A 144,179-nucleotide genomic window follows, 5' to 3' on the forward strand; every position below is an offset into this window, starting at 1 on the left:
AGATAATAGATCAATGGATTGCTACTTAGCATTCATTTATTCTTTTTTTTTTTTAAAGGAAAGTATTGCAAACTCTCTTATCTTCTTTGCATAGGCCTATACCAAACAATGTTTGTTGAGCAAGACAGGGTCCGTATCCTTGAGAAGATGGTTACTGAAGGCTAGCACATTAATCACCTCCACGTGGTCTGGTCAGGAGGGTAGGGCTCTGTTACAAATGCAGCTATTCCTCTGGAAAGGCAAGTATGACACATTCTCTATGATAGTCTCTAGCTTTAGTTACAAGTAGAAATGGCTTTTCTTTGTTCAATAATTAAAACCTTTTTTTTAAGGCTATAAGAGGAATGAGGTACCACCAAGTTTCTTTTTGCATGGCACATATGTAAGGATAAACATATGTAATGTGTCTGGTTCCTTTAAGATACTCAATAATACATAAATAACACAATCACTCCAGAAGAAAAACAGGGGGAAAAAAGGGAAACAAAGACACCTTTCTTCCTTCTACTCTACTATCTCATTTCTCAACTTAACACTGTCATTCCTTAGCTCTAGGGTCTACAAATCATTCCTTAGCTCTGCAGGGTCTACAAATCATTAGAAGAGGAAGGAATGTAGGAGAAAACCCAGTTGCCCACTCAATAGCCATTCTTCCTTTTTTCATAGAAACAGTCTTAATTTCAGCAAAGCACTTTACCACTGTGAAAAAAAGACCACATTACTTAGTCTCCCTCAAAGGCAGGCGTGGCCATAGGTGACTAAGTTCTGGCCAAGGAGAGGTTGGCAGAGATGTGTGGGAGCCAGTTTAACTGGCAAGTGTGGTCTTTATTCCTTCCCCACTTCCTTTTCTCTGTTGCCTAGAAATCTGACATGACAGTAGAAATTGTAGTAGCTATTAAGGGCCATGAGTTGGTCTTGAAGATGGAAAGCAAAATAAGACCCCCTACCAAAGATATCCACATTCAAATGCCTGGAAACTGTGAAAAAGTTACATTATGTGGCAAAGGGAAATTTAAGTTGTGATGGGTAAACATTACTAATCAGACCTCAAAATAAGGAGATTGTCTTTGATTACCGAGTGGGGCCAAAATAATCACAAGTATCCTTAAAAGGGGAAGAAGGAAACAGAAGGAAATCAGAGAGATGGCTGAGTGAGAAGGACTCAACCTGGCCTTGCTGGCTTTGAAGATGGAAAAAGAGGCCACAAGCCAAGGAATGCAGGCAGCTTCTAGAAGCTGCCAGGGGCAAGGAAGCACATTCTCCCTTGTTGCTTCCAGAAGGAACACAGCCCTGCCAACCCCTTTATTGTAGCTCAGTGAGACCCAGTTAGCAATCCTTACTTCCAGAACTGTAAGGTAAATAAATTTGTATCGTTTTCAGCTGCTAAGTTTGTGGCCATTTGTTATAGCAGCCATAGGAAACTAATACACTAGCACTGACTGAGAATGGCCAAGGGAAAAAAGAGAAAAAGTCTGGGTCCCTGATGATGTTGTGAAGCTGCCATACTCTCCCTGAATGACCTAACTCTAGACTGCCTTTATGTGAAAGGATATTGCGTTTAGTGTTTAACCAATTGTTGTTTGGGGTTTTCTTTTATATGTGGCAAAATACAACTCATAGCTGGTGCACTCGCTACATTTTAGAGATAAGAGATTGAAATCCCAAAATGTCAAGTGACATTATTTTAATGCAACTCAGCTATTCAGAATCAAAAGTAGAACTCAGGGTCCCCAGAGCCTCATGTTTATGATCTACCCAGTAATGTATACAACAGTGGTTCTCAAACCTTAGCACAGGAATCATCTGGAGAGCTTGTTAAAACACAGACGGTTGGGTCCCACACTAGAGTTTCTGAGTCAGCAGGGCTGGGGTGAGGCCAAGACAGTCTATAGTATCGTTGGACCAACCTTCTCTTCTATTGTCAGACCCATAACGAAAATCCAGCCTTCATGACCACACACCTGGGATAGCACAGCAGCTTCCTAGGTGGCTGATGTGTCTTCAGTTATTTCTAACTTACTGACTCCCCCTAGCCACCTTCCCACTTAACTAATTTTGCTTTCACCAGATTCTATTTCTGCTTCAAATCCTCAGTTGCTTCCTACTGTTTAGGAAATTAAATCCAATCCCTGTGCAGATATTGCAAGGCTCTCCACACTTCCTTGTCGTCTCTCACCCACCCCAAGCCATCACTCCTCCAGCCATCCCTATGAAGAGAGAGGAACCAAAAAGTGTCTTATTTTATAACCAAGAGAGCAGCCAGAAAGAGTTGGCCAGCTCTCCCGGCAAATCCATACTGGAAACAAGCTCCTCAAGCTCCCTGAGACAGCCCAGCACCCACCCTCGGGGAACAAGGAACCAGGTCCCCTGCAAGCAGCCCACAGCAGGTTCCCTGTGGAAACTCAGGACGAGGTGAGAACACAATGTGCATTTCAGCTAATTACTCCAGAAAGGGAACGCAGCCAGGAGGACCTGAGGTTGTTTGCACGCTGTTATGCTGAATTTTGAAAGAGAGGGCAAACTTGGAGGAAATTGGCAGCAGCTTCGTCCAGCATCAGCCAAAATGGCACTGTGTCCCTCCCTGAAGCAGCTGCGCAGTTGTGTGGCTGAGCCTGCAGCACTCGCCTCCCTTTGTGTGCAGGAAGGACTGGAGGTCCTGGGCACTGGAGAGGCTGCCTCCCCGGAGGAGGCAGCTTTAACTCCCCGGAGGAAGGATGGTTCAGCTCCGGGCAAGTGAGCACCAAATGATCCCCCAGTTCTAAGCCTGATGTATTTGAGGGTTTTGTTGGTTCCTCTCCTAGAAATCAGCCTTCACATAAATATTAGTTGTGCCCTTGCCAGGAAATCTGGTACCTGTATCACTGAGGGCTTTTCTTTAAGGAGGAAAGCTTTTCATCTGTTTATGGTACATTTTTCTCCTGCTCTGTTCAAAAAGAATTCATTCTTTTGTGTCTTTGTTCTCAGTCTTCCATTTTTCCTTTCTGTTGTTTATTCAAGGAAACCCTTCCTCACGCTAGAAGTGATTCGCTGCAGCTTGGTTTTGAATTGTCTCAGCAAAGCTTCCACTCCTGTAACATCCCAAAGTTACACACCCGAGGCTCTCTGGGCTCCCACACATCCAAAAGCATACTACTTTCTTCTAAACGTTCGGGGGACCATGGCTTGGAATGGGCACTCTTCCAACAAGCACTTACTGAGTATTTGCTGATGTATCCTTTGTGGACAGTCCTGGCCTCCTCCCTCAGAGATCAGTGTCACGCTTTGTCAGAAGCATCCCTCAAGAGCTTCCCTTGCACAGCTTCTGGTCAAGGGTCAAAAAAGCTTCCTTCCAGAAGTTGCTGCATGAGATGGCCAAGCTGAGGCAAAGAGGTTTCCTTCTCAAGTCCTTACCATCAATGACCCCATCGGAATGGTTTGGAGAAAAGGCACATCACTGAAAAGCTTAATAGACATTAAAAAATAGAAAATACATTATTTTTATTGAGAGCCTTTTCCCTCATGCTCACTGAAGTTTCTTACTTCTAAAGGCTCCGTTTCTCCCCTTCTGCACCCAGGAGCCTACTGTTTTTACCTTCGCAGAGTGACTAATTTCTACACAATTTAAGTGAGAGGAAAGTGATACCCTTGGCTTGAGTAATTTTAGTGAGCTTTATAGTCTCCTAACTGGATTTAATTGTGGGAAGATAACTGGGGGCCACAACTGAGAGAGAGGAGTGAGAGGGGTTCTAAACAAGAAATATACTCACACAGAGAAATGACACTCAGGTGTACCCATTACGGCCTTGCCCAGAGAACACTGTGGCTGCAGGGTGACACACCCTGAAAGTGACGGTAATTACTTTGTAGTTCTTTAGGTTTTCTTTGTGTAGAGTGTTGAAGAGGAGAGAGAAGAGGGTAGCTGACTTTTAAATGAAATGGGGGATGGAAATTCCAGGTGAATTTAAAGCACCTGGCAAACAGGCATCTCTTTTCAGTGTTTCCTTGTTTTGGCCCTGGACTGGGAAGCCATCACCTCCCTGGCTCTTTCATGGAATTTCTGTGTGGTCTTGGTCTTACTCAATTAACCTCTCCTCTTCTGTATTTCATCATGTGTATATGGGTATAGGATCAACTTCAAAGAGGTCCAGGGCCTAATTAATGTCTCTAGGGTGCCTGAAGATTCTGAGATGGAAAAAAAATAAAACCACCACCTGTATGCAGAATCTGAGACTACACCATAGCAGGTGGAAATTATTACTATTAAGTGTGACTCCAACTCAGAGTATTTGGCAAACTCCTCCTCTGGGGCATGAGAAATGTCAAGTTGGTGAGAGTAAGCTTCCCCTGTGATCAATGCCATCTCTCTCTCTCTCTCTCTAAATATATATATATATATATATATATATATATATATACACACACACACACACACACACACATACACATATATATAAAACTTTCTCACAAGTTATATATATATGTGTGTGTGTGTGTGTTACATTAGAAGACAATACAATCAACAATAAAAACCGAAAATAAAATAATGAAAAGTGTAATGTAATTAACGACTTTAGGAGAAGACAAGCCAGCTCTGAGCCATCCAGCTACTCTTGCCCATCAGCTTCTTCCTCCATCTCGCTCCTCTATCCCCTGTCAATGGGTCTTCCCAAGGCCAGAACGATTCTGAAATTCAGTGGGAACATTAATGTAACGATGCTTCTAAGATCAGAAAAACACCCCTTTATGATAAGTTCTTTAAAAAGCCATCAAAACCCTTCCTGATCCCCATTATCTTTCCCTTAGTTCACAGAGAGTCAATTAATTGCAACCAGGAATTTCTTTTAAGCTCTGCAAATGTCACTCATCTTGGATAAATGGACACTACCATATTTGAAAGGTCTTTTGATGTGATCATAAGAAAGGATTTGCAGGATTTCCTTCATAACATCCTCAACTTGGAAAATGACTTGGTAAAATCAAAACCTCCATTTGTTTATTCATTTGTTTAACACTTGTATTGTGTTCTCTCTAAGTGACAAGCACTATGCTACAGGGAACTTGGGGGACACTAAGACAAAGCATACAGGTAATCATTGCATTGTAAGTGCTGAGGATGGACACCTAAACTATTCTCTTGCATAGTAAAAGGATAGGAATTTCTTTTAAGTCCCATATTATGGAGATGCCCTGGGGTCAGGGATTTTTAAACCTAACACAGTAACAAGAAGGGGAAATGGTTGAATGAAGTTAAGTTTAGCTAATTCGGTCTGTTCTTTGGAAGATACACTTCCTTTCCTGGATATTTTAGAGTCCCTTTTTACACTATTCCTAACCTCCTATCTAACTTACAAATAGGACCTCCTTAATCTCTCTCTGTGCTATTGTAAAAGGGGCATAAATGGTGATGAAAGGAGACTTAACTTGGGGTGGTGAATACATAATACAATATGCAGATAATATACAATTATACACCTGAAGTCTATATAATTTTATTAGCCAATGTCACCCCAGTAAATCAAATTTAAAAAAAAGAAAAAAAATCTCTGTTATTCCCTATAGTCCTGTTGACTTTCTATTTTCCACGTAAGAGGCGTGGGAACTCATGGAAACAATTCCTTGAATGTTGAAGACAGATAAGGTAGGGTAATGGGCTAGTCAGTGTTTTCTAGAAAAACAAAACCAACAGAACATAAATTTTTACAGATATATTTTATATATAATACATGTAATTTTATATAATACAATATATATTACTTATGTGATAAAATAAATCGGCTACCATTACTATGGACCCTAACAAGTCCAAATCTTCAAGGTGGACCAGCAGGCTATAGATCCAGGAAAGGCAGTGCCCCAGTTTGGGTCCAAAAGCCACCTGCTGTAGAACCAGGAACAGCTGATATTGCAGCTGAAGTCTGAAGGCTGTCTGCTGGAGAATTCTCTCTTATTCAGGGAAGGCCAGTCTTTTTATCTTCAACTGATTGGATGAGGCTCACCCACAAAATGGAGGACAATCTGCTTTACTTAAAATTCACTGATTTAAATGTTAATCTCATCCAAAACACCCTCACAGAAACCCCAGAATAATGTTTGAACAAGTATCTGGGCACTTTGTGGCCCACCCAAATGGACACGTAAAATTAACCATCACAGGTAAAAAGCCTTATATTAACCCAATTCTTTGATTTCTTGTAGCATCTTTCCCTATAAGTATGTTTATAAATATCCCTCTCAGTTTTATCTCCATTTCATTAAGTTATGGAAAAAATACAGATATGTGACTAGTTAACAATTTAAATATTCTACGTTTTATCGGCTATCATTCTTAATGTATTGTCCTATCATTTAAATATATTTTTTAATGCAAAGATGTTAACTCCAAAACTGTTTCCAAAATCTATAACTTTAGTGCTGCAATTTAAAAAAAAAAAAATCTTGCCTGGCCAAGCGTGACTCAGTGGTTGAGTGTCGACCTAGGATCCAGGCGATTGGGGTTCAATTCCCGGTCAGGGCACATGCCAAGGTTGCGGGCTCGATCCCCAGTCGGGGCTGTGCAGGAGGCAGCCGATCAATGAGGACTCTCTCATCATTGATGTTCTATCTCTCTCCCTCTCCTTTCTTCTCTCTGTAATCAATAAAGATATATTTTTAAAAAATAAAATTAAATAAATAAATACATTTTAAAAACTAAATCTCTTAAATACCTGAAAAGAAATAGGTTCCCCACAAGTCCCATTCAATATCCTATTTTGAAATCAAGAAAATGCCAGGAGCTCAAAGAGCCATTGACCTACTTCATTACTTGATGCTCCACATAAATCATGGACACTCCCTGCTTTCAAAAAAGCAAGCTGGTTTTGAGGAAAAGCAGCACACCACTGCAAGAAAGTTGCACCAAATACTTTTAATCTGCCAGTGCATTTGACCTTTTTTTAAATGAGGGAGCAAGTAATTATGATTTTTATATACTTTACAGCTATTGATGGTCTTGTGATGTTGACTTCAGAGGAAATTACAAACCATGATCACTAATTGCAAGTTACAGACTTTTAGCAATGTCATAAATATAGCAACTATCCAATAAATATTTTGTTAAAGTTACACTTTGTTTTAAAATAGAGTTAAAAATGAATAATTATAATACAGATATATAATTCATTTAACCAATATATATGGCTGAGTACCTATTATGTAAGAAACTCCATTAAGAACACAAAAATGACTAAGTAATCATTCCTAGCCAAAGAAGTCCAGAGCCTAGTACACAAAAGAGACGGGAGCCAACAATGAATTAAAATAACAATGTAAGAGAAGCCATACTAAGGTATCTACTAAGAGCTATCAAAGGGAAGAGAAATGGCTTTCCCTCAGCCACCTTATTTGGACCAACATCCTATATCTATCGTACCTAAAATATTGTCACAAAGGGTAGCTAGTGATTGTATTCCAAAGTCAATATGATGACAGATCGAAGAATAGACATGAGGGAACTAGAAGAGATACCGAGAGCTGATACTGAAGGAATCAGTGATTCGAAAGTTGAGCACCACTAAATTATTTTTTCATCTCAACAACTTTGAACTAAGAATAAGTCAGTATCAGAGTTGGCAATCACACACTCTTTCACTAGTAAGTACACTGTAACCTACTTAAGAGCTACATTGCAACGCTCCCTAATTAATAACTTCATATTCTGAGAGCAACAATAAATTCCTTCCTTGCCATACATGGTGCCAACTTTCACATGATCCAGATTTCCAGTTAAAGAGGTGTAAGACCCAACAGAAAACTGTTCTCATTTGAGACAAAAGGTGGCATACCAAATGACTAGAGACCATTGCTGGTAGCAGGTTGAAGTTTGCAACAGGAGACATTACATACACCCTACTCATCTACTAGATTAGCTCTATTCAGTCCAATAGTATGAATTTTTTTCAGATATGAAAGCTAAAATTATAAAATCTTGAGCTAGAAATGTTCAGCCTCACTATACAAATGAGGACTCAGAAGCCAAAGTAACTTACCCCAAATGGCATAGTTTAGAAATTATGAAGCCAGAACTATATGCTAGATTTCCTTAGTCTTTCAATTCTTTCATCCCCTTTACTGGAACATTGATAAAGATATTAACATCGTGAGGGCAAGCATTAATAACTACCACTTGAATTGTCTAAAATCCAGAATAAATTTACAACTGAATTGTTCTTATATCAACAGATATATTGCACACGAAACCACAGTCTCCTGAAAGAAATTGGGAATATTGGAACTGATCTGTGGACATCAGGCAATGGTTAGGCTATAAGAACTCTGACAGAAACATGATCCCCTAAAAATCTTGGACTCTGTGAAGACAAAAATTATGTGTGATTCATTTTTATCCACAGTGTGCAGCAATGCCTGGCAATAGACATAGGTGCTTAGCAAAGCCTTTTATGCCGAATGGATAGCTCTCCAAAGATCTTCAAAACAACACTGAATAGTAGTAATAATCATATGAATGGAGCACCTCCCTGAAGGTTGCAGTATCTACAAAAAGGGGAGTTGCTAACATTCATTCTGTTGAGTGATAACAACAGACCACACCTCATTGATTTGACAGTTGATGGCCTTATTAAAAAGAAATAGAGTGTCTCAAACCAGGCAAAGTAATTTCTCTTTTTCTTTCACACCTGCTTTAAAATTCGAATTTGCCTACCACCCATATAACCCTTACCTCTTGTGATGAGTTTCATGAGTGGATGGGACTTTTCACCCTTTAGCTCAAAATAAATCTTTCCTTAAATGACCACTGGAAAGAGGAGAGAACATGAGAGAGAAATAAAAATTAACTACCTCAAAATAAAACATTGGGGCTAATTTACATTTCTAGGAATAAAGCACCATTGCTCAAACGAACCCTGGGAATTTGGGCAAATTTAGAATAAACAAGTAGACGTCAGCCAGCTCCCAGAGCAGAGCTGCTCATGTACAGTGCACACAACTGTCCAAGTCTTCAAGGGGCTCCATGAAGCAAATAAGAAAATATACTGCCATTATCAATTATTAAGACTCTGGGTTGTGCCTGACATTACTTCATAAGTATTTATTAGATATTTGGAAACGTGAACTAATATCAATAAAAAATTTTTTAAAACCTGACATGATTAAAAATCAAGATTTGAAAGACATTTAAAGTCACGGAAAAATCTTTATAAGATATTGTAACATGAAAAAAAAACCTACATGATCCCAGTTGTGTGTAAAAGTGTGTGTGTTGTGTTCCAGTTATCTACTTCTGTGTAACCAAGTTCTCTAAAACTTTGTAGCTTAACACAGCATCTTTATATTACTCATGTATCTGCAGTTTGGTCAGGGCTCAGTGGGAACAGTCCATCTCCCTTCTACATGGTGTTGATTGGGGCAGCTTGGAAGCTGGTCCTGGAATCATTTGAAGATTCTCTCATCACATGTCTGGCTTTTTATGCTGAATGTTGGCTGGGAGTCTCGGTTCCTCTCCATGTGGGTCTCTCAATGTGGTCTTTCCATAAAGGTTCATTTGGTCTTCCACACAGTGTGGTGACAGAATGGAAGGGCAAGTGTCCCAAAAGAGAAAAAACCAGGAAACAGCTAAATTTCATTCTCTAACCTGACCTTGTAAATCACACAGTATCACTCCCACCATAGCTCTAGACCCACTCAATGGAAGAGTGTCAATGTCACTTGCAAAAAGAGCATGTAGGATGGGATATGTATTGATGTGACTATGTCTGGAATATTCTCTGTCACACATAGGAAAAAAACACTGACAGTGAACACATCAAAATGTTAACGGTGACTATTCTTGAATAATTTGATAATGATTTACCTATTTTTTCCATCCATTTTCCTAAATTTCAACAATTGACGTGCTTTACTCTCATAATGATTTCTCTACAATGCTTTTGGTGGGGGTGGGAGATGGGAACACAATCACTTTTCCTATAAGTACCAGCAAACTTGGATGCCCAAGATTCCCTTGCCCAGGAGTATATCTCATTCATGATATTTGCTCTAAGCTAGTTTCTCAAAGAGGGCTCTGATTTAAGGAATATTTGGTGCTCAAATAGCCACAGAAAAAGAGGTTCCATGATCCTACACATTTGAAATCTGAGCTTCTTGGATTGTATCCTGAGGGGGGATGATACTCATGTGACGTTTCAAAGGCTCGGAAACATTCTGCTGTAATAACATGATTGGCCCAGCTTCTTTCACATTTGAGCCCCATTTTGTAGGATGTATCCGTCAAAAACACTTTAGGTGTATAATTCTCTCAACAAGGGTTTCTCGACCGAAGCCTCATTCACATTTTGGGCTTGAGAGTTCTTGTCATAGAGAACTGCTCTGTGTCCCTGGACTCCACACACTGGATGCAAGTCGCTATTCCCATTCCTATCCCAGTTGTGACAACCAAAAATGTCTCCAGACATTGCCAAATGCCCCCTGGGGGACAAAAATCACCTCTAGTGGAGAACAACTTCTTTAAATTAAAAAGCAAAATTGGTTATTAGCTTTTTAATAATGTAAAAAGTGAAGGAAAAAAAAAACTCTTCTCAGATTATTTGAGAAATAGATTGAAAGTTGGCATATGGTGAATACAAATGTGGCCTCTGGGGTCAGCTCCAAAACCAAGTACATTCACTGACTATAGATCACTTCTACCAAACAGAAAGCAAGAACAAAACCAAGGATATTTGCTTCTTTTGTTCTCATTTTTAAGCCTAGTCAAATCATGCAAATCTAGCCTGACAAAAAGTTCAATCTAAATTAGCAAAAATGGATTGAGTTATAGAATTTTTTAAATGAAGATTTTTTTTTTTTTAACTTTAAAAGCATCCTGAGATTCCTGCAAGATTAAGCAGGTTTTGCCAACTAGAGTTAGAGATCTACTTTCATCAGTACATATGTGATTAGCAAATACATTGTTTATATGGAAATAAGGCTTTCTCTCAAAAATAGTTGATTTAGAGAATAATTATACTTACAGAGAGGTTTAAATGTTAAAGTTCATTCAAATCCATGTCCAAATTGGTGAGAGCCACAAGTCCAGAACTGCTCAAGTCTTCAGAACTACCTGAAATATTCTCTATTGCCTTCGGCTCTTTAGAAATTGTGAACCCAATGAAGTTCTCTAAACTTAAGTGAAATAGCCAAAAAAGACCAATAAAGAGAAAAGTAAGATAACACAGGGCTAGAAAGGACCTGAAAAAGGATAACATTTTAGAATTTTAAGACTGGGTTGGGGAAAAGCATTTGAGATCAGGTGTCTTGCTTTCTCTGGAAGGCAGCTGTTAGGATGACTTCAGTTGCACCTGGTGGTAGTCACACCCTGTGCAATCCCCTCTTATTGAGTAAGAACTAGATTTGTAGCTGCTTCTAACAAATAGAATGTGGCAACAATGATGGAATGTCACTCCTGAAATTACGTTCTGTCTCCTTTCTTGTTCACCCTGAGGGAAGCAGCTGCCATTTTCTGAGCTGCCCTATAAGGGGGCCTTGGTGGCCAGGAACTGAGGGAGGCTTCTGCCATCAACCAGCAGGGAACAGGGATCCTCAGTCCGACATCCCACAAACAACAGAATCTTTGAAAGAACCATGTGAGTAAACATGTGTCCTTCCCCAGTTGAGCCTTTAGGTGAGATGCAGCCCCGATTGTCAGCTTTACTGTAAATACTTGAGAGAAAAGTACTCAACCATGTCTGTCCTGGATTCATGACCCACAGAAACTTCGACATAATACATGTGTGGGTTTTTAAATATGTTTTCATTGATTTTAGAGAGAGAAGAAGGGAAAGAGAGAGAGAAACATTGATGTGAGGGAGAAATATTGATTGTTTGCCTCCCATACACACCCAACCAGGGACCAAACCTGTAACCTGGGCATGTGCCTTGACTGGGAATTGAACCAGCAACCTTTCAGTGCACAGGACAATGCTCAACCAACTGAGCCACATCAGCTCAATGCACATGTGCATTGTCTTACGCCACTAAGTTTTGGAGTAATTTGTTATACAGCAATAGATAATATTTGGACAGGCCATGTCCCTCAGAATTCATATGTTGAAGTCCTAAACCCTGGGACCTCAGAATGTGTCTGTGCTTGGAGACAGGGTCTGTAAAGAGGGGACTAAGTTAAAATGAGGCCATTAGGATGGAGCCTAATTCAATATGACTGGTGTCCTTATAAGAGACATCAGAGATGCACATACACAGAGAAAGGTGACCATCTGTAAGTCAAGGAGAGAAGTCTCAGGGGAAACCAAACCTGCTGACACCTTCATCTCAGACTTCCAGCCTCCAGAACTGTGAGGAATAAATTTCTGTTGTTTAATTCACTCAGTCTGTGGTATTTTGCTATAGGAGCTCTAACAAACTAATATAGATAATTAGCAGACTTTCTTTTTCTATAGGTGGCACACTAAAACATCTTACCTCAAGTCAACTAGCTGGTTAGCAGTTGAACATTGTACCACATGTGTGGTTGTCATGTGTTACTAGATATCCAATCCCCAATGGTTTTGTTTTGTGTTTTGTGTTTTTGAGTCTGCCTGTCTACCCTCACTGAACCAAAGAATGCACAAGTAGGAGTTTTCAGTATAGAAAGAAAAAATACTCTAATATTGAATTGACCAATATGGAGACAGGGAGCTTATGTTCTAAAAACCCAACTCCCCAGTGGCATGTAGGTTACAGATTATCTAGGGCAAAATCACAAGACATCATGGGTTAGTGGATTCAAGCTCATGCTGGGAGCTGATTGGTCAGAGGTGAGGTAAGGATAATGACCTTCTTCAGGTCTTGAGGACAGTTCTGAGGTCTTTTCTGTGTCTCTCTGTTTGGTCTCATGGGAAAATAGCCAGGGGATTTTCTACCTTAGGACTCAGGAGCTGACACATAACTTAGGTCAAGATGTTATCTTTAGTCAGCCAGAGGTCTGGACCTTGTGACCATTAGTCAGTTCCAGATTACTCTCTTCTGCTGTCTCTAAGGTTGCTGATTATCCAGGGGAAAGGCTAGGTCTCTGAGAGGGAGAGAGAGAGAGAAAGAAATGACTCCCAGAGCTAGGATCAAAAACTAAATTTAATCAAAGTCATAGGGATCCTCAGTTTCAATTGCCAGCTAGTCTCTCTGGACTTCAATCTCCTCATCTGTAAAATAAAAGCTTAGACTTGACCAAGGATTGCAAACTACATGGGCCAAATCTGGCTTGGTGCCTGTCTGTATAAATAAAGTTTTACTGGAACACTACCATGCTCATTTGTTTACTTGTGTCTTTTGCTGCTTTCCCATTAGAACAGTGAAGTCGAGTAGTTGTGTCAGAGACCTTATGGCCGACAAAGTTTACTACCTGGCTCTTTCCAGACAAAGATTGCTTGCTGGCTCCTGGACTCAATAAGCTCCAAGAAATCAAGTCTTAAAATTTCATAATTGCAGGACTTTAGAACCTAGAACCCTTGCCCCCATTTACATTAGACTAGTGATTTCTCAAAGGATGGTCCTGGAATATCAGCATCACCTGGAAACGTGATAGAAATGCACATTATCAGGCCTATTGAATCAGATATTGTGGGAGTGAGGCCCTGCAATCTGTGTTTTAAGAAACCATCTACACACTGATGAAAATCACAATATTAGATTACTCTCTCATTTCACATTTTCACATTAAAAACTAGGAGAGAATTGTTTTACTCTTAAAAAAAGAAAAGACAGAACAAAATAGTGTCTCAAAAAAAAAGAGAGAGAGAGCATTTTTAAAGGCCATAATTCGCTATTCCTTGATTAGAATGAAAAATGGAGGTGATATTAAATAATAATGGTGATAATATGATGGTTTGATCTCTATCACTTATCTCTCGTTGTGGATTTAGTAAAAACCACAGCTGTCACACCGTGTGTTTACTTTAGCAGCCAGTTAGAACTGTCCTCCAGCAGCCTGACAGTGCTTGTCTCCTGGACGAAAAAGCATTTTGTGTTGAATACCTGACAAGCTAAACAAGAGCACATTCAAGATGATCTCTATAAGACCCAGAAAATAAAGTCTAATTTTGATTTATATATTAAAATTTATCCCCCCTCCACAAATTTAGGGCATTAAATATATTTTTTAAATGTAAAGGCTTATAGGAAAAAAAAGAAAGAAAAAAGAAACAGGAAATGTTGACGCCCACACACTCAGAAGAGGAATCCCAGGACCAAACCCCATTTCCTGCCCCACAAGGTAACAGAAACGTCTCTTTTTTTATCTAAAATCCGGTTCCTGTGCCACTCAAAGTCAAGAGCTGAGCCTACATGTTGGTTCAGTGTTGGCAGAAGAATTTTCTTTCTTTCTTCTTTTCCTTGAGAAACACAGAACTACGGCAAAATCTCCCTCCTTCTCACAGATGAAAAGGGAGTAAGGCCCGTCTTCCATTATGTGTGCGAAACCCTGGGGCCCCGCTCCAGCTTTGCTCACCCACCCACGTGAGCTTGCTTGGCCTATGTGTCCTCTGGAATCTCTACTACAAATGCTGACCAGGGAGGAGTGAGTCCGTGTTTTGCATTCAGAACTAATCCTGCTGCCCTACTCAACCCTCTCAGGCGCTTCCTTGTAGTCAGACACAGCTAGAAATCAGTGAGGCACAACCAGTGCCATCACATCACTTTACTTTTAGGCCTTATGTATACAAACGCAAATTACAGTTTTGTAATCATCTGCGAGTGTGAAGACAGCCGTGCCGTATCACTTGGGAATACGTTTCTATTTTAGTTGTGATTTGGCTACCCCCACCCCCAACGTCAGCGTTCTAAGGCTCTATACGGAATACAGTGTTTTAACCAATATACTGATGGGGGCCTAAATAACCCAGTTAGGTCAACTTCCAAGTCCCAAATGAGGAAACAAGGGTCAAATTATTTGTTTTTCTTTTTCACATCTGCCTCTCTAGGAAGCATGGTTTGCTCTAGAGAAGGTTTAGGGGTATTTGTTAATTATGTGACCATTTCTTCTTGCAAATATAGGTACCAAGAGACACAGTATCTCTGCTAAAGGAGAAACTAACAGGAAGGTTGGCTAGTGATGGAGTTATCACAGTCATGGTTACCTGGGAACTCTCAGGCAGATGCTGAGAGTGAGTGCTTGCCCTCCAGCTGCACAGTGGTTTTGACTACCTTGCGAAGAGTCAACAGTGTGAAGTCCTCTGACATGCCCTCCTGCAAAAAGATTAACATGCAGTCCCTGAATGTAAGATGGTGCTGTCACTGTGGAAAAGTTTGGTAGTTTCTTACAAAACTAAACATGCACCTACCTTTTGATCTATCTATTCCACTCCTAGGCATGTACCCAAATGAAAGCTTATGTCCACACAAAGATTTGTATGTGAATGTCCATAGCAACTTTAAAATAGCCCAAAGCTGGAAGCAACTCATATGTCTATCAGTAGGTGAACAGAGAAACAAGTTGTGGTAAATCCATACAATGTAACACCCACAGCAATAAAAAGGAATAGACTATTAATATGCTCCACACAAGGATGAAGCTCAAAATCATTATGATGAGTGAAAGGAGTCAGAAAAAAAAGACTACAGCACTGTATAATTCCATTTACATAAAACTCCAGAAGTTGTAAGCTAAGCTACAGTGACAGGAAGCAGATCACTGGTTGCCTGGGGATAAGGGGGAGAGGAGAGGAGAGGAGAGGAGAGGAGAGGAGAGGAGAGGAGAGGAGAGGAGAGGAGAGGAGAGGAGAGGAGAGGAGGGGAGGGGAGGGGAGGGGAGGGGAGGGGAGGGGAGGGGAGGGGAGGGGAGGGGAGGGGAGGGGAGGGGAGGGGAGGGGAGGGGAGGGGAGGGGAGGGGAGGGCCAGAAGGAGAGAGGAATTAGGAAATGACATGAGGGGGCCTGGAGGAGTTGGGTATGTTCACTATTTTGATTGTGGTGATGGTTTCATGGGTATATACATATGTCAAAACTTACCAAACTATACACTTTACATATGCAGTTTATTGAGTGTGAGGTATAGCTTCATAGCACTTTTTTGGAGATGTGATTCCTGTCTTATTTTCACTAGAGAGACAAAATATGCCACAGACTGGAAATGTGTGATAGTTGATGTAGTGCTTTGAGAAGGCAGATGAGGTAACACTTTTAGGGAACCTCATGAACCTTTTTTTTTTTAACATATCTTTATTGATTTCTGAGAGAGGGAGGAAGAGGGAGAGAGAGAGAGAGAGATAGATAGAAACATCAATGATGAGTGGTTGATCAGTTGCCTCCTGCACACCCCCTACTGGGGATCGAGCCTGCAACCTGGGCATGTGCCCTGACCAGGAATTGAACCTCGATCTCCAGGATCATAGGTTGATGCTTATCCGCTGAGCCACGCCAGCCAGGCAGTACCATGAACCTTTTTAGGTTAGAAATCAGGTACCTCTTACTGCGAGTTTCCCATTCCCAGCTCCCCACGCAGCTGTCCACCAGAAGAACCCATCATCCGTGTCTCCAGTTTTCAATCCTATGACATCTTCTTTCCAGGAGAGGAAAAAAGCTGATGAGGGCAAGTTTTCCTTTCCTTTCTGTGAAGTCAAGCAGGACAAACCCAAGGTGAGAGGTCAAGAGCAGAAATGCCCAAGTCCCCTGCACACCACAGAAGCCAGTCTCCGGTCAGGATTTACCTTGAACTGAGTAAAGGGTCCTTCTGAGTGGTTTTAGTCAAGTCCTGATCTCGAAAGAGCTCACCGGACGAGAGGAGGGAAAAACACCTCGGTAGAAACAGGCCCCTGGGGCCTGTCCTGAGACAGATTCTCATCCTTCCTGACCTCACAGGAAAGCTCCCTGCTTTTCACAGCCACCTCACTCACAGGCAGGCACTGGACAGGAAAAGGCCACCTTTTGCTAAGCAGCAGGTTGGCTATAGTCACTCAGTTTGCACACTCAACCACAGAGCTGGCCAGGGACAAGCACTGTGCCTTCTGACAGCCTCTGAATTAATGCTCCCATCTCCAGCCCATTCATTGCCCCACCAATAACCTCCTGTCTTTCACCTCTTGCTACTCTGTGGCTCCCATCCCAGAAGAGCCCCAGACAAGCCCAGGTTGCTTATTTCTGAATCTTGCAAGTCACGAGATTATGAGTTTTTGATACAGGTTTTATCTGAGATGAAGGGAACAGGATGCTCATGCCCTTCCAGGGTGCTCAGCCCTGGGGGACATTTGCTGATGTCTGGGACATTTTCAGTTGTCACAACTGGGGGTGGGAGGTGCTATTGGCATCTATCTGGTAGCGGTCAGAGATCCTGCTAAAGATTCTGTAATGCACAGAACAGTCCCCCACCCACACACAAACACACACACCAAACGTTATCTGGTACAGAGAGTGAGAAATCTTGTTATAAAACAAAAAGTTGTGTCTTTCTGGGGACATACCAAGTTTATGGGGAAGTAAGCCACCCTCATTTTAAATTCAGATTTCAAGAATGTGGTGCTAGGCAAGGCATCTCTGTTTTCTGCCTTGATTTCCCATGTCTGTAAAATGGGAATGATCCTATGTCATTTATTCCTCTCCTCTCGGTCTTCCTCCCAGAGAGTGGCTAATGAATGTTTGCCAAGTGCTTTGAAGACTCTAATTACTGTTATCCCCAGTCTATCAGTTCAAGATTGTAGAGCACCTGGGAGCCCTGCAGACGGGAGATACCAGGCAAACGGAGCCAGTCCTGTCACTGTGGTTACCATTTATCCCTCTCTGAGGGCAGTATCAAGCCCTTAGGCTTGAATTACTCAAATCAACTTTAGAATCTGCTGAAGGAAACCAAGGGTTCTCACAATTAAATCGCAGCTTTTCCCAAAGTCAGGGACTTCAGTTGAGGGCTTCCAGTTGGCAGCTAGCAAGATTCAGAAAACCTTAGCAGGTGGTGAGCATTCAACCCATCTTTGCTGATTGCCTGCTGAGGGCATAATTCAGCTAAAATGTGTAACAAAACTGGGGATATTAATACCTAAATTTCAGAGTTGCCATAAATTAAAAAATCATTCCAGGGCCTCATATATAGTAAGCACTGCTCTTAAAAAAAAAAAAATAAGTTGAAAATGTAAAGTCTGCCTGGATGGCTCTCAAGCTATATTAGTCCCTCAGAAAGTTCTCGCCAAGCAGACAGCAACCTGATGTTCAACACCCAAATTTGCCTTAAGCGAAGATGATCCTCTGCAGCTCTTTACTCCCTGTCAGGGCTTCCTGATGCTGAGAGTCTCTCTAATTAGAAACAATGGCAGCCTCAAGGTCACAGGTCTGGAGGAATCAACCTACGGAACTGCACTGAGCACATGCTGCATCAGCCAGCACGGGGAGAGCACCGTGAGCCACCGACGATGCGAAGGCACAGCAGCTCTCACCACAGAACATCCAACGGACCCCAGAAGCCAGAAGCCAGGGCTGGCATCAAAGGACAGCGAGCTCCCAATGCAGGGCGAGCGGAAGCGCTCGTGTCAGTGGCACAATTTACAAGAGCTCAAGAAATTCAGGGGACGGGACCTGGAATGGACTGGGCAGGCTTCCTGGATATGGTGGGATACAGTCGGGCCTGGAAGCACAGGTAGGAATTCTGGAAGGCAATGCCCAAAAGCTCAAGCCTTCCTTCTCACTTCCAACTGCAAGGCGATCTTTCCAGGCCAAACTGTACCTCAGTCATAAAGGCCCTGAGGTCCGTCATGGGTTTTATGTTTCCTTGCTTGGCTGCATAGCTGGAGACCACAGCCCGGGACCCCTGGAGCTTGTCACCAACCAAGAGGGGACTGAAGCAGACTGGTTCTTACGCTTGCGCCTGCATAGAGTCCGCTGGAGGGCCCGTTGAAATACAGATTGCTGGGCCCACAATGGGAGTTTTTGATTCAAGACTGGGGTCTAAGAGCCTGAATTTCTAACCAGTTTCCAGGTGATGCTGATGTTGCTTGTGTGGACTTCATTTGAAGAACTACTGGATGAGAGTATGGCTACCTTAGAGCAAACGCAACACCTCTTTGGGGAGAATATGCAAAATGCACACCCAACCAAGGGCTGGTCAAGAGCATCAACTTCGGGGGCAAACTGCCCATCACAGCCAATGCAGTTATGACATCATTTTACTAAATGTTCAACATCAGGCACTTGGGCCGTCTCAAACTCCTGGCTCCATTAAACAAATAATTCTTTTTTATTTTTTTATTTTCTTTTTGTTTAAAATATTACAGATGTCCCTTTTTCTCCCCAGTGACCTGTTCCACCCCGTTCCTTCCCCCTCCCCAGTCCCTCTCCCCACCATTGTAAACAAATAATTCTTGAACCTCTGCCATGTACCAGAGGCTTTGCAGTGACGTCATCTCACTGGCATTTTCATCTCAGTTTGGGGGTTCAGGGTTAAATGATGCTGAAATTCTTCTTTGAGTTGACATAAAAGAAAGGAGATAGACAGGGATCTAACAAGAGATTTTAAAGACACACACATCCCACGCACGCCAACAACCCTGAAGTGACCTAGCACAGGAAGGGGTGGAGGCCAGAAAGAGGGACTAGAGAAAAACAAAGCGAGCAGACAACAGATAAACTACCTTGCGGTTAGGTCCAAAGCATAGGAATTGAATCAATTCTGGGAAGTGGTAACCTCGTAGGTCCACTTCATTCTCATCTTACACATTTTTTTTACTAGCATTTTCTTCATTTTTTAAGTGGCTTAGCAGTCATAGCACCTTCCGTTGCCTGTGATATTTTCCAGAACCTTCTATTGAGTTCCTATGGAAATGATGTTTCTGCACCCGTGGCAGATACGTGTTCATCTTTGCAATGAAGACCAGAGCTAGTTCTGCCAGCAGTGCTGCTTTTCATTTCATTTTAATGAGCGAAGCTGAAAAATAAGTTCACCAGTTGAAACTGTCAGGGAAATTTGAGATGGCAAATGCCATTATTAACTCCGTTGAAATGTATTATTAATAATAATGCTTAGCTCTGTTGTAGCATTTTCTGGCTTCAAAGCCGTTTACAAACATCAACTAATTAATCCTTACCTCAGCACGATGAGGTAATTAAGTATTATTATCCCATTTCACAGAAGGGGAAACTGAGGCACCCAGCGGTTAAGCACCTTGCCCAAGGCCACAGAAAGGATAGAGTATGCTCCCAGAGTCGCAAGCCTCCTGCAACTTTCCACGGTACATTGAAAAGGTCTCACTTCTGGGAAAAAATGAAGTTTGTAGCAGAAACCACTCCTCCAAAAAGAGAAAAGGACTGAAAAAGATGGGCTGCTGCTTTCCATAGCACCTGCTTTCACTAGCACCTTGCTACAAAGAATCAGAATTTCATTTTTCTTTGGTGTGTTCCTTCCTCATTAACTTTTAAAAAGCATGCTGACTTGGGGGAAATGCCAAAACATTTTAATGATGTATGAAATAAAAAATAAATAACTAAAACCTCCTGCCCACACAGAGAGAATACAAGCTTGCTATTTGGACACGTGCTTTTCTTTCCTCTCTCGTATTGGCAGCCTCTCTGTGCCATGTAGCTCAGCTGCAGCCAGAAACTTTTTTTTTTTAAGGAAAAAAAAAAGAATATCGAAACTTAGCAGGCTTGGCCAAAAGAGGAGAACTTGGTCTTAATTGCCTTTTTACAAATCCTGTTCTCATTTCCATTTCCCTGAACTTTTTTTCAGAGCCTCCAGCCCCACCACAGAAGTTCATCTAGTTTCTTCTTGTATTTTGCCTAATTTCTTTCTTTCTCCTTTTAGTCTTCAAAGCTTTCCTTCCACAAGAAAGGTAACTGGTTGGGTGTGAGTGCTGGCCTTTCTACATCTCCCTCACCCACAGTCTACAGGCCTGTGGTTGCTCATTAAAGATCTGAGACAGACTGAAAGCACCAATGTGTCATAATGTGACAGACGTCCGAGGTCCCTTTCGAGCTGGTCGCAAATGTCTTCATGGCTTCCAGGGGCCTCTTCCTGTACCTGTCCTTGCAGTGTGAGTGGGAGCTTCTCTCGTTCAATTGCCCGCTGATGGCAGGAGGAGGGAGGCAGGGGCTGGAGGTGAAGCAGTGGGCGGCTCTTCACGCCCCTCCTGCCTGGTGGGAGACCCCCGGGCCCAGAGTCTGGCTTCAGTCTTCTCTCCCAGCTTCACCTTGTCACTTCATGAACCTCATTGGCACCATTTGTAAATCTGCTCATTACTATTTTTCAATTCTCTGTGGGTTCATGTGCAAGTTACCTCAATGAGCTTTTAAATCCCTTACACACCGTTTAAAAGGCATATAAAATTTTTAAAGAACAGGCAAAGTTAAACTTTCATGATTAAGGATGCCCATTTGTGTGATAAAACTATAAAAGAAAAGCACAGAAATGATTACTGCACAGGACAGAGTAATGGAATAATGCTTACTTTTTTTTTTTAATTCTCACCCAAGGACATTTTTTCCATTGCTTTTCAGAGAGAGTGGAAGGGAGAGGGAGAGAGAGAGAGAGAGAGAGAGAGAGAGAGAGATGTGAGAGAGACACATTGATTGGTTGCCTCCCACACGCACCCAACTGGGGCCGGGGATGGAGTCTGCAACCGAAGTATGTGCCCTTGACCAAAATCAAACCCCTGACCCTTCAGTCAGCAGGCTGACACTCTAACCACTGAGCCAAACCAGCCAGGACTAATGCTTACTTTTTAAGGTATGGGAGGGGGTGTCACAGGGGCATGTGGAGGGCTCCTGGGGCAACTGGCAAAGTTGTCTTTCTTAACCCAGGTGTGGTTACAAGAGTGTTCACATTATAATTCATTTATCACTCAGTTATATATTTTTATGCAGTTTACTATATCTCTGTTATAATGTAAAATATTTTTAAGGTTTAAAAATATTTACAGGACTATATGGACTTCATCACTATATGTGGGGTTCCGGTAGTGCCTTAAGAAAACCAATGGTTTTTCTTTTCCTTTGGTTTTAATATGATTATTTCTATTTCCTCTCATTAAATCTGAAAGTATCTCTTAGGGTTCCCAAAGAAAAGGTAACAGCTTTGAAGTTTTCTGGTGGGTGAATTGTACTTTGAAACATGCTGTGTAGTAGATGTGGGAAGTTCTAGACTTTTTTTTTTCTTCTTTGTCTGGGTGTGCTAGGTTTGGACAAGTTTACAGCAGGATAAAAGGAGAAAAATATTTGCTCCACAGAGAGGCTAATCTTTTTTAAACTTCAGGGTATCTTCTCCTCCCTACCCTTCCAGACATGCCTTGGTGTTCTTGTCTACAAAATGGAGTCACTGGTGAGGCCCTGTTTAAGGTTTCTTGGGGTCCTAACAGTCTGTGATTCTACAAAAACCCTGCAGGGTTGAACATAGCTTCCCCCTTGCTTCTAAGCTGCACACTGATCTTTGCTCTCAGGCCACGGCCTTGCCCTGTTGTGAGCGGTAGCCTTTCTCTTCACTGAGAATCTCCTAATCATCAAGGGAAGACCTGACTTAATGTGATACTCATGGGGTACAAATGTCCCTTGTGACTGGCCCCGACCAGCCTGTCCTACCATCATTCCCAGCTGCCCCTCACACTCCACACTTGCTCCAATTCCCCCTTCGGCCTCTCCCACTGATCAGCTCCTCCTCTTCTCTAGGTTCTTCTCAGGTATATTCTTCAGGAAGCCCCCTTTGACCCCTGGGCTCAACTGAGCTTCTTGCATACCAGGCATGACTCTGTCTTAGCACAACCCCAGTATATGAAAGGTTTGCATGTCTGTCCCATTTACTGGACATCAGCTCATCTAAGGTAGAACTAAATCATCCGAACACCTGGCATATAAACCAGCCTAACACCCAGCATATGCCCACACATAGTAGGTATGTTTCTTTAATCTAAGTCAGGAAATGTTGAATTAATCTAAGCACAACTGAGCAATTGATTGATTAGATCCTGCCTTGGACTAAGAAGGATATTACCAAGGCCGCCTTGTCCAGTCTCTTCTATCTTCCTTCATTCACACATCCTCTCTACCTTGAATGTTCCCAGAACTGCTGATCACCAGGATCACCTGATAAGGTTTTAAAATACAGATTCCTAGGACCTTGCACAGAAATCATAAAAATTTACCCCACCCCACCCCCATAATTTGGAACTGTCAGCCAGGTGTTGGAGTCATTGCTAAAGTTTGGTCAGAGAAATCTGACACGATGTGAAAATGATGCTTCAGGAGACATGGAAACAAAATAGTAACATTCACATAAAATGCTGGACAAGTCATGGCCAGAGGGAAGGGGAAAGGGGGGAAAAATCTGGTAACGAGGGCTGCAATTTTAGCTTTTTAGCACAAACAACCTCAAGCAAAATAAATTGAGTCGAAGGCTTACTGCAAAAACCCAGAGCACCTGTCAAGTCACCCATTTCTTTTCTTTCCAGAAGGAAGAAGGGGGGGGGGGGCAGGGGGAGTAGCAGGTCCCTTTAACTGAAGCTACAAACTTGAGTCTTTGGTAAATGCCAAAATATCTTCGAGAACACATTCACACACCTATAAAAACAAAAAGTTTGGTCAGAAATGCCAATAAATGATTCGAAGCCTGCATGAAAGCCATACAGCTGCAAAAACATAAAATGTAATCTCGGATTCTTAGAGCAACTGCTTAGGGAAAAAGCCGGTTACAGAATCTAAATAAAATGACTTTTTGAAACGTCAATGGTAAAAATAAGATCGTCTTTGACTTTTTATTTTATGTCTTTCATTTATGTGTGCAAAACTGAGTGAAGACACAGATGCATGCTATAAATGTCCTAGAGGAGGGGAGAGAAAGAGTTTGTGACTAGGGGTGGGGATGAGAAAGGATTGGGGTTGGAAGCGAGTTGAACTTTTTTCTGGCTGAGTCTCCAGCCAGAACTTTTGCCATCAGCGCGGATGCAGATGAGGGAGAAAATATAAAAGAAAGTGACTATTCCAGAGCCGGTCAGTTGCAAGAAGAATATCGCATGCCATCCTGACAAACCAAATCAAGGATGTATAGGGCAGGAATTTTTAGGGGTAACCCAACGTGCTAATGTTGGCGGTCCTGCCCCCCGGCCACCCTGAGGTCTGAGTTTCCATGGAGCCGATCTCAGCCGTCACAGGTGTCATCCCTCCCCATTCTGACCCTGCTGGAAGTGCCTGTTTGTTCAGCTTCTCCCCCTGGGCACGGCGAGGAGTTGCTCTGTTGTAATTCCAGCTCCAGCGAGCGTGGTACATCTTTAACAGTTCTGGTGTTATTAACTTAGTGACTAACCGAGAGGTGTCTGCCTTTTGAAACAGTGCCACAGCTTCTCTCTCATCTCCGGATGACGTCAGCCCCATAAAAGGGGGAGCTGGGGGGAACAATGGAGATTTCAGTGGTAACATTTAATGAGGTGCGCCCTATTTCCCCCAGGTTTAAAATGACCTCCATTTTCTGCACTGAGAGGATTTAGGATGCGGACCCAGATTTAAGAGTGACCATGGTGCTTTGACTTTGAAATTCCCTAGGGGGGAAAAACTTGTGAAGTCTTTTTACATTCTCCTCGAGCCCGTGATTTCAAGTGACCCCTATGAGTTTTATAAATAGAAATTGGTGATTTCCCAACCCGCTTGACACAGATGATCAAAACAGTCTCAGAAATAGGAGACAGTGAGTTTAGCACCAGAAACTAAAGGGCACGCTCCTTGGAGAACCTCAGTGAAACGCCCAGCAAGCCGACAGCTTAAGGAAAGAGCAAAACCCTGGACTCTTCTAGAGAGGGACTTAGATTTCTTCAAGTTAGAGAAACAACCTAGACATCAATCACCTAAAGGACTATGTGTCCCCAAAGGAAGGACACACATGGTAATGACCTTCATTAGGAAGGGACCTTCAAATCCATAGTGTAAATTTCGGAGCAATTGTGAAATCGAGCGCCCATGTTGACCTGCCGACAGCTAATGCGTGATATTAATTAATGGTTCACAGGACCCTTGCCAAAACCTACACTGAAACATACAGGGCTGTGCTGACACAGCCCAATCTCTTCAACCAGTACAATTAACTTTTCACTTTTTTTTTTTTTTTTATGGGATTCTTGAACCAAGGCAGCGAGGAGGTGTTTACATCAGCAACCTGCAGCAGCTTCTCAGTCGCTCTTGGGCTTTTACGTTCAGCAAAACAACAAGCTACCCGCTGCTAAGTGTTGCAATGTTTGGCTCAAAGCAGAGTGCAGAACCTCAGCCAAAAGCACAGGGCTTGTCTCTCTAAATTCTGAGCCTGCGTTGTTGTTGTTGTTGTTTAATTCTTCTTCTGAGACTTCAATCACTCTCACCATGGTGATTAGGCTCCTAAGAGAGTATGTCTTACTTGAAGCCCAATCCCAAATAATAAAGGTAAATGTAAGAGTTCCCAGAAAGGTTTCTTCATTTATTATGCCTCTGAGGTATTCTTTGCCAGTGCTGATTAAATGACCCCGAGACAGAGTGGACCACTATCCACAACAATCCCCATAGGGTGGATGACTTACTTACTCAAAATCACACCACAAGTTGAGACTTTATACCATAAGGGAGCCAAGCACCTTTCCTATGCTGGGAAAGCACTGTCCTTTTTTTTTCTTTTCTTAGCCTTCTTTCGTTTTTCATTTGTTTGCTTCCCTCATTTGTAGCTTAGGAGCTAGGACTCCATGTGATGATCAGAGAGCTTTCAAATAGCAATTTGGGACCTGAATTTTGGAGCCATGCAAGGGATTTTATACCTACATCGTTATGTGTCTTCACATCAAATAACAGAACCCATGTTGGAGCACAGTGAGCATAACCTTGCGTTTATAAAAATCTTTCACTAAATAAATGCATATCTCTCATTGATAAATAGCCACCCCCAACATACATAGTGTGCTTCCGTCTTCATACAGAGATAATGTAGCTCTAGAAAGTCCTTTGCTTTTTGAACACTTACAGGAAGAAAACTTCTTGCAGTCACATCTGAACAACTTTCCATGGGTAATTCACGCTCCACAGAGATTATGTCCAGAAGCAAGGCTGGTGTAAGTGAACGGACTGGAATATGAGTTTGCATGTTTTGAAACAATGGAACTCTCTAAGAGCTACAGGCCATTCAGTTATTGTCTTGCTTCCTGTTCTGCTTCCTCTTGTATGAATTTGGGGGAATGGCTGTTGATGGACAAACTATGGCCACAAAAATGCTGTTCAATGGATATACCTGGGTTTGTTTGTGTGTGTTTTTCTGAAGTTTCCCACCCACTGGCTTACGATCCTATAAACTAGGAAGGAGCAGAGCCATCACGACCAGCTTACTAAGGACCTCAGACAAGGGTGGCTCAAGTTCAGGCCGAAAGTTGCCAGATGGGGGGGGGGGGGGGGCTGGGTGAAAAGGTGAAGGGATTAAAAAGTACAAATTGGTAGTTACGGCATAGTCATGGGGATATAAAGTACAGCATAGGAAATAGACAATAATATTTTAATAACTATGTATGATGCCAGGTGGGTACTTGAAATATTAAGGGGGCAGTTTGTAAAGTATATGATTGTCTAACCACTATGCTGTACACCTGAAACTAATACAAAATAATATTGAATGTAAACTGTAATTGAAAAATAAAATTTAAAAAGACTAGTACAAAGTTTAGCAGTACACCTTTCCCTTATTCCTAGGCCAGGATTCTCTTCGTCGCTCTGTATTGTAACTGCAAAGTACTCAAAAATAAACCCTGTGAATTATGTCCTAAGGCAGACTGGCTTCATAGATATGAAAAATTAGGCAGAAAGATACGAAATGATTTATTCAGTACAGGCGAGCATAAAGAACTGCCAGCTCCATCTCTCCTCATCCATTGCTAAATCAGCCCCACTAATTTCCTCAATCTGATAAATTGCTGATAAAATCTAAGGGAACATGAAGCTCAGTGTTCTTGTCTCTCAAAGGAGGCCTAAAATCTGTGTTTGTTTGCATATGCATTTCCAAAATGAGTAATTTAGAATTACAAGGCTTATGTCATTTGGTACAGTCTGCCTTCGGGCATGAAGAACACAGGCATTTTCGTGACAGATGTGGCTCCTGTCACCTGCCCTAACCAAAACCTCCAAAGAAAAGCCAGAGGGAATCTTGGAGAAGTTGGGAATGTTGGCCTGAAACAGGACAGCGTTGGCAAATTCCTTCCTGTGTTGTTGATTCAGGAAAGATGGTGGGCATGGAGAGGGTGAAACAGGCTTGTGGGTGAGTGAAATTACCACCTCTGTATCTGATAGACATCATCAGAGAAGGGGAAGTCAGCCTGGCATGGACAGACAATGCTCAGGGTAGCTCATCCTAAGTGTAGAAAAGTTGAAATTACTTGAGCCTTTAATACGATTGGCTGTAATCAATGTAGCAAATGCAACAGAAACTAGTTACTATAACAGTAATCAAGAATCCCTATGAATGATCGTTAATAGTAATTGAGCATTTACTATGTGCCAGACACTAGGGTAAGTATTAACACTTATGTTAATAAGTGCTGTCTCATTTCATTTGCCCCTCAAAACTCTGCAAGTTAAGTAGTGAAAGAATCAGAATCAAATAAACCAGGAATTCGGAAAGGTTCTTTCACTTAGCACGTGTGTGATATTGGGCAACTAACCTGTCTAAGCCTCAGGTCCCTCATCTGAAAATGAGATAATGGTGCATGCCTCATAGACATTGTATAAGGATTCAATGAGCTGCTATATAGAAAGCACTAGGTATGTAAGTGCCATTTACTTTTAATTTTATTACTTTATTTTTAGCTGATTTTTATTTATGCTTAGTGAGTAAATTTACACTGATAACACAATATCCTTCAAAAACTATCAAGTATGATTTTTTTTTTACATGAAGGAATGAAACTTAAAGAGTTTAAGTGTCATCTTACTGATTGACAGAGTTGAATTTTTCTACGAGGCGACAGAAGTACAGATCTTCTCCCTCATTACTTCATGTGTGTCCTTCACAAAGTTTTGCGCTTTGTCCAAGAACCTTTCCAAGTTGGACAGAATCAGCCTTTTGTCAAATACATACAAGCCCCTGTGCTTTCCAGAAAAGCAAAAGGAAAGACTAAATAATGACTGGTCCTCCACAAGCCCAAGTTCAGGTGAGGTGTTCTGTGCATCCCACGGCCATGCCATTGTATGCATTACTGCTTTCTTTAGATCTTAGATCAACTGCTCAAAAAACTCTGCTGATAGGTAGATTCCTTTATCCCGATGGCCTTACGGCAGAGAGAGTGGGCAAGAATTCCACTCCCTGTCTTCATGGTGTAATTATTTGTATTACAATCCCATTTCCATCATGACTGCCAGAGTACCGAGACCTGGCCTCCCATAATACCATGGCCACCACTGAGCCTGCACAACCTTGCTCCATTCCCATTGCCATTTTTAATTTCACTTTAAATGTTATCGAGTTCTCTAAATCCAATCAAAGACTACCTCCTCAATGAATGAAACAACAGAGAAGGGGCTGCTTTTTGTGTTTTTAAATATTAAAATGAAAGGCGGTCCTTATCCTTCTGTCAGTGGAAAGATCAGCCTTGTGCTGCGATTCTTAATTTCCCTAAGACTGTGTGGTGGTCCCATCTTTCAGGGAAAAGATAACATTCACTGCACCAAGCAAGGTATGAGAGCCTATGCTGAAAACTTGGCTCTTTCTAGAATTCTACTGACAACTAAATCCATTCCCTAGAACCAGGGAAGTTGGCTACTGACCTGTGGAATAGTTAACTATCATTTATGTATGGTTCCCATACATGAGGAATAAGAATAGGGAAACATAATTTCTACAAAAGTTAATTCTTGGTTGAACATTCAAGGCAAAGGAGAGGATTAAATGCTTTCTGAATATGTGTTTAGAAAGAGAATAAGTCCGGCCAGTGTGGCTCAGTGGTTGAGCATCAACCTATGAACCAGGAGGTCATGGTTCAATTCCCAGTCAGGGCATGTGCTGGGGTTTCGGGCTTGATCCCCAGCAGGGGGCATTCAGGAGGCCGCCGATCACATTGATTTTTTTTTTCTCTCTCCCCCTCTCCCTCCCCTCTATGAAATTAATAAAATTTTAAAAATTTAAAATAAAAAGAGAATAAAATTACTACATTCAGTCATTCCTGTGTTTGAGGGGGAGTGGGATTTATCACTAAGAGAAAGGAATATTTCTTAATTCCTCTTGGCAAAGGAAGAATGATAGGTAGGACTGTGATTATCTTTGCATTCTTGGAAGCCTTTATGATGGTGATCTGTAGGGTGTTAAAATTTACGTGCACATGCTCTCAAAAGTCAAGGACGTAAACATTGGCTGGGTTCTTTTTGGTGCTGTCATTATTCACAGTTTTAAACCCTACTGTGAGAAGGAGGATAGGAGTCAGGGTTTCAGATGGTTCTTGGTGTCCATCTACATAGGATGCCTCTGAATCACTGACATCCCAGGCTGCCTCTTTGTGTTTCAATTTAGATGTGGCTAGCCAATGTAATTAAGTAAAAATGTTGAGGTTCTTGTATTAAAACAAAGTATTGTTAAAAATTCCCCCAAGATGGAAAATAGAAGATAGGATTTCATTACTACATTTATCTACTGCTCCTGAGTAAAGGTACAATATGGCTACTAGTGGAGAGAAGACCAGGACGGGTGCCACAGGCTTTACCATTCAACCTATCATCTGCCCTGGTTTGCTGGGAGCCCTTAGGCAATTTATTTAAGCACCCCATAGTTCAGCATGTTCATCTATAAAATGGGTATAATCATACTCACTACCTCACTTGGGTAGCATGGAGTAGTTAATTAACAGCGTGTAAAGCTTTTGAACATATAGAGTGCAATATATGTGCTAATTATAAATCCCCCAAAAAGCACCACAGTTCAATTTTTAATTACCTATATATATTTTATTGAAAACACATAAAGCACATAATAAAATTAACCTCTGTGTCAAAAATTACTGCTAGCCTGTGCTGTCTTGTTCATTCTTCTGCCAGACTACAGCAGCAATTTCCTAAACCAAAGTAGTAATTTTATTTCAGTGGTGGAAGTGTAACCAATATGACCAGGCCTAACCGGTGATTTACTGTATCATAAAATAACATCTCCCATTCTTGCCTCAATTTCTCTTAGTTATTATAGCTCAATTAATGTAATGCTAGGCCCTATTATCAAAATGTTATAAGATAACAGTTTTTTATGCCAATTTCATGTTAAAGGGTTTAAACACTGAAGTATGGTTTTTTATTTAAATCTTTGTAGAATAATCTAAAATATTTCACAAAAAGGAAAAGAAATTTTTACAGTGATTTTAAAGTCTGATTTAAAATGAGAAAATCTAAAGTAAAGGGGGGAAGAAATCTACAGACACCAATCCCTGGTTTCTAATCTTCAACTACCAGAGACAACATGAAAAACACAAATGTCATTGTCTAGGTCCCTTGCTTTCCCGAAACAGATTCCACCACCATAACAATGAATATTTCTCCTCTCCAACAGACACCGGGCTGGCTCATCCTTATTTAATAATTAATAGTCGGTGTTCAGAATTTCAAGAAGAGGCCAAGAGCTAAAAAAATGAAATTGTGGTTATCATCAGCCTTTAGAAAATCATTGTAAAATTACAATCAATCACATTGTTTGTCCCCATGGGAACAAAACACTATGATCGAGGCACGAAGAACAGGAAGCTGTGATCCCTGCCTCAAATTAGTTGCCAGGCAGTAGGAGGACAAGACCAAAGCTTTTATGAACCAACTGAAACTATCCTAGAAGCTGTATGTAAGAATGTGTGATTAAATCAATGAAAAATGGAAAAATGAGTGAATAGGAACATGCCACCAGTAAGGAAATTCAGTGCAAGGGAAAGGTATCTGTGAAGTCTTTTTTCTTTTTTAAAAAAATATCTTTATTGATTTCAGAGAGAGGAAGGGAGAGGGAGAGAGAGTGATAGAAGCATCAGTGATGAGAGAGTCATTGATCCCCTGCCTCCTGCACCTCCCCCCCCCCCACTGAGCCACAATTGGGGCGTGTGCCCTGACCAGGAATCGAACTGTGATCTCCTGGATCATAGGTCAATGCTCAACTGCTGAGCCACGCCGGGTGAGCTGTAAAGTCTTGGGAGGTGTGCATCCACAGTGGGACCATAAAGAAAGGACAGGTTGAGCAGGACAAGAGGCAGTGACATATAAAACCATGTGAGTGTCTACATGTCCACAATGGGGACTGGGGAAAAATGGAAGGAGGAGGGTGCAGGATGTTTCCTTCCCTAGAAACCAAGCAATGCCAACCTGGGACATTTCCAATTGTATTTTAAGCTGCAGACAGGCCACCAAATATCATGGAGCCACCTTCTCCAAGTACCATATCCAAATGGGCCACTCCAGATAGTGTTGCCTCACTTGACAGTGACTGTTATCTTGGAGAACTTAGCATAGATACAAGGAGTGACATTCATCATCACTCTCTTTGCTCTATCGCAGACTCCCTTTCACGCCCATTCCCTTTTCTGTCACTCACTGGCTTCAGCAGACATGAGAAACACCGTGTGTGGAACTGGACTGGCCCCAGAAAACACTTGCTGAAACTGTGTTACTGCTGTGGCTTAAAATCACACCACCCATCCACTTGGCACATGCCCATGGTGTTTGGAAAAAAGAATGAATAGTTAAAGGGGACGGTGGTATGTATACCGTTAGATGAAGGATCTAATTTTCCTAGAAAAAGTGTCTCCTCTACTTCAAATATGGGGAGGCTGAGAAAAGGAGAGATTTAATCAGCTTCTTCCAGAGTTGTTGTTGGTTTCTTTTAAGAGCTTGATTAGGATGCTTATGAAACATGTTAAAGTTTGAGTGCTCCCTATAAACCTGTTCCCTTTATGCTAATTGCCCTCAATAAAAGTAGATCAAGAATGAATCTCTCAGCCCAGGACAAGTCCCAGCATGCCTGTTGGGCACAAGTTCAGAGCGCGTAGGTTCTATCTGATAGGCCCTTTGGAAGCAGATAGATAGCATGATAGATAAATGATCAATAGACAGATACCTCATATTAATAGGCAAATGATCTTACAAGGAACTCCAGGTGATGGAATATAAGATACAGCAAACAGTATGTCATCACAGACATTTCATCAGAGAAAACGCTTTGAAGGGAGCCTGTTTGGGCCCCGTGATGCATCTGCACTGGCGCAGACCCACACAAACCTTCAGATCCCTTTGAACTGGAATCCAAATAGCCAAGTGAACAGGGGTGCGAGAACCCGGGTGAACCAGCTTGTAGTGAACCCTGAGAGGCCAACTGCCTCCAGAGAATGGCTGCTCTTTAACTGCAGTTTATAAATGAGGTGCATCTGGGCCACACTTGCCCTATTTTACCCAGAGTTTCAAGAGAAGGGCTCGTGATGGCTCCTCCATGTGGCCACCAGCTCTGACCTCCCCCCGTTCAGGGGACTATCCCTCTGTCCACTCTGCTTTCTGCTCTCGCACGGTCACCAGCTGCTCCTGCACTCCAGCTGCGGGGCGCAGGGAGTACGGACAACCAAGTGCGAGGGCTAGAAAGAGCTGGGAAAGCGGCGCCGCGAAGCTCTGCACTGCGACTTGACATTGCAGAGGAGCCGGCCTCAAAGATGTGTCCTTTTCGGGGTGTCTTGCACACAGTGAGGGGCTCCAGGCCCTGCTTCCTTCCTCATCGCAGCATCCAGCAAATCCGAGAAAGGGTCGTGCGCCTTGTCTAAATTCTGCCTGCTCCCAGGTTAGCCCGTGCCCTCTCCTTACAGAGACCCCCTTATGGACCCACAGCCAGGATCTCTGCCAACTCGTTTACAATCCTGCGCCGTTTTCTATGTGAATAGCAATTAATGCGGATGATAAAAAAACAATTCTTCTGGTTTAAGCCACCAAACACTTGTGAGGTGACATGATTTGTGGACTAGATATCATTGATTGTATCACAAACTATCACAACAAGCAAGGTCAAAGCTCTTAGGAAAGCCCTTTGAGGAATTTGGCCCTAAAACATTGATTTATTAAAGGTTCTCTCTGTGCCGTGTTAGGAAGACTAGAATAAAGGAGAGGAGTGTGCACATGGGAGTGTGTGTGTGTGTGTGTGTGTGTGTGTGTGTGTGTGTGTAGGTTTAGTGAAAGTGTCAGCATCAACCACTTTTCCTGCAGGCAAATTCTCCACCAGCAGCTTTGGAACAGAGGTAACTTTCCCAATGGTTCTTCTGCCAGGATCCTTAATTTCACACACAGAATGGGGCAATGTGCCTATACAAATTGAACAATCACATGAATTTTAGGGTCATGAGAGAAAGGTAACTGATTATATCTCTCAGTGGTTATATCAGAGTTTTGCAAACATTTTAAAAGATGACCTTTGCACATCCTTGAGGATAAATTCCACAAGAATTAATAGTACCAGAAAAGAGTTCCCTAGTCCTGTCTCCCAGACCCCTGGAAGGTAGCCTACCATGGGAGGATTGAGGGCATCTCTGAAGTGTCTTACTGCCAAAGATTAAAAGAGCATCTGAAATCACTCCTCTCTCATTCATTTGGAGGAGCCAGATGTATGCCATCTTGTAGGAAGTAATGCCAATTTTCATAATTTCACTACCTGACTCGTATTTCTAGGCAGCCCTCAGCAAAACTAGTCAGGACTAGGCCTTTTCTGTTTAATTGTAAAGCTACCTTCTGGTTTTTGTAGGATTCCTTTTTCTGACTTAAGTACCATTGCATTGTTGAGAAAAGATATCAATTTCTCACTTTTGCAAGTCAAAGAGGTTAAAAACGTGTTTTTTTAATTGAGGAGGTACAACTTAGAGGAAACGTTTGTGGATGCCAGAATTTCACTGGGGCTGATGAAAAGCAGTAAATATTGGTTCTTCTCAAGCAGAGAAGAGTGAAATTCTGACCACACCCTGCTCCAACACATGGTTCTTTGGCCTTCTCCCTCCACGTCACCCTCCATCCACTTCAGCCACCCTCCACCCTTCTTAAAAGAAATTATAACCTGGGTGATAATAGCAAGACAGAACACTGAATGGATTTGGACTTTAAATTGCTTAGCTTTCTTTGACTGAGGAAACAAAACTACTTAGATGATCAAATAAAATGTGATAGAGCCCTGTATTATTAACATCCCCCAAACTAGCTCTCATACAGGTTTGATTCCCATCAGGTGAAGTGTGGAAAGTAGCTATGTCATCAGTACCAATCAGATGAGAGTTGAGGGGGTTATGCTCAGCAACTACATTCAACACAAAAAGTCTATCCAGAAAAGAGTTGTAATCAAGCAACGCCTTCTTAATGTTCTTCTCGGTAGATTCAGCGCCATTTTTACCTCTAAAATAAATGATTTCACCTGCATTGACCTCAGCAGATTAATCTGGAGAATCAGGAATGTAAAAGAAAACAGTTGCCCATTTTCACCAGAAGGATGGTCCCAGGCTTGTGAATTTTTTAGCTGTCCTATACACCCAAAGCCAAATGAGCACTGTAGGGAAGTAAATATGTTTTCAGAATGACAATTTAAGGCCAATTGAACCTAAACTAATAGGACTAGGAATAATAATATTTTCATAGCTATGCAAACTGATTCTGAGTCCCACAGGAAGTTGTACACAATTCCTGTCACATATCAGGGCAATCTCAGCTTCTCAGTGGTGGGAGGAAACTGACATTTATTCAGAATCTTCTATGTGATGGACACTGTACAGGCATTTTTACTTGTATTTAATCCCCACACCCAGGGCTGACATTCAGCTGGTCTGCTCCAACGCAGCCTACTAGCTGGCATCCAGTCCCATCGGCCAGACATCCTTTCTGATTGGTCTGCACCCTGCATAACCTTTCAAGAGCGCTATTATTATTATCATAGTATTTACAGATGAAGGAACCGGTGTTCATGTGAATAAGCAACTTACTGAGAGCCACACAGGCTTTCAGGGAAAATAAGGATTCAAACACAACCAACCTCTTTTTCTTATGCCTCATTTATTTCTGTTTTGTGTTTTTACTTTGCTTAGAAAATTGAGGTGGGGCTTTGGTATAATTTCCCCCCAATATATTTTCAAGAATCCAAGTAGTGTCACTTGAGTATATACATCTACAAATACTCACCGAGGGCCCTGTTTGCAAAGCAGTTGAGCATGGTTTAATTACATGTATATAAAAGGGGCTTTTATTTTTTAGGTATTTTCAACAGTATTGAGAACGTGCTCACTGGGGAACACTTGCCCAGTGCTCACTGTGTGAGGAACATCCACCCATCCGTTCAACAAATACAAAGTAGTCAAGAAGCCCTTTCTGTCTGGAATGAAAAGGCAAAACCTGAGGCAAGGTGAGCTTCAACATTCCTCCAGTCCCATCGCTCATCTGATGCTTCAATGTTTTATACATTATTCCAGACAAATGACTTTTCAGCCCATATCCCAGTACTTACAAAGCCAAAGAGCTCATCTTAGGACAGCTGTGTCTGTTACAAAGTTCTTTTTCTTATAGTTTTATATCATTGGCTTTAATTAGGAAAAATTTTAATACGTCTTTTACATGGTAAATCTTCCACTGTTTGTAGACAAAGACAGCTTCTCTTACACTGCCGTCAACTTTTGTCTTCTCCGGGATAGAGGGCCAAAGTTCCTCAACCATTTCTTATATGAAATCATTTCAAGTTCCCTCATGATCTTAGCTGATCTTCTTTTAATGCACACCAATGTATATTTTCCTCTCCCTTAGAGGGTCCTGAACTCATTCAACATTCCCTATTCAGTCTGGATACAACAAAGCAAAACCTTTTCTTGCATAGTAGTCAGGAATACAGAATACATGTAGGTAAAAAGTACTTTGCAAAGTGATGCATCACCAAATGTCAATAAATATGGTAAAAGCTACAAATATTGGGCCAAATGGATACCAAGGCACTTGAACCAGAGATGTCTTCCCAGAAAAGAGTTGTGATCAAATATGCCCTGTAAGAGTCACAGAGAAGATTGTGGGAAGCATTTGGTGTGGGGGGTGGGGGGGTGGATATTATGTGGTAACCAGAAGTCATAAAATGGATTTTCTCAACCAGGAAAGAGGCTCTCCATGGGAAATTTATGAAGCCTGGGAGATTGTGAAAGGAAGATTTTCTTGGGGGAGAGATGAAGGTTAGAACTAAAATATGTTCATCTTCTTCCATTTGACAGGTGATTTACATACATTATTTCACTTAATCCTCATACTTAACCTGTTTGGCATCCATAGGCATATTTTAGATGAGAAAAAAAGGAAAAAGTTAGTAAAGCAAAGTCAGGAGTCAAACATAAGCTTTGGACCTTTCCTCTACATTTCATGGAATGAGGAACAGTTGGTGGGAATCTCCAAATGCCAGGGTGAACATAAAAAGCTATGATCTTACTTCTGTTCCATGATGACAGAATGTTTTATTGCTGGCAGTGAAGGTGGTTCATATACGATGTTTTACTCTTAACAAATTCACACTTGTATAATGCTAACTTAAGTAAAATTCCTCATCATTAGAAATTCTGGGTGAAAATACATGCCAAAAGCTATGTTTCCTTGACTTAACAAATGGTTCCTTCTCAGATCACAGTCTTATAAATGAAAATATACAAACAAAAGTAGTTCCAAAGGAGGTAATTTAGATAATATTGTAGCTTTACTCTCTTCATTTTTCATTGGTGAATACTTCGTGTCATTAATCATGTGTATCCTATCAAGTTGTCCATTTTTTCACAGAATAGCAGCAATCCAAAATCATCACATGTTAGACGTTGGAAGTGATCCTGGAGTTCATCCAACCCAATGTGCCCTACAAATGAGGAAACTGGTATTAGAGAGGTTAAATGACATATTCCGCTTCACAGAGCCAGTTAGTGATAAGTACAACTGAAGCTCAAATCTAGGATTTTCGACTCAACAACTCTCTGCTACCTCTTAGGGCAAACACCAGCTAAGACAAATCCAAAGTGGTGTCTTCAAAATTCCAGCACTTGTGGGATATGGGGGAAAATCCAGCCCTGTTCAGTTCTGTTGATCTTCCTTCCATAGAAATGAATTGCTGTTTGACTAAATTCATCAAACTGACCAGCTTCTGAAATATTCAGACAAGATCAGGCATCCCCATCCCAAATCCTTATCTATTTCTTTACGAATATACAGAATATATATTTTGACATAGACTGAACAAAACTAAGAAAGACTGGTATGCAAACATACACAATGTCCAGAAAAGTTGGACTAGATATTTGGTTTCCCAACAGTTAATAAGGTCATTGGATTGTTAACCTGACTCTTCCTAATGAATCCAAAACTCATATTTTCATTCCTCAGAGAAATAACCATGAAATAAGAAGCCCTAGAAGCCTCAGTGTCTTTAGAGTGAAATTACAACTGTGCCTCTGTAGAGTGTCTCTTCCTAATTTTAAAATCATCCTGAAGACAAGCAAGCTGACAGGTCAAAATGACAAACTCAGACTCAGAGTGTGGGTTCGTTGGATCTTCCTGTTCAGTTTAGTACTTCCAGGGGAAATCAGACCTAAGAAATTTTCTGATAGCCCAAAACTCTCATGAGCTCTGCTGTCCCAGGTTATTCAGGCATATATGACAAGAAGTAAAGGTGCTAACTGGATTTTGGATGTTTTCTTTTTTTCCCTTAATTTTATTTTCTTTTTTTTAATGTTTTGCATCTAAAGTAAGTTTTTTTTTCATGAGTGCTTAACAGGTTTTAATTTTATGAGACATTGTGCAACCAGATCCCTTAGGGAACAGTAATTAACTGGGATTATGTTTTCATTTCGGTGAATTCTAAATGAGAAGCCTAAATACTGATTTTGTCTATCACCAAATGGGAAAACACACAGCCATGCTCATTTCTTAAGTATATTCCTTTGCTTACTATAAACACTTTCCTAATGATATTTGCAATTTGCCCCTTGCTTAAGCAGGCCTTCCTCAGGAAATGCAATGGATTGTTTAAAATAATGAAAGAAGTTTACTTTCAGTTTTGATATTTGTTCCTGGCAATCTCCAATCCAGATTCTTCTCACCCAGGACTGACCACCACCCAAAAGAGGGCAGAATATTCATTAACAAATAATTCTTGTGCATCTATTATGGGTCCATTATTGTTTAAGCTACTGGGTATTATCGTAAATGTAGCATCACTTTCAGATGGAACTCAAGGTCATTTCAAGATGAAAATGAAGAGATGAACTGTGGCTATATCTAAATTATATACGAAGTATGAGTTCAGAGAAAGAATGATCCTAACCTTGTGAGTTCTAGTGTGACATCTCTGCAATGTAGTAGCTAGCCATGGAGTTAACCTTGGTTCAGGTTCCAGTTCTACCATTTACTAGATTTTGATCTTGGGCGGTGAATTATTCTGTAAAATGTGAGTAACAGTTGCTACCTTAAATAGCTCTTGTAGTATTTAGTGAGACACCGATACTTGGAATAAACTCAATAAATGGCAACTATCATCATCATCGTCGTCGCACACATAAAGCACTAAGTCAACTATCCAACCAAAAATAGCTGCTAACCAGCAGCTGTTGCTCTTCTTCCCGCACATTGAGAAGCCTGTGTTGGCAACCTTGGAGAACAGACCCACACTCATAGATAAGTTAAGATGATCTCTTTACTTCTGGCCAGTACTCTGGCATCTTGCAACTAAAACATTACAACAAAGCCTTCATTCAGATGAATCCTGTAGAATGTCAAGAACTATTTATTAATTATATAGATTTCTCCTTTGGATTATTTTTCTTGAAGTGCAGATTTAACTTCAGGTTCACAAGGCAATCTAACTAAGCTGGGATGATTTCTGTTACAAGTCCTTAGGGAACCCGTTGTAAACAATAAATGGAAGAGATTTGTAGTCCATCTGTCAGTTGTGTCTCTCTCTATGGGTCCACTTTCACAATGCTTTAGGTACTTGAAACAAGCTGTCTTCTCCTTTACACTGTTGATGTGCATTGTCTATGCAAGGTTTGCTACACAAAGACACAGTTCCTCCTGATGCATGCCTGAATTTTAACACATTTTTTTGAATAAAGCTCCAGTCTGGTCTCTGTACTAATAAGAAGACAAGCAAATTCCAAGATCATTTTTACCACTTAGGATAATTATCTCACAATGACTTGAAATTTTCTTGTTTATGGCCTCTTGAAAGAAAATACACGTGACTGTTAGTCTTGGTTTGGGGAGACCTGCACTGAGAGAAGGAATTAAGTAAATACCCTTTTGCTGAGCGGTCATTGACTCTCCTAATGGAGTTTGGTGGCTAGACTTTCAGGAAGTTCACAGGTTCAGACAATTCAAGTGAGTCTTTGAAAAATGGGCCAAATGACTGATGTCCAGTGTAGAATGGAAACAATGAATGTGCTAACAACAAATCACTCTTATCTAATCATTACTGTAGATCCCCCAAGGGCTTCTAATAGTCCATATTGCCAACATAGATTGGGTTACTAATTTGGTTGTTACGTGAACATTATAAAAAGGCACTTATTCCAGTAAGTCTCTTTTTCATGTAGTTTTTAAATAGAAGCACATATATACCAAAAAGAAAATCACTTCTTCCCTTTCTATAAAACATGACCATAAACTGTATTCCTTACCCCAGATTTTTCTCCACACTATTGTTATTAAAGGCTTTGGTAATAACGCCAACTTCAAAATCATTTTATTTTACTCTATGTTTCTCCCTTGAAGTTTTGTTCTTTCTCAGAAGCAAACAGTCTCTATTTGTAGTTTTCAACGTGCAGCATAAGAGTAACCTTCCCAAGAAAAAGAAAACGAAGAACATTTTACAGTATGAAGTTTACAAGCAATTTTGCATAAATTATTTCACTTGTAGTCATTCAAAAAGTACCTACTTGACTACTGCATTTCAAGGACCAGTGTGAGGCACTGAGATGCCATGAAAAAAGGTGGTATCTGCCCAGTCAGAGAGGCTCAGCGGTTGAGCATAGACCTATGATCCAGGGGATCTTGGTTTGATTCTCCGTCAGGGCACACGCCCCGGTTGCAGGCTTGATCCTCAGTGAGGAGGTGCAGTTGATCAATGACTCTCTCATCATTGATGTCTCTATGTCTCTCTCTCCCTCTCCCTGCCTCTCTGAAATCAATAAAGATATATTTTTAAAATTTTTAAAAGGTGGTATCTTATCTTGAAGGGTTTGCAGTTCATCCTTGTGGAATATAGTGCATTATAATGCCACCCATTTTATACACGAAGGAGGTTAAGGGACTTGGCTAAAGTCACACAGCTAGAAAGTGCCAGAACTGAAGTTAAAATTGAGGTCATTTTTCACTAAGTACTGTGTCCGTTCTATTCTATAACACTGCCCCTCCCGACTCTCCATATAGAGAAATTGTCCCTGCCTCTCAATGATGGAGAACTTCTGCATCTAAGAATTAGATGGGTACTTAATAAGGATTCAGCATAATGGAAGTTTCTTCTGCAAAAGACAATGTGTAATGTTTATGCTCTGAATTTATTCCCCGCCCACTGCAGCATAAGCTGTATGTTTACATGGAAAGGGGTTTGTGTCTCTTTTAGTTATTTGAATGGTGCAAACTGGAGGAAAATGTTTTAAAATCATGTTTCCACCTTAGCTATGTATATTTTAACCAGTAATGGGTATTATCTGACTTTCAAACATCTACTTTTTTATCTGAGTTTCTAATATTTATTCTTACATGAATAAGTTTGATAGCCATTGTCATATGATCAGAAATTATTTTTTTTATTTTTAAAGGTGGGGAAGCAACTTGCTCTTTCATTTGTACACACAATGATTGTCAAAGGAAAGATCTATATCTAATCTAGGGGGTAAAGGGAGCATCTCATTAACTTGAGGAAGCCTAATAGGCACAATCTTAATTGTACTGCAAAGCAAATAAAGATGTCATTCCTGGAACATGAAAGAAACTCCATGTCCTATAAGCCACCTGTCACAGGGGCAGGTTAAGCAAAAGGAATTTTAAGGTACAGTAGTTAGTTTCATGAGTCAGGAACTCCCAAAAGTACCCAGCCTTTCCTATGGCTTTCATTGGAATGCTTTTTCGGAAAAATGACTTGCTTATCAATTGTGTGGCTGTTTCTTTCAAGGCCTCCTTCTTGCCTTTATTTCCTCTTGCACTTCTAAGTGTGGAAAGTGCTCTTCAGGCCTTTGTGTCCTTTCTGACTCTTGCCACTGGGACTTTTTAGCCACTAGTTCATAGCATCTCCCATTTTCTTTTTCTTTTTTTTATCCCCACCCGAGGATATTTTTTCCATTGTTTTTAAGAGAGAGTGGAAGAGAGGAAGAGAGAAACATTGATGTGAGAGAGACACACTGATTGGTTGCCTTCCACATACCCCCAGCCAGAGCCAGGGATCAAACCTGAAACCGAGGTATGGTACCCTCGGCCAGAATCAAACCTGGGACCCTTCAGTCCACTGGCTGACGCTCTAACCACTGAGCCAGACTGGCAAGGGTGCATCTCCCATTTTCACTGTAATTTCTCTCATACAGATAAAAACAAAAGAATGGCAGCAGTTCAGAAAAAGGGCCGCCTAAATAAGCCTTCAGAATATCTTGATATTGTGTTGGAGCATCTCCTGCCACTGGAGCAAGGTCTGGACACATACCAAAAAAGCCAGTTAGTAAGTTCACGGGGTTCTTTTGAGGGTAGCTGCAAGGTTGCAATAGGCAAGGAGAGGGAAATAGCCAGGCTAACAGTAGAACAGTGACTGCCAGGAAAGCAGGCAGACCAAGTAGATCAGGGAAGTTATGCATGGTCCATTATGGCAGCCACTAGCCACCTGGGTTGGAATATTAGAAATGTAGTTAGTCCAAAGTGAGATGTGCTATCGCTGTAAAATATACACAGGCTTGAGTATCCAAAAAATCCAAATATCTATTAATAATTTTTATATTGGTTACATTACATGTTTAAATAATATAGTCATAATGTTGAGTTAAAGAAAATACATTCTTAAAATTAATTCCACCTGTTTCATTTTGGTTTTTTTAATATGACTACTAGAACATTACATGGCTCACATTAAAATTCTATTGGATATCACTGTGATAGGATATCTGACTTGGCTTATCCATACCCATCTTAAAAAGAAAAAAGAAAAAAAAAAGAATGCATTTGAGAAGTAGAAAATAGACTCATTTCTCTAAAAAAGTCTTTCTTAACTGAGAGGTCCCAAAGGGAAAATGGCAGAAACAAAGGTTTGACTAAGGATCCTTACACTCACACTCATCTAGTCCTTTTCTTCCTTCCAAGCAGAAACAGCCTCATAAGTGCTCTCAGGAAAGCTGTTGTCAAAATGGTTTCCCTTATCCTGAATATAATTAGAAAGAATCTCCAAATCTTGAGAGAAGCTCAACTCTTACTGAATTTCTAGCTTCCCTTTTCAGATCCCAGACATTCCAACAACTATCTGAACTTGATGGCTAAGAATCAATGTAAAATGAACCCTTAAAGATTGAAAATGCCATTTCTAAATCAGGAAATCACTTCATTTGGCCCTGTTCTCTATGTGGCCATTCCTATGTAATCCTTGGACCATGTAGGGGAAATGATAGAATAATAATTCTCAAAGGATGTTAGCCCTGTTGAAGCAATTAGGGAAAGGAGATTCTCTCACTTGGATATCATATAGAAGAACATCAATGCACTTCCATTAGTAATTATTCTGTAAATAGCTTTGGCTCTAATTATTGACACTTGAAATGGTCATCATAGTAATTTGTAGTCATCAAATTTCCATCAAATAATAAGACAAATGCAAAAATCTAAAAATTGAAAGGGGGATGAGTTATGTATTTATTTAATCACAGGTCAAAGAAAAATCTGAAATACAAAGTTAAGAGGGGTCAGGAAGTGAAAGTATTCTGTATGATGCTATAATGGTGGGTATATGTCATTACACATTTGTTCAAACCCATAGAAAGTACAGCAGCAAGAGTGAGCCCTAATGTACACTTTGGACTCTGGGTGATGATGGTGTGTCAATGTAGGTTCATCAATTCTAACAAAGGTACCATCTGGTGAGTGATGTTGATAATAGGGGAGGCTGTGCATGTGTGGGGGCAGGGAGTAGATGGGAAATCACTGTGAACTTAAAACTGCTCTATAAAATAGAGTCTAAATATATATACAAAAATAAAACATGTATAAACATATATTACATTACACATACTTAAAAATAAAAAGTTAGGGGCTTAATGTTTTCCTCACATCATGAGAATCTGCAAGTGGACTCTCCATAGCTGGTGACAATGCTCTGTGTTGCCATTAGGTATCCAGGCCCTTTCTATTCATCTGCTCGATGGCATTTAGCTTGTAGATCCTCACCTTCATATTTGATATCTTGTGATTGCAAGATAGCAGCTAAATGTTTGGGTTTTTCCCTGTCCCAGGCAGGAAGAGCAGGAAGCAGTAGTTCCTGTTTCAGGAAAGCTTAAAAGACTTCCCAGAAACCCTCAGTTTATGTCTCATTGATCAGAAATATGTCACACAACCAACCCAGATGCAACGGAGGCTGGAGAAGCCAGCGTTTGTAGCTGGACTCATTGCTACTCTGAACAGAATCAGGATTCTTTTACTAAGGAATACGGGAATGCACTTTGGGTAGGTATTAGCAGTCCTGCCACAGAAGGATCTGGAGAGTTTCCCTAATCACCTTAAGCATAATGAAACTCAAACAACTGATAACATTGACCTTTGTCAAGTTTTAAAAAGCTGAGGAAGAAAAGCATACAAACTTTCAAGAACCTATCACTTTTATAGATCTGACTAGAGGCAACTAGGGTTGAGAACAGTTTATTGACTTGAAATAAATTTGTGTTGGTTATAATGTTTTTGTAGGCAATTGGTACAACTATATTTGAATAATAATATGTTCTAATGATTATCAGAATAACAGTGACCAAGTAGCATTTGACTATAAAAGGTCACCTATGAGTTCAGTGGTAAGTAAAGCAATTTGGAAAACACTAAAGAGAAAGAAGGTATTTGAGTCCTGTTTCTGTGAATACTGTCTTCAAATGGCATCTCTAATTAATTTAATCATCTTTCCCCAAAGAGTGTATAAATAATCCCTTCCAATCTGGTGATTAGAAAGGAGTCACTGAAAGACCACAGCACAGATATTGTCAGCCTACCAAGAGGAAATGACATCATCCAGCCAGTCATTCATTGTGGGGGTTTATAATATGTGTCCTTAGAAATGCAATGAAATAGAATACAGTAGAGTAGAATAGAATAGAATGAGAATACAGATGCATCATTTGTGATAAGGGTGGCTTTGTTCTAAGAAACTTCTGCTTCAGTTATGTATGTTTAACATGTATAAACATTGTGTGGGCACAACGTAAAACAATTTCTGTAGGTTGTGGTCAAAAAAGTTACAAAGCCACTGTCTTAGCAGTTTCAGAAGGCCTAAGAGCAGCAATTAGCATAAGTCACTAAAAAGAAAATACAGCCTTAAAAACAACACCAGAATTCAAAACAAGAAACAAGTCTAAGGAAAGTAAAGTCAAATATATAGTGTCGTGCAACCTCCAGACCTGTGGAGTACATAGAAACCACAGGAATAGCAATTAAACAGATGGCTATTTGTAAAAAGGGTGGCAAATTATTTTTCTGTCATAATAATATTAATTCATGGTGAGCTGGAGAAGATATGGCTCTTCAGGAACAAGGACCAACTGGCACCCAGGAAAGAAACAATACCAATCTGAAGGGACTTCAGAAAGGCAGGGAGACTGATTCTGACCAGCCACCTATGAGAGGTGCCATTCTGGAGAGAAAGGATCAGCAGTTAAACAAGATTATGCTTGCTGAAGTTACGTGTAATTAGTTGTGTTTATATGCCTAAATTAACAGTTGCAGCCCTGAGTTGTTTTTATTATTTGTAGGTAATTACTTTTGTTGTTTTCTAAAGTCACAAGTAAAAGAACATTGTCAGTAACTTTTATTTATTTATTTACTTTGAGAGAGAGAAGAAGAGAGAGGGGGAGAGAAACAGCAATTGGTTGCCTCCCATAAGTGTCCCAACACACCATCAAACCTGCAACCTGGGTATGTGACCTGACTGGGAATTGAACCCGAGGCCCTTCCATGCACAGGAGCATGCTCCAACCAACTGAGCCATCTGGCCAGGGCTTGTCAGTAACTTTTAATGAAAATGCCTGGTAGTGGTAGACTCAATGTGTGTTTCAGAATTTACCATGAGAATAAATGCCCCATAAACAAGGGTTCCATAAGCAGCACTGGTACTGAAAATTTTACAAATGGCACCGAAACAGGAAGTTGCCCTGAACCAGAACAACACATGGTTTGCATAAGACATGTGAGCACTTTAGAAAGGTTAATGACCTGGTGCCCCAAACCAATATTCTGTAAACATTTGTTCGGTCTTTATTTAGGTGAGGAGCTGAGCTTGTGAAATCTGCCTCCAGACTCACACAGCCATTCAGCAAACATAAAGCTGCACAGTTAACCAGACCCACCCCTTTGACAGCAGTTCAGCCACCACCTAAGTCTCTTCCTTGCCTCAATCAGCTTCTAACTAATAAGTATTCTCCCTGCGAAGGATTCTGTAAGATACATTCATCATTACACTGCAGCTCATTACATTTCCAGCAATTGTTAACTTCCTCTTTTAGTTGGATCCTGGGGGCCCAGCCCAGCCTGCTCCTTGGTCTCTCTCTGAACATTCCCACCACTTGGGTAATCGCCCACATACTGTGTTTTGTGTGAGGCAGCATAGTTACTGATGAGAGAAGTGATTCCAACATCTGGTCATGAAAGATCCACAATAACCCTTCTTACCATCATCACCAAGGGAAAGACATAGCACCACCATCTCTCCCCTTTGTATATTTTGCCCTGCTGGGATTTTGTTTCCTCTGGATGTTTGCTTGACCAAATCTTAGCTGCATGAAAATGTTTATGGGTTAGAATGGGCAAGCCATGATTTGTACAAGTCCTAAAGAGGTTATACTTCCTGAAATAAGACAGAAGCCTCTTAAAAATCTGGAAAATATAAAATTATTTAGGAAAATGCCTAAAAGAACTTTGGGGAAAATCAATCCTAATGGTAAGAAAGAGCCTTGTCAAATTCACAGAAATTGAGTCAAATGTGTCTGGTGCTGTAGACAATTACTCTTCCTGTGTTTAGCCACTTTGCCTCCTCCACCACCACGTGTACCCCTACCTCTTCTTCAGGGAATTTCAGCTTCTCCTTTGCTGTAACTTAACTTTGTTCAAGCTGCTAATCAAATACTCACAGCCCCCACCACAAGAACAGACCAATGACAGTAGGGGTCTATCACTGAGATTGTATGAACTGAATCTCTTTGGTCAACAGGTAGATAAATGTGAATTACAGGCTGTTGGTGGTTATCTTTTCTATTATCAGCAGAAAACCTATCTATAGTAGAAGAGAATAGGGGCAACTTGGAGTCACAAGTAGAGCCAAAAGGAAAAAGAGAGAGCAAGCTAATGACCTTATATAAGCCTCTGAATAAAGTTGTTCCTGAACCAAAATTCCCATTATGTGAACCAACATACTCTTTTGACTTGGACTAGGTAGTGTTGAGTTTCTGTCACTTACAATCAAGTAACTTCTGATTGATGCTTCAAATAAATTTCTTTATTCTAAGCCTGTGGCTTACTTTGACAGATAGATCCATACTGCCTGCTTAAATCCTCTTAGCCAAGATTTACTTACCATGTTTCCTCCTCTAGAAAGCCTCCCTTGATCTTCCAGGAAAGACAAGCATATTGTCTCATTTTCCCAGAGTGTCCTATGCCTGCCTCTTTTACAGCCCTTCTCTCATTGTTGGTGTCTCCCATTAAACCAAGAGCCTCTAGAGTCTAGAGAACAGGGACTGGACTTTCCTTCATCTTTACACTGCTAGGTCCAGAGCAGTAGTGCCTGGCACATGAAAGGCATCATAGATGTTCTGTTAGAAGTCTACCAAATAATGTTTGTTAAATGAAAGCCAAAGAAATTGCCATTATGAAATATTCAGAGACAAAAATCACTCTCTATAGAATCACCACTAAATATCTTCTGATTTTGAAATGATGAGTGAAACATAAATATCTCCCTGGTGAACTATATAAGTTATGGACCAGTTTTATTTTTACCTTTGCGAGCTCTGCAGAGCAAGGAAATCCCACTTTATAGCTAATTAGCTTATTTATATGCTTATTCATTTGTTCAACAAATATATATTGAGTACCTAAGATTAAAACCCATAACCTCAAAAGGCAGATTGTTACTGTTTATGTCGTTCGTTCGAAATTGGGCTTTGTTCATAATGCCATGAGATAAAGGGCATTAGAAAATGCCCATAAAGGTTTAGAAAATGTGATATATTCAGACTAACGTAGTTCTCTTTCTTTTATGCTTTTAAGTTTCCCAAATCCTTTCAGAACTTCCTATATTGTGAAAACTGTCTTAATGTATATTCTCTAGTCTTTTGCATTACCAAAAGCTGAGAAGTGGGCAAATTAAAGAAGATATTGCGCATCAGTCAAGTTTGACAAAATTATTATAAGACTTGCAACCCGTGCCATCTATGGTAAACCCTAAGATTTTTAATCCACAAGCACAATTGGCACTTTTGGATGTTTCCATTTCAGGGCAACAGCAGAAGTCTGAGAAGTACCTTCATAAAACTGTCTACAAACCAGAGAGTTGTCTCCAGGATTTCACTATATTGATCCATGTTGCCAGATTCTTCACAACTTATCACTATATCTAGGTGAAGAATGAAATAAACCTGGACCATTCAGGGCAGAGGTGTCCATTTGAGTGAGGAGGAAAACCCTAGGAAGCCAACATAGTTGTGTTATTTTTTAAATGACAGGCCAATGAACATTTCTGGAGATTGCAGAGTGATAATTAACAAGATGGTAAGCACAGATAGTAATATCTTCTAAGGCTCACTCGTTTCATTAACTGGAGGACAGTGGTTAGAAAATTAACTTGTTTTATGAATACAACTATAGGTAAAGAAAACACTTCCATAAGCTATCCAGGAGAGCCTTAGTCATGTTATTGTACAAAACTCTACTTTCCTATAAAGGCAGTAACAATCAAGTGGACCTGCAGATCAAGTTTTGAATGGTTTCTCAATAGAGTGCTCATCGCTGTAACTCTGCTGTTATGTGTGCCAGCAGTTCTCAAAGTAAGGTCTGATGGATCTAGGGTCCCTGAGACCTTTTCAGAGACATCACAGGTATGTGAGGTCACACAGACTGAACTCAGAAGCAGACACAAAAATCCAGCCGTTTTCTTTAAAGAGATGTGTAACAGAAGAAAATAAGACCATGCTTCTTAACTAATTTTCTTCTGTCTTGGAAAATATCATTATTTTTCATAAACCAAATGATTTGTTAACATGTAATGAGTTTGTTGTGGTTATTCTTAATGAATTTAAAAATAAATATTTTTAACGTCCCATCTTTAAATTTCTAATAGAGTAAATATCACAGATATAACACACAAACAAAAACACTTTAGGGTCCTTTGTAATTTTTAAGAGGGTCGAGGGGCCCTGACGCTAAAAAATTTGAGAACCACTGATATATACATTCTAGCGAAGTTTTTCCGTATTGTTCCACATCCTCTGATATTTTCAGCCTCTTTTCTTTCTTCCTGATTTTATGTTTTATTGGTTCACTGAGTAGTAAACCTACGTAGAAGTCTTAATAATGCGGCAGATGAAGTCACAACAAACGAGCAGTGATTGCGAACCTACTATGTCCAAAGTGTTACATAGATCCACAAAGACCAAGATAGGTGTCCCTTGCACCAACTCTCCCCTGGAGGTATTTGGGCTATAGTAAATCTACAGCAGGAAATGCATAAAATATTTTATAGGTTTGGATTATCAAAGTGGAAGGGGTTGTTTCTGAATACATCCAAGAAAACAATGCCAAATTTTCCTAGGACAATTGACTTTTATATTGAAAACAGGATTATTTCTTTCCAGGGTTTTGTAAAGTGTACTTGACCATGGCAATCAATGCTCTTCTTTTTTATCATAAAAGGACAAGTTAAGCCTGGCCGGGCGTGGCTCAGCGGTTGTGCGTCGACCTAGGATCCAGGCGATCGGGGTTCGATTCCCAGTCAGGGCACATGCCCAGGTTGCAGGCTCAATCAATGACTCTCTCATCATTGATGTTTATATCTCTCTCTCCCTCTCCTTTCCTCTCTCTGAAATCAATAAAGATATATTTTAAAAAAAGGACAAGTTAAAACACTGATTTCTAATTTCAAATGATATTAGCACACTTCATACAGACTTGGCCATTGCAAATGGCTTGTGACATAACCCTGTATTGCACATTATGCTTAAAGATAGGAGTAACCAGTTCTCTTACTTCAAGGGCAATTTGGAATATCAGAAAGCAGCTATGCAAACAGGAAATACAAGGAATACAATTTCATCACTGGGTCTTTAAACCATGTTGTCAAATGTCTATAGGATTATGTCCCACTCAGGCCTGGTTTAGGAGATTTTAAATAATCCAACTAAAACACAGTCTGTATTTGCTCATTCATTACCAAGACAGCAAAAATATTGCATTAAAGTAATGCCCTATCCAGAAAGCCTTGTACTAGCATACCCTACAAGTCTCTTAAATGTATGAAGAGATGGTTGATTGTTTTATAAACAAATAAGGGGCAATTAGTAAGTTCTAACCCTTTGGTTGTAATTGTCATTTTGCTTTACGTTAGAAAACTAAGTTCTGCCCATGCTTTTTTATAAATTTCTGTATTTCATTTTACTAAAGGAATGGTCTATCGATGTTTTCTAGAATAATCACACCATTCGAAATCGCTTCTGATTGTTTTGAATGGAATTAAGAATCAGTACTTGTGTATCTTGAATTTCATGTAAAAATGAATTATTGTTCATTAAATATAACTGTTTAATAAACATTTTCACTAAGTAATGAATATTTTCAGTGTATTGGGTGCAACATTTAGCTTGGTAGTAGAAATTTATTGGTAGCTTTGTTTATCTGTAAGTGAAAAGAAAGTACAATCAGACAATAAGCCCTGTTCATATCTTCTGGACAAGGTGATCCTTGTTATATAAGGTGGTTTTCCTGAGAGAAAAAAATAGTATTGGACCTTGGGAATCCTTTTCTTCCTCCACTTTTTTCTCTCTTCTTCTTCCTCTTTCTTTCCTGCTTTGTATCATTTTGTCTTATTTTCAATTTTCTTATGTTCACCATTGAATAATATTGATGAGTGCCCTGCATCCCATTATAAAATCCACAAGCTGTTCCATGTGCTTACTTCATTGGAAATTGATCCCTGTGTCACATTTACAGTGAAAAGATAAACCCTTAGAGTTTGATTAGGATTAATCTTGGCCAAAGATTGGCATGTAAGCAAAAATCACATGTTCATCCAAATATTCCTTGCCCCTTAAAAGCCTGTGTGACACCATAGATATCTCATGTCATCGATGGCTGATGCTGTGAAAGGCTGTGGTAAAATGACTTTTGGGTCCAGAGTACTAGCGAAGCAGGCAGGATTATGCCTGGCGCAGCCGATCAGGGCAGCACAAATTTTCCCCTTGTTTGAGAGCTTTGCCTCAAATCTCAAAATGCTGAGATTTCTTTCTCATATTTCTGAAAGCTCACTGATGTATTTTCAGAGGCAAAAGTTAGCAGAATTCTTTAAACTTTTTGTATGGAGGCAAGTGTCCTGTTTCCTCTACATGGGACTGAATCTAAAAAAAGAAGAAAAAAGTCGTATCAAAAGTCAATAGAGTGGCCTCCCTTTCACTTACTCATTATATGTGGTAATAGACGTAATAAGTGTAGCTCTTCAATCGCTTCTGAAAGGAAGCTTTGCTATAACTTATAGTTCCAGCTTATTTATCTGAGACTTTTTTTACAAAAAGGAGAATTGAAGCAATTTTATAAAGAGTTGAGAAAATCATTTTAGGGCCTGAACTATCTGTATATAAGGTAACAAAACAGTTTACTTTCCAAATTATTTGAATGAGGGATTCAATTCTTTGTTCGTAACTCTGAAAGGCTTATTTTTAAAGTCATCAGAAACATCAACATCGTAAGTAAGCTATGAAGAAAAATTAAGTTCTGTACTGGTCAACCAAACAATAAATATTTACTTAAGCACCTACTATGTGCCCTCCATGTTATTTAACAGAATAGTGGATGTAATACAACACACTTAGCTCTTGCCCACAGGAGTTCATTGCTTCTTTGTTAAAAATCACTGTTGGGTGTTTTTTTAACCATTAAAATTTTAAATACAAAATGATTTATTAGTCATAAAATTATTAAAATCTTAGAGTTGAAATGGACCTTAAATATCATGTAGTCTACACTCTTTTAACAAGGTAAAGTCACCTAATTATTTTCACAGATGACTGTACCAGACATTTATAAATGTCATTTTGCAATTATAAAATCAATTATAACCTGTGGAATTGTCTCACAAGTGAGTTTCCTAGATTTTCAGAACAAAGTATACAGCCCTTAAATCCCATATTTTAAAATTTGTACATAAACTCATTAGCCAGGAAGCACGTATTAAATTACTCATATTGGATTTTCTTGGCAGCCATGCTCACCCTTTCTAAGCAGCACCTTGCCAAAATCTCCAACTCCCACCTGGTGTTACTCCTCCAAAAGCCATCATATCTTTCTATCAGTTGACTAAACAAGAAAGCAACTAAAATCTGTTATTTTAATCACATGTATAACTTGGAACATTTAAGAGATACGTTACTGCATATTTAATTATCATTGTAAATTAAAGTATGTGTATGATATTTATAGGAAGCAACAGAAATAGGTTATATAAAGAATATTTACTTGTGAGCATTGCTTTGGAGTTCCTGTCACAATAATTTATTTTACCTATAGGCAGTATTAATTCTAAAAACTTCAGTGCTTTGGAAGCTGCAAAAGAATTTCAATGGCACTGTTTTTGTCTCATTTTGACTAAATTCATTTAAAAGAAGAGAATTTTTAAAATTATAGACCCTTTTTTCAATTACATGGGCCAAATGACTGCATCCATTGAACTTTTCAATTCATTATTTGGGCAACATTTGGACATCTGCTAGTTTCACGAGGAATGGGTACTGCCTATTAAAGATCATAATCAATCCTTCCACATTTGTGATCAAGGTCATTTATGTACACAACTTTCCTTCTGCCTTCCAAGAACAACAAGTGAAGATTAAAATACAGTGAAGAAAAATGACAATGTTGTGTGACGAGAGAAGCAGATCAACAGTCTTGGGTAATTTGGGTTGCTGAAAATATTCAACAAGCACAAAGGTAATAGTAAACAATCTGTAGGTATCTAATACTGAGCAGACTGGATTTTCAAGTTGAATGCTTTGCTTGTCCTGTTTCCTCTACATGGAAATCTCTCTCTCACCTGGTGAGCCCCCTACTTGCCTTTCAAATGCAACTCAAATACTGTGTCTGTAGTGTTAGCTTCCTCAAGTCAATATTAATTGCAAACTCCCCTGAGCACACGAATGTACTACAGACCTTACCACAATGATCCATAATCATTTGTGCATGGCCCTCCCTCGTTCCACATTATGATCACTTATTTGCCTTTGTATCCATATGTACCTAACACTCGCCCTGTTTAAGAGAAAGAGCCCCTGAAACCCCTACAACACTGGTTGCAAAGTGTGGCCCTGAGACCAGCAACATCACCTGATTCATCTGGTATCACCTGGGAATTTATTAGAAAGCACATTTTCAGACTCCACCCTGAACCAAGTAGAATCAGGAATTCTGGTGTGGGCTGGGGACAGGTGGGTGAGTAGGGAAGGTGCAGAGAGTTTAACAAGCCCCCCAGCAGAGTCCAATGCAAGCCAAAATGTGGGCTCTCTCTCTGGCAGGAAAATCCCCAGGTGCAGGAATGTAGCCAATGAAAGGACACTCTGCCCTGACTTTAAACTTGTCTTTGAGATTCCATCCCTCTGACCCCACCTGCTATCACACTTACTTTCCTTTTATACACTAACTTTGGCAAAAGAGGAGGCTGGGTATTTCTTCATTACCATTAGCTTAGCTGACAAAGGCTATGATTTTCAGAGACTTCTGTAAATTCAAAGAGCAAAGGTTTAAAATGAAGAAAAAATAGAACACACAGTACAGTGGAATTTGCAGAGCAGTTGATTATCCTGTCGCTAACTTTAATCAGAAACAAGGACGACAGGTCCTGCTATATATCCTAACTGAAAAAAAGACCAATTCCTATATCCTAGAATACCACATGGCGCGATATATGGCAACTCAGGTATCCTGTGGGCTGAACAATATCCCCAACACAACTTTATAGAGCAAACCCAACTGGGCACCGTGGAGGTAGCCCTAAGGGCACAGAAGTTGGGGCCTTGCTGACCAGCTGCAGACTTGGAGCAGACCATCAAGATTTCCAGCCTCTCTTTCTGTTTGCATATGATGGAGACAGTACCTTTTAACACATGGTCATCTAAAAGCAAAACACAGTCATCTCAGGAAAAGTACTCTACAAGCCACAAAACATTAAAGCATCATATATACAATGTCCATATATAATATTAGTAACTATATTTACAATTATATGAATAATAAGGCTTGTTGACTGTTAACACATATCACAAGTGTTAATTGTATTTTAAATAATTAACATAATTAGTGAAGTTTATAAAATAGCAAAAAATTCAATGTCAGATAAATTTTTACTTTTATAATTTTCAAATTTCTATTGAAGAAATTTTGGATAATAGGAAGAGACAAAAAAAGAAAAGAAAAATTGCTTGAATATCCTAACCAGAAGTAAATAGTTCATATTTTCGATTTTTCTGTAAATTTGGAGTATAAGATCACAATAATATAGTGCATAGCAGAATGTAATCTGTATTCACACAGCAGCATATCATGAATCTTTTTTCTATTTGGTAGTATCTTCTCATAAGATAAGTTCTACTGGCTGCATAGTCATCTACTGTATGAATACACCAGGACTTACTTCACCAGTATTCTTTGTTAGTCACTTAGATGGTTTCTAGGGCTTCACAATTATAAATGCATACTTTATACGTTTATTCTTTTACCATCTCAGTTTCCCAAAGATAAATTCTTAGATGCAGAATTGCTAGGTTTGCATTTGTGAACATTTTTAAGACTTGAATCTTAGTGCCAAACTGCTTTACCAAGAAGGAGCATAAATTTACATTTTCACCAGCAGCAAATGGAAATGCTTGATTTTCTGCCCTGTTTTCAATAAGTGTTACTATTTCTTTGAGCTTCACCAGTTCAATAGTGGTACAATGCTGTCACACTTTTGTTTCAATTTATGTTCATTTGATTACTAAATTGATATAACTAAATTATTGAACTATTCTAGAGTTAATAAGCCTCCAAAGAAGACTATTAAAAACTTAAAATGGAAAGATTGTGGACAATTGCAGTTTCACTTATCAAAAAGATGCACAGAAATAATATATATTTTCATTAAGATCAGACCATAATTTAGATCTTAAAACTACTGGTTGTAAATAATTAAATTTATATTACAGGTAATATAATTCATATGTAAACATGAACATAGGTTATATAGATGAAGCTAGAGAGAAAGTGAGGCCTGCATCAGTCAAATACAAATTGGGGGGATTGGGTCTAAAGTTTGCCTTTTATTATCTTCATACAAGTCTAAATTCACCCTTAAAATAATGTGCTTTTTAAATTTTTCCCATGTTCTTTTTTAAAGTCCTATTGTAGGTTATTTTCTTAGGGTTGTGCTGACTGACCCTTAACAGGTATCTTTTATGGTGGTCTCATAAATACCCCCGAAGTATGCTAATATCAGAAGAGGAGCACTGCTGACATAAGAACTGAATAATGAACAATAATGGTATTTTTTATACAATCCATATGCAGAAATGAGGGTTTCTAGCATTTCCAATCTTCCACTCCATGGCCTGACATCACAGGGACTTCTTAATTCTCCCCTCATACAACTAACTGCCCACCACATTGGTGTTCTCAGTGTGGCAAATCACTGCCAACACTAATTGCCCAGACCAACCATTTCTACCCTCTCTAGAAGACTCCCTCCTTTTGGCTTAGTTTACTACTTACATTGGCTGCTATTTCCTCCTTCTCACCCAACTACATGCCTCTCTTTCTTTCTTACCTTCAACTGCTTTTATGCTCTCCTCTTCTTGTCTTCAAATCTTTCCTATCTGATATATTTTTAAAGTTAGGGGACCCCAAAACTACCCTGAGGAATAGCATGAGCACAGTGGAAACCTGCAAGAGTTTGTTTACTCAGAATGGGGCTCCCTCTTGCCTCTGGCCAAAAGGCAAGGAACTTGGAAAAAATCCAGGTTTATTGACCAACATAACCTCAATAAATTCAATAATTAAGAAGAGTCAATTAAAGTCATTCCTCAGAGCGAAGAAAATTTAACTCTGAAGCGCACTGTGTGAATTAAAATAATCCATTCTGTAAAGGTTTCTAGAGGTTTCAGAAAAAGTGTCTTATTTTATTTCCAATTTGCAGTGAACCTAAAGGTCTACATTACAGCAAGTACCCAGGAAAAGAAATTAGGTTGGAAAAGTTCTACTCTATAAACATTATAACTCATATTATTTTAATACTATATATGGTAAATTTTAGTAGCAGTAAAGCCCACTCCCCCAAATAGATTTGAAGTATAGAAATATCTGAAATCTTGATTCCACTAATACAAGTTCATGATACAAATTTCTCCAAGGCTGCATGAAAGTATTCTAAGTACTTTGATTAAATTTATTTAAATTTTCACAGATGAGTCTTTTCGAGCCGGTGGCGCTCCTGTGTGGGTGGATACATATGCTGATACATGCAGAAATGAGGTACACTTAAGGACACAGCTTGTCAAATCCCATCAGCTAATAGGTGGGTCTCCTAGCTGATGAATTCACATGAGAACATGATTGCTCAACCATGTACCCTTGCATGTCTTTAAATCAGGCTTGGCTTTAATTGGACTGGATCTTATAGAAGAGGTGTATCAACTCTCAACATTCAAGTGGAGTTTCCAAAAGGCTGTTATGATTAAGTAATTTGATTGAGATTTAATTACTGGAGGGGCCTTCAAAGGGTAATCTACAATCTCCATTGGCTGTCCCGCTGTTCTGAAGGAAGGGCTTTTTATTTCAATCGTATTCTAGTTTAATTCTGTTTGTCTCTCAGGAAATAGGAGTCTTCTGCAAGATAACTAATTCTTCATGTATTAAACCAGGTGAAAAGTCCTGGTAGCCTACTAGGGCAGCTAGTATTCTGGAGAACTACTGGGGAATCTACTCGGCTCCAAAAGAACTTTAATTTAGTGATCTCACTTCCTGAATTCAGGGTGCATCAGGATTCTTATGCTGTTTTTGTCCACAAATCTGGGTGCTAATGATTAAAGAGCAAAGTAATGATGCCTATAATATTTCACTAGTTAGTCAGAATTATAGAATTTTATAAATGGAAAGAATTCCAAAAAGTGTCTAGACTGATTCTCTCTTTTCCATATGAAAAACCTACATACAAAAACTCAGAATGACTCAGGTTCACACAACAAATTAAGAAAATTGACCCTTAGGTCTGTATTAAGAAAGTGAATGTTTAAAAGGTGAATGATACAGAAAATGTCCTTCCCCAAAGTAGCTCTATTAGAGAGACATGTTTCATAATGAGTGGCGAAAATTAGAAAAATCATCATTAAAAAAAAAGAAGAAAAAAAACTAGAGTAGACTTCCCTGCAATGCACTTATACTCCCTTTTTTTTTTCTTTTTGTTCTACTGAAATCTATTCAGTTTTTAACTTTTTATTATGAAAAACTTTATGTGTACAAAAATGAAACAACATAATAAAATGAGCTCCTGTGTACACATCAGGTATCATCACTTATCATCAATCCAGGACAGGCTTTGTTGAATCTAAACTCTCTACTTCCACCTCATTATTGTCCAAGTGGCTACCAGCCAGTGTGTCATCCCATCTGTAAACATCGCAGAGTGCATCTCCAAAAGATAAGGGCTCATTTTTCTAAAGCATAACCACAATACCATTATCACTCATCAAAATTTAATAGTAATTCCTTAATATAAATAGATTTGTAAATGTTACATACATTATCCTTTGCCTTAGGATGAGTCCATGCTACTACAATTTGATAAGTACTGTTTCATTGATCTAGTCATTTGAATAAATCCTCACTGAGCATCCATATAAACATCCACAAATATTTTGTTTGCATGGAGGACTGGGGAGACAGCCCAGATTCTTACTTTTTAAGAGGCCGCAGAGAACAGAAGGAGAAAGAATTCTGGAATCAGACATTGTTTGCTCTGTAGCTCAGTCTCAATTCCTTATTGAAGGTACAAATATCTTAATCTCTCAAAGCCTCAGTTTGGTTATCTGTGAAGTGGGAATAATTATGTCAGTTAGTTAATTAATTATTTTTTTAAGTCTGGTGCGTCCTGGCTGGGTGGCTCAGTTGTTTGGAGCATCATCTCACAGATCAAAAGGTTGTGGGTTCATTTCCTAGTCGGAGCACATACCTAGGTTTCAAGTTCGATCCCTGGTTGGGGCACATACTGGAGGCAATTGATTGATGTTTCTTGCCTCACTTTTTCTTTCTCCCTCTCCCTTTAAAAAAAAAAAAAAAAAAAAAAAATCAATAAACATATCCTCTGGGGAAAATTTTTAAAAAATAATAAAAGTCAGGGTTTTTTTATTTAATACACTCTAATCAATAGTAACAGCAATAAATAAACACTTTTAAAAAACAAGTAGGTATCCTCCTGTATCTGGGAGAAAATTGTCAGAGTTTTCTACATGATAGAAAGGAGACAATGGCTGATCTCCATGGTTAGACAATTCAAGGACAACTTGGAAATTGCTAAGGCCATTTCCAAAAAAGTCCATGGCAACAAGTTGCGCACAGCTACTTCAAAGGATAAAATGTTTATATCCACATGGTTTTATTAACAGGGGTTGGGTGGCACCTGTATAGCATGACATTCTTGACTTTAGCCTTAAAGGAAAAGACGGTGTCTTTCCATTTGCACCAATTTGAAATATTTCTGAAGTAAGGCTCCCTTCAAATGGATTACTACAGTACTCATTCACCTGAGAGTTCATGCATGCAGTAAAAAGACAAATACAGGATCGTCACTTTTTTGATCAACAAAACCTCTGGGAACATCAGAATGCAAAATATAACATGTCCAAAGTAGACTCGGATCACCAGGCACAGAAAACGGAAGTGAAGCCTGTCTCGGTTTCCATTGCCTTCATCAGGGCTCCTCCGTGGAGGTCTTTCTCTACTACTGGTGCTTGGACTTTCGACCAAAAAGAAAGTAACCTCAGAAAGGCAACGCACTCTGACAAAACCGTTACTTCAGCCTTTACTTGGGATGTTTAATTTTTGGCTCAAAAGGATCAACTGGCCTTAGCCTTAGGAAGGTGAACATATGTGAGGGAACCTGACCTCCCACAGGTAGGTTAGACTGGTTCAGCTGTCCTCAGAATTCCCTACAGTTACCCAGAGCAGTCACTCAAGTTTGGGTTCTCTTACCTACGGGCATTCAGAGATACTCTACAGGAGGCATGTTGAGAACAAGAGAAACACGCCTGCCTGCAGTTTGTATTCTTCCAAGTGATCTTTCGGTCTTGTTGGCAAAGGCCGTGCGTATGGTGCATGTGCAGGCTGCTGCCACAGGGGCGCAGACGCTAGAGCGGATGGGCCAGATAACCGCGGGCTGTGCGCTTCTGGGGCTCCCGGGCCCGTCCACTCACCTTTGCACATCTGAACATAGGAGTCGATCAGATGAACCACACTGTCAAACTGCTTAAGCTTGGACTTGACACATATGATGAAGTCCAATCTGAACTTCCCATCTTGATATCCGACACGCGGATTAGTCGGTTCAGCTGATGTTTTAACAGATGTTGTTAGTAGGTAGTCTGAATGCGAACTATCTCTAATCAAGAAAGTTCCTTCTGGTGCCTCTTTTGATTTCTCTTTGGCTTCATTAACAGCCATACTTCCCCAGTATCAGCTTGTTTGACTGAGCTTCTCCTGCTAGGCCTTCGCCACCTGGGCTGGCTCCTGCGTGCACCCCACGGTCCCCCACTGGCTCCACATCCCTTCCACATCATTCCCTGAGGGCTTGAGGTACTGCAGGGTCCTGGGCAAAGGGGCACCGCAGCGAACACAGGTGGCTGCCCATGCTGGGGTCAGAGAAGGGCACGTGTCCTTCCGTCCCTCTGGGAAGTCAGTGGGAACCCCAAAACATGTCCCTGCGTTGTATGCAAAATCATAGAGGAGGGAGAAAAGGTAGGAGCTGCTGGTGCTTCCTCCCCAGGTCCTAGTGGACAGATGGCAAAGTCCCCGCAGGCACGGTCTCCTAGTGTGCATTTTGCAAGCAGGGCATGCTGGAGAGACTGGAGGTCCTCGGAAAGGCCCCTCCCGCTCCCAATTTAAAAGAGTTACTAGGAGGGCTAAGTGAGATTAGATACATCAGGTTACAGAGCCTGAGGCTAGTCAGCACTCCACAAATAGCTATTTTTCTCTCAGATTTGTTTAATAATGTGTAAGTACCGAGTTACTAGTATTTGTTTGACCAAACAGATTTGTTAGCCTTAATTAACTGGTGGGATATGTAAACGTACTTTAAGGTTCATTATTCTCTTTCTGAGTTGTACAAACAATGTTTAAAATAAATAAATAAAATATATTTCTCACATAAAAACTGAAAGCTGGAACAACAATGGTCATAGGTCCCTAGGAACTATCAGAGAATTGTTAAGCATTGTCAATTCAACAAATAATGTTTGATGAATTAATGAGTGAATAAATAAATGGAGACTGCCTTCCCTTTCCTCAATATCTCTAAGAAATGAAAAAATTGTTTACTCACATTTTAGTATAGTAATACCAAAGGGTTAGATAATTTTTTCTTATAGCCTTTTGTGATGCACCTTTCAAATACATGTTCCTGTTATTCAGGGGAAAGTCTTTAGCTGAGCTAAGCTGTTGTTAATAAGCCCTTTAATATTTATTGTTCAGACAGTCATTTTTCTAGACTTTTCTCACTACAGCCCTCTGATGTAAGCCACTATTAGTATCTTTACATTATAGATAAGAAAATGGAGGCACAGAAAGTTTAAATAATTCATTTCAGGTAGGAGGTGAGTCCAGGGAAGAAGGGCCTAGAACCCACAAGTCGTGGCAGACCCCACTAAACTAAGCCCTGAAACACACTAGGCTATTAACCATCAGGCCACCTCTCTGGGCATTCCTCTCCCACCAGATTTGAGGTGCTTCAATCATTTTCATTTGCAGGCCCCTTGGGAACACACTAGGTATATGATAAGTGCTTAACCAACGTGCATGAAATGTTGGTTGGGCAATCGAGACTAGGTGCCAATTGGCTTGCAAAGAACCAATTGTGCCCCAAAGTCGCATGGGGCCAGGTGATCTGCTGACCGTCTCAAGGAGAGTGCGGATGCACTTCCCTCCGATCATTCGCCACCTCAGGTTGGACCCCATTCTCTCCAGCCTTCTCAGGAAACGCTCATTATTCCTGACATCTTCTCTCTCCTATAGAGTCCCCCTCTCTCCCTCCTCTCCGACCTTCCTCGGCATCTCTACACGCCCACGTCTCTCAATCACCTCTGTATGATTCAGCTTCAGATCTGGGAAAGGAGCTGGGCTTCCCTCAGCCTTTCCTGCACATTCTGCTATAGTTCCTTTCCCCTCCCCTCCGCCTCCATTTCCTCACCTCCCACACCCCTCCACCCACTCCAATCCAGCTTCTATTCTCATTCCTCCCCTGAAATGCCTCTCAAAAGTTATCGATGTGCCCGGCCAGCATCACTCAGAGGTTGAGCACCTACCTAGGGTCCAGGAGATCGCAGTTCGATTCCTGGTCAGGGCACATTCCCGGGTTGTGGGCTCGATCCCCAGTGGGGGGCGTGCAGGAGGCAGCGGATCAATGATTCTCTCATCATTGATGTTTCTCTCTCTCTCCCTCTCCCTTCCTCTCTTTGAAATCAATAAAGATATATTTTTTTAAAACGTTACCAACATGAACTCTACGTCACACAATCCCTTGGATGTTGTTTGATCCTTAACAGGTCTCTCAGCCCTACTGGACACAGCAACTCCACCCCTCACCCCCCAGTGGCATCTTGCCATTCTCCCAAGCCAGGTTATCCCGCCTACCAGGTGACAAGATGGCAGAGATTCTGGAAAGTTCAGCTGAAGGCCCTTTCCCTTCTCATCCTTGGCTCTTTCCCTGAGCACATTCACCCCTGCCGCGGTGGGTTGTTTCCCAGCTGAATTATCCATAAATCAGTGACTCCCAAAATCACATCTCCAGTCTAGCCCTCTCCTGTCAGTTCCTAACCCATACATCAAACTGCCTGTGACACTCCTCAACCTTAATGTTTCCAAGATACGTTACTCCAAAAAATGCCAAATTATCCTTCTCTGGGTTTTCTTGCCTGTTTCAGAGAATGGCAAAACACTCTGTCCAGTTGCTGAAGCTGGAATCCTAGGAGTCATCTTCAGTCCCTCTCTCCCCTTCCACTCATCTCTAATTCTTCACCCAGCGCATCAATATGACTGCCTACAAATCCTTCAGGTGTGTCTATTTCTCATCCATACCCTCCTCTGGCCCAGCTCTCCCCAATCCAATTCATGCTCCCCACCGAACACCACAATGCTGATCTTGTAACATATACACTCTCCTTAACTGCCAACCTTTCCCATTCCTCTGAACATAAAGATCAAGGCTCCGGGATCAGCTTCTCTGCACACCCTTCTCTCCGTGAACACTGTTCCATCACCTGACCTCCTTTGGGTTCTTGCCTGTGTAACGTTTCCTTAACCTCAGAACCTTGCCTGTGCTGTCCCCTTTCTAAAGACTTACCTACCTTCAGCAAATAAACAGCTACTTCCAACCAAACCACAGCTCATATATCATTTCCTGGAGGAAGTCTTAGCCGCTATGATCTCCCAGAAGAAATTAAGTGCCTTTGTTATGACCTATAGTATCCCAGTGATGGAATTGGCCTTCAATCCCTAGCAAAGATGTAACTCTCCATTTCTTCGAGTGATGATTGGACTAAGGCCTAACTTCCTTACAAAACCACAAATTCCTCGATGATAGAGATTGTGTCTATTTTGCTTGTTTCCATATGCCCAGTGCCTGGAACAATGGCAGGCACACACGAATTGATCCACAATGATTTGATATATGACCATAGGTGTGATATCCACAGTCCTGGAAAGCTGGGCAATTCAGCCTAGATCAATAAAGGAAGTGTTTACACAGTTGTGAGCACATTAAGGGAAACCAAGAAAGGGGGTGAAAGCATCCCAGATCTAGCAACAGCAGGGAGCCCTTTCTACCCTTGGGCCTTGAGTGGCAAGAGAAAGGAGAGGTACCGGCCCTCTAATAGACTCTGTGCCCATGACTGTCAGGCAGTAGGGGAACCAGGGGAAAAAATAGTCCAATCACACCCTTCCATTTCTCCTTAGCTCCTCCCACTCACCAAATCCAATGCAAAGACAGATCAAAGGGGCCCTTAATTCCATCCATCAGGGCCAGCCTACCAGAGCAAAGCAGGGTGCAGAGTAGACAGGATGGCAAGTGGACCATACCCAATTTTATTCAACGCACCACCAAAATCTGTATTATGTCACGCCCATTTAATCCATTCGTTCATGCAGGAGGCCAAGCATTGTTTTAGGAACCAAGGAGGATACCACGGAATTTCAGTTAAGCTATTCCAGAATTTATTACTAGGCTCAAGGTGTAGAGCCATGGACTAGTGCTGCTTATGACCCTACAGCAGCTTATGTAGTTGGGGTGACCAAATGGACATTGGGGTTTAAGGAAGCCAGTAAGTCCACAACCCTCTCTCCTCCCCCTTCCAGTTCCAAACTGAATAAAGAATATATAATATACCTGCATCAAATAGATAAAAGACAAAATATTCTCTTTATAGCTGGTCCAGCTAGACTGTGGGATGCTACATCATGTTAAGATATCAGAAAGAGTGAGGCCTGGCTGGGCGTGGCTCAGCAGTTGAGCGTCCACCTCGGACCCAGGTGATCAAGTTTCCATTCCCGGTCAGGGCACATACCTGGGTTGCGGGCTGTAGCCAATCGATGACTCTCATCATTGATGTTTCTATCTCTCCCTCTCCCTCTCCTTTCCTCTCTCTGAAATCAATAAAGATATATTAAAAAAAAAAAAGATTTAAAGAAAAGTGCCCGGCCGGGTGTGGCTCAGCGGTTGAGTATCAACCTAGGATCCAGGCGATTGGGGTTCGATTCCCAGTCAGGGCACATGCCCGGGTTGCGGGCTGCAGCCAATCCATGACTCTCATCATTGACGTTTCTGTCTGTCTCCCTCTCCTTTCCTCTCTCTGAAATCAATAAAGATATATTTTAATAAATAAATAAATAAATAAATAATAAATAAATAATAAATAAAAGAAAGAAAGAGTGAGCATAATGCAAGTTCCACTATTAAGTACCAAAATGACAGACACAATTAGTAGCTACAATAGATAGTCAGAGCCTACCCTTTCCCCACCACTTCCAACCCCTGTGCCCTTTGAATAAGGCTGAGAATAGTGAGGCACACAGTGCTCTTTTAAGAAACACAAACAAAAATGCCACTTTAACATTGTATTGCTCGATAAAGAGGTTGTGCTCATTCTAAGTATAACTGCTCAAAACTCAGCACCAAAATGTTTATCTCTGTACTGTCTTTAGGCATAGCAAGTGTATAAAAACACGATAGATATCTTTATGTGAAGTTTTGTTAGATAAGTATGCATTATACAGATACATGCTACATATACATATATGCACACATGGGAAATTCAACATGAACCTAAGATTTAAGTTGGCTTTTGCACAGTGGTTTGAAAATTATAGTAGGCAAGTATGGCGATTATATACCATTTGACCTTTTGCCTTTATTATACATATTAGGAATAAATGAGAGATTCCTCAAACATGAATGTCTGTTGTTTTCTAAGAAACAATTGATTCAAGCACTCAGGTTGCACAGAAATTCCAGCCTGCCCCCACTACTGATTAGAGGTGGTCTCCAAGTAAATGAAACAAGACTAAAGGTCTTGTCCTTAAGTTCAGTCATTCTGCGTTGTGAAAACCCAGACAAGAATCCCATTGGCCTCACAGTTTACCTGTGACATGGAATGTTTTTAAAGAAATGGAATCTACATGGCATTCCATTTCAACGACATGCCAGGATGCCAGACCTGATGCCATTCTGATATTTCTCTGAACAAAATTAAAATAACCAGATATCGTCACTGGAGGAGACTTTAAAGGTCTTTCCATTCATCCTTATTCAGCCTGGTTTCTGCAGCATTCTCATCACTACAGCTACCAGGAAGAGGCCCATCAGCAAGGCTGTGGGTTCCTTAACCGTTGCCTCACCTCTGTCTTCATCAGAAACTCTACTTTTATAAATTGTGATTCCATAGAAGACTGCAGGAGAAAATGATTTAGCTGCCCAAAGGGGTTTGAAAGACTTCAGGCTAGTTCAGCTATTTCATGATCAAAACTAGGAGACAGAGGCATGCAAGCACAAAAGGACTTGTACCAAGTTCCAAAAGCTAACCAATTGCAAATTTAGAGCACACCCTCCTCTCTAGGGTCAAGTTCCAGAGAACCTGTGCAAAATGGTCAGCTTGCAACCTGAAGAAGAGATGGCAGCAGTGCTGTTTGCCAGTAGTGTAAAATGAGTGAGTTGTTCCTTATGAAAAGCAGCAAGTAGGTTGAGATACAGGGCGTGTAGCGCATTGTGAAATAAAAGTCAGATATAAACAATTCTGGCGATGATATATGAATCTTATTTTGCTGGCTGCCATTTTCAAGATTACAAAACTCCAAACTAATTCTCTCTTCAACCTCTGTTTGTACAAAGAAGTGCATATCTCAAATATCTAGCCCGATCTCAATAAGTACAATAAATATTATGGCAAACACTTAACAACTTAACAAAATGTCTTTAGTCCTCTCAGTGCGGCAATCAATGTCTCCTGGATCCAGAGGAATTGAAAATCCAGAGTGGTAAGGTGCTATCACTTGTTAGTTCATACGTCCAGAGTACAGTGAGAAGAAGACACAGTACCTGTCAGCACCTCTCTTTTTCATAGCTAACTGTTCTCTAGTCCCTAGGCCAAGAGACAACCCACTGAGCCATTGACAACCAGGTGCTACCTACTAGTCCTTCAAAGGCAGCTGAAGGATCTCCTCATGCGTACAGCCTTCTCTATGTTCTCCCCACCCTGACTTCTCATAGGCTTTAATAGCTATGGCATTTACTCAGCATATATCTTAGGACAGTTTCATTATGATTTAATTTATTAGTATATGTGGTCTTGCCAGTTAAATTATAACCTCTCTGGGGCAAAGATGTCACAAGTTTCCTCATCTCATGAGGGTCTGACACCCTACCCTACTAGTGGTATGTACTCAATAACTGTTTGTTGATAATAATAATGAGAATGACAATGACTAGAGATGACCAAGGAAATTCCCCCTTTATCCTGTACTGGGGGGAGGGGGGGAGAAACAAACAAAAAAAACCTACTCAAAATGAACACGCTCCTGCCCGAAGCATGTGCTTCTTATTATAAGAGCGGAATGAATACAAATAATAAGAACATGCATTTGTGGTTGCTTTACAGTTCATATGCACCCACTTATGTGGCAGCTGCTGTTGTTTTGTCCATTTCTTCTCTGTGGAGAAGAAAAGTGAGGCACAGAGAATTAGGTGGTTTTCTCATGATTTCAAAGAGGTCCCAAAGAAGGTGGAGAAATAAATGTCCTTATTGGAACAGAGCTGTAGCAAAAGAAAAGCCATCACTAAGGGCAAGTCTTTTTAAAAAGTCAGATTATTGTGGAGAAATAAGTACCAAGTAGTGACAATCATGCAGAATGAAGCATGTCACTCACTATATTGCGGTTAAACAAATTTTAAGTAGAATGTGCATGGAGACACATCAAATATTTCCATACCTAAGATCCACGTTGAATTTATACCTGAAAAGATATTTAAGTGCTGAAATGAAACACCTTAGCGAAGACCTTTATTTAAAAACCATTGCTTAAGGATTGGTTTTTTTCTTGCAAATGACAGAAAGCTCACTGTCATTTGAGTTTAAATGTCACCTCATCACCCTAAGCTTGCATTTCTCTTCTTGTGTAAACATCCCATTTGAAGCCATGTTGGAAGATCTATGAGGGAGGTGGTGGGAGTAAGCAGGGAGGGAGAGATCACTGGGAAGGAGTCTAATCTCTTTGAGAAATTTTTCTATATGAGCAGAGTATTCTTTGAGTGGCGGAGAAGTAATTTATCCCAAAGGCTGCTGACTTTTCTTCACAAAGTTTATTAATGTCCCAATTCCTTTTTCCCTGGTCACACAGCCTCACCTTGACTAGTGTACCTACACTGGCAACAACCTAGTCTCTAGCTTCCGACTCCCATTCACCCCATGAAACTACATCACAGCTTCACATTGGCCAATGGGTGCCAAATCTTTATTTTTGATATTTTGCTATGCTCTAGATTTTCTTTCCAACATCTGAGCTTCTTGATGATGGCAGATCCACAGGTGATTTGCACATGAACCATTTGACACCTTTTTTTCTAAGCGCACAGGAAACAAATTTTAAGATATCATGCTATCATTCATTCATTCCTGCAGTCAATGAATATTGATGAAGTGCCAGCATCAAATGGAAATCGCACTTGACTTCTAAACAAAGGCCCAGATTTAAGTCTGGCTTTATTATTTAGTAGCTGTGTAGCCTCTCTTTGTCTTAGTTTCTTTGCCTGTAAAATAACAATAATAAAAAAAAAAAAAAAACTGACCTCAAGGATTATTCTAGATATGAAAAGATGAGCAGAACACGGCCCCCAACATGGAGAAGGTCACGAAATCCCATGGTTTCAAACATGGACTTAACAAATAAGCTTCTCAATATCGGCCACACCAGAACAAGCACCTGCTATTGCTGTTGGGGCTGTGCGGCTAAAGGAGCTGAGGCACCGCAGTGAGACAGACAGCAAAGATAACCGCAAGGTGGGCCCAGGGATTTCCAGAGCCGCAAGGAACTGTAGAAGTGACCTGGTCCTAGGGTGCCCACCATTTTCGTGAGGAGACAGCACAGGTTTTGAAGACAAAGAGCTTTGGGTTCAAATCCTGACACTTTCTAATTGTGTGACCTTATGTAGAGGTCAACCCCCCTCTGCCTCATTGTCTTGTGGTGTGGAAATAATAATGACTCCAAAACAATTGTAAACCGAATTAAATACAACAGGGCCTGAAAATAACTTGGACTATAGCAAATACTTAACGAACAATTATTATATTTATTATTTATCTTTATCATTTTATTATTGCTTTTATCTTTTCATTATCTGAGATCTTTTTTTCAGTTTTATGGACGTATAATTGACATAGAGCTTTCTATTCATTTAAGGTGTACAGCATAATGATTTGATATATGTATACATTACCAAATGATCAGCACAAGTGTAGTTAACATCTATCACCTTACATAGTTACAATTTTTTTTCTTGTGATGAGAACTTTTAAGATATCTCTAGCAATTTTTTTTATTAAATTTATTAGGGTGACATTGGTTAATAGGATCATATAGGTTTCAAGTGTTTTTCAAATATACAATACAGTATTGTTAACTATAGTTACTGTGCTGTATGTTATATCCCAAGGAGTTACTTATCTTATAACTGGAAGGTGAGGTATTTTTATGGCTGGGTGAGGGAATGGTGAAGTATATGGTAGCCAAAGGGAGAAGAAAAATTGGAGTTAAAAGTAAAGACTGTTTGAAATAGAAGGTGTCAAGTTGAGTTTCATTCCCCTTTCTGCTTGAAATTTTGACAAATCCAGGGAAGTAAAGGGGGAGGAATGGCATAAAACTGATCCGTACCTCTGCTGGAAGGCTCCAGTGTGTATTACTAGAAACAGAACCTACTCAATGGGACCAGGGGCCCTAATCCAAGTCAGCGAGGGAACCACAGCCAAGGAAGGCCGTGCTCCCTGGGATCATGCACCTGGTTGGTGCTGGAACCAGAATTCACATGCACACCTTTTCACTACCAAGTATAATTTGTATATTTTGTATTATTTGTATCATTCATTCAGAAATAAGTATCGGGAACCACCAATTCTGTGCCCAGAATTGTGATCATGGGGTAAGGCAAAGCTGTACTTATCAGAAATGGGCAACGATAAATGATGGCCTTAGTGAAAATTATTCTAACCTAGAAACCCAAGGAAAGCGTGGACAGAACCACCCTTCTCTATTCATTCTTCGCTTTGTTTTCCACGCCAGCCAGAGGAGACGCAGGTGGAGGGCCTGCAGTGAGGCACAGGGAGCGGCAATCTCGGCTGGCCACCTCGACTTCCTGCTCTGCCGTCTCCTATACTTCAGAGAGGGACTTTCCTAGGTGGTAAATAACCTACATTTTTCAAACAATTATGTTCTTTTCAAACTGAAACCTACAAAAGCAGAAGAAAACCCTTAACACGATTCACTGACTGCAGCATATACTCTATTCTAAAAATGTGAAGACGTTTTAGTAAGTTTGAAGACGATACTACTACATCTGACGCATAATTGTGTTGCCTGAGAAATGTTGGTGGCTCCACAACAAGAACACCACATCCTAATGAGTAATGAACATTACATAACAGTCGAGATAAGCAACACCACCCACAGATTTCATGTCAATGCTAATATTGAGTTCTTGGCCACGGTATGAAATAAAAGGCAAAGAATGCCAAACAACTGATCTTCAAAATAGGACTTCCAATCATTATATAAAACCGCCGTCGATACACGAGTGTTTATTTCGCTTTTTCTAATTGTTGGCTCTTCGCTTTGAAGGCCAGTTCTGTTTTCATTCACCAAGCAGAGTGCTTCACTGCTTACGAAAGCCCTGAGTGAATGGAGACCTAAGCAATGGTCTGTGGACTGATGGAGCGAAGTCTGGAAAGGAAATCCCATAACCTCCTTCCGCACCTAGTGTGTAGTTTCATATGGAAAATTCTTCAGGATATCTAACTTAAGTCTCCCTTGCTTACATATAAATAGGACATCTCTTCTGTCTTCCTCAGAACACTAGTTGCTTAAGATAATAATAATAATAATAATAATAATAATAATAATAATAAATTTATGGGGAAAGGATGAGTTCTGTAATTAAACAAGCTTAGTAAATACTATTATATTCTGTACTTCCACCTTAAAATCTCAAACGCACTCTTAGCTTATTAACAATTTTGAGAAGCTCAGTAGTAATAATGGCTGTTTCATCTCATCTTTAATCAGAGTCCTTCCCCCTGCCCAAACACTGATTATTGGTTCTTGAAATTTTTCTGTGGAAATACACAATGAGAGGTTCTGCCGGAGATTGCCAGCTCAGTCTCTTTATTTTATACTTGAGAAATTAAGAAAGACAGCAACTTGGAATAGTTTTGAATGGGAAAGTTATAAACCCCTCCCCAAAGAAAAAATAGCATCTTCTTATTTTTTGTAAATTGCTGATCAATTCCCTTTTGCAGATGGAAGCCCTTATTCCATAGACCTGTTCCTAAAATACAGGCTCTGCTTAAAAATAGCTCACCTGTGCTGGATGCATGTGCTGCTTAGCTACATTCAGGCCCATCTCAGCTCATGCCAGCAATCTGGAGATGCCTGGTTATTTGAACTTATACTGATTCCACCATTTAAATGCCCTGGGGAGGAGGGAGAGGAGTTGGCATAGAGCCATGTCAGAGCTAGAAGACCATCAGTGATCATCTCGTCAAATCCTTTCATACTGCAGCCATAGGGAATTTTGGCCAAAAGAAAGAAGTTGGTGTGCCCTAAGGGACAGCTAGATAGTGGCAAAAGCCAGAAATTCACTGAGTCTCTCCAGCTGTCTCTCATCCCTCTATCCCTCCATTCACCTCCCCTAGAGTTACACCCGCCTATTCCCTGACCTTCAGACTAGAAAATTGGGCTCAGTGGCAGAAGCACGTGCTTACCAAAGAGTAGGCACAAGCCAACTTATTGTTAATGCTGGGTTGCTTTATTCTAAGTGCAAAGGTGAAAAGATTTCCACTCCTAACAGTTCCAGAACAACCATGAGACCATGGAGAAATGCTGGTTTCCTCACCAGTGTCCCAATTCTGTCTTCTCTTCTACACAGATCCACCAGGTTCCAGGTGAGCTCTCCTGGGGTATGCAGAAGGTTAAGAATTTGACTGGAGATGAAAAGGAAATCATTAAAAGGAAAATATAATTGACTAGATCAAGCTATGAAGGTTCAATATAAATGCCCTAAAAGCTACAACTCTTTCTATAGAGAGAATTTAGAGTTAAAATTTGTGTACTTTTTTGCTTTGGATTTTTATTTTATATCCATTGCCTGGTTTTTTTTAAAAAAGCTCCTTTTCTTCATTTACCCCTGGGGACATTTTAATTATACTTTATTCTTGAAAATGAGCATTTTTCACTTTTAGCTATTGATTTCGGAACGCTATGAGCTTTCCCTAGAAGTCATTTCCTTCAACCTCTTACATCCGAGGAGCTCTCACCCCTGCTTCAAACAGGGTCATGTTTCAACAGATCTCGTGCCCTCCTGGTTCTCCTGGTGCCTGACCCCCAGGAAATAAAGGAGCATGTTGCATTGAGGTGGCCATTATGTATCTCCACTCATCAGAATCACAGTCGCCAGGTGGCAAGGGTACAGGATGACAAGAAAACAATCCCATCTTTCATTTCCCAGCTTCTGTCACACACGCCCCTTCAACCTGAAAACAGACTAGAAAACTCCAGTGAGAAAAGATTTGAAAGCCCCTGCACCAAGGTGACAAGGAATCACAAAGTCCAAAGGTTATTTGTCTGGACAGAAAGGGTTCACAGAGAAACACAAAGAACTCAAATGTTTTCTTTGCTTATCAAGTGAAATAAAATAAATTGTATCCACTAAGCCAATGATTCATCTTGATTGTTTAGGGCAGTTTGCCTTTAATATTTTAAGTTGTCTCTAAGCTTGGCCTAGCCTCTTGCAAAAAGGAGAAGAAGAACTGTCATTTCTATTCAATTAACTGCTTCCCCCTCTGACTTTAAATCAAGGGCAGTGTCTGTTCAATTTAATTACTTTCCAAGTAGCCTGCATGGCAAAGCAGCAGCCACTAAAGCAAAAGAGCCATGTGGTGCTTTATACGGCAAGAATTCAATATAATTTAAGGATGTTCTCCTAACAGAAAACTCAAGAAGGCTGATTTCCCTCCTGCTGTGTTTCTAGCCACTTGATATATAATATGTTCACAGGTCAAGATTTTAGCTCAACAGTTTGAAGCAAGTAAATTGGGGAGAATGTCATTTATCCTCTGGAAAGTCTATGAGGAGACATTTTAAAGAATGTGTCCCACCCCTTCTGATTACATGTGAAGAGTGGCCTTCTTCAAAAAGGTACTTATTTTAGTTATCCACATGCACAAGATTTTCTAGCACTGCATTAATAATTGCATCTGCATCAGTTTAATCACCATCAGAAAGCAAGGTTAAGTCAAAATTATGAGACCATAGGGCAAAAATGGCAGAAAAACAGCACAGCCAAGACACCAAGATCCTGGTTCAATGCTTGACTCAGCCACCAATGAGCTGTGGGGCATTAAGCAAAAGGCTTGACTCCCCTGTGTCTGTTTCACTGTCTTTAAGTGAGGGCGCTCCATAAAATTGACAGTAGGGCTCTTTGGAACATTCATTGAGACTATCAAATGACAGTAAGATGCCTACCAATGGCCAGTTACAAACTCAAGTGTAACAATGTCATTCCTCCCCAAGCAGAAAAACCAACAGAAGGACAATTTCAAAACCTAAATTATCCACAGAGGGAAAACTTAGGGTAGAGCCATCTAAGATGGAGTTGCTATTTTTAATTAATGGCATCAGGTGGTCCAGGAATATTCCAATCAAAAGGAGAAATGAAATGTTAAAGCACATGGAATTATACATTTGACTTTTTAATCTATAGAGTGTAATCATATGTTCCAGCATTCAATGTCTTCTGTGGTTGGATAAATATTTTCCTTCATGTACAATGCACAGGATCTAGAGTCAGACTCCTCAGATGACTACTTAATAGTATAAAGAGCAAGTAAGAATCAAAGAAATACACACATTTGTTCAGTAGAAAGCTCTCCTTTGCACTCTAAGAGTCAAAAACAATGGATTCTTCAATCAACCACAAATGAACAGACAGTCTTCAAATCACACAGAAGGTCTTTTCACATACCTTCATGCCCATTCACTCATAAACAGATTAGGGTGTCGTTTTTTTATTCCAATGAGAATGATGTGTTTTGTGAGTTTGACACTGAAATGATCCACCACCCAGATATAAGATCCTATGAGATTATGCTATTCAGACTAACATTAAGTTTGAATGATCACACAATTGAGGCACGCTCTGTGTAATGAAGGTATATATTTAAAGTAAACGACTCAAGATACCTTAATCTACAAATTCTTAGTCTTTCCAGGTCTCAGACTCTGTTTGTCATGACTTCATGTTGTTATATATTATTGGGTTGAATTTGATTTATTTCAAAAGCCAAGTAAATCATGCTGAAGCCGGTTCCCTACTTTAGGTGACTGTCTTCAGCTCTCCTTAACCTTTGTATAATTTGATTGAATGCAGAAGGGTGGCAGGTAGGAAAAAATCTTTGTAGGTTGAATCAGTCTATCCCACTGCCTTCCAGTAGAGCCAATAACTAATTCAAGACACACAAGTGATTATCCTGCATCTAAACAAACTTTGGGAAAAGAATCCTACTAACTGTTCATTCAATTTTAAACTCTCTTGTTTGCTAAAACAAATTAGCAAACTTCCTGTATCTTTTCTATAATTATTTCCTGTGAATGGTGGACAATTCTAATTTTTGTGTAAGTCTTTGCTTTAAATTCACTACACATGTTCTAGGTTTTCCAAATCCAGTGCAGTTTTTCTCTCTGTACAAATGACTTAGTCAAATGCCAGTAGAAAATATCAACCAATCAACTAATCAAAAAAGTATCTGCTTAGCTCCATTCTGGGTAATATCAGATTTGGCCATGTCCACAGGAAGTTTATTGTCTTTGAGGACACAGGACTAATGTATAAGAAAAAAAGTTACAGACATTCTGCTCATAAGAGTATACATCTGTGACATAGAATATGGGAGTTCAGAAAACACCTTTTTTTTTCTTTTCTATGATCCTCTTTGTTTCTTTAAGATCCATCTACGAAAGCTAATTATTATTATCAGAGAGTATAGTTTAATTAACTGCAGTTCCAGGTAAAATGTAGTAAAAAGCAACAGAATACTACTCTGGCTAAAACAACTTTTAAAAACCAGCTAAATTGCTAAAATTATATTACCAAGACAGCCGAAAGCTATGGAAGCAAAGAGGACTACATGAATTCAACCAAAGACAGGAGAGCCCTTCCAAGATGAGTAGGCGGCCACTGGCTGCTTTCTACCCTGGGAATGTTTGCCAGTGGTAAGTGCAAGATGAGGCTCGAGCTTGGCCTGAATACAAGGACATTACTGTGAGAAAGAAAAACTACCAAAGCTTTTGGAGGTTGTATGGGGCTAGAAGGATAATTTGGAAACCTCATGATCCCTAAATACACAAAGGCCATTTTCCCCTGTGGTTCATTTGCTGAGTCAAGGAGCACTTGGAAGGTGAAAGATCTTCTTTTAAAAGGCAGACCAAAACATACTGTAGTCTAACAGTAGTGGGGAGACAAAGTCCATCTCAAGGAGGAACATCTGCTTCAAGCGCAGAGTGAATCTCCCCCTTAAGACATTTGTCAAATTTGGAAGAAGCATGGGCTAGAGACTAGAGAGTAAAGTTCAAAATTGCCAAAAGGCAGCCTGACTACCCTGTAGTCTTTGCAGATAGAAATAGGGGAAACCAAGCCAGTGTTGCTCAGTGGTTTAGTGTCTCGCCAACCAAGAGGTCCCTGGTTTGATTCCCAATCAGGGCACATGCCCTGGTTGTGGGCTTGATCTCCAGTAGGCGGCATGCAGGAGGCAGCCAATCAATGATATTTCTCTCTCATCAATGTTTCTATCTCTCTATTCCTCTCCCTTCCTCTCTCTCTAAAAATCAATTAAAAAAAAAAAAACCCACATAGAATTCGGGGAGGAAGAGACCTGCTAGGATAGCAGTAAAAAAACATAGTAGGGTCTTCTCCACTCTGTAACATTTGAAACCAGAGATAGAGTGAATTGGACTAAATCCCCATATCTGATTAAATCAATTAAAGGAAAAATCCTCTCTGAATCCAAGTAATATAAACTTTATTTTCTCTTGTTCTCTTACACATAGTGGCCAACATAAAGTTAAAACTTACAAGAAAGGAAAGAAGCAGAAAAAAAATGTTGGAATTAGCAGACAAGGTCTTTAAATTACTGCTATTAACATGTTAAAGAAATAAACCGAATGGTGGACAAACAATTAAAATATAGAGCATTTCAACAGAGAATTAAAATCTATGAAAAAGAATCAAAAATCACTCTGAAACTGAAAATTAAAATATCTCAAAGTAAGAATGCACTGGATGGGTTTAACATCATCAGAACGACAATTCAAAAGCCAGGATAAGCTAACTCAAAGAAAGGTAAACTTTAAAATCTTAAAAATAAAACAGAGGAAAAAAAGAACAGAATAGAAAAGAGATGGGAATACAGCTCAACACCAGAAAAACAAATAATCCAGTTGAAAAAATGGGCAAAGGACCTAAAAAGACACTTCTCCAAAGAGGACATGCAGATGGCCAATAGAAATGAAAAGATGCATAACATCACTAATCAGAGAGATGAAAATTAAAACCATAATGAGATATCTCTTCACACCTGTCAGAGTGGCTATCATCATTAAATCAACAAACAAGTATTGGCGAGGATGTGGAAAAAAGGGAGCCCTCATGCACTATTGGTGCAAATGCAGATTGGTTCAGCTACTGTGGAAAACAGTATGGAGTTTTCTCAAAAAATTAAAAATGGAACTGCTTTATGATCCAGCAATTCCACTTCTGGGAGTATATCCAAAGAAACCTGAAACATTAATTTGAAAGAATATATGCACCATTATGTTCATTGCAGGGTTATTTACAGTGGCCAAGATTTTAAAGCAGCCCAAGTGCCTATCAGTAAATGAGTGGATAAAAAAGCTGTGGTACATTTACACAATGGAATAATACCTGGCTATAAAAAAAGAAGGATCTCTTACCTTTGCAACAGCATGGATGAACCTAGAAAGTATTATGCTAAGTAAAATAGGCCAGTCAGAGAAAGATAAATACCATATGATTTCACTTATGTGTGGAATCTAATGAATAAAATAAACTAACAAACAAAATAGAAACAAACTCATAGATACAGAGAACAGACAGACAGCTGCCAGGGGTGAGGGTGTTTGAGGGGCTGGGTGAAAAAGGTGAAGGGATTAAGTGGGGGGGAAAAAACCCAAAAACTCATAGACACAAACAACAGTATGGTCATTACCAGAGGGAAAGGGGGTGGGGGGAAGGTAGAAGAGGGTATAGTGGGGATAAATGGTGACAGAAGGAGACTTGACTTGGGTGCTAACCACACAATGCAATTTAAAGATGATGTATTATAGGATTATACATTGAAACCTATATAATTTTATTAACCAATGGTGCTAAAATTTTTATAGAAAGAGAAGTCATGAGACATAATTAAATGATCTAACAAATGTATAATTGAAATCCCAGAAAAAGAGGAGAGAATGGGGAAGAAGCAATATTTGAACAAATCATGGCTGAGAATTTTCTAAAACTGATGAAACATGTCAAATAATAGATTCAAAAAGCTCAATGAATTTTAAGAGGAATAAATATAATGGAAGCCACACCTGATTTAACTGACCTGGATAAGACCTGAGCATCAATATTTGTAAAAGCTTCCCAGATAAATACTACTATACAGTAAGTACTAAGAACCACTAGTCAAGAGAATGCCATATTTTAAAAAATAATATACAGTTTGTTTAATTTTTTTTCTTCAAGGGATTGTAAAAAGAAACAACTTATCTCTTTTTCCTTGGAATGTCTCCTAATGAAGAATCGGGGAACACCTTTATATTTCAAGTATCATCTCCATAACTCAATTTCACAGTTGTTAGATGATGTCATTGATATCTGCTTTCTCCATAATCCAATGAGTAGCATGGAAAGAAAAATGAAATGGCATAGATTCAATCTGGCCAAGAAATTTTCTGATCAGAGAAACATTTGTCAGGAGGAGGCTACAAGAAGGAGTACAAAATTGACTTTATATAACACTCTGCCTTGGTACTTTAGATCAGAGATTTTCAACCTTTTTCATCTCATGGCACACATAAACTAATTTTACTATAATTCTGTGGCACACCAAAAAATATATCTTTTGCCCATCTGACAAAAAAAAAAAAAAGTCTTTTGATTCATTTCCACTGGACAGCTATTGTTATGTTGGCTGTTGTCATTTTTTTATTTGGCAATCTAAGGCAAAAGAAGTCAATGCCCCTGACTTGATAGTCAGGTATTACACGTTTTAAAAATTCTTGTGGCACACCAGTTGAAATTGCTGCTTTAGATGCGTTAAGAGAGAAGACACTTGGAGATCAAACTTTTATTCCTAGTGAAGATATTCAAAAGTCAAACTAACTATGGCTCGCTAGTTAATTAGGTGAAGTAGCCAAAACAAAGGAGAGTCTGAGATTGAGGAGGATGAATGCTAGGAAGCCGACAACCATTTCCCATGGGGCTTTGGACACCAGGTTTGTCTGCTGCATCCATTTCCAGAAAAAGATTTCAGCTTTGAAAAAGAAAGAATTGTTCTTGCCTGAAGATGAGATTAAACTATAACTGATAACACTTCATGGATGTTGAGAAAATGATATATTTTGGTTTCTTTCAAAGCTTATTTTACAGAATGGTTATATAGTATGTGTATTTGTATTTTTAAAAGAAGAAATGAAAATTGTAGCATTAAATGTAGACTATCCCAGACCTTAGAGCTGCCAAGAAAATCTCCACTTTGGTGGTTGGCTAACTTTGTCTTAGGCAAAAGTTCCCCCAAACACCAAATTTATCTGAATTTATAAAAGTGACCAAAATAAAGGTCAGAGTCAGTGCCTTTAAGAATACCAGATTTTAAAGAGCAATTCATTAATCAGCACAAAAGAAAGAGGGCGTTTTCTCAGTGTAACGATGTGTCAACTCTTTGCCAGGTAGACCAGAGAGTTCCGTGCCACCTGGCCCGTTCCTACCCACTCCACATGGTCTGGCCAAGAGTGCAGTCTCCCAGGGTATCCGGCCCAGACTGCTCCGTTCTCATGGGAAACAACTGTTTTTGAGCTGCCCCCGCATTCTATGCAATCTCAACAGGAGCTACTGCATTTCATCTATTGCTCGTGGTGCACCATATCCATTTGACAAAAAATTTGCTGTTGATTTGAGGTTTTGTTACATTTCCCCTCCTAAGACCTGTCATGCATTTTTCCCGGCTTCTAACTGTTACTGCAGATGATGGACCTACAACATGAAATCAGTCCATCCTGCAAGGTTCTGTTTTTGCTGTTTACCCTTCCACAAATGTTAGGATTATTACATTTAATCCTATCCTCGAGGCCACGACTTTACATTTCCCTGCAAAATTCTCAAAGTGGCTCAAAGTTTGCTGGTGCCCCGGATTTGTAGAAGGCCTTAATGCTCCCTTGTCCTCAGCACCAATTTTCATATTCTACTGTCACTGGTCCCTTTTTACACACTGGTTCAAATTGTTTATCTGTAGATTCATTCAAATGACTCTAAAAATAGCTTGAGTCCCCAGCCCTTTGGTGCTATTTATAATCTTTTTTTCTGTTACTACTCACTGCAAAGTGAAATCTGCATGAATTCCTTGTAACACGTTTCCTTTATTTCTCATCTTACATGTAGCAGTTGGCCTCAGCTTGCGTCCTAGCTGCCAAATGATTACAAACATACAGAAGTTTATCCTTTGAAAGAATTATTTTTTTGACCCATCATATTTTTCTAGTGACTAAGACACAGTAGAAAATTCCTCTCTGATAGGATTTTATCTGAGAAATATCTATTCATATATCAGTCTTCCCACTAGGCACAGCTCATGACTAGGGTGGGTCCACGCTGCATGAATGAATGCAGGGCTCTCAGATTCATTCTGCAGCCACTGAATGTTCGGTGGCCGAGAATCAGACACTTGACCTTTGAGTGGCTCAGGGTCATCTCAGGGATGATTTGTTTCTTAATTGATGGGTTGGTTGGTTTGCTTTTAAACTATAGAGTCATGAGGAGCTCCTTAGTCTGAGCATTATTTAAAACTGAGGAATTTGTGGAAGTAAGAGCAGAAAGTTGGCTTTTGGGTTTAAAAATAAAAATGAAAGGAACCTTGGATTTCTTCAAGAAAAGGAGCAGCATTGGAGTGAATATTTAGCTACTATATAGGGTGGCAGGCCTCTCTGAAGGTGCACAGTGTCTTCCTTTTTAACCTCTGGAGAGGGGAAATCAAGGGATATCCAAGTGGGGAATTACCAGTGTGTGGATGCTCCTCACAGCCTGGCGCCCACAACAAATACCTCTAGCTCTCCTGCCTCCCTGCACCAAATTCATGTAAATTTAAGCAGCTTTTTCAAGAAGGCTTCAGCTAATTGCTAGTGCCAGGACAGTTGTGCGGCTTGTACATTGCACAAGGCAGCTGACCCAGAGGAGGGTGTGGGCTGAGATCCAGCTCATGGTTTGCCTGCCAAGCCCTGAGCCCTGGCACTGGCCTGTGTTCATGTGGAAGAAGAGGTGCCTTTCCCTTCACACAAAGACGCAGTCTATTTGCCAAGCCATGTGCCTGTAGGCCTGAGGATGCCCAGAGGTGGCACACACACAGAGGCTTGCACAGAAGTTCAGTCCCAGCTAGTGGGAGTCCTGGATGAGTGTCCAAAAGAGTGTGCATGTGTGCTCATGCATGTGTGTTACAGTGTTGGGGGGTGGGGGAGAGGGGCAAAGAGCACTGTGCTCCGGGTCCAGCTGCTTCATTCTTCTGCACTACGTGAAGGGTGCAGCCTTGCTTTCTCAGTTTTCCTTAGGCATCTCACTCACATGTTTTCTGGGTCATTAGAGAATATTCATTCTCTAACACCGCCCTTCTCTTTCTCTTCTCTAAAGCTCCACCCCGCCGGGTTACCTCTCCATCCCTCCCCCAATCCCCAGATGTACCAATCCTCCTAGAGAGTAATAAAGTGCTAACACCCTGTTCCCTCCTTACATTTTGCATATTCCAAAATCACAGGCATCTGCTGAATGCCAAGGCGTTTATTAGTCACTTATTACTCGAAATGAAGCAGTTTAAAACCACAAACATTTTCTCTGTAGGTGCAGAATCCAGAAATGGCTCAGCTGGGTCACTGCTAAAGTTGCAGTCAAGCTGTCAGCCATTTGACAAGAATGGCAGACACTGCCCAGCTCACCAGGGGTTTGGTCTCAGTTCTTCCCTGGCTGTTGGTTGGAAACCTCAGTTGCTTACCACAAAGGTCTCTCCATAGAGCTACCGACAGCGTGGCAGCTTATTTCCCTGAAGCCAGTGATCCTAGAGAGCAAGCGAGTGTGAGGACGTCCAAGACAGAAGCTGCAGCCTTTCATAACCTGATCTCAGAAGTGACATGTCACTGCTGCCACACACTGCTGGTCACCCAGACCAACCCTGGGGCAATGTGGGTGAGGAAGGAACTACACAGCACGTGACTGCTGGCAGCAAGAACCACTGGGAACTATCAGGAAGGCTGGCTCCTACGGGGGCAGTCCTCTGGTCAGTTCCACCAGCTCTCCAGAGAAGGCACGAAACACACATTATCCAATGAGATGTCGCAACACTAAAAAGCAGATCCTATTTTTGTCCTCATTTTGAAGGTGAGGAAACTGAACTTTAGAGAGATTAAGCAATTCACCTGCAGTCACAACACTAATAGCAAATAGATTCCATTCCATCTTACCCCGGTGTAAAATCTTACTATTGTATGTTTACAGTACTCTTCTCTGCCCTCCAGTCCCTCCTTTATACATTTACCAGAGTTATCTCCTTTCTCAAATATCTCAAAATGTCTTTCAACTCAAGAGAGAATAGAATTCCATCTTCCCATAATGGCATTTAAACTCTTCTACAGTTTTGCCAGCAACCTACTTGTGATGATTAATTTTATGTGTCAAAGCAGCTGGATCATGGTGCCCAGATACTTGGTGAAACATTATTCTGGATGTTTCTGTGAGGGTGTTTTTGGATGAGAGTAATTTTTAAATCGGTGGACTTTAAGTAAAGCAGATTGTCCTTCCTCATGTGGGTGGGCCTCATTCAATCAGTTGAAGGCCCAGTAGACCAAAAGGTTGGCCTCTCTGAACAACAGCAAACTCTCCAGCAGACAACCTTTGGACTCAAACTAAAGTCTCGAGCCTTCCAGCCTCCCCCATCAGATTTTGGACTCACCCAGACTGCAAATACATAAGCCAATTTCTTAAAATAAATTTTTCACATATGTAGCTCCTATTGGTTCTGTCTCTCTGGGGAACTCTGATAAATAAACTGCCTTTTTATCCTATTTTACCACTACAGGCTCTGTCACAATCTCCCTTGCTGTCGTCAGTCTCCACAGGCTATGTGCATATGTGCACACTCATCCACCTTCTGACCCACCCACTCTGGCCAACTCAGCGTTTCCCAAACATGCTGTGTTGTCCCCTCTCCATGTCTTTGTTCAAACAGTGGACTAGAACTTCTCTCACAAATACCCTCTCCCCTACCCACCCCCCAACCTTACCCAATCTGTTCCCCTCTCATAATCTCACAATTCTTGTTGTGTACCCTCCACTTAAGCATTTGTCATTGGGTTTTCTGGAATAAAAATTAACATCTATCTCCAACACTAGATTAAGAGCTTCTGGAGGGCAGGTATTGTGCTATTAATTTCTCCTGAGATCACCAGTACAGTGCTCTGCTCATTGGGACCTAATGAGCTGAACCAAATTCCTTGTCTGTTTGTTCATATCTTATCACACCTCACTATATCCAGGGCAAAGAATACATATACACCTACACAAACACATATATAAACTGAGACAGATATGCTAATAAACATTTTTAAAATAATAAAATAAAGAAACAGTATCTCCTTAAAAGCGTTAATGACCTGGCAAAAATTTGAATAATAACCGGGCCAGGGACTGAGTGAAGTAGAGACCCAAGAGAGGCAAGTGGAATGATGAGATGGCCTTTGCCCTAAGGGTTTATGCCAAATTGAATAAAGTCAAACTTCAGTTTGGTTTGGTTTCTTTAAAGTGATATCATAGTTTTATTTAAAACTACAAATTTACAATATCTCAGAAATTATATTCTTTGCAACCATGTAAAATTGAAATGTGAATTTTTGAATATTAAAATGTTGGAAGGAGTACAGTTTTTCCAAATCCTTTTGGGGGTTATGCAAACAAAAATATGAAGATGTCTGGGTAAGGCTTGTCATAGAGACAAGGGCAATGAGGAAGACAGTGATCACTTATTACTTTTTTGCCTGAAAAACTGGTATTTCCAGTTAAAATACCTGGAAATGTGATCTCATTGAATATTTTTAAGCTTCTCAACAATATTTCAACAACAAAAAAAGATATTTCCAAACTTCCACATGATGTCCAATAATACCAATGCTTTTTTCCTAAGATCATGTAACTTTTACACGCATGTTCCTCCTTTCGGAGCCTTCGTGGATGCCAGTTTTCATTTCCTGCATTACAGTGTGCTCTCACTTGCAGTTCAGACTTCACATCTGAGATCACTTTCCTTCTTCCTGCAGTATGTCCTCTAGAATTTTCTTTAGCAGGGTATGCTGGTGGCCAACTCTCTGTTTCTGCCTTCTTCCTGTTGAGTCTGTTTTCACCAGGATGGAGGGGACAGAAATTAAAGGCCAGGGCCAAAGCAGAGAAAGTCTGAACTGCAAGAGAGAACACTTTATAATGTAGGAAATCAAACCAGAGCTGCATAAAACAACTATTATAATCTCGTAAGCTGTTTTTTTGAAAAAGATAGGAAATCTTACTTACATTTGGTATCTAAAATCAAAAACAAACAAAAAAACACACAACTTTATAGGCACAAAGAACAGATTGGTAGTTGCCAGAGCAACAGGGACTGGGGATTCTTGTATTTTTGAGAGGAAAATAAAGATATCACTGAACTTAGGCATTGTTAAATTCAAAAGCATGCTTCAATTTTTAAGCTAGTGATTAAATAAAGTATACAAATTTCAAACTAGCAGAGGAAAAAAATAGAATGGAAAAATATTTATCAATTCAACCAAGGCAATAAAGAAGAAAAAAGCACGAAAGGTTCAAACCCAAATACGTCAGTAATTCCATTAATAGTAAACAGAATAAATGCTTCCAGTTAAAGGCAAAGATTGGTATACTGGATAAAGTAGCATGAAATCCACCCATAAGCTGTTTTCAAGCAACACATCTAAAGCAAAATACAGAAAGATTGAATGGAAAAGAATGGAAAAGAATATAAATGTAGATGTTGACCCAAAGCAAAGTTGGTATAAGTTGTATTAATATCAAACATTTAATAAAAAGAGGATCACTTTATAAAATGAGAGGGTAAAGTCACAAGGAGAATATAACAATTGTATATCTATTTGTACCCTTAACACAAGCTTAAAACACATAATGCAAAAACTGACAAAACTGTAAGAAAAAATAAACTAATCCACAATCACAGTGGAAGATTTTTCATACAACTCATTCAATAACTGAGATATCGAGCAAATAAAAAATGAGAAAGAATAAAGAAACTGTGAACAACATGAATAATACATTTTACCTAATAAGCATATCTATGTATGTCTCACCCAATTTGTGTAGGATACAGGTTCTTTTCAAGCTTTTATAATATTTGACCATACACTGAGCTCTAAAGCAAGTTTTAACCAATTGCAAAAATTATCATATTATCTCAGCAGAATGTAATTAAACTACAAATTAAAAACAAAAAGATAACTAGAAAACCCCTAGGTATTTGAAAATTAAGAAATGTACCACACACAAAAGCCAATTCCAGGTTAATTAAATATCTAAGCGTAAAACGCCTTAGTGACCTCAAGGTAGAAAATATTTTCTAAAACAAGACATATACAGACAAATCATAAAGGAAATGATTGTTAAATTCAACCACAGTAAAATTAAGACTTCTGGTTCATCCAAAGACACCATAAAAAGTGAAAAGACAAGGGAAGAGCTCTTTGAAACATTAAGAGTATGTAAAGAACTCCTATGAATCAATAAGCACAGATAAACAATCCATTTGAAAAATGGACAAAAGACTTCACAAAAGGGGCATCTAAATATCCAATAAACATTGAAAAGAAGCTCGATCTCATTAGTAATTTTGGAAAGGCATATTAAAAGCAGATTGGCAAAACTGGTTAAAGTCTAAAAATATCAATAACTCAGAGCAACAGAAAATCTCATACACTAGCAGTGTAAATAGGTACAAACTTAAAAAAAAAAAAATTGTTTGGCAGAATCTTGCAAAAGTAGAATCTATATACCATACAACTCAGGAATTCTACTTCTAAATATATCTACCCTAAAGAAACCTGTGCGTGTGTTCTAGAGGCATCTTTAAGAATGTTCACAGCAGCATCGTCTATATAGCAAAACCTGGAAGTAATCCAAGTGCACAAAAGAACAGACAAATAAATTATGGTATATTCACAGACTAGAATACCTTAAAGCACACGCTTTGTCTGGTCATAGATTTAACATCAGTATTCATGTCCACCTCATCAGTCCCTTGGCTGACAGGCATATTCGAATGTCAAAAAGAGGCAAAACGACATCTGATTCTCAAGTGGCCTTGGTCAGTTCCAAACCTGTCCTGAAACAAATTGTTGGAATTTTTTATGGCCAATACATTATGGCAATATGACTCTTCATATGAACAAACTCTGAGGATGGAGTGGCGAAATCTCCCATTTTTTCTTGATTCAATAACCAGACACGATGAAAGAATGTTTGCAGAACATATTGTCAGGTAGAAAACAGGACTGTCACTGTTGGTGTAATTTCATCTGGATGGCTGAGACATGATGTCTATGAACTAAATCAGGGGTCAGCAAAATTCCGTGTGAAGGGCCAGATAGTAAAAGTGATAGCCGTGTGAGCAGTAAGGTCTATGGGGTAACTACTCAATTATGAAAATGATGAGCATGGCTGTGTCTCAATAAAACATTTATGGATACTGAAATTCGAATTTCATATAATTTTTATGTATCATGAAATTGTATTGATTCTTTTAAATTTTTTCAACCATTTAAAAATATAAAACCATTAGCTCACAGGCTGTACAAAAACAGGTGGCAGAATGGATTTACCCGCAGGCCTTCATATGCTGATCAGCCATTCCATAAGCTTTCCTATTGCCTTCTATATCAAAGCAAGGTTGGTCCAGTTGTTCCATAGCTGAATCTGCTAGAAGAGAGTATATTCCTCCCTAAATCATCTTGCATAGCTAACATGTGATGCCTGTACCCTTTTAAGTAGTGGAAACAAGATATATAAACATCAACAGATAATATAGAACACGAACAGAGAAGAAAGGCCTGGATTGGAATCTCAGCTCTTTCTCTAATAGGCTATGTGACCTTGGGTATAACTCAAACCTCTTTCATTTCCTCATCTATAAAAATGGAAATAATAATGCATACACCATCATTTGTTATTTACAGTTATGGATTCTTCTATCCTTGAACTTCAAACCCCATTCTTTTAAAATTAACTACATCCTGCTTTACTTTCCTGTCGCCAATTTATGTTTCTCCCATGTTCCACTCAGTTATTCTTTCAGGCAAAAACTTGTGAGAGTTCACCAGGGTACTAACGCTTATATTCCTTAATGACCTTGGCTATTTGGTTATGGGACTTGAAAAGTCACCTCTCATTTTCGGCATAACTATGTAGCTCTACAGTCCCCCATTTGCTCTAAATCACAGCAACTAGAGAGAATGCAAACTGGAATACAATTTAGCAAAATATATCAAGTACCTTATACTGCTCTGAAAAGTATTTTGACCTAGTGTTTTCACTTCAAGGATTCTATCCTAAAGTAACAATCTGAGATACAAACCAAGATTTACGCTCAAAGATGACCACCAAGGCATAACAACAGAAAATTACAATAACAACAACAATGATGAACAATAAAAGGGACTTGAAGAAATTCTCCACTTATTTTGGAAGACATATATATATTTCTAAATCTTTATATGCTTCCCATGGGATTATGTATATTATGTATTATGTATTATGTATATTATATTATATTATATTATATTATATTATATTATATTATATTATATTAATTATATTATATTATATTATATTATATTATATTATATTATATTATATTATATTATATTATATTATATTATATTATATTGTGCATATAACCCCATGAATATGAGACCACCTAAAGCATGAATCTTACTATAAAGCTAATATTGGAGCTATCTAGAACCTCAATATCAATAGATGAAACTTATGAAGAACCAGAAAAACTTATGAGGTTACTAGAAATAAAAATATATTGATTTAATATTTCAAGTATGTTATATGCATCACCATGTGGAAATCTATCTTTTCATACAGTAGTTGTGAGGATTATATGAAATTATGTTACATTCCTAGCAGGGGTCTAGTCTCACAGGATGTATCCAGTAAACACTAGCAAGGAAGTAACAGGTGAAGGAGGCAGCCACCAAACTATCAGAGTGGAGCACTGGAGGTAGAAAGAACATAAGTGCAGGTGCCCAAAGGTGAGAGTTCATGGGTGCACATGTAAGAAACAGCAAAGAGGCCAAAGTCAGTCACTGGCGAGTTCGAAGCAATAAGAGTAGGTAAGGCCCCTTTAGAGAAATGTGAGGATTCTGGTAGGAAACCACTGGAAGATTTTGTGTCAAAGAGATTTGAACAGGGTCACCCTTTGGCTGCTGTACTGAGAATAGAGTAGGAGAGCAAAGGTAGAAGCAGGAGGACCAGTTGGGAGTCAATGGGCAATAATCCAAGTGAGAGGTGACGGTGGTTTGAAGCATGTGGGGATTGAGAGGCTGTGCAATTCTATTGTAATATATTCTGAAAGCAGAGTCGACAGTATTTGCCAACAGGCTGGATGTGGGTGTAAAGAAAGAGAGGAGTCAAGAGGGACTCCAGTATTTTTAACCCAAACAACTAAAAAGGTGTAATTGCCATCGACCAAGATGGAGAGGCTGCAGGCGGAGAAGATTTGGAGGTGTTCCCTTGGAAATGTTAAGATCGTGATGTCCATTAGGCCATCACATTGAGATGTCAAGTTGGTGACTGAATATATGAGTCTAGAGCTCCTGAGAGAGATCTGTGCTGGAGGATAAATAATTTTTGCCCTCAGAAACAAAAATAACAGGGTTACCATAAATTGAGATGAGGAAGGCTGTGGTGGGAGGAGGTTTGGAGAAGTGACAATTTGAAATTCAGTTTTAAGCATGTTACTTTTGTGAAACTAAGTGAAAATCTTGAGTAGACAAACAGAAATGTGAGTTGGAGTTCAGAAGAGGGGTCCAGGTGAAGCACTTGTCCATTTGGATGGTGTTAAAATCCACAAGACAAGAGGACATTGCTAAAGACACAGACAGAGAACATAAGAGGTCCAGGTAAGGAGCCCTAAGGCACCCCAACATTAGGAAGTTGGGGCCCAGCTGGGCGTGGCTCAGCGGTTGAGCATCGACCTAGGGTCCAGGAGATCAGGGTTTGATTCCAGGTCAGGGCACATGCCCGGGTTGTGGGCTCCATCCCCAGTGGGGGGGGGGGGGGGAAATGCAGAAGGCAGCTGATCAATGACTCATCATTGATGTTTCTCTCTCTCCCTCTCTTTTCCTCTCTCCAAAATCAATAAAGATATATTTTTTTAATTAAAAAAAATAATAAGTTGGGGAGATGAAGAAGCAGCAGCAAAGGAGACAGGGTGTGAGCAACCTGTGGTAGGAGGAAACCAAAAGAGTATGCCATACAAGAAATGAAAAAAAATTTCAAGGAGCAATCTGCTGTGTCAAAAGCTGTGGATAGCTCAAAAGTGATAAAAGCATCTTCACAACAATTGCAAAGTAGTGGCTACACATGCCTGAAGCCAATTATCAAGTGAAAAATCCTAAATATAGGCCATTTTATTCTTGATTTGACTTTATTTTTCCCATTCTCATTCTTGATGATTCAATGAAGGCCACTCCCTGTAAAAGTTTGGTTCAATTTATTGAAAAGTTGTTCAACATCAACTCATACACCCAGAATGATTACTGAAAAATAAAAATAAACTAGTTGAATAGAACAATAGAGGTATTGCTAAGTAAACAATGGAACAATTGTATGATGAAATTATGTGCAGTCATTTAAAAAATCATGTTGTAAAAGAATATTTAACAAGGGGAATGTCCATTTTATTATTTTATTAGATAAAAAAGATTACCAAAGAGTGAAGGATTATTACAACTAAAAATCTATCTAATTTAATCTATTTATATAAACTGGGAGAAACAACCTAAGTATTACAACAAAATGTCATCAGCAGCAGTTTTCATTTGGTGGTGGGGTTATAGATGGTTTTATTTTTCATCTTTACAGTTTCACTATTTTTGTTTTTTATATAAGCAGATATGATTATATCTTTTATGATTATAAAAAAGTGAGCCCTTTTACTTTTAAAGAAAAAAGTCCAGATTACAAAACAGTTCTGGGGAAAGTTATCTAAACACGTGTGTGCATGTGTATGTCATACACCGAATATAGGTTGTGAAGATATACAACAAGATGTATGCAATTTCTATGTCTGATAAAATTTCAGGAAGTTAAAATATTTTTTTATATATTGCACACTTTCCACAATAAAAATGTATTATTTTTGAAATCAGAAAGCAACGTATGATAGAAATGAGCCTATGAGGATCAATGGAAAAGGAATGTATTTAAATTATGTCACAATATTTTTTCTCTTCCTACATTTTCATGAGCTGCTGGTGGAAAGTGACCTCCATGCAGCCCACTGGGTACATTGGTCTTGTGCTCTGGGACTGGACCTGCAGCACTTGAAGGGGCAGTTTGGGGACTGTTCTTGGCTGGATCGCTTTTAAGCCTGATGCTCTGGTCTGCGGGAGCTTCTCTGAGCTAGTCACAGGCTTTAATGACTTTTCTGCTCAGGCCATTTAGAGTGGGCTTGTGGCCTGCAACAAAGAACCCTGTCAGATGCAGACCTCTCTCCTTGGGGTACTGGTAGCCTGGACCTTCCCTCCCATGCTGTATTTGATAGGTATGACCGCACAGAGATGACTTCAAGTAGCCTCGAATCCCCCAGGGACGCCTTTCTGTTGGGAATTAGAGTTCTTCCAGCCCTGAAGGGCAGCAGCTGCAGTAAGAAGGCTAACTTCTACATTGGACTGAAATCCAAATTTTTATGTATGTAATTATGCCAGAATTCAGGTCAACCTCTAGGCTGGGTTGACTCACAGTCCACGATATATAGGGAGGAAAAAACACCGTATGAGCTGCCATTGTGGCATTTTTTTTCCTGTACTTTGAAATGTTGTTTAATTGTTTGTACTCTTCTATTTAACTGCAAATTACTCTGCTCTTCCAAGTATCACGCTTTACCTGCTTAAAAAATAAATACCCCAAATGACAGGCAGTGAAGGACTATAATTAAATTCTGGAATGTTGTAATGGACACTTTGAGAATGGTAAGAGTTGGTGCTATCCAAAATAAACTCAAAGGTTCAAATGATTAAAAAGTTTGAGGTGGCGTAATTTGTGCATCAAGCCTCAAAACCATCTGACAAGATCATGGACACGTCCTTGCCAGAAAAAAACACTGACTTTAAGTGTTTTTGTTGGTTCTGTTTTCCTTGTTGAAAGCTTTCCTGCCCCCATCGCCTCTCTTCTTCCAGTGCCAGCTAGGACTATCCAGTGCCTCTCATTAGTTGGTTTGTCAGAAATACTGGGGAGAGGACTGTCAAATTAATATAAAGTAAGAAAATGGCACAAGGAAGTCAAAATTCCTTCTGCCAATCAAATTCCCCTTTTTCATTGGTTATCTCGCTCATGATGGATGAAGATGCAGGAAGCTTTTCTCCTCTCTGGTTTTTCATGACACCATCTTTTATTTGCCTGTTTTTCTTCCCTCAGAGTCCCTCTTTCCAGTCAACCAAAGCTCCTTCCCCAGATGGTACTTCCTATGTCATCCACAATCCCTAGCCAAGAGCAAGTTATGGAAAAATTGTCAACTTGGTAGCAATAGCAGAGCTTAGTGATGACTGGATTGCCTTAGTCATAAAGGACTCGAGGATCAGAGTGAGTTTGCATAAACTTTCTGAGGCTCCACTCTGCAAGTTGTTTTTTGAGGAATAAATAAGAATTTTCCCACGTCAGCTTTAAGAAAGGGTACCTGAGGCACCAGCTTCTCTCCTTATGCTTCTCACCTGCTAACCTCTTTGAGGGGATGAGACAACTCAGAGTCCTCACCTTGTAAAAGGGCACCCTTGAGCATGTGAATGAGTGAACACTATAGGACAGTAGGTTCCATTGAATCAAAATTTAGAGAAGGACATGAGGATACACAGGAGGCTCCACAAATACACGTTGAATGAATTTTGTTGAACGACTGAGGAGGCCTTACAGCAAGGTGAACCAGGTCACCTATGTATTATGCAAGCACCTTCCCAAACCAGAAGACAGACTTCCCCAAATCCTTAAGGATGCTGACCTCTCTGCCATCAAATGTGAACATGTCCCATTTCATTTTGCACAAACTATACCATTTAAATGCACATGGAAGGTCAGAATTCTTTTTAATCTTAAGACTTTATTTTCTTAGAGCAGTTTTAGGTTCACAACAAAATTGAGTAGGTGCAGAGATTTCCCTTATACTCTCTGCTCCTACACCTGCACTGCCTCCCCCACTATCAACATCCCTCATCAAAGCGGTGCATTTGATATAGCTGATTAACCTAAATGGACACATTATCATCACCAAGAATCCATAGTTTACCTTAGGGCTCACTCTCGGTGGCGTATATTCTGTAGGTTTGGACAAATGTATAATTACATATTCAACATTGTTGTATCATACAGAATATTTTCACTGCCCTAAATATCCTCTGTGCTTCACCTATTCATCCCTCCTCCCTGCTAACCCTGGGAAACCACTGATCTTTCTACTGTCTCCACAGTTTTGCTTTTTCCAGAATGTCATATATGTAGTTGGAATCGCGCAGTATGTAGCCTTTTCGGATTGACTTCTTTCACTTGGTAATATGCACTAAGGTTCCTCCAGGTCTCTTCATGGTTTGACAGTTCATTTGTTTTTAGTGCTGAATAATATTTCATTGTCTGATATACCACAGTTTTTCTAATCACCTCCTGAAGGACATCTTGGTTACTTCCAAGTTTTGCCAATTATGAATGAAGCTGCTATAAACATCTGTGTGCAGGTTTTTGTGTGGAATTAACTTTTTAACTCATTTGGATAAATACCAAAGAGCATGATCATATGGTAAGAGAATGTTAAGTTTTGTAAGAAAACACCAACTGTCTTCCAAAATGACTGTACCATTTTGCATTCTTACCAGCAGTGAGTGGAGTTCCTGTTGTTCCACAGCCTCACCAACATTTGCTGTTCATGCTCCAGATATTGGCCTTTCTAAACGTGTATAGTGGTACTACGCTGTTTTAATTTGTAGTTCTCTGATGATATATGATAGGGAGCCTCTTTTCATATGCTTATCTGCTGTCTGCATATCTTTGTTATTTTAAGTTCATTTGAAATTGAGCCTCATTTTTTTTTAAATATATCTTTATTGATTTCAGAGAGGAGGGGAAAGGGAGAGAGAGAGATAGAAACATCAATGGTGAGAGAGTCATCAGTGATCAGCTGCCTCCTGCAGGCCCCCAACTGGAAATCGAGCCTGCAACCTGTGCATGGGCCCTGAGCAGGAACTGAACCTCAATCTCCTGGATTCTAGGTTGATGCTCAACTACTGAGCCATGTCCGGCCGGGCTCTATATCTTTTTTAGTGATGTGTCTGTTGAGGTGTTTGCCCATTTTTGAATCAGGTTGTTTGTTGTTTTATGGCTGAGTTGTTGATTTTTTCATTTTTTAAAAAAAAATTATTGATTGACTTTTAGAGAAAGAGAGAGGAAGGGAGAGAGAGAGAGAAACATCAACTTGTTGTTCCACTTATTTGGTTGATTCTTGAATGTGCCCTGACTGGGGATTGAACCCACAACCTTGGTGTATCTGGAAGATGCTCTAACCGACTAAGCTACAAGGCCAGGGCCAGAGTTTTAAGAAATCTTTCTATATTTTGGATAATAGTCCTTTATCAGATGCATCTTTTGCAAGTATTTTTCTCCCAGTCTCTGGCTTGTCTTCTCATTCTCTTTAAAAAAAAAATTTTTAAGAGAAAGATATGTTTTGGGTATATTTTATCTTTAGACTCTATTGGACGAGATATTGTAAGTACTCACTTACAAAAGGTAAAACTATGTATGACATAAGCTATAAGACTTTAGTCTCTTTTCCTGGGAGTACTTTCAAACCAAATAAGCCATTAACAAATCCAACCAATCAGAAAACAGAGGCACCTTGATTGTCAGTGTCACTTAGAAGACTGCTTATGCACCCCTCCCATCGGAACACAGTAAACAGATTGTTGGGCTTTGATGTGACAGTGTCAACAACACATATTAGTGCTTTATTACTGCTCTCAAGTGTCTGCAACTCTTAGCATGTTATTAGTTGCTCACCCTTTCCCACCTCTGTTACTATTCCATAGACTTGATTTATTTTTTGTTCCGCTTCCTTTTTTCTTATTGTCATTGGAAGATACATGTGTTTTTTTAATTAATTTTTCCAGAGAGAGGAAAGGAGGGAGAGAGAGAGAAACATAGATGTGAGAGAGAAACATCAATTGGTTGCCTCCCCTACACGCCCCGACTGGGGATGGAACCCACAATCTTCTGGTGTATGGGAAGATGCTCCATCCAGCAAACCACCTGGCCAGGGCTGTTCCACTTTCTAAACTTCAGGGTAGAATGTATAAGCCAAAGAGGTGATCCAAATGGTGAAAGTGAATTATCAATTCATAAGAGTGATAAAATAATATCATGGTTATTATCAGGCACAAAGGGTGAAAACAGGTGACTTACAGAACACAGCTCCCCTCCTGCAGGCCTTTGGCCTGGAGCCTTGCCTGCTCTCCCTCTGCCTGCTCAGGTGGCATTTTCCTTCCTTCCTGAACTCCAAAGGGTGCTGCTCCATGCTCTGAACAAGAATAGGGGAAGCACCAGGGTGAACGTCAGAGAAAGCCAGAAAGAACAAGGGAGTCCTTTCAAGTAAGCACATAATGAGCTCACACAAAGGAAATCAAGGCTCTCCCTGACCATTAAAAAGATTTTCACACCGCGTTTAACCACCAAAGGAGCCTGCGTAAAAGCTGGTGTTGAGGCGGTTCTCAGTTGGTTCTGCTTTTATTTACATGAATTCCACTCTTCTCCAAATCCTGCTTCATGTGTTCTTCCTCCTGAGCCCAAGGTTAGCAGTCAGAATGCCACTGCGTGGGTGACCTTCATATTGCTCTAAATGAACAGTGTTTCTGTTCTTGACACTTTCTTTGAAGCAGTGGGGTTGCCAGTGTCGAAAACACTAATATCCATCAACAACAGTTGGCATTTGCCTATCAGATTTTCATTACTACCTACCAAAAAGTTTTTTGTAAAATAAATTTTGTAAAATTAAATTTTGGGGAGGGTCTCTACATGAGTTTTTCCCTTTACACTTTCACCAGTTAGGGCTTGATTTGTGTTCTCAAGTATCTCAGACTCTCTCTTAGCAGCTTATTAGGAGCCCGTCTATTTCCCACCTCATTACTGTTTCATAGCCTCAGTTTTTTGCTCCGCCTCCGAAACTTCAGTAGGGCCAAAGAAAAGATCCACAGATCTCAGTTTACTACCTTTGTTTATTTTTTAAACAACTATCCTTGCAATCAACTAACAAACCAATTGCCAGCCCCAATGAGCATTAAGTGCCAAGTGACACAAAAAGAGAGTTGAGTGTTCAAGAGGCTTGTGTGTCCTGGTGGACGAATATGACAAGTTGGTGCCCCCCTGTTGGCTAGCCTTAACCAGAGAGCTGTCCCACGGCCACCAGTGGTAGTGTACTGAGGAGGATTTTAAGTAAATACCACCATGAGGCCAGTGTGTGTGAACTGTCCATTTATATTTATATGATGTGGGACTGTGCTGGAGCAGACATCATGAATCACTCGGGATTACCCTTAGGGAGAGCCCCTCATTCTGCCTGAAGGATTAGGGAAACAGGGTTCAAATGCTATTCATCAGCCTTGTCTTTCAGGGAGCACCAGTAAAGCCATCCAGTGCCTGACCTATAGTTGAAACACTCCATTCCCAAGTCTCGGACAAAGGTCACCTAGAGGTAACGGGATAGTTCTGTCAAGGTGGCACAGCCATGCTCCCTAAGCTGGTCTGGGAAATAACTTTCTGAGGACAGAAGGAAGACTTTGAGCATGAAAGAAAGAAGACTCAATGCCCTGCGCATTTCTAAAAGATGTCTTCCTGAATGATGGATGTTGTCACTCTCAAAAATAATCCTACTAAAATGCAGTGTTAAAGTCTCCGCAAAGGAGAGGACATTCACCATCAAGTGGTTGCTACACAGGTAAGTAGAGAGGCCATTTTTCAACACTGAAAATCAGGAAATAACATTTACTGTGTTTTACATTTTATTTTTTAATTACAATTTACACTCAGTATTATTTTGTATTAATTTCAGGTATACAGCATAGTGGTTAGATAATTATATAATTTATGAAGTGATACCTCCAATAAGTCTGGTGCTCACCTTGCACCATACATGGTTATTACATTATAGGCTATTCACTGTGCTGTACTTTACACCCCATGACTGTTTTGTAACTACCAATTTGTACTTCTTAATCCCTTCACCTTTTTCATTCACATTCCTCACCCCACCCCACCCATATCTATGAATTTGTTTCTGGTTTTTTGTTAGTTTATTTTATTCCTTAGATTCAACACATAAGTGAAATCATATGGTATTTGTCTTTCTCTGACTGACTTGTTTTACTTAACATAATACTCTCCAGGTCTATCCATGCTGTCACAAAAGGTAAGATTTCCTTCTTTTTTATGACCAAGTAGTATTCCATGGTGTAAATGTCCCACAACTTTTTTATCCACTCATCTACTGAGGACAGTTGGGCTGTTTCCATCTCTTTGCTATTGTAAATAATGGTGCAATGAACATAGGGGTACATATATTCTTTCAAATTAGTGTTTCGAGTTTCTTTGGATATACACCCAAAAGTGGAATTGCAGGGTCATAAGGCAGTTCTATTTTTAATGTTTTGAGGAACCTCCATACTGTTTTCCATAGTGGCTGCACCAGTCTGCATTCCCACCAACAGTGCACCAGGGTTCCCTTTCCTCCACATCCTCGCCAGCACTTGTTGTTTGTTGATTTTTCAATGATAACCATTCTGACAGATGTGAGGAGATATCTCATTGTGGTTTTAATTTGCATTTCTCTGATGGTTGGTGAACAAAAACAATTTAAATAGTAAGATGATATTAAAGTTCAATAGTCGCCAGTCACACGCATCTAAGCCCAACAGTCTCTCCAAACTTCTTCAGGAAGCTTCTGCCACTGGGCACAGGGTCTTCTCCTCATGTTTAAAACAATGAAAGAGCCCGGCCGGGTGTGGCTCAGCGGTTGAGCGTCGACCTAGGATCCAGGCAATCGGGGTTCGAGTCCCAGTCAGGGCACGTGCCCGGGTTGCGGGCTTGATCAATGACTCTCTCATCATTGATGTTCCTGTCTCTCTCTCTCTCCCTCTCCTTTCCTCTCTCTGAAATCAATAAAGATATATTTTAAAAAAAACACACAACAATGAAAGAGACCAGGATCTTCATTGTCTTTAAAGAAGAAAGTCAGAGCCAAAACATATCAGCCTGGATAGAGGTTGCGGCAATGGAGGTAAGAAATTTCACTCAACATCAAAATAACCACTATATTAAAACTGATGAGGGAAAAACACAGGTTTCTTCAAAACTCTATGAAAATAGAAGTCAAATAAGGTGGGAAAACTAATATTTCAATTTTAAAGGAAGAATTCTGACACTGTTCTTAGTGAGACCACAAACTTACATTAAACGTTCCTGCCACTTACCACCTCTGGTGCAAAATTTAAGGGTGCAAAAAACTCTGTAATCAAGATATAGAATATTTTAATGCAATATTTTAAAAATAAAATAATATCAAAATATTTATATTTATGATAAAATATCATAAATTATAATATAAAAGGTAATATTGATGTTGAAAATAGGAAAAAATATAAACAAAGACAGGATCATTTTTTCATTTTAATTTGTTAAAATATTACATTAAAGTATTCTATTTTGCTTTTTAATCCTCACTGAAGTATATGTTTTTTATTGATTTTAGAGAGAAAAAGGGAGAGAAAGAAACATCAATCAATTGCCTTCCATACACACCCCAGACCAGCAACCTGGGTAAGAGCCCTGACAAGGAATCAAACCCACAGCCTTTTGGTTCACTGGACAATGCTCCAACCAACTGAGCCACACCAGCCAGGGCACATTAAAGTATTCTTTATCTCAACTACTGGTATTGTGCCTGATGCAAGTGCTTCACTCTCCTCACCCTGGTCCCAGCTCTTGGAAATCTAGTTTCAGGTGCAAGTTAAGATATAGTCTGTCCTGGGCAGAAAGGATGACGATGGGAAAGCAATCTTTGCTTACAGTCCTGGGAAACTCTGGTGCCACCCAAAATTAGCAAATAAAAATATAGGACATCCCATGCAATGTGAATCTCAGGTAAGCAAGGAATACTTTTTGTATTATAAGTATATCCCATGCAATATTTAGGGCATACTTATACATTTTTAAAAATGACTCGTGGTCTGAAATTCAAAATCAACTGAGCCTCCTGTATTTTCTGTGGCAATTCTACCTAAACTCCACTCCCACCCCTCCCCCAGGAAGCCTGCCCTAATGAGAGAGATGGTCACTCTAAAGGCCCATAGCAAAAACAAAAAAATAAAAATAACAAAGGAACTGAAAGTTGGCCCAACACGGAAAGAATGTTATTGCTCTTTTGCTGACAGAGACCGAGGGAGATTTCCAACATAAACAAAGAAATTTAATCTCTCATTCGCAAAAGCTTCCCCTGTGCTAATTTGTTAACTGCTCCCATAGAGACACAGACCCCAGTGCATTTCATGGAGCTTCTTTTCCTCACACTATGCAAATTGAAGCAATCTCTGCTGAGAGTGCAGCAGGAGGCACCAGAACCCGTGGCTGCGGCTGCACCCCACAGGCTCAAAGCTGTTTTATGAACTGGTCAAGTCAGTCCAATTAGCTTCTTCTCAGCCAAATGGATTGTCTGGTCAATTAACTTCATGAGCATATTCAGACAAAAGTTACGCATTTTGCCATAGTTGTGAGGCTACAGATGACTTCAGACCCAAAAGCAATGTGAGTTTGCCTATTAATGCTCATTTTTGTTCTTCAGCCTGTTCTCTGGCTCCCAGGTGGCAGGAGAGGGTATCATAAACCCTCAAAGGGCAGCTGCCTGCTCACAGGTTCCTCTGCTGCTTGGGAAGGAGGCCAACAAGGGTTTTCTCTCCTCCTCAACCTCAGATAGCATGCTAGGTCATCTAGCTAAATCTGAAGGAAGGCAGGAATGGTTTTCACTTAGAAATAATATTTTCAGGCGATTCTTCTTGGCCTGAACTTGGCTGACACCTGTAGCTTCCTTCTTGCTGCTTCTGAGCCTCCATCCCAGGCAAAAGCCCCCGTGAGCACTGCCTGAAGAGGACCGCTGGTGGCCATCTCAGCTCCAGGGGCGCCCTCCAAGGATGGTGAGGCCAACGCTCCAGCCCTGAACCATCAGGCATCCTGGATCAGCTCAAGAAGCAGTTCCCTAGGTTCCTCGCTCACTGGCTGGCAGAGGTGGAAAGCATTTACTACTTGCTCCAGAAGATTCGGCAGAGTTGGCACTGCAAGAACATCACAGGCAAGCACAAAATTTCCTACAGATCATGGAGACCAGCAGCCAACACCTGGCCTTCCAGCCAGGGTAGGCTGACAAAGTCTCATGGGGACCAGCCAGCTTCAAGTCTCCCCAGCACCCAGGGGTCAAGCCCTTACAGCTCTCCAGTCTTCAGGGGCTGAACTTTAAAGATGTCATGGCCACGAGGTCATCTGACTGGGTCCAGCAGCCCTCTGGAGTGGATGACTCCCCAGTCCACCAGCTAGATGTGTGCTGTCCTGGGACATGGATCCCCAGTTTTGGTAGGCTATTCTGACCCAGCAACTCTGGCAGATTTTTGTTGGGACCCACGATAAGATGGACCAACCAAAACACAGGCTGACAGACAAGTGCTAGGCCTGAAAAGCCAGGACACAGGACCATGGTACTTCTGAGCAGAGCCTTGTACTGACGATAATTTGGGTTCCAGAGAAGGGAGCACAGGGCCAAGCAGGGCACCAGGGGTGATGCTCTGCCGTGTGTCCCAGGAGCCTGCTGGGAGAGCCTGTCTCTTTCTGAAGCCCACATGCTGGAACCCCAAGGACTTCTGAGACACATGGAAGAGCCAGATGCCTTGCCTAAGCAATTCAAGAAGCTGGCCATCCCATAAAAAACGGAGAAGATGCACACACTAAACACAGAGTACTCATGCTGACCATAGCACTCAGCAGCTTCACGCAGCACATGTTCACCTGTGGCAGGAGTGAAGTCAAGGTGTAAAGTCTGGTGGCCCAGATGGTGGAGGACAGGTTCCCCAACAGCCACCTGCGCGTATAGACCCACGTGGCCTACCTGTGCATCTGCTTACTGTTCTCTAACAGCACTCCCTACTGACAACTGGCCACAACTTGGCCAGTGTGAGCACGTGGGACCTGATGGCACTCTCCCTGCACATAAGAGATGAGCTACTCTCTGTGGGTCTCACCTGCCAGGCCCTGCTGCCACCCAGGAGGACAACCTGGCCTTTGTTAGCTTCACCAATGGCACCATTAGGATCTGGGACCTGCCGGGCCCGCCAAATGGAGCCAAGAACATTGCTATCAAAGACCAGAACATCTGGACGGGGGTCTGGACACCTGCCTGTGGTGCTGGGATGCAAGGACCATCGGGGAGCCCCAGTAATAGCAATTTGAGTCTCAGATAATAAGCCTGTCCCCCAGGCCTTGAGAGGACTGGGTTCTGGAGGGCACAGCCACTGACCAGCTGTGACTACAGGCCACTGCAGGGGTGGGGGGGCAGAAATATATGGTGGCCTGTAAGGACAGCACCATCCTCAGTCTCAATTCTCCCCTCTCAGCCAGTGGTGGATGAGCGCTGGAATGAACAACATGCTCAGCATCTACAGCACGTCCCCCAGAAGCATGGTGTTTCAGGTACCTGAGACCACCTGTCATGTGATGTGACGTGTCCCCTAAGAGCTGCCTGATCATCAAAGGGTCCAGGGACCACGCCTCAGTGTACCAGATCCCATACTAAGGGATTCGCTACCATCATCTCAATTTTCCCCCCCAAGGAGTGGGGTAGTGGTGGAGAGGCATTGGATGCTTTTTGTCATGTGTAATAAAGCCACTGGAAAAAGCAGTTTAAAAAATTAAAAATTTTAAAAAGAAATAACTGCTTCTCAATCAAGGCTCTTTTTCTGCTCAGCTAATCTGGGCTACTGTCACACATGGCACTGAGGGCAGTTACAGCCCTGTGAACTTGATCTTCTACTTCCCAAAGAAACATGTCTCCCTGATACAAATTTAAGCTGAAAAGAATCTCTCTCCCCCTCCCCCTCCCTCTCTCTCTTCCATAATGTTTATTACTCTTATCATTTTCTATGTAATTTTTTTTATTACAAAATTGGGTTTCATTCTTATATCCTGTTCACATCTTTGCCTTTTACATTGAAAAGAATAAATGGTTCTCCACCTCTGCAGCATAGAAAGAGAGAAACAAGAACCTACTCACTTTTCTCATAAAGATCTTGAACAATCATCTCAGCCAAACTATCCTTAAAAATAAGTAAAACGATTTCACTTCTATTTGAGACTAGAGTCAACATCTTGGGTTCTAGAATGCTAACTTGGGCAAGTAAATTAAGCTTTGGCCTTTGTATGTACATGAGAATTGAACCATCTTTATAAACGCTTCAAACTCCAAGATTCTAAGCTGAAAAGATTTTTGTTATTGCCTTTTAAGGGTTTAAGTGGTTTGGCCAATATGGGTATAATAAAGAGAATCTTTATAGAAGAAGTTAAAATAAGTCCTGGGGATGTAATGTACAACTATGATGACTATAGTTAACAGTAACGTATAAGGAAAAGATTGTGACTAAGTGAGGTAATGAATGGTAACTAACTGTGGTAATCATTTTACGATAAATACATACAATAAATCATTATGTTGTACACCTTAAACTTATACAGTGTTATATATGTCAATTATATCTCAATACAAATAGGGAAAAAAGAAAAGAAAAACCTGTGCTTATGAACACAACCTGATGTTGATATTAGGAGACTATGAACTACTTCAATAATGATATCCTTGCTCAAAAACAGCCAGTCAAAATTTCAGTCTCAAGCAATTGAGAAATCCTCCCCATTCTATATGCTCTACATTACTCTCAAAAAATCAGTTTCTGACTTTGTGTCCATTACAGAATCAGCAAGATTTTTAAATGAAAGCCAAGTTTTATCATTGGCCTTTTTTACAAGCCTACTTCCCATGTGGCATTTTGGTGCTTCTAAAAATCAGATCTATTAAATTTGCATAACCTTTGCATAAGTTCAAAGGACTATGTTGTGAGCTATGAAGGCAATTACAAAAGAGGATTCAAAAAACTGTGCTAGCTAACAGCAGTTTAGTTAAAATAAGCATATAGTCCATTGATGAAACAATACCATACTCATTCATGTGTCAATGTTCCTGATTTTGTTTCCAAAAAAAATCCTCAGTCACGGTTTTCGTTATAAATGGGTTGAAATATGCAATTGTCTCCAATATCTCTTAAAACTCCAACAAAAATAACAGTGAAGAAACTTATTTTAAGGAATAAATTCACAAGGACAAAATAGTGGAAGAAGAGACAAAATTTTGGAGGATGGAAAATAAAAGGAAGAAGGGTGTGGGCTTAGCAAGTACAAGCTAAGCCATGAGCATTACCATCATGTTGCAGCCTCAGCCTTCAACCACAGCAGGAAATCCAAGAAACAAATTTTACCACCCATATCCCCAAAGAGCTCAGATGTTACCATTAGGTATCTCTGGCAGAGGGCATGAAGATAGGGCTCTAAACAGAATGGCCAGTTGAAATCACTTAAGGAAACAGAGACATACTCTCTACAGTCAGGCAACTGCCCTCCCCACCCTCACAGAAATCTTAAGTTTATTCTCTACAGAAGCTAAAATAGAGGATAGCTAGATTGGGGTACCCAAGATACAGTTGAAAGGGGTGCCACAAGAAAACCAATGGATTAAAATTAAAATTTACATTTTGCAAGCTGAGATCCTTAGCTCTCTCTCGCACTCACCCAGAACACTGGCATCTAGAGATTTGTATGTAGAATGGAGGCTAGAACAGCATCTTCTAGATAAACTGACAAGCTTATGGAAAGGAAAATCTTAAAAATTGATGTGAGGGTTCCCCAAACAAATGGCCCAGCCAGATTACCCTACAGAGAGAGAGCTACAGTCAACACCCCCTCCTCATGAGCTTTGAGAATCCAATTAACCTTTTTTAGCTCCCACCCTGAAAGTATCAGCAGACACTCAAGGAAAAGGCAGAGGCCAAAACAAACAGAGAAAGGCAACAAGGAAGGAAGACACGCTATGCAGGAAAATGAACACTTAAAAAATTCAATATATAAGAGAAGCGTATTCTTCTAAAAAAACAAATAGGTACAATCAAGATAGAGCTTTGAAAGTTAAAAATATGATATTTTATGATATGTCAATTTTACCTCAATAAAAAGTATATCAGAAATTAAAATCTCAATAAAAGTGTTATAAGTTAAGGTAAGAAAATGCACCCAGAATGTTGTTCATAAAGGTGAAAAATAGAAAATGCAATAAAAGAAAATAAGCCTGGCTGGGCGTGGCTCAGTGGTTGAGCATCGACCAAGGATCCAGGAGATCGGGGTTCGATTCCCTGTCAGGGCTAGGCAGCTGATCAATGACTCTCTCATCACTGATGTTTCTATCTCTCTCTCTCTCCCCCTCCTTTCCTCTCTCTGAGATCAATAAAGATATGTTTTAAAAAAGAAAGAAAGAAAATGAGAGGCTAGCTCTGGAATTCCAGAAAGGAAGAAAAGAGTAAAGGGAAGTAAGAGTGAAGCTATCCAATGAATTATTCAAGAAAATTTCCCAGGATTTAAGAACATAAATGTCCAGATTAAAAGAGCCTGAAGGCCCAGCAGAGTGAATGCAAAGAGATTCACACCAAGGCACATCTTTGTGAAGCTGCAATTACTGGAGACAAAGAAAAGATTCTAATATTGAGGAGAGGGGAAAGAAACTCCCATGCACCGGATCAAGAATCAGAGCAGACTCAGGTATCTCAACGTCAGTGTTGAAAGGTAAGAGACAATGGGAGGAAAGCTTTGAAATTGCTTTGGAAAATTATTTACAACTGAGAGTTTTACACTACAATTGTTAAGTCTAAAGGCATTTTGAGATGTGTGTGTTCTCAAACATTCATCCCCCATGCACACTTTATAAAGAAGCTACTAGAGGAGTTTCTCCAACAAATGAAGTGAGGAGAGAAGGGAAGACATGAAGACGCAGGAACCAGAAAACAGGGTTCCAACCCCACAGAGGGGCAAAGAGATTCCTAGGATGAGGTGAAGGGAGATTTCAAGGCTAGAAAGCAATCATCAGATTGGTAATTAGAAAAAGAGAACTTTCCAAAAAAATGAATTAAGAACGTAATTGATGAATTTGAATACAATGAGAGGAGATTAAAACAAGTGTAAGGAAGTTTACAGATTAGCGATGATTAAAAACAAAAAAACATTATTAACTCCGGGAAAATCAAAAAGTTTTGTAAGAAATCAAGATAATCATGGTATAACAAATTCTAGTTGCTATTAGCATTTACATAGTTAAAATAACATAAGTACGTTTCCTACATAATTGTATTAGGAGAACGGGGAAGGTGGGCAGTATGTTGAAAGAGGTATTGGAAGTAGGTGACGTACAGATTTGGTGAAAGAGAAAGTAAGTTTCATCTCCAAAAGTGGGAAGAAAACAGAAAATACCTGATAATGAAATTTTGAAAAGAGCACTAAAAAAACACTTTACTTTGAGATCTTGAAAATTAATACCAAAAGGAAGAATTAAAACAGTTGAAGGTGATTTCCTCTGAGAATCAGGAAAGTGTAGTAGTTGGGTGGGGTAGGGGGTGTCCTAGTCTGTTTGGGCTGCTATTACAGACTGGAAGGCTTTTAACCAATAGAAACTTATTTCTCACAGTTCTGGAGGCTGGAAGTTTGAAATCAGAGTGCCAGCATCGTTGGTAAGAGTCCTCTTCAGGGTCTCTGACTTCTCTTCACATGGAGAAGGAGTCTAGAAAGTAATGCAGGGTCTCTTACCTAAAAGCACTTACGTAATCGCATCATGAAGGCTCTACCTTCATGACCTAAGCCAGTGTTTTTCAACCGGTGTGCCACCACTCACTCATGTCCCTCAAGAATTTTTTAAAATATTTTAATTGTGTGTTTTTTAGAGAGAGAGGAAGGGAGAGGGAGAGAAAAAGAGGAAACATTGATGTGAGAGTGGAATATCAATTGGCTGCCTCCTGACCCAGAATCAAATCAGCATCTTTCAGTGCAAGGGACAATACCCAACCAACTGAGCCACAGTGGCCAGGGCAAGAATTTTTAAAACATGCAATACCTTACTATTTAGTCAAGGGCACTGACCTCTTTTCCCTTAGATTGTCAAATAAAGAAAATGACAGCAGCAAACACAACACTAACCATCCAGTATGAGTGAATCAAAATTATACCCTTTTTTTTTTGTCAGATTGGCAAAAAATATTTTTTTGGTGTGCAGCAGAATGTTAGTAATTATGTGTACCATGAGATGCAAAAGGTTGAAAATTGCTGACCTAAGCACCTACCAATGGTCTCACCTCCTAATAGATCACGTTAGGGGTTAAGGCTCCAACATATGAATTTGGGGTGAACATAAACATTTCAACCATAGCAGGAGGTACTGGGCAAGGGATTGACATTTGTCATAATAAGTCTTGAAATCTGACTCTTTACACTGTGTGCATATGAAACTTTGATAAAAATAAAATCTTAAAATATTAAAACTCAGATATGTTATTTTATACTTACATCATTTAGAAACCCAAGGTAGGTTGTGTAGGTTTGGAAAAGAATGAAAAAAACACTGGTAGTCACAGGGAGAATACCACAAAATATGTGGTGGCAGCTCTTAGAAACATTAGCTGGAATTCCTCGGGTCCACAATTAAATGAGAGCTAGTTTTAGATCATCTGTCTTTGAAACCAGTATGGCCTCTTTCCAAGCATGTTTGATTGGCCATGTGCAGTGCATTAGAAGCAATAATAAAGCTAATCAGAGGGGCCTCCCACAAATATTTTTGCTACATAGACCAGACCACAACATTCTTCCTACACCTACTAAAATGTCAGCAATGATGTGTCAATGGTGGGAAGCTGTAATGACATGAAGACGTCTGCTACAATAGCAGGGCTTGTATCTTATTAAATTTTGTGAGAACCAAGAACCATAGGAGTAGAAAAGAAACTGCCTCCCTCTGGGAAGTCAGTCTGTAATTCCACTCGAATGTGTTAAGTGAGATGTATAATACACTAAAATGGTTAACATTTATTGAGCATATACTGTGTGCCAGGAACTATTTATTACTTTGTGTATAGTAGTAAGTCCTTTCATCCGCTTTGCAACCTGATGAAGTGGGTACAATTTTTCTCCTCATTTAGAGGAGAGAAGACTGAGGCACAGAGAGGTGAGATAACTGGCTCAAGAAGGCACAACTCGTAAGTGATGTATCTAAAGCAGACTAACACTCTGTGAGCCCCTAATGAAGCCAATTCTGCCCCAAACTTGTGCAGATGGGAAAAGATGTCCTCACCTCTCGTCATCATAGCAGACCTTCCATGTGAATCCCTTAAACAGGAACCAGATCCTTAACCCTACTTAGTGAGACCTTAACACATGCCAGTTCTGCTAAACACCTCACAAGCAAGATCTCCTTTAATCTTCGAGGACTCCAAAGAAATAAGCATTACCACCGCCATGTCCAGATGGGGACAGTGAGGTTCCCAGAGGATAAGAAACACACCTAGCTAGATCCATGCAGTTATCAAGCAACAGAGCCAGGATACACATCCAACTGTCTCATCCCAAAGCCCTCTGCTTCTTAAAAACAGAAATGATTGTGAGGAAAATGTTGGCTCAAGGTTGAGAATCCAACAGGAAAGAAGCCAGAAGTGCTCCTTTGAGGATGACAAGTACAGGGTCTAATCCTCATAACAGCCACCGGACCTTATTTCACTCAGTCTCTCACTGTTGTTGCCATTGTCACTGTGGCTATTGTTAAGAGATGATTTTTTGCTTCATTTTAATTTAAATGATTAAATTCATTGTTAAAATTTAATCATTTAAATTTGAGTTGTGTGATTTAATGTGCTTAAAATTAAACTGTTGGGGACAGAAACAGAAGAGGAAGGCTGCAGGCTCTGTGAGCTGACCTCATGACCCCCTAACGGACTCCTTAACTGGCAAGAGAACATTGACTGTCCATGTGCAATTTCAGGCTTCTCCTTAGCAATCCTTTGAAAAACGTCCATTTTGTAGTTAAGACTACATTTACACAAGAGTGATCAGGGTGGATAACTACATTTTCCATAAGCACTGCAAGTTAAGGCAGGGTTACAGGTAAAGTGATCATCTGTGCTTATGAACTCAAAAAGGGGAAAAGGGGGGGGGGCAGGAGAAAAGGGGTGAGAAGGGAAGAGAAGCGAGGAATTGGGAGAAAAAGATTACACCTCTAGCCCTAATGAGCTAAACGGTGAACTTCTTTCCTCCCCAACAAGGTTTCTAGGGCAATCACCCTGTAGGACTGCAATTTTTGTCTTTGCTGAACTTGGTTGGACAGCACTTTCTGTCTGTGTCATTCATTTGCTGCTCAGTGCAAGCAGTACCTCTGTCCTCTCTGCTTCTCTCTTCATGTGAGGCCCTTACTTTTCTACAGCCACCTGGAGGGCTGGGATCTCTCTCCATCCTCCCCTGTGCCCCCTGCCACCGTGCCTTTGCACAACACAGGCTACGTACAGTCTGGCTCCTGACAAATATTTGTTGGATTTATTTGCTCTTCCGGGAGAAGCGAGAACTGAATTATAGGAAATGGGGACAACTAAGAGCAAACCCAGTTCAAGCACTGAGAAAACAGCTCAGAGTAGCATATTCTGCTGATTTGTACTCTTGGTTACACTGCTAAAGACAATGCTCTCTTTGGTAACGAGAGCACCTGAGAGGAAGGAAGTGACTCTATAATCTTGTAGTTGAGAATCAAGCACTTGAGACATACCCATTTCTGTCCATGTTTCTAACATTTTCCCCATCCCTCACCCACCAGTGTGTGGGGATCTGATGTGCAAATGTGGGCAAGCACTTTGAGCTATGGAAGGACGCACACCACATGATCATGGCGCTTGATCAAGAATTGACATAAATGGAAACAGTAATAATAGTAACAACTAGTGATTTACCACACAAAAAAAGATTTGAGTTGCTTTGTTTTTCCTGGATTTTAAGCAGGATAGGAATAATGGAGCAGCTGCCAACCAATGAAAAGAATTTTCCACAGAGCTGGGATCTCAGCAATAGGACGCCCCTCAGAGAAAATGCTTGTAGAGGCTACAATTTGCTGCACTCAGAACTTCTATGCAACCTCAAGCAACTTCTAAATGCCATAATTCCTTTGTCTGAAGCACATAAAGGTGGATTTAATGATCTTTCAAGAATCTTTATTGCTTTAGGATTTTAGAAAATTTGATGTTTCTCCACATCAACTCGCCCTCCCCCAAATAATTTTTTATTACATTAGGAATTGAAGAATTGTCTTTCAGCTCTTCACTTCCCCTCAGCCCACCCCCTCTGGACCGACTTCCTCTACCAAAACAAACAAGCAAACAGACATACTGCTGGAGCCCATGGCCCAGTGATGAGGCATTTCCACACCCGGCAGCAGCAGCTCAGACCCCAGAAGCCAAAAGTATCTACAGGTTTGAAGTGAATCTGAATGTTTTGTCCCCAGTCAATGACAGTGCTTGTCTGAGATCTGTTTGCTGAAACCCTGACCTCTCAAGGCTCCTGAGCTGATGGACACCACTGTGAAAGGACATACAGAGAGGTCCACTTATTCATTTAAAAATGGAGACCAAGACCTGGAGTGCATCTTTTAAATTAGACTCTGATGAAAGACTGTCATCTTGCTCAAAAAGGGTTCATTTCCATTTGTCACATTCTAATTCCTCTTCCTGAGAGGAAATGCAAAAATATCCCTTGCTGATTTCGTGGCTTACAATCAAATATCAGATGAACAAAGATGGAGAGGAGATGTTGACACATCAAACTTCCCTCAGAGCCCAAGGAGATTTCATATCTATCATGCCAATCAGCAGATTCTCTGGCACATCCCATGGAACATGCCTCAACCGTGACTGCACCATCAACCAAATAAAATGCCAAGCTGCCTTCCTGTGAGCACAGTCCCTCCATGCCACATATGTAAAACAGCCTTCAGTAGGCATGGGGTAGAGACAGATTTTCAGTAAGTCAATATTTGTGCTCTCTTAGACCAGATTCATGATACTCTTAATTCTAGCATAGTCCAAAGTGTTGCCTATGGACGTGGTCTTTTTTGCAACATTCCCTCCAAAGAAAAAAGCCTCAAGGAAAATGTTACCCATTCATGTACATATTTTTATTTTATTTTTATTATATTTTCTATGCAAAGAGTTTGAAAGAAGCTAAATAAGAATGATAGAGAACCCAACCTCCAAAATGAAGTTTGTCCATCACAGGTGGATGTCAAGTGAGTTGGTGAGAGGACCCGAGCGTGACTCACACAGGATGATCTTTGCCGCTATGGGAACCATCATTAACCCAACAATCTTATTTTGAGAACCTACTAAGCTCAAGGCATTGATGAATCAGACAGAGTTCAGGTCTTCAGAGCTCTTAAAGTCCAGTTCAGGGAATACAACGCACTAAATTAATGACTAAAGCACAAGGGAGAAATGGGTGAAATGAAGTGGGCATTAAGATGAGGAAGAGATAGTATGTCACCTGGTGAACATCACTATAAGTTTAGAGATGTTTATAAAACTTATTTACAAGTTCGATTTCCAACCAGTTCTGTGTTCCTAGATTCCAACTCAAATGGAAGAGGAAGGTTCTGGCAAAATGTAGCCTTGCCTTTTGGTGCACTTCTCAAGCCCATCCTCCCTAGGCGAAAAGATGGCAAATCTCTCTCAAATTATATTGGAACAACATACCCTCTTACCCAGATCCCTATTCTGCAAAATAAATAAATAAAATATGATGAATAAGAACCACTTCCTGAGCCTCAGAAAAGGTGACAATGAAGGGTGTTGCCAAAGAAAATGATGAACTCTGCTTGTCCAGATGTTTTTCAGAAGATGTCTGTAGTAATTTTTCTGAAATGGCTCAACAGAGATGCCGAGACCTAGTTCCAAGATCGTGGGCAAACCTCAATCTCAGCTTCACCATCAGTTAAGAGGGAGATCAGAGGTCCCTTCCAGGTCAACCTTTTAGAGCAAAGGACCATTTCTGTTTAGTTTACTCTAAATTACCATTGCAGCTGAAGATTCCACAAAGCTTAAAGATTATTCCTGCTAAATTCCAAACTACTACTGGAAACCAAACGGAAAGAGGTGCATGGGGAAAATAGTTATCACTTATTTAAAAAAAAAACTAGAGCCCGGCCGGGTGTGGCCCAGCGGTTGAGCGTCCACCTAGGATCCAGGCAATCGGGGTTCGATTCCCTGTCAGGGCACATGCCCAGGTTGCGGGCTGCAGCTGATCAATGACTCTCTCATCATTGATGTTTCTATCTCTCTCTCTCACTTTCCTTTCCTCTCAAAATCAATAAAGAAATATTTTTAAAATAATAATAATAATAATAATTCTTAATAATCAAGAACCAATCCCCCTAATATGATATAAACAGACATAAACCTAAAACAGTTCATAAAAATAAAAATTTTAAAAAAATAATAACTAGAAAAAATTTTTGAGCCATCATTTAGCTCTGATATGAAACAAGAGAAAGTTCAGTGGAGTGGGGGCGGAGGCGGGGGGCATTTTTCCAGAACTTGTTTGCCCATCCCTAGTTGCAACACCCATTTGCTTCTCCCTAAAAGAATTGCTACACTCCACCCCTGAAACTGACCTAGTTTGTCTCTGTTTCTTTAAGAAAGTGTCTCTCGTGCCAAAGGTGGCCCTCTCTTAGTCCAGGTATATTGAGACGGGATCGGTGTCTAGAAGGGTGGATGGACTTTTTCTAACATTCGATAACAGGCTAAAGGTGCGACAAAGCAAATGCTGGCACTACTCTGCGAAAACCACAAGAATCCAAGAAGAGGCTGGGCTCCTCCCCAGTCAAGCTGGCTCATGATTCCAGAAGTGACTTGCCTTCCTTTCAGGGCTTCTGCTTGTGTCTCCTCACCTGCTCTAGAAACACTAGACCCTAGAAACAGCTGCCAACCCAGCCCAGGCCCTGCTGCAGCGTGGATCCCATCACATGAAGCCTAACCCTCCTCGGCCTCTGGGGCACAGACCTGGGAAGGAGTCAATCAGACTCCACCATGGATACAACTGCAGCTTGGTTTTAAGTCTCAAGAAACAGAAATGAACTCAAGCTTTTGCACCCTCGACCTCCCCTTCTCCCCTGCCCCTCATCACCCAACGAGCTTTCTGAAGCAGGACAGTTCTTGGCTCCTGCCCATCTTCCTCACTTGCCCTGGTCCTTCCCCTTCTCCTCCAGGGGTTTCTCCACCACAAAATGGCCTAAAGAGCACGGCGGCCTCACCCCTCTGTGAACGTGTTCTCCCAGCATCCAGTCCTCTGGGACACGCCCGGGCCTCCCACACCTCCTTGCCAGCGGTGACCTGCTTTCCCACCCACCCCAGCTGCCAAGGGAGAACTTGGCCTTGGCTTCTCCCTCTCACAGACACCCCTTCCCCACAACACCTTCCCTCCCCTTCCTCAGGCTGTCCCACTGCTCCACTCCATGCTCTCACCTGGGCTTACTCTTAACCCAAGACTTCAGTGTCAGCTTTGGTATAGCAACTGGCAAAGCCCCAGCTCCCACAAGAGGACAGTTTTGCCTAATTCGATTTCCTCTGCTGGTGCCAAAGGAACTGGGTCCCAGGCCCTGCCCTATGCATCCAATATTTCCCCTGAGGAGTCCTGCGGTGAGACACCAGCCCAGAAATTTCCCTTCTTACTAAGGAGCCCGGGTATTTTCACCCTAGAATGCGATAAGGCTCTCTAGAAGACTAATGAGTCACCAAATATTAGTTTATTATTCACCATATAAATGGCATCAAGTAAGTCAGAGCTTAGTCAGCATTGAATTCAAGACCAGATCTCAGTAGGCTGGGACCAAAGAAGCATGCTCATTGTCTCCAGGCATTCCCCTCCTCAACTTGACAATGTTGACATGCTCTTCCCACCCACTCCTCGCATCTTCTGCTTCCCTGTGAGGGCTGCACAGACCCTTGAGAGCAGCCAGCTCCAGAAGAACAAAGGCTAGAGTTGAAGTTCGTCGCCTTTCTCTCACCAAGACCTAACACAACAGATAGCACATGCTTGGAGCTTGTGGCATAGTGTATTTGCTGACTTTCTAAGGGGAGCATTAGGGAAATGCAGGCTCTGAGAAACCAATCCTCTCCCCAGTGTTTCTCAGAATGAAGTCTGCTGTCCACCTGCATCAGAATCTCCTTCAGGCCTTGGTGAAAATGCAGATTCTTCAGCCCTACCCAAGACCTGCTGACTCTGTCTTTTCCATGTCCTCTAACACGAGAGTGACTAAGCCCCTAATTCAACTCCATTTTAACTTCCTTAAGACCTTTCTAGGTGCAAAGAAGGGTGACTTTTGAGTGAAGGAAGCATATGAATAGAAGGGGTATATGTCCCTTAGCAACTACAGACAGCTGTGTATATCAACAGCTGCTGCCAGTTACAAACAGGAGCTCACAACCTGCTGACACTGCCTGGCACTCAAAGCCTCCGGGTCAGTCACACGTTGGCTAGTAGAAAAAGATCACCTATCATATCTCCCATTGGTTATTTACCTGAGGCCCCAGCAAGAGAAAAAAGGAGTCCCGACCCTGGCTCAGGTGAGGCAAGCTCCACAGGTATGTAGAGAATGGAACAGACTGGACCCTAAGGAAGGGGGCTGGCTGTAGGACACAAACTGCTTCATTCCGTGTTAACAATCTATTGATTGCGATGCTGTCTGTGGGACAATCCATTTGGTCCATTTTTATGAAACCAAAAAGTGGTTTCAATCAAATCAGCCAACATGGTAATGCACACAGATCCCGCCCAGGAGAAATGGCTTGTGATGAAGCATCGGGATAAAAGAAAGAGACGGAGACCGAGCAGAGTGATCTCTGCCACTCATGACTTAAAACTGCCACTGTTATATACCCACCTGCAAAAGAGTAGAACTTGCCTGAAAACATCATGTGATAAAAATGAAAGGAAGTGCTACAGGGGACACAACCCAAAAGGAAAACAGCTTTACACTGTAGCTCTGTCCAGTGGGTGAAAAATATGAAAATATGTGAAAAGAGATGGATGTAAGCCTCAGGATCTAATTCATACAGTTCAGCATTAGAGCAGAATACATGTATTTCATAATAACCAGTTCTTCTCTGGCACAAATTTCTGAGTCTTTCCCTGACAGACTAGCCGACAAGCCCAAATATCCTGTTAGAAATATTCTATTACTGCTGAAATCATTTAAAAGGCTGAACTGTGGAATAATAAGGCTTAGGAAGAGAAGAGGAGGGGCTGGCTGTAAGACTACAACGATGATGATGATGATGATGAGTGTTCTTTTAAAAGATAAGTGTTATTTCAGACGCTCTCACATAGAAATATAACAAAAGTCCAAAGCTCAGAGCCACGGCCTGCCCATCTGTCGACAGGCTATTCAATTAAAGTATTGTTACCAGTGAAACACCAGCTCAGTGTGTGGAGAAAGAGGAAGTCCCACGTGCTGAAGTGACAGCCACTAAGTTGTTGGCAGTGCTGAGAAAGCGAGCTGTCCCATTCAGGGCATGTTGACTCTCTTTCCTCCTCTGGCTCTGTTCCGTCTGTCTCTCTGTCTCTCTCTCGCTCCCTCCTTTCTTTTCCTGCTCCCAGTTCCTGCTGCTTCTCTCTCCTCCGTCCCTGATGAAGGCACATCTGCTGGGGCAGGGAGAAGGCCCCTTCTCAGTTCCAATTAAGCACTTATTCTCGAACGAGAAGCACTGATGGGAGAGAAGTGGGCTTAATTCTCAGAACTTGCTGAAGCAAATTCTACTTATTGAAACAGAGCCAGGGAAGGGGAGAGGAGGAAGACTGTTTTTGCCACCTCAAATGAACTTCAAACCATCCCGCACCCTTCCCTCACATGCATGAGGTCTTATTTTCCATTCCCCACCCTCTCGCTGACGACTCTCCCACTCTGTAAGTCATTTCTTGGTTTCGCTCTCAAGGGGCAAAGAAGCCAAAAAGGTGGGGCTGCTGAGCTAGAAAAGATCCCTCCTTCAAAATACACAGGTGCACATGTGCCAGGGGCTCATGGGTGTCAACTTGCCACAGGGACGCAGCTGCGGCTTCTTGATTCCCAGCCATGGCAACGGCCAAGTTTAGGTTGCCCCTGAGATAGCTGCACTTAGATGGCACTTTCATGATCTGAGTCCGCTGGCAACGGCTCACAGGGGGAAATGATACCGGTCAAAGGAGAAACATTAGTGTGATATGCACGGCTATATTCTAAGCATTGTATCTAATTATAGGGAATGAATCACAGATTTAAGCGTCTTAAATATAGGCATAAAAAAGAAATAATTAACCCTCAAACAGGAAGTTGCTGAGCTATCGGATTGCAGCGTTTGAGAACCAAGAAGAGCAAGTCAGCACCACTGTAAGCCTGAGAAAAGCAGTGGGCTCTGCTGGTGGGGTTTCAATATTCTGTTCGTTTCTATAGACATGTTGAGGATGGTCCTGATATAAGCAGAAGAGTTATTTGTGGGTCTGTGAAGCTGCCAGACTGGGAACACCCTCTCTTTTAGAGAGTGACATTCTTTAGCAGATACAGCCAGCCTGAGTCCCTCCCACTGGGGTTTGCTTGATGAGGTAGGTATCCAGCACTCATCATTATAAAGGAAGTTTCAACCTAAAAGCAAACACCACAGTTTTATAAGGAAATTTCATTCATGTTTCAGTTGCCCCCTGCTCAATATAAAAAGCTGCCTAAGAATTCCTCACTGGTTATTCTTGATATAATCACAACATTTCTTAGTCTCGGATTAGAAGCTCCTAGAAATAAGAGGTTGTGGTCTCATCCAACTAAGACCCATTAGAGGGTCAATGTATCAAATAGACCCACCCACCTGACGTTCACAGATGATGGCAAAAGTGGGTCTGATGGTGCCACATGGAGAAAAGCTCAGCAGGAACTGGAAGCTTTGCATTCTGGGTGCAATTACTTTATCGGCATCCTATTATCTAGTACGTGTGATCTGTGGCCTGTCACCAGGACTTCTGTCCAAGCACTTCTCCCCAGTGCATCTTTGTATCAGAGCCACCAAGGAAACAAAGCAGCCAAGCCCCAGACAGAATGAGCTTTACTGACAGAGAAGAGACCAAGTGGGATCAGCCTCAGCAGTGGGCATCTGTTCCCCATGGCCGGGGGTCCCTTCAGGCAGGGCACAAGGGCAATAGGTGGGCATACACCCCTCGTGCTGCTGCAAAGAACCCGTCCCCTCCTCACAGGGGACAGATACAGCAGAGGGGTTGGCCAGGTGCCTTATGGCACATACCCTTAAGCAGAACAAAGGAAGCCACACCGAGTAGGAAACAGAGGAAGATGTTCCCACACAAGGTGACAAGCCCAGTGCAGGCTGCGTGGCTCTTTATCTCTTGAGAAAGAAGTGTCCCTTGTCTATAAAATACAGATCACAGTGACGACCCTACTTCTTCATACAGGGCTATCGTGAGGTCCAAACAAGATCATTTGCTGAAAAGAGCTTTGAAAAATTGTAACCCCCCGTGGGGCATGTACATGATAAATAACCTAATAAAGTTACCAGAATCAGTACAAATTTTCATCCTAGTAAATTTTTTACATCCTAGAGTCCACTTTGTGTTCAGCCTAAATGCACATAAATTGCTCAGCACACCCTGGCACCTATGGGTCCTTCCAGTGTTACTGGAGTAAGAGAACTTGCTTGAATTCTCATTTTCCCAACATATTTCCCTCCCACTAAGAGCACCCAGTTCACTGCTCACCTTCCTCCTTAGACCTATCTTGACATTTTCATTTGCAAATACCAGGTTCCATGATGGCTGATGCTGTCCTCAACAGTCCATGCTTTGTCAGTTTGCTTTAAAACGTGCTTAAATTAAATGCAATTTTGCCATTTTAAATGGCATTTCAGAAAACAGTTAATATAATGTTATGTGGTTATTTGAAAAGAACAGGTTATAAAATTATATGTAGTAACAATCCCATTTAACACAAACACCCAACCTAAAGATTGAAAGTATACATACATCAAAATATTGAATAGTTATCTCTAGGTAATAAGAACAAATTTTAATTTATTTTGCTTTGTGCTTATCTACATTCTCTATGGTGTCTAAAATTAGCTGCATTTCTTTTGGAAAAAGGAAAAAAAAAAAGTTAATTTAAAATGCTCTTTTTTTCCCTCTGTAGAAAGGAACATGTTGTACTAAATAAATCAAGGACAAAGTATCCTCCTCTAGCTGGAATTATCTTAATCGTGGCTCTGATGTAAGAATAAAGCAATCTTCTACTGCAGTGGCTGCAATCTTTTTCCATAGTAAGAAAGATTATGTCAACCCAATACATGCACATAGGTACACATATGACTGAATGGGAAATTTCAGGAAAGAGTGCATACCTCTTTCACATATGATGCGTTCTGATATTTTATATCCTGTGCTATTCCAGTATTTTAATGCTGGTTGCATCAAACTGAATACACCAGCCACATTTGGAACAACCTGATGTATCGCAAACTCCTTGTTTTGCAAAATTAGGAGCCTGACCATCAACCTCAAGATTGCCTTTCAGAACGAAAAGCAAGTCATCCTAAAGAACATCTCTTGGTGACAATTTCTCCACCTGTCACCTGAGTCCTCTTCGGGAATGAGTCACACTTCAGTTCTCTGATCCAAAGCTACACATTTTCAGTGCCCAAATCAGCCAACACCAAAAAGAATTGTCTAATAGTTGAACTTCTGTAAGAAAGTGTCTGAGACCAATTTCTTGATTTTAGGCCTGGTAACATCGAAGGTAGGTCTCCCTCTTGGGAATGAGTGCGAGCTGCCCTGAGCTTGGACACCAATATAAATTTCCATGGATCAAAAGAGGTGACACGGGACCCAAATTCCATTATGATCTAGTACATTATGTGGGCACATCTTGTGCCTTTCTACTCTTGTCATTTTCTTGTCTTTTAATTAATGAGAGATTTGGATGCAATTACATTAATAATTGTATTCTACAAGCTTATAGGATCTAAGATACCACCCAAATTACTAGGAAGCTTGGAAATATCCACTATTTATAAGACCGATACATTTTCCAGAAGATGGTTTCCCTTCTGGGATGGCATCATGCAAACAGAGGTGCTCAGGGTAGGGCAGGAGTGCAGGGGAGCGTCGTGATTGGACTGCAGGCTAGGGTCCTGGCCTTGGAGGACTCTGTTTTCCTATCAGATCAGATGGTTCATTCCCACACTGATGTGGCCCGCAAACACTGACAGGCTCTTGTGGTGCCTTCTTCATTGCCTTCAGATGGATTTCTGACCCGTGTGACTGAAATGCATGGTCAGAATGCTTTCTAGAATGATTCTGCCACTGAGAGTGTGGTTGTGGCCTCATGTCCCTGGACTGTGGTTTCTGGAGTTTCCATTCGTGGTCTGGGCTGCGATGATCTGATTAAGCTTCACATCTGCTAAGGGTTTGAGGTGGAGGAAAACGGGAACTGAAATGGTTCTCGCCTCATCAATTCTGACCACATCCTCCCTCTCCAGTTACCCCCAAGAGGCAGGAAAAGAAAAGAGAGCAGGAGCAGAATAAAAGAAGGGGAGAAACACAATGTGAAGAAAAAGGAAGAGATGGGAAAAGAAAGAGAAAAAGAGAGCCAAAGCCACCCTCGGGAGTGGCTTATCCTCAGATGGGCACTCAGAGCATAAACCTCTAAACAATCAGGGTTTCGCTTAATCCTAATCTTGGCTTCCCTTCCTTTCTTTCTTCCCCAATCTATCTACTGACTATGAAATTTTAAATGACAGTCTTCTATGAACATCATTTCATTAAATAAATATCTGAAAATTCAAACTGGGGTCTTCATCAGCAATACCGTTATGTGAGATTATGTTTTATGAGCACAGTAGCCTGGTGCACTTGTTATAACGGTGGCATATTTGAAAATAAAAGCTTTCAAATACAGTTACGGAGGATCATCAAAAAATTAAAAATAGAACTACCATATGATCCAGCAAGTCCACTTCTAGGGATAGACCCAAAAAACAAAGCACTAACTTGAGGCATCTGCAACCCCACCCCCATATTCATAGCAACATTATTTACAACAGCCAAGACATGCAAACAGCATGTTTATCGATGGCTGAATAAATATAAAAACGAGGAAATTCTACTATTCGTGACAACATGGATGGATCTTAAAGGCATTATGGTAAGTGAAATAAATCAGAGAGAGACAAGTACTGTGTGGTCTCACTTATATGTGGAATCTAAAAAAAAAGAAAGAAAAAAATCATGGGGGGAAAAAAAAGATCAGACTTGTCTTTACCAGAGGTGGGGGAACTGGAAGACAGTGTTCAAAGGGTAGAAACTTCCAGCTATAGGTACGTAAGTATGAGGAATGTGGTGTACAGCATAGTAACTGTAGCCGACACTGATGTAGGATATATAGAAAAGTTGTTAAAGAAATATTTTTTCTTCTTTTCTCTTTATTGTATCTACATGTTAGCTGAACCTGGTGTGGTAACCATTTTACAATATATGTGAATCAAATCTTCATGCAGTATACCCTAAACTTACACAGTGATGTATGTCAATTATTTCTCAATAAGACTGGGGAGGGGTGGAACTTTCAAATAAATATGACACACTGTGTTCTTAGCTTACACCCCAATTGTATTTTGTGCTGTCTTCCATTTTCATGCCTTGTAAATAACTTGTATAGATTGTGGATTAAATTCCAAATAAAAGCATTGAATGCCAATTAAAAAATAATAATAATAATGATTATTCTTTTGTTTCCTAAGTAAAGACATGATGCCACTCTATTGCATATATTACCCTTCAGGTACAGTTTATTCTCAGTGCATTACATACTCGGTGGTTTGGAACCAGTGGAAGCGACAAGTGCAGAGGAAGAGACAGTGCAATCCCGGGGAACAGAAGTAATTGAACAGTTGTGCTGTTCACTCCCACAGCACTCAAGCATTTCAAAGTATTTGACCATATCCCTGAGCAACAGGTACACGTTATACCCACAATGGGGCACAGATTCTCAGAATTATCACTGTTATCCACTACTTCCCCTTTTTTATTTCAGGAAATACCGGACAGGGAAATTTGCGTAACTCGCCTAAGGCCACACTCAGAGTAGCTGAGTTGAATGTGTAATTCAAGCGTCCCGATTGCTACGTTCCAATCCTGCCTCTGACCACCAGGCAGCTTCAGCCTTCCCGGTGCCACTTGAAGTCCTGGAGAGTCTGCCTACGCAGTGATGCGAGCAACCAGTTCAGAAACGAAAAACTCAATCAACCAGCTTGTTTCATCTGCCTGCATCCAAATAACCACTTGACTCATCTGAGTCAGTGAAATGGGCTAATTTGTTTTTTAATTAGTGAAACAAAATAGACTAACCTTTTTGGTATTGTAGAGACAGTCATAATGAGTCACTGAAACAGAAGTGATAGCACAATATTTAAAATGGTAGCCCGGCGGTGCATGGCTCAGTGGTTAAACATCGACCTAGGATCCAGGAGATGGAGGTTTGATTCCTGATCAGAGCACATGCCCGGGTTGGGGGCTCGATCCCCAGCAGGGGGCATGCAGGAGGCAGCCGATCAATGATGACTCTCCCATTATTGATGTTTCTGTCTCTCTCCCTCTCCCTTCCTCTCTCTGAAATCAATAAAGACATATTTTAAGTAAGTAAGTAAATTAATTAATTAATTAATTAAATGGCAGGCAATCAGAATATTAATGTTTCAAGAGATCATTGTGATTGGACTCTTGCTTCACTGCCAGTAGGCTTCATGAGTGGAAAACATTAATAGAGTCTATAACTGATTTTAGCAGAATATACCAGAAAGTAATATCTATGAGCAACTGTAGAGAGGTATCGTGCATTTACTCGTTTATTCGCTTTTATCGCAAGTGCCAGAAACAGAGTGGGATGGTGTATGGTATTCAAAAATAAATAAATATCGTCCCTGCCATCATGGATTCTACAATATAAAATGAGAGACAAATACAAATTAAGCAGGATAAAATAAGGGCTATATGCAGGTGTTGAAAACCTCTGCACGTGTATAGGGTCATAGCAGCGTGATGGATCGTGACAGTCAGAGCTGGGGAAGCTGCAGGAGAAGCTGGCATCTGATGGAGAAATCCTGAGGTGGGAGATGCAGGAGCGTGAGACTGAGGACATGAAGATCCTTCTAAGAGAGCCAAGGGCTAAACCCACATGGGCCACCAAAGGAAATGCACCCACATAGGGAACAACCCAAGACAGAGTGCTAACTGCAACCTCAACTTCTCTTACAGGTCAAAGGGTTGGGGAATGAGGGTGAGAAGGATCACATCAGAGTCTTGGGTAGGAAACAAGTGGGGGAGAGGGACAGAAGCTACATTTTGTTTCGATATGTAAAGCAATATGCTAGGAGCCTCACATGAGTTATCTCATCTAGTCTTTGAGAGAACCCTACAAATTGGGTGTCATTATCTCCACGTTACAGACCTTCAGTGATGTCCACAGAGCTTTACCAGGGATGAGGGACTTTCACATACGCTGTGTCATCTTAACCCTCACCTTCGGTTCCATAAGCAGGACAGGAACACTCAGTTTAGGAAAGAAGAAATGGAAGTCTTGGGACCTAGGCAGCTTCCAAGGGCAGAGCCACTACAACGTTTCCATTTTGTTAGTAGCCTTACACAGCTCACTGCACAGCCAGCCTGAGACACTCACTTTCTCCCCAGCTTGAGTTCACCTTTTATTGATGTTACTAGATAATCAATCGGTTACCCGAAATCCAGCTGACAGAAACCCAAATTTGTAACAGCTCATGCAAGTTTTGGAAAATTTAGCTCCCCCATTCTAAGAGAGGCAAACAGTGGGTGCCATCTCCACAGACCTTTTGGGGTGGATTACTAAGCCCTGTTAACTTGAGAGGGAAGGCTTGTCAGGTCTGCACAGCCCAAGTGAAGCGACACAGCCCCAAGAACCTACAAAATTATTTAAGGAGCACATTGTAGATCAGCCTGGAAAAAAACCAAATCGTGATTGCCCAAGTCTCAACAAAACTTACCCCAAAAAAAACCCAAGTCTCACTTGGCAACTATATGAACACCACGCCTTACGCTACACATACCTGGGCTTCATCATTCTTGCATAAGGGAGTTTCAGAAGGGCCAATAAAACATTTCAAGATAAAGCTCCTTCGACTTTGAGCATGATTTTAAAAGTCCCCAGGCAAACCAAGCCCTGGGTCTCTCCAAAAACATAATTTAGCAGCTATGGCGAACAAGCTAGTCTGATAAGCGGCTGACTGTTGCCAACAGAAATCCCAGGAACACAGTTTTCTACTAAATATCTCATCCACATGGGAATTCACCCAATGAAATCCACCCCAAAGTGCTACTACCAGTCCAAGAAACAAAGACGTAAGGAACACGGGACACTATTTCAGTCATCCCTGTCTCTCCATTCAATCACTTTCTGATTAAGGGTCCCACTTTTTCTCAGAGATCTCTCCAAACCCAAAGTAGCTTTTAGCCATTTACTCTCCCTTGACAAGCGACTTGCTCAAGTCTCAACAGTTTTCAAGTCCAAGCCCATACTATAAACAACTCCACTGAAAAATAAACACCACCTAAGGCAATAAGCCAAATACTACAAAAAATTCAGTATAAATCTAATGGGGAGAAAAAAGGCAAACAAACGCTGATGTTTCTGTCTCTACATAGCTTTACCAAAAAAGACTGTTCACCTAGAAAGTCCAAAGAGCCTAACAATTGAACCAAGAACGCTCATGGCTCCTCTCCGAGCCCACTGTGTACTTGCAAAATGAAGTCAATCATTGCACCTCCCTGCACTCCTGTTTCCACATGTGTAAGACAAGGGTAGCAATAGCTGTTTCCCATTTATTCGACAGCAATGGGTGGAAGATTAACAAGGCACTGTCCATAAAAGTACTTGATCTCCTCAGAGATAGGGTACTGTGTAAATTTCAAGTGTGGTTATTACCACATGTTAGCACACATGAAATCTGAATGACCACTGACAACACAAAACTCTTCAAAACAGAGAGCAGGACACAGCATGAGGAGAGTAGACATTCAACAGATGTGCTAGAGTGAAAACAGAGGACTCACATCTGATCAAGAGAAGAGCCAGTGAGAGAAGAGAAATGTGTATATCTAAGGAGAAAAGTCAATGGCAGGACAACCTGACCCAATTCTTGTAAATCAGTCACCAGGTCAGAAATTAAAATAATGTGAATTGGATGTTTATTTAAGAAGTTCCTAAAATTCCAACCCCTCCAGAAAGGGGCTGGGGGAAAGCTAGCAAATTGCCCCCACTTGTACTCTGTCTCTTCCGGGGGTTAGTCCCGAACTTGCCATTATAAAATTTGCACTTCCTCTGGACTTAGGTTTAATGTGAATGCTTTTTAAAAAAAAAAAAATTAATTTCTAAATTTGATACATACTTTACATATCTTTGTGCCATTTTCTGCTATTTCCTTTATATTGCTTCCAGTTTTATGTTTTCCAATATTTTCAGGCAAAGACCATGTCCAAGCAAAATCACTTTTACCAAAACAGCTCATGCATTCGTTTATTTGACCAGCATCTATTGAGCACCTACTGTGTACCTGAAAGAAGCTAGCAGAATGAGTTTGATGAACAGATAAGTGCTTCATGATTTGATCCTAATAATGATCTTAATAGTTCTATATTTTACTTTTTTTAGACAGATTCAAACAATATTTTTATTTAAAGGTGACCTTTCTAGATATAACATCAGATTTTACAGTTTTATTTTCAAGATCAGGAGAAACTAAAACTAAAAGCAGAATATATAAACATTTTGGAGTTTGCAGATGTCTAAATAATATATTCATTTGATAAAAACATGATATTTAGGAAAATGTCTCCTTTACCCAACATATGTCAAAGCTACTTTTGAGAGAAGAAAGGACCACAATCAATTCTAAATTGATTGTAATTAAAATAAAACATACTAAGTATATTTATAGATTACTGGAGACACATCTAATATGCTTTGCTTAAAAATACACTGCTACACTCTTGATGAGGTTTGGTATACTTAGCCACAGTGGATGCCATCAAATAGACATAAATATAATGAATATGGGGCACTGCAAGATGAAATATAATAAAAATATAAGAAGAGGAAATTATGTTTCCTCATAAGAAAGCATGGTTTTGACAATTTTGGGAAAGATCTTTTCCTGTTCTACTAAAGCTAAACAAAAGGCTTCTAGAAAACAAGAAAACATATATTTGTTCTTAATTATAGAAACTTAGATTCACATTCAAACCACAACATCTGGGAAAACTGAGGCTAAGAAACATTAAAAGTTTTACACACTCCACACCATAATAGTGTTGGAGGTAAGACCAGATTTTAAGTCACTTGATGCCTAAGTCAAGATTGCATATGAGACCATTAAACATACCTCAATATGTTTTAAATGATTAAATCATTTAAAAATTTGTTCTTGGATAACAATAGAATTAAATTAAATTAAAATGAAATTTGGTGAATGCACAATAGGTGGAAAATAAACAGCACATTCCTTAATTACCAACGTGTCATAGACGAAATCAAAAGATACATTAGAAAATACTTTAAGGTAAAGAGAAATGAAAATGTAATGAAATATTATTGTTCCATAAGGAAAGAAGTACTGGTTCATGCTACAACATGAATACACCTTGAAAATGGCATGCTAAGCAAATGGAGCCAGTCACAAAGGCTCACATATTGTATGATTCCATTCACATGAAATGTTAAGCATGGGCAAAATCAGAAAATAAATGTGTGATTTCCAAGGGGTGGGGATGGGGGTTGAGAAGGGAGATTGACAGCAAATGGGCATGGGTTTTCTCTTTGGGGTGATAAAAATATTCTGAGATTAGATAGTGGTGGCAGTTGCACTGAATTGAATACTTCAAGTATATAAATTATATGTGAATCAATTATATGTATATAAATTATATAAGAATCAAGCATTGTTTTAATTGGTAAAGCTTGGATTAATGAAAAACAGCAAAGCTTAAATCTGAATACAAGCCTGTGATTCACAGCACCAAATCACCTTCTTGGGTGTACAAGAGAAACACAAACATTCACTGATATTCTGACAGCACCAAACCATTTATCATATAGAAAGATTTACAGTATTTGTGTGTATACAAACTTCTCAACACTTGACGAGTAATAGTTTTCTAAATAATGATACTAGTAATGGGAGGTGACAAGAGAAAGGGTAAAGGCAGAAAGGAAAGGCAACACTATAAGAAAAATTTCCCCTTCTTCTCTAGACCAGACATTCTCACTCCACAGCAATAGGTTACAAAAGGCTGCTATTCTAGTTTCCTAATGCAATAGCTAATGTTTCTCATGAAGTGCCTTATGCAGACATGGTCTAGAATGGCAGAATTTGAAAAAGTATTCTTAATACAGGTACATTCTTTGAAATAAATACATTACATTGCTTGATTTGATAAACATCTGTATGAAATATTTCAAACTCTGATCTTATTTTTTAAAATAATACATTTCTTTCTCATTCCAGTCTTTCTTAATGTCTATGTGTCTATCTCTCTTTCCCTTTCTTGCGTGCATGCACACACACACACACAGCTAAAAAATAACTCTACAATTTTGATATTTATTGTAATTATTGGGAAAAGTTATAGAAATTATATAAGTGAATTCTATATTTTTTCAAATGACAAAATGTTTCCCCACTCATCTCTTAAAAGAAAAAATGAGACTATACCTGCACTATCACATAGACTATCCACAACACAACCCAAATACTCTAGTGTTGCTGTCTCAAACTACAGAAATAGGTTCCCATGACTAGTGGGGCAAATATAACCAAAATTATACCTCAGTATTTATATTTGGCCACCCCTGGACCTTCTCTAATTTTAGGATAACTTGAATCACACAAAATGTTCAAGGGAAAAAAAACTTTTATTTTTGGCTAAGTGTGGATAATGCTTTCAGTTTTGTTCTCAAGACTCTTCTGGCTGAGCCTGGAAAGTCTCTACGCCTGAATACCTACCAGTTACTCAATAAATACCTTGTGGATTGATTATGTGATGATTCAGGACTCCAGAAGCAGTCCTAGGTCATGTTCCCAGCTGGTAAGTGAGAGCTCGAGGTCAAGGTTTCTGTCAGTCTGCCTTGGACTGTTTTCCCTGGTTCACTAACTTCTTGCCCACACAGAAACCTGCTGCTTTTCTGCCCACGTACACTCTCCTGGGCTCTCCCTGCTCTCTATCCTCTTAGTATTTTGCTACCCAAAGGAGCCAACTGTCCTAAACAAACTTGGAGATTTTCTTGTGTGCTTGTGCTGACCAATGGACTCTGAAGAGATTGCAGACCAGCGTCAGCTCAGGCTTTGAGAGCTATGCTTTTCCAGCTTGAGTACTTATAGTCCCCAGAGTGAGGCCAGTTACACCATTTGGTTAAGAAAATCTAAGTCAGAGAAGTCATCAAGAGCAGGATTTGAAAGCAATTATTTCTCTCCCTAAAAATGACACAACTTATTTACCACACACTTAACGGAGTGTCTATCATGAACCCACTGAGTCCTGAGCATTTTGCAAATATTAACTCTATTATGGCATCTCTATTATTGTCCACGGATTTTCAAATAGGGAAACTGAGACACGGAATAGATAAACAACTTACCCAGTCATCCAGCTGGGAAGCAGCAGAGGTGAAATGCAAACCAGAGTGTGTACTTCTGGAGCAGAATGGTCTGTAGATATAATGAGAGCCATGCATGTAATTTTAAATTTTCTCAGAGTTGCTTTCTTTTTAATGGGCAAAAGGAACAGGTGAAATTATTTTATTTTTTAACAATGATAAAATATACTTTTATTTACTTTGTTGAGACAGAGGGTCTTAAAAATATATATATTGCTAAAATAGACATCAGACAAACAGAAAGGTGTTTTAGAAATCCAGTTATCCTGGAAATAAGACATTAGGTCGAAAAAACAAGATGGCGGCGTAGGTAACAGCTGCACCAGCCGCCTCCCGAAACCACATCAAAATTACAACTAAAATACAGAACCACCGTCACTCAGAGCCTCCTGAGATCTGGCTGAACAGAAGCCCCACAACCAGGGACCTGAAGAAGCATCGAGACCGCCAGGAGGGATGGAGACGCGGGCGGATCGGGGCTGGATCGCAGAGACCCGGCCGCGGGCCCACACCCGGTGCCGAGGTTGAAACCCGGGAGGGAATCTCGGCGGTGAGGGTTTCCCAGAGGAGCGAGGGGTCCCAGCCCCACAGCAGGCCCCCAGCCCAGGGCTCCAGGCCGGAAAGAGACGTCCCCACAACTCCGGGCCGTGAAACCAGCCGGGACTGTCCCTGAGGGTCGCGGAGGCTGCGGGAGCCCCAGCAGCTCCTCTAAAGGGCCCGGCACAGACTCACTCGGACGCTCCCTCTGAGCCCAGCGCCGGGCAGCAGCTGAAAGGACCCAGGACACTCGGGAAGGAACTAACCTGCCTGAAATCCGGGCGAGAGGTGGAGGGGCAACTTCCTCCCAGGCAGAAGGGCTGGCAGAGGCCATTGCTCCTTTGGCGAGTCCTCCCCGCACACAGCCCGCAGGCAGGCGCCATATTTGAATCGCCAGCACCTGACTCACACCTTTGGCCCCGCCCCGTGATTCCCGGAGGCCCCGCCCCTCCCCACCTGCAGCTCATCCAGGCCATTTCCAGGGGCTTTTCTATGCAAGTGGCCTCTCGAGCCTCATGCTTAGGACTTTCCTAAAATCTCTCAAACAAGCAGCAGCAGCCCCATATGGCTTAATAAGCGGCCCCAGGCCTGGCACTAGCAGCAGCCTGCATTGGCTCATAGCTTGGCCTCTCCTGGACAACGCCAAGCCCAGCACAAGTAGCAGCCAACTACGGTTTGCTGTGTAGCTCATGCTGGGTGGTCCTGGGCAAGGCACTGGCACAGCCTGCCTTTGAACCTCCGGGGAGGCCCCAGAGACAGTGCACCTGGTGGTCAGACTCGACCACGCTGGATTACAACCCTACCACAGCCACGAGTGACACACTCAAGGGGCGCACTTGGTGAACCAAAGCTCCACTGAAGTAAATCCTGCTCCATAGGGGTGTCTCCAGCACAGTACCTCTTTGGCTGTAGTTGCAGCTGGTCCTCACAGCTGATTGGCCTGGGGGTCAGTTCTTCCCAGGGACACCAACAGCAACCAAGGCTCAACTACAACAGGACAGTGCACACAGCCCACACAGGGGAGCACCTAGAAGGCCCGGCTCAGGTGACTGGGGAGGCTGAGCCACTGGACCCTACAGGACACCTACTACACAAAGCTACTCTACAAATTCCAGGAGACATAGCAGCTCTACCTAATACATAGAAACAAACACCTGGAAGCAGCCAAAATGCGGAGGCAAAGAAACATGTCACAAAGGAAAAAACAGAAGAAATCTCTAGAAGAGGAACTAAATGAAACAGATCCAAGCAAGCTAACAGAGAGTTCAGAATTTTGGTTATAAGGATGTTTAAGCAGATGATTAGGGAAATAACTGAGAAAATCTATAACATAATAAAGTACCAATTTGAAATGAAGGCTACAGGAACTGAAATGAAGAATAATTTACAAGGAATCAACAGTAGAGTAGAGAACGCTGAGAATAAAATGAGCAATTTGGAACATGAAGAAACAAAAAACCAGAAGAGCAAAAAGAAAAAAGAATCCAGAAATATGAAAATAGTATAAGGAGCCTCTGGGACAACTTCAAGAGGCCCAACCCTTGTATTATTGGGGTGCCAGAAGAGGCAGAAAGAGACCAAGGAATTGAAAACCTATTTGAAAAAATAATTACAGAAAACTTCCCCCACCTGGGGAAAGAAATCGACTTTCAAGTCCAGGAAGCACAGAGAGTCCCAAAGAAGAGGAACCCAAAGAGGCCCACAGCAAGACACATCATCATTAAAATGCCAAAGGTTAAAGACAAAGAGAGAATCTTAAAAGCAGAAAGAGAAAAGCAATTAGTTACCTACAAGGGAGCACTCATACAACTATCAGCTGATTTCTCAACAGAAACCTTGCAGGCCAGAAGGGAGTGGCAAGAAATATTCAAAGTGATGAAAAACATGGAACTACAACCAAGACTGCTCTACCCAGCAAAGCTATCATTTAGATTGAAGGTCAAATAAAGAGCTTCACAGATAAGAAAAAGCTGAAGGAGTTCATCACCACCAGACCAGCACTGCAGGAAGTGTTGAAGGGTCTTCTTTAAGAAGAAGCTAATGAACAAAAGAATCTGATGAACAAAATAGATCCAGAGACACTGACACATGCAACAGACGATCATATTTCAGAGGAAAGAGGGAAGGGGGGTGGAAGGTGGGAAGAGATTAACCAAAGAAATTATATGCATATATGCATAACCCATGGACATAGTCAATAACAGGGTGAAGGCCTGGGGAGGGGGTGGGAGCAAAGTGGAGGGGGCCAGTTGCGGGGGGAAATGGTATACCTGTAATACTCTCAACAATAAAGATAAATTAAAAAAAAAAAAAAGAAATCCAGTTATCCTGGAGTTTATTTAAACTAAGAGGGAAAGGTCGTAATGTTTTCATGCAATACATACCTGGTTCTTTAAATAACAATTGTGACAAATAACAGAAAAAATTGAGGCATGCTGCACTTGTGCTCCATACAAAACACCAATATTTTGGGTTATACGTAATTTAAAGAAATGTGTGGAACACTGAAATTCTGTTGTAGCCAATACATAGAGGCATGCCTTAGGTGGACATAGGAACGCAGTTTAGAAAAGAAAAAAAAAATCACACTGGAAGTGCTCAATTTCTTCAAAATCACTGAATAAGAAAAACGACATTCAACTGCCATACAAATTTTACACAACCTCTATACAGTACCCTGACTTAAATCCAAGAGCAAAAGTTAAGACTCTCCTCCTCTATTTTTGGTAAACAACCGCATGGTAAACTTAGTTGACTTTTCCCAGTGGATTTTACCTGGGAGTGGCCTTTTAAATTTTTTTATTTAAAAGAGAGCAGGTTTTGAGAGTATCATGCTAAGCGAAATAAGCCAGTCAGAGAGAGAGACAAGTATCACCTGATCTCACTTATATGTGGAACCTAACAAAATCCAAAGACGTGGAAGCATGGAACAGACTGACGAATCTCAGAAGGAAGGGTGGGGGCTGGGGACGGGGTGGGCGGGGATTAACTAGAGAATTTATATGCACATATGCATAACCCTTGGACACATACAATAGTGTGGTGAAGGCCTGGGGGTGGGTGTGAGATAGAAGGGGTCAATGGGAAGAAAAGGGGACATCTGTAATACTTTCAACAATAAAGATAAATTAAAAAGGAGAGAGAGCAGGTTTTGAGAGCATTATGCTAAGCAAAATAAGCCAGTCAAAGAAAGACAAGTATCACATGATCTCACTTATATGTGGAACCTAACAAAAATCGCTCCAGAGACATGGAAGCATGAAACAGAAGGATGAATCTCAGAGGGAAGGAGGCGGGCGGGGCTCGCACTGAGATTAACCAAAGAACATATGCATGTATGCATAACCTATGGACACAGGCAATAGTGTGGTGAAGGCCTGGCTGGTTGGGGGTGGGGGGCAGGAGTGGGTGGAGGGTGTCAATGGGGGAGGAAAAGGGGGCATCTGTAATACTTTCAACAATAAAGATACATTTTAAAAACAAAAATAAAAATAAAAAAGAGCAGGTTTGGCACTTTTATACCAATGTCACCAATGTTAATATTTCTTGGGATCTCAGGAAGATTTATATTCTTTATAGCTGATAGAGCATGGGCTGGAGCTACCCCTAAGCCAGCCTCCCAGTCCTACCAGATTTCTCTAGTTTTATTTTGTGCATCAATTTGTGTAACAATCTCATTCATATTGGTCTCCAATACCATCCGCCATCACCATTTCTGCAAGAATATTGTGAACCTTGTCTACATGGAAAATTAAATCGAGTTCACAGACATTTTCAAAACACTTGTCTAATGTTTAAACAAATACTTGAAGTAGATCTAAAATGCCAAGTTCACCTTCTGAAGAATCCAAGCAGAAGACAAAAATACAATGTCTGTACATCAGTTTGTTGTCAGATTCTCCGGTTAATAATCCTCCTTCTAGGAAAGTACAAACAGTTTCATCTCTCTTAGATACCAAAGGAACGTCTCCCTGATGACTGGCTGTTGTGTTTGTTGTGTGTCTTCGCTGTAAGGCTGGTAGGACTTAGAGAGTCGCGGTTTCCCAAGGTTGTTGAAGATGGGGATCGCCTTTAAAATTATTTTTAATAATATACTTTATTTATCCCAATGTATACCAAATGTTGTTTCGACTTGTAATCAAGGTAAAAGAGAACTATTTTACATTCTTTTCGTTGTTGTGCTAAGTCTGAAATCTGGCGTGTATTTTACACTTGAGGCACAGCTCAGTTCATACTGGGCACATTTCAAGTGCTGGGCAGTGACATGCAGACACTGACCACCGTGTAGGAAAGCACAGCCGAGAGTCTATGCTCTTTCCAGCAATACCCCTTGGGAGAATATCATGATGCTAACTTTATGGCAGAGTCTTGATAGAAAACTTCAAGCATCAGCTCAGATGCCACAGTGAGTGCCACAGACTCCCACCCCTCCAGCTCACTCACTCGGCCCAGTCAGTTAGCCATACTTTCCACAGGAGGCCCTGTGGCTCTGAAAGGCACAATGGCATATTGACAAAAGAAGCCCAGCAGTAGGAAAAGCGGATGGACTTTTGTATCCAAACAGGAGCAGAGCAGCCTGGGGTCCAGATACAACACTGGAAGACGAATGAGGTGCATCGTCCCACAGAGCCATTGATTTTTAACGTCTCCATGTTTTCATTGGCACAAAAGGTGGAACTAGATGATTATGGAGATTCCTTTTGGTTCCCAAATTAGCCTACTGGTAAAGATCACATGTGTTAGAGTAAGAAGGGCTTGGGACTGAGTCCTGATTCCTTCATTTAGAAACTGGTGAACGTGGGCAAATCCGAAGTTTGCGATGCTATTGTGAGGTTTTAATGAGCTGATGCGTGAAAATCACTTAGCCCAGAGAAATGGTAAGCGTGCGACAAATGGACCCAATTATTGATCCTATTATTCAATGATCGCCTAGATTCGTTGTCGTTTTTTCCTGTACCTATAAGCTAAAGAAATTGAGGCAATTAGCTGAAAGTTTTAAAATGAAACAAGCTTGCCCTGCCTGGTGTGGCTCAGGGGTTGAGCATCGGCCTACGATCCAGGAGACTGCGGTTCGATTCCAGGTCAGGGCACATGCCTGGGTTTGTGAGCATGATCCCTAGTGGGGGGAGTGCAGGAGGCAGCCAGTCAATGACTCATCATTGATGTTTCTCTCTCTCTCTCCCTCTCCTTTCTTCTCTCTGAAATCAATATAGATATATTTTTTGTAAAAAAATGAAACAAGCTTGTTGAAATATTAAAATACTTAGAAAACTGAACCAGGGAAATAGAGTAGATTTCTTTAATTTTCTGGCTAATTTCTTTCTTTTGATATGTGTAGAATCAGCTCTATTGCAAGAAAGCATAATAATTAGGAAGTTTTAACAAGACTATTGGACAAAATTTCAAAATTAAATAGAAAAAAACTCTAATAATTTCAATACATAGTCTTACACACGTGTCTTCTTTGCTTCCATGGAAAACCTCATAGCCTGTCTCTTGTTTAATGTAGAAGACAGTTTACATTTTAAGCAAATAAACATCTGTGTTTGGTTCTGTGTCCGTTTCAGTGCAGTTTTTTTAATTACTTTAAAAAATAACTATATAACATTCTTTGATGGATCTTGTGAAAAAATCTTGTTGCAATATCCAAACTCCTTATTTGAAATAGTATATCTATTTGTTTGCCTCTTAGCACAGTTCCTTAATGCACTACAGAATTGACAATTTCCAGACTGACCAGCAATCAAACAACCTTATTACATGAAATTACTTGATTCAATTACTAAAACAACTAAAATAACTAAGACACCGACTGAAACGCAGTAGAGCCCCTTCTTGGATATTAATCTGAGTTAACTTCCAGTGTTCACTCTGGTAGTCACTACAAATGGAGATGGAATCCAGAGATTTACTTTAGAGTAATGCTCACTTTTATCCACTAACATATATGTTAGGCAGCACCTACAGAAAAACAAAAATGAGATAAGATTGTGTCTTCCTTTCTTGCAGTGTAGCATTTTTTGTGTACCTGGGTTTCAGAGCAGGAAAGTGCCTAGGAGCACAGTGCGATTCCTGAAGGATGTCTTTGGGAATCATAGTTCTACCTGGATCCAAGTATTTCCTCACCAGCAGGAACTTTGGAGGCCAACCCATTAGCTGCCCCATGGCTAATTGTTTTAAAGGCTTGGACTGAATGATATGCCATAGAAAATACATATTTTCTGTACTTGTGACGTAGTGGTCTCATGCTTAGGGAAACATGAACAAGTGATGCTTGAACTACCTTCTTAGTGAATGTTGTTAATGCAAAATACTGCAAAGAAGAGCCACCTGCTTGAGAACAGTGTGGGTTGACCTAGAGGACAGAGGACAGGGAGATGAAAGGCAATCTGGAATGAGGAGCCATTAGCTACATCCTAAAAATAAAAATAAAAATAAATTTAAATTTTAAAACCCTAGATAGCATGCAAATACCATCAAAAACACATTGTTTCCATTTAAAAAATAATGCCTTCCATGTGCATATCTAATAACTTTCACTGGTTCCCTAACAGTATTTGCCTCTGGAGACCCTTTTACCATTTAGGAATCTCAGTAAATGACCACAAAAATATTTCCAAGAGCATTGACTAGCAGCGGCGCACGGGCTAAAGAGAGCATTTTCATCCCTCCCCATCCAAGGGAAGCAAAGAAAGGCCGCAAGTCTGACAATTAACCAGAGGAGGGAAAGAGTCCAGTGGAGATGGACTTGCAGGGTTTCTTTCTGAGATATTGGCGACGTAAAGCAGGCCCACTTGGAAGCATCCAGAGAAGGGACTGCAGGAGAATCATTTCAGTCAAATAGCCAGCAGCCAATTCAAATAGTGCTGCTCCCAAATGCAAAACAAGACTTTTTTTCTTTTTGGAGTTTCCAAAGAAAACCTAATGAGTCCTTTCTGAATCATTTTCTCTTCTGCAGCCTCTGAGGATGCTGCTTCACAGTGGAAATGAAACTTTGTTCTTTCAGAGCCCGGCAGCCAGAAGCTGTGCAAGCCAGCCAGACAACTTAAGGAAATGTGCTTGGGGATGCTGAATTCTTACAGATATGTATCAGCATAGCACTTGACAAAAGGTGGCCTTAGCCCGGCTGGGCGTGGCTCAGCGGTTGAGTGATCAGGGTTCGATTTCCGGTCAGGGCACATGCCCGGGTTTCGGGCTCGATCCCCAGTCGGAGGCTTGCAGGAGGCAGCCAATCAATCACTCTCTCATCATTGATGTTTTGATCTCTCCCTCTCCCTCTCATTTCCAATCTCTGAAATCAATAAAGATATATTAAAAAAAAAAAAAAAAGGTGGCCTTAGAAGAATTTATGAATGTTTTTCTGCAAATAATAAATATAATTCTAAATTCTCAATTCACTAATTTCACAGACTTTATTCGGTGCCATTATATTTCTTGCTTTCTGTGAAGAAAAGCCATTCTTTGCCCTCAAGGAGCTCACATGCAATGGGGAAGGCAAGGAAGCAATGGCCGTGGTTGATAAAATGCTTTGACACAGGGAAACGCAGGGTGGGGCTGGAGCAAATAAAGAGCGTACAGCAATGCTGTCAACAGAGTTTCCATCCAGATCTGAGTGGGGGGGGCAGTTTTCAGGAAGGATTTTTGGAGGAGGTGACAATTGAATCCATTTGGGGGGCAGGGGGGTGTCAGCAAAGCCACAGGATGATGCGCTCGAGTGTGGAGCTCTGACACGTGGCCCACAGGCTGAGTGGTGAGAGTTGGACTGAAGACCCAGGTAGATAACATCCTATGCTTTGAAGATGGGGTGCTATCATGAAGACCATGGGAAGCTAGTGAAAATTTCACAGGGGAGGGACATGGTCAGGTTTGGACTGTAGAAAGCTCATTCTGGCAACGATTTGGAGATCATGGAAGTGGACTGAGTTGAGAGACAACGAGACCTGTCAGGACACTGTTGAAAAAATCCACGGGGAAAAAAGATGATGAGGGTTTGAACTAAAGCCATTAGGATAGTTCTTTGGGTGATATCAACAGGATTTTATGACCAGTTAGAGGTGAATGAGGAGGAATCACGGACAACTGCCAGGTTTCTGCTTCGGGCAGCAGGAAGCACAGCTCCTTCAGGCTGCCCCTGGCTCTTTCTGACCTGCAGGGAGCCCGTCGCTCACAGCCTCAGCAAGCCCCAGGGTAATTCTGCCCCAATCCACTCCTTTCAGGCAGTTCGCATCTGCGCTTTCTTTCCCCAAAAGGTGGGAATCAGGAAAAAGCTCTAACTAGGAGAGGCAGAAACGTGGGATGTAAATTAATCAACCCACCAAACTGTCATCAAGATACATTAGCCGGTTTCTAAACTGAAGCATTGTGAAACACTCTGACGGAAGGCAGGGTTTCACCATGGAGATATTTGCCTCCATTCTGAGGGTGCAAATGTTTACAGAGGTGGGATTCCAAATTCACTAATGGCTTTGCAGAAATGATGCCAAATGTGTGCCTTTCCATGAGGTATACGGGCAGGGTATATATCATTAGGAGAAACCCAGCCATGAAATCAGTTTATGCAATGAAAAATTGTATACACCTTAGAAAATATGGCATCTCTCACTCAGAGTGGTTTGTGCTATTTGAAAGTACAGACTCTTTTAAGGTTCTCACTGATCAGTTTTTATTATGTTAAGGAATTCTGGCTCCATCTGTATTCATTTTGTTTAAATGTCCAGATCCATCTCCTATACTCGGTTTTGGGAACTGTACATTTGAAAGGATGGCCGCACACCACACACAGGTGAAAAATTGGGGGAAAGAAACGTTTCCTGACACCGTCATTCCTTCTCAGTGGGAAGGAAGATACTGGTACCTGGCTGGCAGCAGCTTTCTGAAGGATTAATGAGTGTCTGTAGAGCACTTCCAGGTCTAAAGATAAAAGACCTCTTATGGGCACAGTGTCTGATTGGTGTTTGTTATTTTGAATGTTTCACTAAAGGACTTTTCTTATATAAATGAACTCACCCCGAAGCTCTGAGAAGGGCATAGAATTGAAGAGTCTCAAATGTGGTCTTCTATCAACCTTTATTTCTTCATCAGTAATTTCAAACATGACCATTTCCCCTTCAATAGTGATTATCCTGCGAGGGTAGAGTATTGACTCCCGGTGCGGTCATCCTTAGACTGAGTCTATTTACAGCCAAAACAACCATTTGATTCCGTTTCTTTGGAAGTAAGTTAAATCTATAGATACGTAAATAAAAGTATTTCCTTTTCAGTCTATGTTTAAGCAGGCATTGAACTATTTTTGTTTTTCTGGTGCATTGGAAATAAATAAGGGATCAAACGTTTGGATCTCAAACTGTGCTCTGGTTGGCTCAGCCTCACTGTCTGGTAACTTGTTTTCAAAAACCAAAGGCTCAAGGAAGAATCAATTTGATTCATTTGAGTCCCAAGATAGACACTATTTCACTTAACAACTTAGCAATAAATTAGCGCCCAGTACCCAGCTCCCTGCCCCTTTTGGTTGAGTATCTGTGCATCCCAGGTTAGGAAGAGAATTCAGGGCCATGACAGGAGGAGAAATAACTGCTTCTCTGATGATTAGTTTTTCCAAATCCCAAGCAACCTAACAACTTTCCTTCTCCATTCCTCTTTTGCTTCATAACAATTCATGTTATTTAGGACAGAACAAGATTTTGAACTCAAACCCACCACATCCTCAGCTGGGCCAGAGTATTAAGTTCCCAAATCAGCAGATAAAATTTAAAGGTCAGTGGAAATCATAGATTAAATGTTACATCTTCCAGCCCTGGCCGGTGAGCAGTGGTTAGGGCACCGGTCTCGGATTCAATTTCTGGTCAAGGGCAGGTACCCGGGTTTTGATGGTGCCAATAACTGAAGAAGTGGAGATGCTCAATAAAGAATGGAACTCGGCCACTATTACCTAGCTCTTTCCAAATCTAATTTCACCAACCAGGCCCGAGGTCAGCTCTCCCAGAGTTGACCATTACTAAAGAGATTGTACTCCAGGAAATGTCTCTGGGAAATTCATGACTGTATCTCTCATGTCTCTATCTATCTAAAAAGAAAATATTTGAGGTTTAGTTTTGGCTCATGGTGGACACATCTGTAAGTTAAAATAAGAGAGCCAGTCACCTTGTTTCCCATCTGGGTGGACCTGGGCTTTTATGAAGCCCCTGGTACTTTACTTGCTGATGAAGTTTCAAGAAGGTTATGGGAAACAGGGTCGAAAGTTCACCTATTACGCTAAAAACCCTCCGAGGCCCTTTCATAAACACAGCCTCCACCTCTACCCCTACCCTTCATTCCAGTAATCAGAACACCCCTCAGGCCTTGCCTCTGTTACGTTTATCTCCTTCATAGCTCCCTCTGGCTTTCTTTTAACAAGATATTTACCTTTCAAAAAATATTTGATGGAGGGAATGCTAGCGCAACACCCCTTGCCCTGGGCACTACACTCACTCTAAAGACGACCCTGAATCTTGAGCCAGAATTCAGCTCAGGACAAAGTTTTATCCCAATACTCAGGGACTATCTGAAACAGCATATAGCACTTTCTATGACCAGGCTAGGCTCGCACACACAAGAGGCAGCGTGAGGCTGCTTGCAAAGTCCAAGCAAATAAGGCTTCATCCTAAAATCAGATTTTTTTAAATAAAATTAAACTGAGCATCAGAGCAATGACCATCTGTTATAAACTGTGCCAATGACAGTAAAAGCTTTGTTATCAGCCTTGTTGGGCGAGTGGCTGCTGGTCAGCTAAAAGTTCTGGTTAGCTAAGGCTATATTCATATTGCCCCAGGAGTCTGGCCTCTTATCTCTTCTTCAGCTCTCCCTTTTATAAATGAAAGAAAATGTATCTTGTTTGTGTGCAAGTTGCCATTTAAAGTCTATGGAGATGGAGAAATTAATTTTGTTTTACCAAAAGCGGCAGGAATAGTAGATGCCACTCCCTAGTCACCCTGTCCTGGATTCTCCCTGTTCTAGCCTATTTTAGCTGGTTACCAAGGTGAAGATATTGTTTTTGGTTGGCAGGGGAGGGGGTGGGGGGGAGGGAGAGGGGTACTATATCCAAGACTTTGAGGTTGATTTTACTACCAATAACAAGATTAACATTTTATTAAATAATCTTAAAGCTATAGTCAGCTCTCAGACTGAAGGGTCCCAGGTTCGAGTACAGCCAAGGGCACGTACCTCGGTTGCAGGCTCTATCTCTCACCCCTGTCGGGGCGCAGGCAACCAATGGATATATCTTTCTTGTATTGATGTTTCTCTCTCTCTCTCTCTCTCTCCCTTCTACTCTCTCTGAAAAGCAATGGACAAAATATCCTAGGGTGAGGATTTTAAAAATAATAATAATCTTAAAGATATAGACTATCGAAGAAACAAAAATAGAAAAAGGACACCCCAGGCAGCAGCATAGATTGACAGAAAGCCCAGTCTCCTGGTGTCCCCATGGTTCTCCTGTCTTTGCCAATTATTACCCTTTTGGACTTGAGCAAGTAACTTAGCTTCCTCACCTCTGAGTTTTCTCACAGGTGGAATAAGCATATTAGATTAGGGGACTCCAAAACCTCCTTCAATCTAGGATTCTCAGTGCATCCTCAAGGGAGAAAATGTCTTACTCTAGCTCATCCTCTAGTAGTCTCCAAATAGGTGTTGTCCTGACAATCCAAACCATCTGAAGACTTTAAGTAAGTTACCACAGCTAACTTATCTTAAAAATAAAGTTGGTTTTAGGTTAATCTAGTGAAAATTCTTTGAAAAACTTGACATTCAAACCGGTACACCCAAGCTCATGAGTGCCCATGAATTCTCTCCTTTTTGAAAGTATAGGGATACCCCAGTCAAAACTTGGCCTTGGCCCCTTCGTTTGAAACCAAGACATGGCATGTTGGAGACAAAACAAATGGACTGGTGTTGTAAACAGGCAAGCGAGTCACACCACCCCTAGGAGACCCAACTGTGAAGCCCTGCTCACCAAAATAAGGTCCTTCCCATAAATTCAGAACAGGGCAGGGATTCCTGTCCACCCAGTCACACATTGTCACTGCTGTATGACCCAATGGGAGAGGCATGGGTTCCGAAGCCAGAGTCTTCCTTTTGAGACCCAGTTTTGCACTCATGGTGTGAATTTGAGTAAATGGCTTAATCTTTCTACATTTGAGCTTTGTTTTGTAGATCATGATGACTAACTTTCAGAATGACGATGAAGATTAAATACAATACATAAAGTGCAAGGTGCAATGGCTTGTACATACCAGACACTCAAAAATTGTAACTATTAATATTTCAGTGACTGGGTTGGGAATATGGGAAGGGCTTTATGGAAATCCCTAGAGAATGTTGGCAGGAAACCATCTTGCATTGGCCAGGGGGATGGGTCCAAATCACCTCATAGGCCTCCTTTTTATGAGTGGAAGGAATTTCCACTCCTCAGGAAATGTTAAGGAACAGAGTGGGGTAAGGTGTTCTTTATCAAGGGCCGAAACTGATTCCTTCTTCTAGCTAGAGGGAAAGGAAGGACCAAGAATAACTTTAGGAATGAAGGGAATTAATAAAATAACAAGGCGGTTATCCACTAATAATGACAGGGAGGTGGGAAGAAGCATATGCATGTAAGGTTCAAAAAACCCAAGGATCACTGTCTACACTAGATGAGGCAGGCCAGCTGGAGGACATGTGGGCCTATACTTCCCTTCCAAGTCATTTATTTGCCTTTCTCCATAAATGGAAGCAGAACAGAAAAAAAAACACACTGGAAACTGATCCAGTGACAGCTCTATATTGTCTGATGCTTAAACTGCCACCTCACAACCCCCAAACCAGAAAGGTAATGCCTGTAAGGGTCTCCTCATTAATAGTGTCAACCTTCATAAACAACATATTTCACCTCAGGTCAAGCAACACCCAAAGGAAAGGAGGAAAAGCCAAAACAGAAGATCCATGTCAACTGTCCTCCCAAGATCAGGACTTCCAGACAAAGTCCCAGGGAAGACTCGCCCCACTAGGTGTTCAGGGGCTTCGCCCCCTTTGGGTAACCCAAAGGAAAGAAAAGCCTCGAGAGCAAATGTTCTCTATACTTTGGTGCTGCCTTGTCTCTGTGTGACTATCATTAAAGATAATGGATTAAAGGATCATATCATTAAGTTGAAAAGAGAGGTCATTATTTGTTACATCACCTCACTTTAAAGGGAATACTTGGAACAAAGAGCAATGACTAAAAGTAATTACACTGGGGACTCAACTTCAACAGACATATTATTGGTGACTTTATGCTATATTGTACAGTGTCAGACAGACCTGGGGCCAGTTCCCAGAAGGGGCAAGTAAAATTAATCCTTCTATCATCAAAAACACTAGAGTAGGAGTAGAGGACTGGGCTCCCATCTAAGTGGAAAATGTGCCATGAAACTTGGAGAAACCACTCATTACTTGGAGCCTTGGTGGCCTCATCTGAACTAAAATGACTCTTCAGATTCCAAAGTTAGTGGTAGCCAAGGGGATTGGCTTTAGGGTCCTGCACCTGGACCTGGGTAAAGTCCTGGCTCTATCCCTTAATAGTTGTATGACCTTGACAATCTTCAATAAAGTGAGATAACAAAAGTGTCTCATAGGATTTAAAGAAAATTAAATAAGTTCATGCACTGAGTGTTGTGTGTGAGAACCAAGGTGATAAAAAGGAGAGAGGGTCCTGTCTTCAGTGGATTTTCAATCTGTAAGTGGAAGTGGAACAAATCTTCACTAAAGAAATAAGATAGGTTTTTGTGTGTATGTGACTTGTGTCCACACAGTTTTTATAAGAACTTAGTCTTAACTAGTAACAGCTGTAATGCCCTTAGAGATCACCCATAATGGGCCCTGGCTAGGTGGCTCAGTTGGTTGGAGTGTCATCCCATACACCAAAATGTTGAGGGTTCAATTAACGGTCAGGGCACATACCCAGGTTGTGGGTTCAACCCCCAGCTGGGGTGCAAATGAGAGGCAACCAATGTTCCTTTTTCCACATCAATGTTTCTCTTTCTCTCTCTCCCTCTCCCTTCCCCTCTTTCTAAAATCAATTTTAAAAATAGCAAATTTCAAAAAAAATTGCCATAATGGTTATACAAAGGCACATACCTGAGCATCTGACTTATAGTGGGCCCTGGAATAAGGAGATCAGAATTTGTACAGAGCTTAACATATCAGAGCTAAGTGATTTTAAGAAATGCAAAGATTATAGAGATGGTGTCAGCTTGGGAAGACGGGAAGGAAGAGAAATAGAAGAGAGGAAAGAATCCCAACCAAGATATGTGGAATTTGGAGCAGTGAAATGGCAGTGGGAGATAAGGGAATAGGAGTGTGTTTGCCTGGTTGGTGCTGGAAACAGAGGCCAGTAGAAGGGCAGGGAGGCTTCGTTTCCAGGAGCAGCTCCGCAGAATGGGTAGTGGTTTCCTGGAAGCCCATCCCAGGAGCACTCTGAGGCCTTCTCCAGGTCCAGGAAGGCAGCAGGGAACAGAGACAGACTAGCAATGTTGGCCATGAGCAGCCCAAGAGGGCCACACTTTCCACCTTCAGGCATCCTCCTGGGCTAGGATACAGCTAAAGGTGACTGTTCCTGGGCAAATGAAAAGATAGAGAAAGATACCCAGAGAATCACCAATCAGTGGACAAAGGGGTACCCCAAAGAGAAAGATGAGGTCCAAACCACTCCCCGGGGGGAGGGGGAAGTAATGGTTTAATAAATATAGAGTTATGGAGGTAGAGGTGGTGACAGGAGCACATGATGAATGTATTTAATGTCACTGAACTGTACACTTAAAAAAGGCTAAGATGGTACATTTTTTATTATGTGTACTTTGCCACAATAAAAAAATATTGAGCCCGGCCAGGTGTGGCTCAGAGGTTGAGTGTCAGCCTAGGATCCAGGAGATCAGGGTTCGATTACCGGTCAGGGCACATGCCCGGGTTGCGGGCTCGATCCCCAGTCAAGGGCATGCAGGAGGCAGCTGATCAATGACTCTCTCATCATTGATGTTTCTATCTCTCTCTCTCCCTCTCCCTTCCTCTCTCTGAAATTAATAAAGGTATATTTTTAAAAAAATAAAAAATAAAAATAAAAATAAATTGAAGAAGGGACACACTCTCCAGGGCAGGAGAGAAAAGCACCAGCAGGGCATTTGGAATCACATGCAGCTACTCCACCAGCCCCTGTAGCTCCACAGGCCACAGGACAGCATTTCTGCTCCAGAAGACACCTGCTGAAGTTGGGAAGTTGGGACGATAGATCTCCACGGCAGTACAAGGCAGAAGAAATCTATTTGCACTCAAAACTTGTGATCTCATGGGGGGGAAAAAAAACTGAAAGGCAATATTTCAAAGTCTTTACAATAATTACGGGATATTCATTTTTTTCTCTGTATTTTTTTACATTTCTCAAATGAACCTTTATTACTCCTGTAATAAAAAACAAACTTATTCAAAAGTTTTTTTAAAAACCTTTCACTACCAAAACCAAATTTCATTATTCCTCAGATTCAAACTCAACTCACCCTACCAATGGCCAAGAGAAGTCCTGGACTAGGATTGAACATCGGTGAAAGAAAAACAGGAGGGAACCATCACAATGACGTCTCGTTTTATTGTGGCCAGTGTGTACCTCTGCCCTTGACTTCATAAGAACCTCCAGTTTGGCACATTTGCAAAAAAATCTCATGGTGTTTTTGTTTTTTAAACACCCTCAGGAATTTTCTGCCTCTAAAACTTACCTAACTTGCCTTTTCCCTTCGTTTTTTCATTCTTTTTTTTTTTTTTTTTGGTACATATTTGTACCTGTGACATCAAAACAGACTGGAAATTTCTTGAGGGCAGAAACTGTGCCTTGTTCCTCTTTCAAGCCCCCTTGGTATTTAGTACATAGAAAAGGGTTTTGTAAACATTTGTTAAATCATGAATGTTGGATCTCATCAACTCGGCCTCCCGGCTCTGTTCCCTGCCCTCTGCCTGGCCCTCACTTCCCCCTCACGTCTTTTGCATCTACCAGGACCCACCATTTTCTTGATCTAGAGAGAGACCAAGCTTCGTTTTTGCTGATCTCTGTCTAACCAGGAGCCATCACGTGTCACTCACCTGGGGCCCTGGTGTTTTGGACACAACTTCTGCCAACACCAAGAGATGAGTCCAAACCCATGCTTAGTCTCCCCAGGGCTGGATGCTTGATGGTGTGGCCCATTTAATAATAATACTTAACGCTTAAACTGCCGCTTCTAGGAGCCTCTTCAAAGTCTTTTACAATCATTAGCTAATTAAGCACAGCCCTGCCCTGGTGACTACAGTTATAATTCCCACTTTACAGATGGGGAAACTGAGGCAGGTTTTAAGTGAGCTGCCACAGGTCAGAGTCAACTTCCGAGACAGAATCAGAAGTTGTAGATACTTAATTCTGTGTTGAAGCCACTAAACACTGCACCCTTATTCTAAATAAATATTTCCTAAGTGGGTAGACAGACCTCTCTGCTAGGGCCCCAAGGTTTCTACAGTTTTTGAGAATTGAGTGTAATTCGTTCATTCAGTACTTTTGTATTGAGTTCAGCTTCCAGCTGGGATAGCAAACAGAAACAGAAGAATTTGGGCTTGCGGTTTTATTTTCTGAAGAACACTTTTCCACGATACATGCTTTCTAAGCATATATACAATGCATATGGTGATTCAGAGTCCATTAAATATTGCTTCCCACTTCTGGCCCCCTCGCCAGCTTCCTCCCAGAATGAGTTTGAGAGAGAAAGAAAAAAGAGAAAGGAGATGCAACGAAACTCGAAGCCATGGGAATCCCCGGTTGATGACAGAAATAATAAGTAGCCACAGTCGAGTGACAGAACGTAGTATGTGATTAGGAGGATTAGTACTTCCGGCCTTAGAGGTTAAGGTGCTAAGTAGGAGACTCTTATTAATGTGTTTGGCGGAAAGCTCCATGACTCAAACTATGCGAAAGAAAAGCCAAGACTTTTGAGGACTGACCACAGCTTCCAACTATGACCACAGAATAAAGTCATGCACCTCGTTCAGTATAGTGGGGGTCTTTTAATACCAGGACTGAAACAAATATTTGAGAGTCTATAAAAGCTAGTTCCCTATCCCCAGGCCCTCTGGTCTGGGGAAATTGACTAAATCCCACTGCTGAGGGCAGGCAGAGAGCAGGACAGGTTTCGGTGCGGGCGCCTGAAGGACACCTCCCGGAGGGCAGCCCTGCTCAGGGTCTGAAGGGGCCTTCGGGCCTGGGTCACTGCGAGGGTGTGGTGAGGACATTCCACTCTTAGCACGCATGAAGACACAGAGATAAGAGAGAAGGAAGGAGTCAGGGGACCTGACCTAAAGAAAGGACAAGAGTTGAAGGAAAGGACATCTGTGACTTATACATCAGATAATGTTCTGTTGTTTTGAATCACAGTAACCTTCATACGAGGTTTCTTGGAAGAAGCAGGAATCTAAGAGACTAGCAGGCAACCCCACCTAAACCTGGTGAAGTACACATTTCTTGCGTCCAAAAAAAAAATTTCTGTTTGTTTGTTTTTATGGCAAGACACCCTTCAAAGTGAACACTGAGCACTTAACATTTGCAGCTTATAAATACTTCCATGTCTAAATCCTTGGGAAGTGGAGCCAAGCTCATCCCATGCTCATTAGCAATATGGCTGGAAACTCGGAACAGAGAGCATATTCCAGGACAAAATTAAGATCTTTCTATTAGGGGACAGTAACACTTGGTTCCTCAAGCCAATGCCAGGAAAAAATAAAATCATAAATATTTAAGTCACAGATTCCCTCCTTGGGCATAAAAGAGAGATATTCTTGCAGAATAAGGAGTTGAAAGGGGGTTTTTGTTTGTTTTGTTTTTATGGATTTAACTATTGGAATTAAAGTAATTAAATGCTATTAGCTTAACAGTTCTTGATTATTATAATAGCCCAGGTTTGAACCAGGTAGACTCAAGGCAGAGTGTAGATCCCACATATATTTGGCTTTAAACTCTGTTTCATTTCTTGTAGAGGTAAGAAGAGCTAAGAAATAAATACCGGGCAACTTGAAAAAGAGAAAGATTAGCCTTCCTCCAGCTGAAAGAGCACTGGATGCAAATGTGTGCTTACAGCACCTACTCTTGGCCTTCCTCCTCTCAAAGCCCCTGAATAGAAATACAAGGGGGTGAGATCAAAGGTTGGAAAGGAAGGGGCAGAAGAGAAATATATTAAGAAGCACACGTTCCCAGGATCCTCCCTTAAAGAAAGTGTCTGTGAGGCACAGCATGAGAGGTTGGTTGGCTGTGAAAGAGTTAACGTTTTATCCATTCTATCTAGGGTTGCCTGGTGAAATACAGAACACCCAGTTAAACTTGAATTTCTGATAAGCATTGAATAATTATTCAGGATAATATGCCCCAAATATTGCATGAGACACACTAGTCCTAATAGAGTTCTCCTGCTTTATCTGAAAGTCAAATGTAGTGGCCACTCTGTATTTCTGTGTGCTAAATCTGGCAACCCTAATCAAAACAAAATGTGCACAATGTATAAAAGTGAAAAACCAGGGAAGAGGAATATAAGCCCTGGAGATGTGAGAGTTACATACACAAGAAACAACTAGAGGAGTTGGAGTGGTTTCCTCGGGAAACAGGACTGGAGAGTAGGGGAAATTCAGGCCAGGGGACTGCTGCTTTTTCTTAGGCCTTAGCAGTGGTGTAGAAATTTTTCATCAATGTGTATATAACTCTGACAAAAATTTAAATGTCATTTTATAAAGGAAATGCCCATCAGTGATTTTATTTTAACCCCCTTTGTGCCTTTCAAAAAACAAAGTTGCCAAGTTTCAAGGACATACAAGAAAAAGGCCAAAAAAATTGAAATAAGGAGAGAGACACAGTCGCCTGGTCTCCCACTCCTCCCTCCCCAGTCAGTACCACTCAGGGTCCCAGGGCTCCCTCCTCTGTAAGTAAGTGAATGCAGACCTCCAGCCTAGGGGGCCCCTCCTGGTAGCACACAAGGCTGGCAGACCCGGGAAGCAAGAGATAAGAAGGGTGCTTTTGGCTGTGGTGGGAGCAAGGAATATGAATTTAGCTACTAATTATTGAGTGCTTACTAAATACCAAGCCCTGTCTTAAGAACCGGACTTCATGATCACCTTCCATACAACCCTGGGAGATGTTGTTAGCCTCATTTTCACATGAGGAATTGAGGCTGACTACGGTTAAGAGACTTGCCTGGGATCACCCAGTGGTGGAGTTGGGGTTGGAACCCAGACCTGACTGACCGCCAAACCCCTGCACTCAACCAAATGGTACATCATTTCCCAGGTGAGATGCTGGGTGTGAGACTCTGGTAGCAGCCCCACCTGGCACTCAGGGAGCTGAAGCTCATGACTGCCTGAATCAGGTGCCATAGAGATTGACCGGGCACCCTTCTTACAGCACCTAATGGCTTCTCCATCTACCTCTGTCGTGGTGAGAGAGAAGCCAGTCAGGGCTCTGATGGCCTGGGATTCTGGTACTTGGTCTCACAGTCTTCACAGTGAGCCCACCAGGAAGAGAGCGCACCCCTATAACTTCTCCACAAGGCTCTCCTTCCAGACTGGGCTTCCACACCGAATGCCCCCTGCAGTGGAAAGAGGAATCTAGGTGTCCCTCACAATGCTGCTTGGCCATGGGCTTCTATAAGGCCTGGGATTTCGGAAAATATCTTCAAGAAGGCACAACCTACCATGTGCCTCCTTGTTTCCCACTGGTGGGGGG

General features: G+C 40.8%; 2 pseudogenes; one reads left to right on the top strand and one right to left on the bottom strand.

Annotated features, from left to right (window-relative positions):
- The first annotated feature begins 18,334 nt into the window (after window positions 1–18,334).
- Window positions 18,335–98,812, top strand: LOC148094394 (transducin-like enhancer protein 6 pseudogene; annotated as a pseudogene).
- A 29,059-nt stretch (window positions 98,813–127,871) lies between these two features.
- Window positions 127,872–130,582, bottom strand: LOC107542416 (AP-3 complex subunit sigma-1-like; annotated as a pseudogene).
- Window positions 130,583–144,179: the final 13,597 nt, after the last annotated feature.

The sequence above is a fragment of the Miniopterus natalensis genome, chromosome 1 (assembly GCF_054644295.1).
Source record: "Miniopterus natalensis isolate mMinNat1 chromosome 1, mMinNat1.hap1, whole genome shotgun sequence".
Lineage (NCBI taxonomy): Eukaryota > Metazoa > Chordata > Mammalia > Chiroptera > Miniopteridae > Miniopterus > Miniopterus natalensis.